The sequence below is a fragment of the Miniopterus schreibersii genome, assembly GCF_964146895.1.
Source record: "Miniopterus schreibersii genome assembly, chromosome: 2".
Classification (NCBI taxonomy): domain Eukaryota; kingdom Metazoa; phylum Chordata; class Mammalia; order Chiroptera; family Miniopteridae; genus Miniopterus; species Miniopterus schreibersii.
Window position 1 is genome coordinate 106,486,840 of NC_138102.1, and position 125,252 is coordinate 106,612,091.

The window sequence follows — 125,252 nt, forward strand, 5'->3', positions numbered from 1 at the left end:
GGGATAGAGAGATGGAAACATCAATGATAAGAGTCATTGATTGGCTGCCTCCTGCATGCTCCCTACTGGGGATCAGGCCACAACCTGGGCATGTGCCCTGACCAGGAATTGAACCCTGACCTTCTAGTTTATAGGTCGATGCTCAACCACTGAACCACCCAGCCAGGCAAGGTAGTTCTATTTTTAAATTTTGAGGACCCTCCATACTATTTTCCACAATGGCTGTACCAATTTACAATCCCACCAGTAATGCACCAGGGTTCCCTTTTGTCCACCTCCTTGCCAACACTTGTTTGTTGATTTAATGATGATAGCCATTCTCACAGGTGTGAAGTGATATCACATTGTGGTTTTAATTTGCTTTCCCTGATGATTCATGATGTTGAGCATCTTTTCCTATGTCTAATGGCCCTCTGTATGTCCTCTTTGGATAAATGTCTATTCAGGTCCTTTCCCCATTTTTTAATTGGATTGTTTGAGGGTTTTTTGGTGTTGATGCGTATGAGTTCTAAATTTTGGATGTTAACCCCTTATCATGTTTCATTGCTGAATATGTTCTCCCATTCAGTGGGCTGCCTTTTTGTTTTGTTGATTGTTTTCTTTGCTGTGCAAACCTTTTTCCTTTGATGTAGTCCCCCTTTTTTTTTCGTTTCCCTTGCTCGAGGATACATCCCCACGCCCCCAAATACCATTAAGAGCAATGTCCAAGTGTTTACTGCCTACATTTTCTTCTAGGAGGTTTATGGTTTCAGGTCTTTAATCCATTTTGAGTTTATTCTTGTATATGGGATAAGAAAGCAATCCAGTTTCATTCTTTTGCATGTATCTGTCCAGTTTTCTCAACATCATTTATTGAAGAAACTGTCTTTACCCCATTGTATATTCTTGACTCTATTGTCTTAGATTAATTGACCATAGAGGCATGGGTTATTTCTGGGCTCTCTGTTATGTTGCATTGATCTATGTGTCTGTTTTTATGCCATACCATGCTGTGTGGCGGTATCATGAATTTTTATTTAACTTTTTAAAAAATTTATCTTTATTGTTGAAATTATTACAGATGTCCCTCCCCCCCCCATTGATCCCCTCCACCATACTCCCTCTAAGCCTTCACTCCACTATTGTCTGTGTCCATGGGTTATGCATATGAGCATATATACATTCTTAGGTTAACCTCTCCCCACCTACCCCTGCCTTCCCTGAGATTCATCACTCTGTTCCATGCTTCTATGTCTCTGGACCTATTTTGTTCATCAGTTTATTTTGTTCATTAGATTCTATGCATGAGTAAGGTCACGGGATACTTGTCTTTCTCTGACTGGCTTGTTTCGCTTAGCATAATACTCTCCAGGTCCCAGTATGCTGTCTCATAGGGTAAAGGATCCTTTTTTTTTTTACAGCTGCATAGTATTCCATGGTGTAAATGTCTGAGAAGATGCTTGGTATGATTTCAATCTTCTTGAACTTGTAGAGACTTGTTTTGTGTCCTTAACATGTGGTCTGTCTTTGAGAATGTCAATGTCCCCTGTGCACTTGAGAAGAATGTGTATTCTGCAGCTTTGGGGTGAAATGTTCTGTAAATGTCAATTAAATCCATCTGATGAAGTATGACATTTAGAGTCACCATTCCTTGTTGATTTTTTGTCTGGAAGATCTATCCAGCAAAGTCATTGGGGTGTTAAAGTCCCCTACTATCACTGTATTGCTGTCAATATCTATTTTAAAGTCCTCCAGAAGTTTTTTGTTTTGTTTTGTTTTGTTTTGTTTTGTTTTGTTTTCAGCCTGTGTGAGTCTTTTGTTCTGAGGTGGGTCTCTTGTAGACAGCATATATTTGAGTCATGTTTACTTATCCATTCAGCTACTCTATGTCTTTTGATTAGGACATTTAATCTATTTACATTTAATGTTATTATTGATAGGTACTTATCTATTGCCATTTTATTTCTTTATGTTTCTCATTCTCTCTATTTCAACTTCTTATCACAGGAGTCCCTTTAACATTTCTTGCAATGCTGGTTTGGTGGTGATAAACTCCTTTAGCCTTTTTTTTTTTTTGTCTGAGAAGCTATTTCATCATCTGTTTTGAACGATAGCCTTGCTGGATAGAGTAGTCTTGGTTTCAGAGCCTTGCTTTTCCATAGCATGCTGTTTTGATTACTATAGACTTGTAGTAATTTGATATCAGGTAGCTTAATACCTCCAACTTTGTCTTTCAGGATTGCTTTGGCACTTCAGGGTCTTATTTGGTTCCATTTAAGTTTTAGGAGTATTTGTTCTAGTTCTGTAAAAAATGTCATTGGTATTTTGATAGGGATTGCATTGAATCTGTAGAGTGCTTTGGGTAGTATGGACATTTTAATGATGTTAATTCTTCCTGTTTGTGAGCATGCTATTTCCTTCCATTTATTTTTATCTTCTTCAGTGTATTTCTTTAATGTGTTACATAGTTTTCCGAGTACAGGTCTTTTACCTTTTTGATTAAATTTATTCTTAGGTATTTTTTTTATGCAATTGTAAATGAGATTTTTTAAAATTTCTCTTTCTAATAGTTTGTTATTGCTGTATAAAATGCAGCCAATTTCTGAATTTTTTTGTATCTTGCAACTTTATTTAATTCACTTATTAGTTCTAATAGGTTTTGTTTTTTTTTAAGATTCTTCAGAGTTCTCTCTATATAGTATTAAGTCATTTGCAAATAATGACAGCTTTACTTCTTCCTTTCTAATTTGAAAACCTTTTATTTCATTTTCTTGTATGATTGCTGTGGCTTGGATTGCACTTCCAAGACTATGTTGAATAAAACTGGTGAAAGTGGACATCCTCATCTTGTTCGTGATCTTAAATGCTTTTAGCTTTTCACCATTGAGTATGATGTTAGCTGTGGGTTTGGCATATATGGCCTTTATTATGTTGAGATATGTTCCATCTATCCCCATTTTGCTGAGTTTTTATCATGAGTGGATGTTGGATTTTGTCAAATGATTTTTTGCATTATTGATATGATCATGTGATTTTTATATTTTATTTTGTTTATGTGGTGCATCACATTAATTGATTTGCAGATATTGAAACAGCCTGAGATCCAGGACTAAATCCCACTTGATCATGTCGTATGATATTTTTAATGTATTGCTGAATTCGGTTTGCTAATATTTTGTTCAGAATTTTTGTATCTATGTTCATCAAGGATATTGGCCTATAATTTTCTTTCTTTGTAGTATCTTTGTCTGGTGCTGTATCAGGGTAATGCTGTCCTCAAAAAAATGAGTTTGGGAGCCTTCTCTGCTCTTCCAGTTTTCAAAATAGTTTGTGAAGGATAGGTATTAATTCATCTTTGAATGTTTGGCAAAGTTCACCTGTGAAGCCATCTGGTCCAGGGCTTTTGTTTGTTTGGAAGTTTTTTGTTTTGTGTGTGTGTGTGTGTGTGTTTTATCACTGATTTGATTTCATAGTTACCAGTCTGTTAAGATTTTGTTTCTTCCTGATTCAGCCTTGAAAGACTGTATGTGTCTAGGAATTTATCCATTTCTTCCAGATTGTCCAATTTGTTGACATATAATTGTTCATAGTATTTCCTTACAGTACTTTGTTTTTCTGTGGTGTTGGTTGTAACTTCTCCTTCATTTCTGATTTTATTTATTTGAGTTCTCTTTTTTTCCTTGATGAGCCTGGCTACAGGTTTATTAATTTTGTTTATCTTTACAAAGAACCAACTCTTTTTTTTTTTTTAATACTTTTTTTCTTTTAATATATCTTTATTTATTTCGGAGAGAGTAAAGGAGAGGGAGAGAGAGAGATAGAAACATCAATGATGAGAGAGTCATTGATCGGCTGCCTCCTGCACACCCCCAACTGAGGACAGAGCCCACAACCCAGGCATGTGCCCTGACTGGGAACTGAACCGCCATCTCCTGGATCCTACGTGGATGCTCAACCGCTAAGCCACTACTGTCCGGGCAAAGAACCAGCTCTTGGTTTTATTGATCTTTCCTACTTTTTTACACTTTATTTCACTCTGATCTTTATTATTACCTTTCTTCTACTCACTTTGGGCTTTGTTTGTTCTTGTTTTTCTAGTTCCATTAGGTATAATGTTCGATTGTGGGGGGTTTTGAGATTTTTCTTGCTTCTTGAGGTAGGCTTGTATTGGTGTAAATTTCCCTGTTAGAACTGCTTTAGCTGTGCCCCATAGATTTCTTTATTTCTTGTATATCTCTTGTCGATTTTTGGTTTGTGGTTATTATATGCTATACCAAGCTAAGTTTATAGCAGTCTATTTTTAAGTTGATGGTTACTTAAGTTTTAGCACATTCTAAAATTACTACAAATTTTACTCATCCCCTCTACATTTATGTTTTTGTAAAAAATTTTAGCTCTTTTGTGTGTGTATGTGTACCCCTTTATTGTTGTAATACACATGATCTTCCTATATTTGCCTTTTAACCTTTGTACTAGCTTTATAGTTAGTTGATTGATCCACTGCTGTCACTATTTGCCTTTGTCAGTGACAATCTTTTTTCTTTCCTATATTTTCTTTCTAAAAAACTTTATTTTATCCTTGCTTGAGGACATTTTTTTTGTTTTTGTTGTTTTGGATTTTATTTTAGAGGAGAAGAGACAGAGAGGGAGAGAGAGAAACATCAAGGTGTGAGAAAGGCATCTACCCATTGCCTCCCACACATGCTCCAAACAGGGCTGGGGATTGAACCTGAAACCTAGGTATGTCCCATGACTGAGAATCAAACCCATGACCTTTTGGTGTATAGGATGTCACTCCAACCGACTGAATCACACTGACCAAGGATTTCCTATATTTTCTTGTTCATATTATTTATCTCCTCCTTAAAGAAGTCCCGTATACATTTTTTGTAATACTGGTTTATAGCTGATGAACTCCTTGAGCTTTTTATTGTCTGAGAAACTCTCTCTCCTTTGATTCTAAATGATACCCTTGCTGGGTAGAGTAATCTTGGTTGTAGGTCTTCACTTTTCATCACTTTAAGTATTTTGACACTCCCTTTTGGCCTGCAAAGTTTCTGTTGAGAAATCAACTGATGGTCTTATGAGAGCTCCCTTCTGTATAACTAACTGCTTTTCTCTTGCTACTTTTAAGATTTTCTTTGTCTTTAACCTTTAGCATTTTAATTATCATATGTCTTGGTGTGGGCCTCTTTGAGTTCATCTTGTTTGGGACTCTATGCACTTCCTAGACTTGCATGTCTGTTTACTTTGCCAGGTTAAGGAAGTATTCCGTCATTATTTCTTCAAATAAGTTCTCAACCCCTTGCTCTATCTCTTCTCCTTCTGGTACCCCTATGATGTGAATGTTGGTATGCCTGGTGTTGTCCCAGAGGTCCCTTAAACTATCCTCATTTTAAAAATTTATTTATTTATTTTTGCTGTTCCAATTGGGTGTTTTCCATTTCCTTGTCTTCCAGATAGCTCATTTGACCCTATGCTTCATCTAATCTGATGTTGATTCCCTCTTATGTATTCTTTTTTTTTAAATCCTCACCCAATGATGTTTTACTGGTTTAGAGAGAGGGGAAATGGTAGAGAGAGAGAAACATTGATGTATGAGAGAAGCATCTACTAGCTGCCTCCTGTATGAGCCCCCACCAAGGACTGAACCCGCAACCTTGGTATGTATCCTGCCTGGGAACTGAACTGGCAACCATTTAGTGCAAGATATCCAGCAGGGGAACTTTGAAACCTATAGGGGGAAGGGTATAAAACCCCTTGAACACCCCCGCCCCCCGCAGGGCCCTCAGACTAGCTAGCTGAATTGCCTGCTTGTGCTTTACTCCAAGTGTATTTTTAATAAATTCCCTTGCTTTGCTTCAATGTTGCTTTCTGTCCCTGGTTCGAATTTCTTCTCGTGAAATTGACAAAATATAAGAGAAAATTTATTTAGAAAGTCACAGAGGTAGAAGGCGTGAGCAATAGAAGAAATGGGCTCAGGGTAAAATAGACCATAGACAGGCCCAATTAAGGTAAAGATTGACTTTTGTCAGAGAAGATTCTAGCCTAGGACCTGACTACCCACCATAAACTGCTTTTAGTTAGAGTTTTCATTTCAGACCATCCTATGTGGTTACTTTAGGTCTCTGAGTTTGTAATGCCTCGACACAGGCCTCCCCTGAGCTTGTCAGTTTTAGTATGTGACCCCTTTTTGTTGACATAATGTACAAATATGCTTTCTATAACTCGACAGTGAGCGCTCTTTAAACCCGTTATGTATTCCTCTTTGTCTTTTCTGCTAATAATCTCAAAGCTAAATGTTGTATGTTATGTTAGTACTTCATTGGCCAGCACTGTTTTGATACTTTTTTTCCTGTTCTCATCACTTATTGCTAATTTTAAGTACATGCCCTCATAAAATCAGACTGCCTGGATTCAGATCCCTATGCCACTATTAACTAGTTAGGTGGCCTTGGAAGGTTGTTTAAACCCTCTGAGACTCAGTTTTCTCAGTTATAAAATGAGGATAATAACAAGATCTTCCCTGGTGCTCTCCCTCCTCTTCTCCCTCTTCATCCCCCAACCCTCCCCCCGAGTTGTGTTTTCCTCGCCTCTCTTTCTCTTAAGCTCTATGGGTCCTTCTTTTGCCTCTGTAACTTGTTTCCTGAGCCCATTTCTTCTATTGTTCACTCCTTCTATCTCTGTAACTTTCTAAATAAATTTTCTCTTATAGTTTGAAAAAACAAAACAGGACCTATCCTATGGGATTTTTGTGAGATCAATGAGATCCTCTTGGTAACAAAAAGGGCTTAGCAGCTTGCATGCCACATTATAAAGGCCTTAAAAAAAGGTTAGCTGTTACTAATATTAATTGGGTTTAATTTTAGTTACTGGACAGAGACTGGGCCCAGAGCCATCTGCCTTGGGCCAGCCAGGAGAGTGTGGGTTCTTGACTTCCTGCAGGAAAGATTTCATAACACAAGTCTAGATGATTTTGAGAGTATGTTTATTAAAGCTGAGGACAGTGAAAAAGGAAGGGCTTAAGATAGAAGCAATAGGAGAGAGCCTAAGCAGGGCTGCTTTGATTCTCTAAAAATGTAATAAGAAAGAAATGAGCTGAGGCAGGGCTGCTTTGACTCACCAGAACGTCAGAGAAAAGGGGGCCTTGGAGATAGGTTCATGGCATTTGCCCGGGAGAAGCTGCCTCTGCCCATTGCTCCCCTGGTTGCATGTCTTGTGGGGTCCCTTATAGTTTAGGAGATGCACACCTGTGGGGAATGAAGAGGGGGAACGGGAAGGCACTGGCATGCTCCTGGGAGGGAGAGTACACACTGGATCCTTGTTTTGAGGGATTTAAAGGCTGGAAGTTTAGGGGAAGCTTTAGGGAAAGATCTCAATAGAATATTCATCAGCTTTTCCAGGTGTATCCTTTCAGGATCATGGTTTCCACTAATTGGTTAGTGCCAGAGCAGGGGGTCATTAGTTAGCTGGTCCTGGTCTGGTTTTGCTGCTTTTCTGGGCCTGGAACTAAAATAAAGCTGAGGCCTAGATGTTATCTCTAGGGAGCAAAGGTTAGGGTGTCTAAACCACATGACTAGCTATAGGGAAGGTCACTAACTGAGCATCAGTCCAAAAACTAAATTATCTTAGTAAACTCAGAAAGTGTCAAGCTCACAACAGATGCATAATCACTACATTTACATTTGCTAATGGATGTATATTGATAAAGGAGCCACTTCCAATGAGCATAAGCTCATTTCCTTTTCTAGTTGGGAAGTTGATGTGAATTGGAAGGTTGCTTGGTGAGCATTGACTCAAAACAAGGAAAACATACACATTTGAATGGGACACATTACCTAGGCACCTAGAGAGTCCCATGAAATGTGCCTGCCCTATAAGATGAAACACCTTTCTGGAGACCCGTTGCTCCCATCCCCCAAACCCCATGTGCCTCTCTCTCGAACGGTACGAGGTGTACTGTAATAATACTTGCTTCTCTGAACCTAGTTTCTTTGATAACTGTCCAGTGTACATCTAGTTATAGTACTTTTGCTCATCAAGCCACACTCTACTGGGCATGGGACATACTCTCTTTCCTCACACAATAGTCAACTTTCACTGACTCCACAAGGTATTCCCTGGTGTTGGAAAATGGGAGACTAGAGTTCGGAAAGAGGTAGGCTGGCTATGTGGATTTGGTCACCCCTAGGTAGAAGAACTAAACCTATGGTAAGTGGTAAAATTTATGAAGAAGCGAATAGTTAAAAATAAGAAAGAGAAGAAAAAGGAGGGTGACAGCCACATGCAAAAGAATGAAGATGGACCTTAGCTACACCATTTATACAACTTAACTAAAAATGGATTTAAACATATATAAACTATAAAACTATAAAAGTCTTAAAAGAAAACAGGGGGGAAACTTCATGACATTGGATTTGGCGATAATTTCTTGGACATAACAAACACAAAGTTCGAAAAAGTAAAAACAGATAAATTGGACTACAACAAAATTTGAAACTTCTGTGCATCAAAAGACATCATCAGCCCCGCCGGGCGTGGCTCAGCGATTGAGTGTCAACCTAGGATCCAGGCGATAAGGGTTCGATTCCCGGTCGGGGCATATGCCCGGGTTGTGGGCTCGATCAATGGATCTCTCATCATTGATGTTTCTATCTCTCTCTCTCTCTCCCTCTCCTTTCCTCTCTCTGAAATCAATAAAGATATATTTTTTAAAAAATAAAATAAAAATAAAAATAAATAAAATAAATTTAAAAAATAAAAACAAGCAAACAAAACAAAAAACAAAAGACATCATCAACAGAGTGAAAAGGCAACATATGGAATAGGAGAAATTATTTGCAAATCATTTATCTGATAAAAGGCTAATACCTAGAATATATAAAGAACTTTTACAACTCAACAACAAAAATCAGACAACCCAAATAAAAAATGGGCAAAGTTCTTGAGTAGATACTTCTCCAAAGAAGATATACAGATGGCCAACAAGCACAAAAAAAGGTGCTCAACATCACTAATCATTAGGGGAATGCAAATCACAGCCATAATGAGATACCACCTCATGCTCATTAAGATGGCTATTGCTTAAAAAAGAATGAAAAAGAAGAGATAGGAAGGCAGATAGAAAGGGGGAGAGAGGGAGGGAGGGAGGGAGGAAGGAAGGAAAGAAGGAAAGAAAAGTACCAAGGGTTAGTAAGGATGAAATTGGAACCCTTGTGTCTGCTGGTGGGAATATAAAATGGTGCAGTCACTATGGAAAATGGTATGGCAGTTCCCCCCAAAATTAATTGCTGGATCATTGCTACAGCAATTAAGTTGTATAAATGGTGTAGCAATGATCCAGCAATTCCAGCAATTCCATTTCTGGGTATATACTCAAAAGATGTGAAAGCAGGAACTTGAGCAGATATTTGTATACCCATGTTTTTAACCACATTATTCACAATAGCTGAAAGAGAGAAGCAACCCAACTATTCATCAATGGATGAATGAATAAACAAAATGTGGTATCTACAAAGAACCTTAAAACGGAAAGGAAATGCTGACATGCTACAACATGGATGAACCTTGAGGGTTCTCCAGAGAAGCAGAATCAACAGGATATATATCCTGAGATTTTTTTTTTTAATCCTCACCCGAGGGTATTTTTTCCATAGCTTTTCGGGGGGGAGGAGGGGGAATGTATGTGAGAGAGAGAGAGAGAGAGATGTAAAAGAGACACATCAATTGGTTGCCTCCCATGCACACCCCAACCAGACAGGGGATCGAGCCTGCAACTGAGGTACATGCCCTTGGCCCGAATTGAACCTGGGACCCTTCAGTCGTGGGCTGACATTCCAACCATTGAGCAAAACCAGCTAGGGACTGAGAGATTTATTTTAAGAAATGGGCTCATACAATTATGGAGGCTTGGTGAGTCCAAAATCTGATGGGGTAGACATGCTAGAAACTCAAAGAACGGTTGCAGTTTGAGTCCAAAGGCTCTCTGCTGGCAGAACCTCTCTTGCTCTGGGGGGATCAGTCTTTTTCTGTTAAGGCCTTCATCCGATTGGATGAGGTCCATGCAAATTATAGAGAATTATCTGCTCTACTGATAGTCCACTGATTTAAGTGTTAACCTGATTCAAAAACACCCTCACAAAAACATTTAGAATAATGTTTGACCAAATATCTGGGCATCACGGCCCAGCCAAGTTCACACATAAAATTAACCATCACCCCTGGGTAATAACTATAGCGATTTACTAAGCACTTAGGCATATCTAGTATATAGCACCATTTTGCTTAATTCTGCAAAGCCTATGAAGTAAGTTTAAATATTCTCATTTTTAAATATGAGGAAACCAAGTTTCAGAAAGATTTTATCTAGAAGTTCATAAAATTTAGAAGCAATCAAAATCATTCTGCTTACTGTTAACTTCAAAGTAGTAAAATTAGTCAATTTGACCAAACTGGGAACTAGTTCTCTGGTCCTTCCACCCCTTTCAAAGTTCTCAGAACCAAGCAAGTTCCAATAGTCTGTTTCATGACTTTGGAAAAAAATTATTGCCTTCTTTCTTCATGCCAGACAAACTGCTAAACTCTTTGTATTCATTATCTCCTTTAATCCTTTCAGCAATGTTGAAAGATTAAGTAAATCCATCAGGAATGGGTTTGGTGGTGACAGAAAACTCAACATTGGTTAAAACGGATACAATTTTATCTCTACCCCACACCCCAGATAAACAAAGTCTGCAGAGTAAGCTATCCAAACCCGTAAACAGCTCTATTCTCAAAACTGATCTGGGTTCTTTCTATTTTTGGCTCTGCTATCTTCAATATATTACTTCCTCCTGATGGTCCAAGGCAGATGCTTAGTTCCAACCATCATATCTACATTCTAGTCACCAGGAAGACAGGTGGGACAACAATGAATGTGGCCCTGCCCTTTAAGAATACTTCTTGGCCCAGCTGGGCGTGGCTCAGCGGTTGAGCACCAACCTAGGATCCAGATCACTCAATTCCATCAGGGCACATGCCGGGGTTGCGGGCTCGATCCCCAGTCAGGAGCGTGCAGGAGGCAGCCAATCAATGATGACTCTCTCATCATAGATGTTTCTATTTCTCTCTGTCTCCCTCTCCCTTCCTCTCTCTGAAATCAATAAAGATATATTAAAAAAAAAAAAGAATACTTCTTGGAAGTTGCTTTACCTTACACCCACTTGGTCAGAACTTAGTTATATGGCCACACCTAGCTGCCAGGGAGGACAGGAAACATATTCTATATTCTAGGCAAACAAGTGCACAGTTTAAAAATAAAGGAAGCCCAGCCAGGCGTGGCTCAGTGGCTGAGCGTCAACCTAGGATCCAGGCGATCAGGGTTTGATTCCTGGTCAGGGCACATGCCTAGGTTGCGGGCTCGATCCCCAGTCGGGGGCATGCAGGAGGCAGCTGCTCAATGACTTTCATCATTGATGTTTCTATCTCTCTCTCTCCCTCTCTTTTCCTCTCTCTGAAATCAATAAAGACATATTTAAAATAAATATAAATAAATAAATAAATAAATAAATAAATAAATAAATAAATAAATGTGAAGAAGGGAAGAGTGAATCCTGGGGGACAATACCACAGGGGGTATTTAGTAATAACTGGTATGCAGTAGAAGGAGCAAGAATTCAAATCCAAGTTTTAGAATAATTTTTAAAAATAAATTAGAATGGATTCAAAATTATCTCAACAATAATGTCCTTTCATGATAATCTGATGTGCTTTCTTGAGTGAGAGAGGGTTAGAGTTATCACTGTTCCACTGTATATAACCCAAAGCCCACCTGTTATGCTCTAACCTGAAATCTGAATACACCCGTGGAAATGTGTCAAGCATGTGAATTTCATGCAACCTATGGAGAGGTGGGGAAGAAAAGATAAAAAATGAGGTACCTTGTGATTCTACCATCCTACTCCTCCCTTTTGTCATTTGAAACTTTACCTGAAGGTTGAAGGAACTGCTTCCAGAGCTATTGCTATCACTCACGTTTATTCCCTAACCCCCAAAACTAGGAGGAAGCCATTTTGTTTTAGGATGAAAAAATAAGTTTTATTTACAAATATGTATATATCCTGATAATTAACAATACCCTAGGGGAGATAGAGGACAAGGAACATACTGTATCTTCTAAGATCAAAACTGTCTATTTGGGTTTAATCCAAAGTAGCCCATCCAGTTGGACAAAAGGTGGGAGAGACTGTGGTGGAGTCAAGCATTGACATCTGGATAAACAACTGGAAAGGCTTTGGCCCCCAGTTAAATGTTCACAGTGACTAGGGAACAACTTGTTTTAGGACTGATTTAGATTCTTCATGGGGACTTTCAGACTTTGGTGCTTATGACTGTGTTGACTTTTCTAAATTGTCTGTTATAAGGGGAGTATTTTTTACCGTTCTTTGAACCAGTTGTACAGTGAATTCAGAGGGCCTAGGAGCCGATTCCTTTTCTGATTGGTATCATTATCTCCTTCCCGTTTGACAGTCTTAAATAGTCGCTTTCTTTTTTTGACTTTTATGCTAGATAATCTGAAAAAGTGAGAACTCAGAGGGCTCATAATGGAAGTAGAGCTGGGCCCAAGATGAACATATTCTTCAATGCTTTTCAGAAGAGTGTTGACCAAAATCTGGTTAGATTCCACAGGATCATTCGTCATACATTCAAGAGCTGAAACCAGAAAGGAAGTCAACTCAGACTCTCAGTCTTCAAGAACTGTTTACCCAAATGCCACTATTTTCCGCCCCACATGTCAGATTATAATATAACTTAATTTAGAATACTTTTTGTCGCTGTAAAAGTAACATTGTATTAATGTAGAAAAATGTTTAAATACAAATTGTTTTTTTAAAAGGAAAGAAGAAAAAGCACTCACTCCCAGAAAAAAAACTATGTTAATATTTTCACACCTAGCCTTGCAGTATTTCTTAAATACTGTGTCTAACATATTTACAAAAATATTATTTATAAAAATAGGATTAACGTTTTTCTTCCCATAAAATATTCCTCCATATAACATAATATTCAATCACATGATTCTATCATAATTTCCTTGATGAACCCCTTATTAGTGAATATGAGGTTGTTTGCAATTTTTCACTGTTATGAACAAGAATCATTAATCCACTTAACTACTTACTGAGACTTACTGTCATCAAGCACTGTGCTATGTGCTGGGGACACAGTGGTGAATAAGAACAACCGAGTCCCCACAGTCAAGAACTTAACATTCTAGTGGAGGAAAGACTAAATAAACAAGTAGATGCAAATTAAGTACAAAGAAGGAAATTTAACAGAGAGAACAAATAGCTGAGAAGGACCCCTTTAGACAGGCCAGTCAGGGAATGCCTCTCTGAGAAGGTGGCATTTGAGCTAAGATCCAAAGAATGAGACCCAGCCTCCAAGGCAGCCCCCCCCCCCGGGGGGAGGCAGGGGTCTAGTCACAGTGCAGAAAGTAGCCTGTGTGGCTGTCCCTTCTAGTGAGGGAGAAATGATGTAGGCTAAGAGTGGAGAGAAGTCAGAAGCCAGATTTTTCAGGGCCTTGTGGCGCAGGGTAAAGGAGCAGACTTGGACCCAAAGAGCAGTGGAAGCTACTGAAGGGGTTTAAGCAACGGGGTGACTTGATCCAGTGTACACATTTCAAGGAGAACCTGGCTGCGGCATGGAAAGTAGTGTAGAGTGAGGAAGAGGGTGTTGCGGTTTGTCAAAGTAGTCCAGTTAGGGTTAGGGGTGCATAGCTTAGATTTGGGTGGGAACAGAGAGGGTGGAGACAGGAAATTGCTTAGTGCAAAGGATAAAAAGGACAGGAAGAGTGTTGGCTCAACAAAACTAGAAGAACCTCAAGCCCATCAAAGTCTACAGCTTCATGTTGATCTCATTTATATTTAGAACAGAAAAAAAGAGCTGGGCTTACATTGTGCAGAAAAACATACAATCCTTTAAAGAACTACTTTTTTTTTTTTTCAAGTATGTCTTTATTGATTTCAGAGAGAGGAAAGGAGAGGGAGAGAGAGAGATAGAAATGTCAATGCTGAGAGAGTCATTGATCGAGCCCGCAACCCAGGCATGTGCCCTGACTGGGAATCGAACCCCGATCGCCTGGATCCTAGGTCAACGCTCAACCGCTGAGCCACGCCCGGCCAGGCTTTTTTTTTTTTTTTTTTTTTTTTAAGAACTACTTCTTCACCACGAGGTTTATCAGGCACTAGATATGGGTGGAAGTGTAATTAGAATTACTTTCCTTGGGAAAACTTTCTTCCTATCTAGGCATTTAGGCAGTCTTTCTTGGAGGCTGGGTGGAAAGAGAAAGGCAAGGTGAATTCTCTGATAGACTGAGGAGTCTAGGATTTCCTTTCTGGATATACTTTGCCTGAAATTGCCCTATGGTGGCTGGAATGGGTGTCTACTACACAGTTAGAGACCTCAACTATAAAATCTAAGAGAAGGCATCAGACATACAGAATGTCAGAGTTAGAACTGAAGCCAGGGTTCAGGCCCTCAAGGGGCACACGCTGCTACTACCTCATCGTTAATGTGCTAGAAGTAGCATGGCTATTCTCTGGGAGGCAACAAATAAGCTGATTTTTCTCCTGACCACAGCTCTAAGTATAGTCCCTCCCTGCTCTCCAAGCACCATCCCCTGCCCTGGCCCAGAAGCCTGAGTCAATTCAGCACAAATGTTTTGTGGGACATCTATGAGCCCAGCAAAGTGCAGTGCTTCCCATGCTTTGTGTTCAATCCTTAAAACAATGTTTAAAATCAGCACTATTATCCTCATGATGCAGATGAAGAAACTGAGGCACAGAGGCAAAGTCACTGGCCCAAGTTCACATGGCTCATTACCAAGAGATCTAGTATTTGAAACTGGTCTGGCTAATGCTGGAGCTCATGTTTTCCACTGCACCATTGACTGTGATGAAGAAAGGATCCTTAAAAGTCATTTACCATTTTACTCTTTAGATAAAAAGTTGTGAATGAACTGTAAAGGAAACAAGGACTCGTCCATCTCCAGTTGTCTGCTAGGCATTTCCTCTGGTATAGGATTCCACCATTACCTCAAAAACAGCATCCCCAAAATATTACCTCAAAGCGGGCACCAGGAAACTCTAACTGGGCTCAAACCAGAAGCGCCCCCCCCCCCCCCAGTACAGGCATCTACAACGTAGAACAGCAAACCTGTGGCATTCGTGTCAGGACTTTCAGATATACATATAACACTCTTAAATACAAAAGGGTTGAGGCAAAGGAACAGGAGCTATAAAAGCAAACATTCTCTTCTGTCTCTACATCAAAGGAAGGGAACTGCGGTATGGAAAATAGTGAAGATTAAATAATTCGAAAATCATTTCCATCTGGTACTGGAATGAATTGCACCATCCAGCACTGATCACAAGCACTCTAAATCTTTCCCAGCCCCCATTAGCAGAATTAAGAACTGTTTAATGGTGCCCGTCTACACTCAAGACCCTAAATCTTTACCCTAGCTAAAGCCCGGCATGAATCTGGCCCCACTGCTGTTGGCTGATCTCATCGCCTCCGGCCCTTCCTTTTGCTCAATCCATGCCAGTCCCATGGACTTTGTTCTTCCTTTAACATGCCAAGTGCTTCTCCCTCAGATAAGCATATGGTTCACTCCCTCATTTCCTTAAACTCCCCACATGGAGGGGCACCCGGCCCCCTCTGGTCCTTCTTACCCCCTTGCCTTATGGAGGCATTGCTCTTCACAGTGCTTATCTAATGTCTATGGACTTGTGGAGGAATTATTCCTCCCTCCCCACCACGAGAATGTAAGCTGCATGAGGGTAAGATGATCGGTTTTGTTCACTGCAGTATCCCAGTGCTTGGAAGAGTACATAGTATACAGTGCATTTCAATAATTAACAAACTCATTTAATTAGTAGAGAGCAATGGCAGGGAGTCAGCAGGAGTACATCCGATGTAATACACAAGTGTGGCTCTTCAGGGATTGAAGGAAACTAAGGGTTTTGAAAGGTGAGGTAAAATTTCTCTTCTAATAGACATTGGGAATTCTTCACACTCTCAGCTCCCATTCCCTACCTCTTTTTTAAGGCTTTGGTAAGACTAAAGAGTAATGGAGCACTGGCCAGTGTGGCTCAGTAGGCTTAGCATCTTTCCATGCACCAAAAGTTTGCCAGTTTGATTCCTGGTCAGGGCACATGTGTGGGTTGTGGGCTTGGTCCCCAGCAGGGAGCATGCAGGAGGCAGCCGATCGATGTGTCACTCTCACATGGATGTATCTCTCTCCCTCCCCCTTCCTCTTTCTGTAAAAAAATTAATTTAAAAATCTGGTGGGGGTAGGTGGGGAGAGATTAACCAAAGAATTTATATGCATATATGCATAACCCATGGACACAGACAATAGACTTGTGAAGGCCTGGGGTGGGAGTGGGTGCGGGGTAGAAGGGGTTAATGGGGGAAAAGGGGGACATCTGTAATACTTTCAACAATAAAGGTAAATTTTTAAAAAAATCTTTAAGAAAAAGAATAATGGAGCATGGGTTAGTAGAAAGATCCCTGAATTGGAAATTCTACTTCTGGTCCTTCCAGTAATTCTCTTCTGTGACCGTGAACAAAGGATTTGGCCTCTGAAATTAGGACTGTATGTTAGGTCACGCGAACACGTATCTGAAGTGCCTTAACTTCAGAGGCAGAAAAGAATACATTGATGGCCTCAGCGTCTGGGAGAGTTATGTCAGGTCCTATATGTTCTACAAATTCTTGGAACCTCTTTTATCTTAAAAACTCATGCATCATTTGCATTCTACTGGATAACGTGCTCATTATAATTTCTTAAATGTTTTACTTTTAAAAAGAGTATCATTTAGAAATATGTACTAAAATATTTATAGAAATCATGCGAAGACCAGAAATTTCTAGCAGGTAAATAGAAAAAGCAAGGTGCCGTGGGTTGCTACTTGTTGAAATTGGGGTGTGGGTCCCTGGGGGTTTATTACACTATTCTCTATACTTTTAAAGAACACTAAAAATAAAAATCTTGTGACAGACAGAGGAAAAGGGCAGATTACCTACAAAGGAAGAAAAACTAGAACAGCAGGCTTCTAATGAGCAACAAAGAAAGCAGGAAAATAATAGTATGATTTCTTCAAAGTGCTGAGAGAAAATAATTGTTGGTCTAGAATTATGTCACTAGTAAAGCTATCTTGCAAGAATGAGGGTAAGAAGAAATTCTTACAAACAAAACAAAAACCTAGAGGGAATATTACTAAGATACCAGCACTAGCCCTGGCCGGGTGGCTGGGCTGGTTGGAGCGTGGTCCCTACACTGAGGCTGCTGCAGTTTCCCTCCCTTGTTGGGGCATGTACAGTAGGCAACAGGTCAATATTTCTCTTTCACACCAGTGTCTCTCTCAAATCAATAAACATATTCTCGGGTGAGAATTAAAAAAAGATATCAGCACTAAAGAAACTTCTAACAGGTGTACTTCTAAAAGGATAGAGAAGAATGACCTCTGAGGGATGGTCAGACATACAAAAAGGAATGATGGGCATGTAACACTCTGTAAATTTAACAGTTTGTATAAAATAACAATAAGAATCATAGCATCTAAGTTATGGGTTAAAAAAAGGAACTAAAATATTGGCTAACAAAAGCCTTTAAATTGGGAGCGGTGGTGATGATTGAAAGTTATGTCAACATACGAGGAAAGGTTAAAATGTTGTACTTTAACCTCTGTTCAACGTGCATGATAAAAGTCTACTTTTTGGTGTCTGGTCTGGAGTAACACACCTGTATATAGGAGCCATATATAAGAATGTTCATGGTAGCGCTGTTTGAATAGCAAAAAATTGGAAACAACTTAAATATTAATCTACCGAGTGGTATAGGAATGCAGATCTGTATGTACCAACATACTGTGTGTGGGGGAAGCAAGTTGCAGAAACAGTTTATATGTGTAATACATATATAATAGCTTATATATCACACATATTATATATAACATATCACATCTAAAATATATCTATTCTATGTGTACACAAAAGAATACAGACTATATAGCAACAGGCAGAGGGAGAGGGGGAAAGAGCAAGACTTGGGTGTTAATAGAGCTTTCTACCTTTATCAATAATGTTTCTTTTTTTTTTCAAAGAGACTATATTCATGTATTTGTTCTGTAAATATAAATTAATTTTAAAATATTTTAAGGCAGTAAAAGTGACCACAAAACTGCAAGTTCTTTGACACACCACTGCAGTGTCAGCCCAGGGCACAGGACAAAGGCGCAGCGACTGGAAGGTTTTGTTAGTAGTGCTTTTATCTAACTGGTATGATGATAAATAATGTTGCATTCCTCTTACTTCTCTTCACTGAAACTTTTATATATAACATTTATATTGGTAAGGATAAACTTTATTTAAAATAATGTGACATGTTGTTAAGGAATTTCCCCTTCCTCCTGTCTATCCTGCCCCACCCCGTGTCACCCGGAACCCAGGGATGAGGCCCCGACTCACCATTCTGCAACAGCTGCACGTCATCCTGGTGTATGTAATGCAGGTTTATCTTCTCCGCTATTAATCCTAAAGACAGGACAGACGTAAAGTTCCCAGAATCCCTGGACCTTTTAGCAAGGAATATATGTAAGATGCCTTGCTGCCTACATGTCAGTGTCCTAGTGAGAACAACCCTCAGAGCAGCTGTGACCCAGGAAAATATTGCCAGCAGGTGACAAGTGGAGCATGAGCCAAGGATGTTAAAATTCATGGGGTCCCTACACCAATAGAAAGATGGACAGAGGACAAAAGGCAATTAATTTGTGAAAATAAAATACACATTACCAATAAACATAGGATAAAATATTTAAACTCACTGCAGACAAAAAAAAAAAAATTAACCAAAACAACAAGCTTCTCTTTTTCACCTATCAAATTGGTAATGATTTTAAAAACATATTACCCAGGTTGACAAATGTCTGGAGAAATGAATACTCACTTACATACTGGTGACAAAAGAAAATGATTCTAACTTTTTATTGGCAATGAGCACCAAAATCTTTAAAATTTTGCATACCCCTTGGGTCCAGCAATTCTACTTTTAAGAAATTATCTTAACAAAATAATCATGATAACATGAAGAAGTTTAACCACTATGTCCCTGCCTATAAAAACAAAAGATGACACAGTCTCAATATTCAAAAATAAGGACTGGTGTCTTAAATCCATCTATACAACAGAATTAATATTACGTACTCATTAAAAGTAATGTTGATGAGTATGTAATGCATGTATTTGTGATACAGCTGTGTACCAAAGTTTATTTTTTAAAAGTGTTATAGCCTGGCTGGAGTGGCTCAGTTGGTTGAGCATTGTCCCATGCACCAAAAGGTCCCAGGTCGATTCCCAGTCAGGGCACATGCCCGGGTTGCAGGCTTGACCCCCAGTAAGGGGCAGGAGGCAGCCGATCAATGAGACCCTCTCTCATCGATGTTTCTATCTCTCTCTCTCCCTCTCCCTTCCTCTCTCTGAAATCAATAAAGACATTTTTTAAAAAGTGTTATATATGTGTGCATGTGTGCGCACGTGTGTGCGTATAGCATATTTAAAAAAAAATTCTAGTATGTTAGTAGGATTCCTGTTAAATTCAAATGATGGAAGTTCTGGCATTAATTATTGTATTCTTTCAGCCAATCTGAATATTTTATTCTTTCTAATATTAACACATACTGTTATCGCCATTTAAAACAAAAATATTTTGGAAAATCCATGGGGTTTCAGTTGAAGCAATATTTTTCTCCCTTCCAAATGCATACAGTTCTCTTCCTCACAAAGCAGCATGCAGATAATGTGGGTAGATACGCACAGAGCCAGGACAAAGGCTCCTCTTCCCCAGGCCTTTCTAACACAAAATTTGAGGTCTGGTCACAGGACAATGTCTCTAATCAAGTCAGATCTAGGAAAGGATATGACCAGCATCATCATACCATGGTTCTGGTTTAGCCCATTAGCAAAAAGTCAAGGAAGGCTTTCCTGCTAGAGTGCAGGGAGGAATTGACAGGAGGGAAGGCATCACCTTACCTATGAAATGGACTGCAGCTGTCCGTAGGAAGGACTGACTGCTCTTCAGGAAGCCAAAGCTCTGGAACAGTAACTCCCCCACTACGTGTCTTTTGCATGTGCTCACCTGTGAAGTCAAAGAGGAATGGATCTGACTAGGAGAGGGGGACTGTTGGGAACTCTACTATAAAGACCTTTTTTCAGTCATGGCCCTCTTACCCTGACCACAAGCAACATCATTTTTGGTCTACAGTCAGCTTAAACTATTTGAACTTGTACACTCAGACACCCCCACCCCCAGCAAAAGTGCATTATCAGTAGGAAGTTCATAAAGAGAATTTTGTACCTTGGTACCAACATGGTAAGGGAGAAAACAACTGATGTGGAGCCAGGAGACCAGGTTTGAATACTGGCCCTGACACTGGCCTCAGTTTTTTCATCTGTAGTGTTGAAATAAAACCTGCCCAGCCTACCTTAATAACTATGGAATAACGGATGTAAAAGTGTAATCTGTAAAATGCCCCATCTATGTAAGGCGTTCAAATTCAAAACATTAGAATTACTCATGTTAGTTCCTAACCTACTTGTGTAGCCCTTAAATGTTTACTTTTCTACAAGAATTGCTGCTCTCTGGCCTTTTCTTGACTTCACAAGAAGCCACAGACCCTTAACACCATGACTGTTGATCTAAAGCCCCGAGGACTCCTTCCTGTATCTCTTCTTACCACCTTTAGCCAGAAGGCCTCTATCCCATTGCCATCTATTACCATGTGGGTTCTCAGAGTTTGCTGATAAGAATGAGAATCAGGAAAGTGAAGAATGCATCTTCTGCTAGCCCGCTCCTCTTTACCCACCTAGCTTGCCATCAAGTCCCTAGCATGAATATTGCGACCTGTCTTCCTCAGAGACTCTCACTCACCAGGTACTTGCATGTTTCTTCCAACACCTGGATGTGATCACTGAGGGTAGTATGCCGAAACGTCTGTGTGAATGATGACCAGCCAATCACATTAGTCCACTCAGTCAGGGCCCCTCCACAGGCCTATGGGATGGAGACAAGGAAATTCTCAAAACCTTGCTCCTATAACTCTGCAGAGCCAGGCCAGAGGCCAAGTGGAAGACCATGAAGCTAGCTCCCAAGGGGTTTGATAGGGGGTTAGTAGCTGGGTTCAGGTGAAACATGAGGCCTTGTTCATGTCAAAGGACATAAATAACTTCAGGGAGCAGAACTGTATCTGGGTAAGGCTGATGGCACCCAAGAAAAGTAAAAGTGCTCAGATCCAGCCCAGAGGATGATACCAAAGAGGTGTATAGTGAATGCAGACCCAAGATTGGGCTCATGAAAGAGAACTAAAGGGAAGGGCTATGCTCTAGCAGAAAGGGGCTGAATCAGGCTGAGACGGGCAGGACAGAGGTCACCAGTACCTTGACCACCTCGGTGTTATTGTCCTGAAAGCTAAGCAGCAGAGGGACTAAAAAAGTGTAGATCTCTTTTCGGAGGGTGGATCCAGGCTTGAATTTGTTGACTCGATATAGCATGTGGCCCAGGGAAGAGGTGGCTGAGATCCTCACCTGGACCCTTTCCTGCCGTGAAGAGCAAAATGGAGATGAGAAAGCTATGGTTTCCCTCTGGCCCTGCCTGGCCTGGCTTCCATACTCCCACATTTCATTTTTCATGTCCAAAGGACACTGAGAGCATTGTGATTACCTACTGTAAAGGAAACATGATTTGTGTAGCTGAGTAATTCTCTTTAGCCCCCTTGAGCTAATAAGTCAGTTTGTATGGAACAGTGCTAGGGAAACCAAGATTATAAAATAATTCTGTCATGGACCATATCTACAACCTTTAAGTTCATTCTCTTCTGAGGATTTAGCTCAAGAATGCCAAATTAAAAACAAACAAACATGTAGTTATCTTAGTTATGCTGTAAATAAAATTGTTTAAATCTATATTAGTTTGTGTTACCAATGATCACAAATAGCAGAATTTTGTACACTTTCAAGAGTATATTATATATTAATTGTACAAATATTTATTGAGCACCTATCATGAGCTAGGCACAGTACTAAATAGCAGACATGATGGGACAAGACATCCCTGAATCTGTATGATGTGAAAAACAGATATTTTAACAAGTTGAATATACACATTATTTTTTGCACAAAGCACATACTGGCTAAACAGAGAGATGATTCAATGTTAGTATTTTAATTTTAAAAAACAAGATCTACTACAGTGATGGAGTAGGTGGAAGTTATACTCATCTCCTCCTAAGGCCAACCCAGAATTACAACTAAACTATAGGACAATCAACCTGAATAACCAACTGAAGACCAGCTGAACAGAAGTCTTATAACTAAGGATTTACAGAAGAAGCCACATCGAGACTGGTAGGAAGGGCTGACACACAAAAAGGACTGGTTCTACACCCACGTGTGGCAGTTGAGAATCTGGAGAGATATTTCACCTGCAAAGGTCCACTCTTAGGAGTGAGGGGTCTCAACCCCACACGGGCTACCCAACCTGGAGCACCAGAGCCAGGAAGAGAAACCCACCTACCATCTGGCTGTGAAAATCAGCAGAGATTCCATCTACCAGGGAAAGAAGGGAGTCTGCCAGAAACCCAGGAGTCCTCTTAAAAAGTCAGTGCACAAAATCTCATTTGCATCCACTCACCCTGGGCTCCCCTGGAGGAAAGGTGGCTCAGAGCAGCCTGGAGTCATACAGGGAGAGACTGAGCTGTATGGCTTCAGGGAAAGAGCTAAAGGGACAGCCACCAAGGTCCTCATGCTGAGTACCTCTCCCACCACTTCCCCAGATGCCATATTTCCTGGGTTGAGCATTCCCCTCTACAGGGCATCAGCCTGAGAGAATGCACTAGTCCTACCTTCCCAAATACCTGTATCCCTGCTCTGCCAAGCTAGCACCCTGAAAAAGAGTCTGCTGCTTGCAGCCAGCCTGGGTTGGCAGTGTAGATTTTTTGGAGGGATCTTTAAAAGGTATAGACAGACTCAGGAGGTGTCAGAGACTGAGTTCTATGGCTCTGGGGTGAGGGCCTTTTCCCCCCTCACATGCGTGACTGGTGCCACCATTCCTGCACAAAGCTCTCCCTCCATATGGCCAAATCTTGGTCTATTTTAGCCCAATAAACTTTGCTGGCCTCACCGTGATAACTCCCTCACACCCCACCCCACCACAAAGGTCTGCAGGCCCCAAGCAGGTGGCAGCTGACCTTGGTGTGCCATGAAACATTTGCCGAGTAGCATCAGACCCAGCACTGGCTCCAAGCCTGAATATGTATCAACCTGGTGAATACCACATGCCCCTACCTGGTGACTCACTGAGAACCTACCTCATGCAACTTTCATACCACCAGAGACTGTTTTAGTGATTGGGCTTAACAGGTAGCCAGTAGGCAAAGGCAGATCTTGGGATGACTTGGGACTTCTGCTGACCTGCCCATGGGCTTGGTATTGGTAGACACTGGCCTTGGTATATACCTTGGCTCCTCCCACATGTACCCATGTCCAGCAGAGGCAGCCACAAAATGTGGATTGCTTGTAGCTCGTAACAGGTAGTCCAGGGCCAGTCACAGGCAGCATCTTATATTCACCTGCACCAGAGTCTCTCCCAAGAGGCCCCAGAAGCAATAAAACTAGTGGCAGCCTTTAGACCACAACAGAGCACAACCTAATTAGTTCCACAAGTGGCACATCCAAAGGGAGATCTTGGCAGACACCAGACCCTGCTGCAGCTAATTCCACTTCATGGGGTTAGCCCCTGCCCAGCAGCTCATACACTGAGGTCAGAGTCAATTGTTACAGTCAGCCAGCCTGAGGGTTGATCCCATCCATGGATGGGCCAACAGCAATCAAGGCTCAACTACAGCACTGGCTGGTATGGCTCAGTTGGTTGGGCATCATCCCATGCACTGAAAGGTTGTCAGTTCAATTCCTAGTCAGGGCACATGCCTAGATTGGGGGCTTAATCTCCCGTAGGGGAGCATGAAGGAGGCAGCTGATCATTGCTCTCACATTAATGTTTCTCCCTCTCCTCTCCCTTCCTCTCTCTCTAAAAATCAATAAAAATTCTTTTAAAAAGAGATTCAACTACAATAGGAGGGCTCTCTTAACACACACAAAGGACATTCCTGGAACACCCTGCTTGAGTGATCAGGGAGACTGCGCTGAGCCCCACAGAATACCTACTAAATGAAGCCACTATACCAAAATTTGGAGACACAGGAGATCTATCTAATACACAGAAACAAGTACAGAGAAGTAGCCAAAATTAGAAGGCAAAGAAACATGCCCCAAAGAAAATAACAGGAGAAGTTCCCAGAAAAATAACTAAATTAAATGGAGGCAAGCAATCTATAAGACACAGAGTTCAAAACAATGGTTATAAGGATGCTCAATAAACTTAGGTGAAGAATGGAGGAACTCAGTGAAACCTTAAATAGATAGTAAGCATAAAATAGGACACAGAAACTGTAAAAAAGAACCAGTCAAAAATGAAGAATACACCAGAACGAACCAACACCAGACTAAATGAAGCAAAGGACTGAATTAGCAATTTGGAAGATAAGGTAGCACAAAACACCCAATCAGAGCAGCCAAAAGAAAAGAGAATTTTTTAAAAATGAAAATAATAGGGTCTCTGGGACATCAAGGATATTAATATCTGCATTATAGGGGGTACCAGAAGGAGAAGAGAAAGAGCAAGGAATTGAGAACCTATTTAAAGAAATAATGACAGAAAACTTTCCTAACCTTGTGAAGGAAAAAGACACACATGTCCAAGTAGTGCAAAGAGTCCCATACAAGATGAACCCAGAGGTCCATGCCAAGACACATCAGAATTAAAATGCCAAATGTTAAAGATAAAGAGAGAATCTTAAAAGCAACAACAGAAAACATTAGTTACAAGGGAGCTCCCATAAGACTGTCAGATGATTTCTCAACAGAAATATTTCAGGACAGAAGGGCTTCGCCTGAAACATTCCAAGTGATGAAAATCAAGGACCTACAACTAAAACTACTTTACACAGGACCTGAATTGACTCTTCTCCAAAGAGGACATATAGATGACCAGGAGACATGAAAAATGTTCAAAGTCACTAATCATCAGAGAGATAAAAATTAAAACCACAATGAGGTATCACTTCACACCTGTCAGAATGGCTACTATCAATAAGTCAACAAATGACAAGTGCTGGTGAGGATGTGGAGAAAGGGGAACCCTGGTACACTGCTGTGAGAATGCAGACTTGTGCAACCACTATGGAAAACATTACGGAGGTACCTCAAAAAATTAAAAATGGAACTGCAATTTGATCCAGTGATCCCATTTCTAGGAACATAACCTAAGAATCCCAAAACACCAATCAGAAAAAATGTATGTGCCCCTATGTTCATAACAGCACTATTTACAACAGCTAAGATCTGGAAACAGCCCAAGTGCCCATCAGTAAATGAGTGGATAAAAAAGGCTGTGGGATATTTACACCATGGAATACTATGCAGCTGTAAAAAAGAATGATCTCTTATCCTTTGGGACAGCATGGATGGACCTAGAGAGTGTTATGCTAAGTGAAATAAGCCAGTCAGAGAAAGACAAGTACCACATGATCTCACTCATATATGAAATCTAAGGAACAGAATAGACTGATGAACAAGATAGGACCACACATGGAAGCATGGAACAGACCTACAGATCTCAGAGGGAAGGTGAGAAGGAGGGCTGGAGAGATTAACCAAAGAACTTATAAGCATATATGAACAGCCCATGGACACAGACAATGGACAGGTGGGGGCCTGGGGTTAGGTGGGAGATGAGTGGAGAGGGGTAAGGGGGAGGAAATGGGGGAACATCTGTAATACTCTCAACAATAAAAAAAGACTACTTTACCCAGCAAGGATGTAATTTAAAATTGAAGGAAAAATAAAGAGCTTCCTACACAAGAAAGAGCTAAAGGAGTTCATTACCACCAAACCATTATTATAAGAAATGTTAAAGGGACTTTTTTAAGAAGAAAAAAGAAAGACAAGAGGAGCAGGGTTGTAAAGAATAAAAAGGCAATAAATACATACCTATCAATAATCACTTTAAGTGTAAATGGATTAAATGTTCCAATCAAAAGACACGGTAGCTGAATGGATAAGAAAAGAAGACTAATAAATATGCTATCTACAAGAGACCCACCTCAGAAGAAAAGACACACAGGCTGAAAGTAAAGGAATAGAAAAGATATTTCATGCAAGTGGAAAAAAAAAAAAAGCTGGGGTAGCAATACTTATACCAGACAAAATAGACTTTAAAACAAAGGCTATAATAAGAGACAAAGAAGGACATTACATAACAATAAAGGGGCCAATTCAACAAGAGGATATAACTCTTGTAAACATTTATGCACCCAACATAGAAGCACCTAAATATATAAAGCAAATCTTGATGGACATAAGAGAGAGATTGACAGCAACACTGTCATAGTATAAAATTTTAACACCCCATTGACATTAATGGATAGATCTTCCAGACAGAAAATCAGCAAGGAAACAGCGGCTTTAAGTGACACTAAACCAGATGGATTTAATTGACATTTTCAGAGCATTTTACCCCAAAGCAGCAGAATATACATTCTTTTCAAGTGCACATGAAACATTTCCCAGGATAGACCACATGTTAGGACACAAATTAAGTCTTAATAAACTTAAGAAGATTGAAATTACATCAAGCACCTGCTCCAACCACAATGGTATGAAACTAGAAATCAATTACAAGAAAAAAACCTGAAAAACACACAGAGGCTAAATAACATGTTACTAAACAATGAATGGGTTAACAGTGAGATCAAGGAACAAATCAAAAGAGACCTTGAGACAAATGAAAATGAAAACATAACAACCCAAAATCTATGTGACATAGCGAAAGCTCCTAAGAGGGAAATTCATAGTATTACATGTTTACCTCAAGAAACAAGAAAAATCTCAAATAAACAATCTAACCTTACACCTAAAGGAACTAGGAAAAAACCAACAAACAAAGTCCAAAGTGAGTAGAAAGAAGGAAATAATAAAGATTAGAGCAGATATAAACAAAATTTTAAAAAATACAAAAGATCAATGCAACAAAGAGCAGATTCTTTGAAAGGATAAACAAGATTGATAATCGTTTAACCAGACTCATAAAAAAAGGGAGGACCCAAATAAATAAAATAATAAATGAAAGAGGAAAAGTTATAACAGACACCACAAAAATACAAAGGATTATAAGAAAGAATTATGAATAACTATATGCCAACAAATTGGACAATCTGGAAGAAATGGATAAATTCCTAGACACAGAAAATCTTGCAAAACTAAACCAAGAAGAAACATAAAATCTGAACAAACCAGTTACAAACAATAAAAGCAAAGCAGTAATCAAAAAACTCCCAATAAGTAAATGTACTGGACTGGATGGCTTCACAGGTAAATTTTACCAAATATTCAAAGAACTAACACCTATCCTTCTCAAACTATTTCAAAAAACTGAAGAGGAGGGAAGACTCCAAAGCTTATTTTATGAGGCCAGCAATATCCTGAATCCAAAACCAGATAAAGACACTATAAAGAGGGGAAATTATATAGACCAATACCTTGTTGAACATCAATGCTAAAATCCTCAACAAAATATTAGCAAACTGGTTCCAGAAATACATTAAAAAGATCATAGACCATGATCAAGTGGGATTTATTCCTGGGATTCAAGGTTGGTACAATATCCACAAATTGATTAATGTGATACACCACATACACAAAATGAAGCATAAAAGTCATGATCATATCAATAGCTGCAAAAAAAAGCATTTGATAGAACCCAGTAACCATTTATGATTATTTTTAAAAACTCTCAGTGAAGTGGAAATAGAGGGAACATACTTCAACATAATAAAGGCCATATATGACAAACATGCAGCTAACATCAAACTCAACAGGGAAAAACTAAAAGATCAGGAACAAGACAGAGATGTCCACTTCCACCACTGTTAGGCAACAAAGTACTGGAAGTTCTAGCCACAGCAATTAGATAAAAAGAAGAAATAAAAGGCATCCAAATGGGAAAGGAAGAAATAAAACTGTCATTATTTGTAGATGACATGATACTCTATATTGAGAACTCTAGATTCCACCAAAAAAATTACTAAAATTGATAAGTGAATTCAGTAAAGTATAAGGATACAAAATAAATATTCTGAAATCGGCTGCATTTTTTTTCTTTTTTCTTTTCAGTTGCATTTTTATACACCAATAACAAACTATCAGAAAAGGACCCTAAGAGAACCATCCCATTTACAATTGCATCAAAAAAATAAAATGAAATACCTAGGAATAAATTTAACCAAGCAGGTAAGAGACCCGTACTCAGAAAACTATGCAAGACATTAAAGAAATACATGGAAGAATATTCAAATAAATGGAAGCATGTACTGTGCTCATGGATAGGAAAAATTAACATAGTTAAAATGTACATACTACCCAAAGCAATCTATAGGTTTAATACAATTCTTATCAAAATACCAATGGCATATTTCACAGAACTAGAACAAAGAACCCCAAAACTTATATGGAACCACAAAAGACCCCAAATAGCCATAGCAATCTTGAGAAAGAACAACAAAGTTGGAGGTATCATGCTATCTGATATCAAACTGTACTACAAGGCCATAGTAATCAAAACAGCATGGTGCCAGCATTTTTAAAAGGCATACAAATCAATGGAACAGAATGGAGAGCCCAGAAATAAATCCTTACCTATATGGTCAAAGGGGGCAAGAACATAGAATGGGGTAAAGATAGTCTAGTCAATAAATGGTGTTGGGAAAATTGGACAGACACATGCAAAAAAGTGAAACTAACCCACTATCTTACAAAATACACAAGAATAAACTGAAAGTAGATTAAAGACTCATGTAAGACTTGAAACCATAAAACTTCTAGAAGAAAACATAGTAAAATCTCTGACACTTCTCTTAGCAATATTTTTTTTTCTGATATATCTCCTTGGGCAAGGGAAACAAGAAAAAATAAACAAATGGGACTACATCAAACTAAAAAGGTTTTGCACAGCAAAGGACACCATCAACAAAGTAGAAAGACAACCTACTAAATAGGAGAACATATTCGTCAGTGGTACATCTGATAAGGGGTTAATATACAAAATTTATAAAGAACTTATACAACTCAACACAAGGGGAAAAAAACACACACACAATTTGATTTAAACACTTCTCCAAAGAAGACATACAGATGGCCAATAGACATATGAAAACATCACTAATCATCAGGGAAATGCAAATTAAAACCACAATGAAATATCACATCACACTGTCAGAATGACTATCATCAATAAATGATGATGATGAAACAAACAAGTATTGGGGAGGATGTGGAAAAAAGGGAACTCTCATGCACTGTTGGTAGGAGTGTAGATTGGTGTAGCCAGTATAGAAAACGGCATAGAGGGTCCTTAAAAAATGAAAAATGGAGCTGTCTTATGACCCAGCAATTCTACTTCTGGGTATTTATCCAAAGAAACTCAAAACACTAATTTGAAAGAATATATGCACCCTTATGTTCATTGCAGCATTATTGACAATAGCTAAGATATGGTAGCAATCTAACTGCCCATCAATAGACAAGTGGATAAAAAGGCTGTGGTACATATATACAATAGAATATTACTTGACCATAAAAAAGAATAAAATCTTACTATTTGCAACTATTATGGATAGACCTAGAGAGTATTATGCAAGTGAAATAAGTCCGAGAAAAACAGAAATCATATGGTTTTACTTTTATGTAGAATCTAAAAAAATAAACAAAGAAAATTGAAACAGACTCATTGACACAGAGAACAGACTGACGGTTGTCAGATGGAAGGGGTTGGGGACTGGGTAAAAAACAGGGAGTGATTAAAAAGTACAAACTGGCAGTTACAAAATAGTTATAGGGATGTAAAGTACAGCATAGAAAATAGTCAATAATTTTGTAATAACTATGGAAACTAATACAAAGTAAAATTAAATGTAAACTGTAACTAAAAAAATGTAGCTTTTAAAAAGTCAAAATTGTTCTCTGTATCTATGAGTTTGTTTCTGTTTTATTTTGTTTTTTAGATTCCACATGTAGGTGAAATTATATGGTATTTGTTTTTCTTTGCCTGACTTGTTTCACTATGCACAGTGCTCTGTAAGTCTATCATTGATGTTGAAAATGGTAAGATTTTTTTTACAGTTTAGTCATATTTCATTGTATATGCACACCACTTCATTATCCATTCATCTATTAATGGACACACTAGGGTTGCTTCCATATCTTGGCTATTGGTAATGCTGCGATTAACATATGAATGTATATGTCTTTTTGATTTAGTATTTTGAGGTTTTTCAGATAAATAGCCAGAAGTAGAATTGCTGGGTACTTCTGTGTCTCTTGTGATAGGCTTTGTTTTAAATCTATTTTGTCTGGTATAAGTATTGCTACTCCAGCTTTTTGTTTCCATTTTCACAAAATATCTTTTTCCATCCCTTAACTTTCAGTCTGTGTGTGTCTTTTGATCTAAAGTGAGTCTCTTGTAGACAGCATATGTAAGCATCTTGTTTTCTTATCCATTCAACCACCCTATGTCTTTTGATTGCAGCATTTAATTCATTTGCATTTAAAGTAATTGTTAATAGGTATGTAGTTATTGCCATTTTATTATTCATATTTTTTATCTTTTCTTCTTCTTAAAGAAGACCCTTAAACACTTATTGTAATACTGGCTTGGTGGTGATGAACTCCTTTAGCTTTTTCTTGTCTGGGCAGCTCTTTATCTGTCCTTCAATTTTAAATAATAGCTTTGCTGGGTGGAGTAATCTTGCCTGTAGGTCTTCACTTCCCATCACTTTGAATATTTCAGGCCAATCCCTTCTGGCCTGAAAATTTTCTGTTGAGAAATCAGCTGACAGTCTTATAGGAGCTTCTTTGTAGGTAACTATTTTTGTCTTGCTGCTTTTAAGATTCCCTTTTTGGCCCTGGCTGGGTAGCTCAGTTGGTTAGAGTATTGTTCTGTTATACCAAGGTTTTGAGTTTGATCTCTGGTCAGGGCACATAGAAGAATCAACCAATAAATGCATAAATAAGTGGAACAACAAATCAGTGCTTCTCTCTCTTTCTCTCTCCCTTCCCTCTAAAATCAATAAATTTTTTAAAAAGATTATCTTTAACCTTTTGCATTTTAATTATGATGGGTCTTGGTGTGCACCTCTTTGGGTTCATTTTATTTGGGGCTCTCTGCATTTTCTGGACTTGTATGTCTGTTTTTTTCCTGACTTATAGACCTTTTCTATTATTTATTTTAATAGGTTTTCAGTTACTTGCTCTCTTTCTTCTGGTACCCCAATAATACAAATGTTGGTATACTTGATGTTATCACAGAGGCCTCTTAAACAATCCTCGAAATTTTTTGATTCTTTTTTCTTTCTTTTTAAAAATTTTTTAAAAATTTATCTTTGTTGTTGAAAGTATTACAAATGTTCCCTTTTCCCCCCATTGAACCCCTCCCCCTCCCCCCTCCACCTCTCCCTGCAGGCCTTCACCCCACTATTATCTCTATCCATGGGCTATGCATATAAGTTCTTAGGTTAATCTCTCCCCACTTACCCCTCGCCTTCCCTCTGAGATTCATCAGTCTGTTCCATGCTTCTATGTCTCTGGACCTATTTTGTTCATCAGTATATTTTGTTCATTAAATTGTGTATATGAGTAAGATCATGTGACTCTTGTCTTTCTCTGACTGGCTTATTTCACTTAGCATAATACTCTCCAGGTCCCACCATCCTGTCTCATAGGGTAGAGGATGCTTCTTTTTTACAGCTGCATAGTATTCCACGGTGTAAATGTCCGAGATGATATGAATTCAATTTTCTTGAACTTGTAAAGACAATGTTTTATGTCCTAACATGTGGTCTATCTTTGAGAATGTCCCATGTGCACTTGAGGAGAATGAATATTCTGAAGCTTTGGAGTGGAATGTTCTGTAAATGTCAAATCCATCTGATCTAGTGTGTCATTTAGAGTCATTGTTTCCTTGTTGATTTTTTGTCTGAAAAATCTATCAAGTAAAGTCAGTGGGGTATTAAAGTCCCCTGCTATGACTGTATTACTGTCAATGTCTCCTTTAAAGGCCTCCAGAAGTTTTGTGTGTTTTTTCCAGCCTGTGTGAGTCTTTTGTTCTGAGGTGGGTTTCTTGTAGACAGTATCTATTTGGATCTTGTTTTCTTATCCATTCAGATACCCTATGTCCTTTGGAGTGTTTAATCCATTTATATTTAGAGATATTCAGGGAACTTATCTTTTGTCTTTTTTTTTGTCTTTTTTTAAAAAATATATCTTTATTGATTACAGAGAGAGGAAGGAAGAGGAAGAGAGACAGACAAAAACGTCAATGATGAGAGAGTCATCACTGATTGACTGGCTCCTGCATGTCCCCGACTGGGGACTGAGCCCACAACCCAGACCTGTGCCCTGACCAGGAACTGAACAGCGATCTCCTGGATCCTAGGTTGATGCTCAACCACTGAGCCACGCCCAGCCAGGCACCATTTTATTTCTTTATGCCCATGTTTCTTATTCTATTTCAACTTCTTAGTGTAGCAGTCCCTTTAACATTTCTGCAATACTAGTTTGGTGGTGATAAACGCCTTTAGCTTTTTTTGTCGTCTGGGAAGCTCTTTATTTCACCATCTATTTTGAATGATAGCCTTGCTGAATAGAGTATCCTTGGTTTCAGATCCTTGTTTTGCATTACCTTGAATACTTCATGCAATTTTCTGGCCTGTAGAGTTTCTGGTGAGACAGCCGATGGCTTTATTGGAGCTCCTTTGTAGGTAACAGATTGCTTTTCTCTTGCTGTCTTTAAGATTCTCTTTTTGTCTTGAATTTTTGGCACTTTAATTATGTGTCTGGGAGTGGGCCTCTTTGGGTTCTTCTTGCTTGGGACTCTCTGTGCTTCCTGCAACTTTTTCCTTGACCATGTTAGGGAAGTTTTCTGCCATTATTTCTTCAAACAGGTTCTCCAACCCTTGCTTACTTTCTAGATCTTCTGGCACTCCTATGATATGAATATTGTTACATTTCATTTTGTCCCACAGCTCCCTTAAACTCTCCTCCTGTTTTTTTGTTTTTTTCTTTTTGGTTCTCTGATTGAGTTATTTTCTTTCTACCCTGTCTTATAATCCACTGATCTGATCCTCACCTTCCCCTAATCTGCTGTTCAATCCTTTCAATGTTGTTTTTTCCTACTATGTCATTCTTTATAGTTTCCATTTCTTTTCTCATGCTGTTGAGCATCCATATGATCAGTATTCTGAACTCTATATCTGAAAGATTGCTTATTTCCAATTCATTGAGCTCTTCTGGAGAATTCTTTTGTTCTTTCATTTGGGACTTGTTTTTTTGTCTCCTCATTTGGCTGCCTGTTTGGATTTGTTTCTATTTATTAGACAGATATGCTAGGATTCCCAGTCTTTTGGGTGGTCTCTGGTTCAGGCCAATGTCTGTCACTGTTTGTGACTGGCCTTGAGTATCCTGTTTGAAGTTTTCCACACCCCACAGCTTATGGTTCCTTCTGCTGGGGCTGGGTGTGTTTGGACAGGACCAAGATGAGCATCAAGGTCTGCTTTTCCAGGCCCTGGGTCCAGAAGCAAATCCGGTGAAGACTCAAAGCACCCAGGGCCTGTTATTCAGTCTCTTAATGAGCCTCAGGCTGTAGAAACTCCACAGGGTGGGATGGCTGATTGTTATCAACCTCTTAAGGAGCCCTAGGCTGTAGAAACTCCACAGGGTTGGGGGAAAGGTTTTCCAGCAAGGCGGGGTAATTGCTTCCCACCCCCCCTCCTCCCGCCCCAGGCAGAAGCTGCTAGGAAGGTAAATGGCTGCTTGAGAAAGATATCCTCCGTAGTAAAGTGGAATGACTTAGCACCGGGGTCCAGATGGCTGCCCTCTGAGCTCTTTTTCCCCTGCCAGCACCCCCTGGATTCTCCTCACACAGCTCTAGTCCACTCTGCCCTCCCTCCACTGGAGCCCAAGTTGAGTGGCTGCACACAAAACTTTGTGTGTTGCCCTTTTAAGAGGGTGCCTGCCTTTCCAGCTGTCTCTCCCTGGCAGACAGAAACCCTGCTGCTTTTCACAGCCAGATATTATGTGGGAACCTTTCTCAGTTCTGGTGCTCTGGGCTGGGAAACTCAGCTTAGACTTTAGACCACAGAATTCTCAGTGGGAACCCCCCACAGCTGAGATATCCCTCCAGACCTTAAGCTGCTGCTTATGGGAGCTTGGCCAGCCCTCTCACGCCTCCACACTTCTTACCAGTCTCTATGTAGTCTCCACTTTAGGTCCTTGGTTATGAGGGTGCTCTCCAGCTAGTCTTCAGTTGCAGTTAATTATTCAGGGTGGTTTTTCTATAATTTAGTTGTAATTCCAGTTTGGTCCTGGGAGAGTGTCAGTTGGCTTCCACTCAAACCACCACCGTCTTGGAACCCAAAATGCTGGTTTCTTTTTTTCTTTTTGCTGTGTTGATTGGGTGTGATCTGATCCCTTATCTTCCAAATCACTGATTTGATCCTCTGCTTCATTTAATCTACTATTGATTACTAATATATTTCTTCATTTTTCAAAGATTTTTAAATAGATTTTTAGAGAGAGGGGAAGGGAGAGGGAAAGAGAGAGAAACATCCATGTGAGAATGAGAAATTGATTGGCTGTCTCCTGCATGCCCTCTACTGGGGATTGAGCCTGTAACCCGGGCATGTGCCCTGACCAGGAATTGAAACAGCAACCTTACAGTGCATGGGACACCGCCCAACCAACTGAGCCACACCAGCCAGGGGTATTCCTTCATTTGTTATTGTATGCTCATTTCCAACTGGTTCTTTTTTATATTTTCTTCCTTCATTTTTATGTTTCCTCTTCATTGAAGTTCTCACTGAGATCATTGAGTATCCTTACAACTAGTGTTTTGAACTCTGCATCTGGTAGATTGTCTCCATTTTGCTTAGTAGTTTTTCTGGAATTTTGTTCTGTTCTTTCACTGGGACATGATTCATTGTCTCGTTATCTTGGCTCCTTCCATGTGTTTGTTTCTATGTATTATGGAGAGCTGCTACATCCCTCACTCTTGGTAGAGTAGCCTTATGTAGTAGGTGTCCAATGGGGACCAGTGACACAGTCTCCCAATTCACCTGAGCTGCGTGCTCCGTGTGTGTCCCTTGTGTGCGTTTGTGTGCCTTTCTGTTGTAGTTAAGCTTTGATTGCTGTTGGCACATCAATGGGAGGGATTGACTCTCAGGCTGATTGGTCTTAAGGACTGGTCATGACTAGATTGGAGGAGCTATTGTGCAAGGGTAAACCTACAGATCAGAATTTTCTTTAGAAGGGCTCTGGTGCCTGCTGAGTCTCCTCTTTGAGTATATCATTTGTAGATGTGGTTGGGTGCTGCTCTGGTATAGTCTGAAGCTGAACACTGGGTGTGTTGGTTCTGGGGCTTATTAAGAAGTACAGGTCAAGGTTATTTATTCCATTGCCTGTACCCTGCCTGGGCCACCTGGTATTAGCTACAAAGTGATATGTAGATGTTTGCCACTTGTGTTGGGCTTGGAGGTGCCTGGGAAAGGTTAAGATGCAAACCGATGCTGGATGCTCCTAGTGGCAGGTATAGAGCTGCTTAGTAAGTGGGACAGGGCATGCCAGGGCCAGATGCTGCTTGTTTGGGGTTTCTGATCCTTTGAGATATTTTTAGGAATGTCCACAGCATATGCCAAGATAGGCTGTTTGTATGGAATAGTGTTAACGAGGTTGATGGTGACTCAGATATGGTGCTTGCCTGCACATGCAGTGGGAGGGCTTAACAAAGGAACAGCAGCTTGTGCCAGTACTTCCTCTGGGAGACAGCTGCCCTTTCAGCCTTTCCCTGAAGCCATATAATTCACTTCTGTCTCTGGCACCTTTTGAGATGCTGCCCCAGTGCTGGAGCACAGAGCAAGTGAGTCCATCAGTGAGTAATTCCATGCAAAGGCCCTTTAAGAGGAATGCCTGGCACTCCAGCAGTCCCCCATCTCTCTGAGCCACCATATCCACTGGTTTTCATAGTCAGAAGTTATGGGGACTTCTCTTGCCAGCACTGGAACTCTGGGCTGGAGATCCTGGTGCAAGGCTGGAACTCTTCACTCCTTGGGGGGGGGGGGAGGGAGCTCACAGCTGAGATATCTCTCCCAATCTTTAACAGCTGCATGTGGGTGTGGGACCAGCCCATTCCATGTCTCTACCCCTCCTACTAGCCTCAGTGTGGCTTCTTCTGTATATCCTTAGCTATAGGACTTTTGTTCAGCTAGAGTTCAGGCAGGTGTCAATGATGGTTGCTCTGTAGTTTAGTTGTAATTTTGATGTGGTTGTGGGAGGACGGGAGCCAAAACTACAGAGCTTTAACTAAGTAAATTAATATGACTAGGTGAGTGGTAAAGCAGCACCTAGAACCCAGATCTTACAGCCCTTGTCTGGGTCAGTGTTCTTTTCACTTGCTAGGTTGCCATTGTGTATATAAAGACCACCTACTATTTCTCAATTAGACCATAAATCTCAACTTCTCATTCCAGAAATATGGAAGATAACCTGATAACCTTCAGATTACAGACATCTTAAAATGCTAAATAAAATATACAAAAAGTATTTTTAAATGCATAGCTAAACTTTCAAGAAAGAGAAATTCCCAGGGGCCAAAGATAAAGAGGTTACTGACACTCCAGCTCCCGTGGGGTAGGGGGATATCACTGGTCTTGATAACCTAGGGCATGGCTTTACATATCTACTGGTCTCCCCAACCTGCTCAGAAGGCAGCCAGAAACTGGAAAGCAAGCACCATAGGCAGACAGAGAACTCCAAGAGAAGCCCTCTAGTTAACCTCAAAGAGCCAGAAAGGGAACTCACACTGCTCAAAGAGAGTGGGGAAATCCCTCAGTTCTTTTCCTTTCTGTTTTCTCTCATGCCACAGCCCCCACACAAGCCCCAATGGGAATCTACAGGAGCCAGAATTCTGAGGTAAGGAAAACTTACTCTTCGTTTGAAGGAGCCCCCAAGAAGATGGACAAACCCCCATTGCTTTATTTCCTCTCTCTGCCCTCATGCCACTTTGCCCAAATTTTGGCACAGTCACAAAAGTGGCTGGTATTGTAGGGTAGCTAGAGCCCCAGCTTTCTGGCCAAACAACTGGATAAAGGGAGCCCCAGGGAGCTAAAACCAGGCAAGTCACAAAGAGGGAGGAGCTTGGGAAAGCAAAAACTCAAATGAGCAACAGCTCTGAATTCAGAACTGACATTGAAATCACAGCGTACGCACAGAAGGCTGGTCAGAGCCTGCAGCCTGAAGTTAAACAGGTCAGTTGCCTTCTAAAGCAAAACTGTCAACATTCTCCATAAGCATTTAAATGAGACCCCGAGTCACATAATATTTATAAAGATACAATAAAAAATCACTCTGGCCCTGGCTGGTTTTGCTTAGTGGTTAGAGCGTCAGACCCTGGACCCAAGGGTTGGGGATTTGATTCCCAGTCAAGGGCATGCACCTTTGTTTCAAGTTTGATCCCTAGCCCCAGTTGGGGCAAGAGCAGGAGGCAACCAATCAATGTGTCTCTACCACATTGATCTCTCTCTTTCTCTTCCTCTTCCCTCCCTTCCACTCTCTCTAAAAAAATTAATGGAAAAAATATCCTCAGGTGAGGATTAAAAAAAAAAAAATCACTCTGTATGTGAAGAGTCAGGAAAATCTTGACTCACATGGGAAAAGACAATTGATATGTCAGTTAAGAGGAAACAGATGTTGGAATTATCTGATATAAACCTTAAAGCAGTTATAATACAAAATACTCCAAAAAGCAACAGTGAATACCTTTGTAATAAATACAGAAATAAAAAGTCTCAGCAAAGAGAAGATATAAAGAAAAACAATGGGAAAATTTTAAACAGAAATACAAATTTCGTAGACTAAGTAGCAAAACAGCGATGCCAGAGGAAAAACTCAGTGAAATTGAAGACAGATCAATAAGAATGATCCAACCTGAACAATAAAGGAAAAAAGACTGAAAATGAACTGAATCTTGGGACCCATGGGACAAGAGCAAAAGGTTGAACATTTCTGTCATCACATTCCTAAAAGGAGAGGGAGAATGTGCTGAAAAGTTTTTGAAGAAATAATGGCTAGCCCGGCCGGGCATGGCTCAGCGGTTGAGCATCGACCTAGGATCCAGGCGATTGGGGTTCGATTCCCAGTCAGGGCACATGCCCGGGTTGCGGGCTGCAGCTGATCAATGACTCTCTCATCGTTGATGTTTCTAGCTCTCTCTCTCCCTCTCCTTTCCTCTCTCTGAAATCAATAAAGATATATTTTTTTAAAAAAAAGAAAGAACAGCTAAAAACTTTCAAAGTATGGTAAAAGACATAAATATAGAGATTTCAAGAAACTCAGTGAACCCCAAACAAACCAAACCTAAAGAAATTCATGCCAACACATCCTAAACAGCTGAAAACTAAAGATAAACGTGAGACAAAATAAAACATTTTCAGCAGAGACTGAAAACATTTGGCATTAACAGACCCTCACTGAAGAAGCCACAAAGAAAGAAAGAAAAAAATTTAATCTAGAAGGAAGGCGAGAGCTATGAGAAGGAAAGGTAAACAAAGAAATTTATAAACAACATATGGGTAAACCTAAATAAGTACTGACTGTATAAAATAACAGCAATGGTGATAATGATGTTAAAGACCATATTGAGGGATTTTAAAAGAATGTGAAACTAAAATACTAGACAATATTAATATATAAAATAGGAGGGTGTAATCAGGTTAAAGCATCCTAAGGTTCTTATATTATTTGAACGAAAGGTAAAGATTATCTTTAGGCTTTGTTAAGTCAAATATACTTGTTAGATTTTAAAAGTCACTGAAAAATATATGAATCAAATATTGACGCTGCCATCATGGAGTGAGTGTCCAGGCTCATAGCGATGATGAGACTGATACAAAAACAATTCAAATCCAAGGTTCAAAAACTAAAAAGTTATAGATGCCAGAACAGGAGTACTGCAAGCATGGATCTCTGATGTCAAGTCCCTTCAGCTCAAAAATTCTATGATCTGTAAGGAGGATGAGGCATAGAGTGGGTTGGGATTGGCCTGGGAAGTTCAGATTTCTGAGTTTTTCAGTTCTTGTGACAAGGCTCCTAGCATTCTAGGGCCCTGTGTTGTTTGGACAGAGAGTAGAAGTCATGAGTTCTCTCCCCACTCTTCAAGTCTACAGAAGATCCTTGGAGTGAAAACCAATTTCACATCAGTATGTCACTTTTTTTTCCTTCAGTGGCTTCTTCAGGGAATTTGCGGTAAGAGAGCAAGCGGATGAGTGTGTGCTACATCTGTATGTAATAGTGAATGAATTTTGGACCTGATCTAATGCACTGCTTCAAGTAGTCAAGTCTCCTTTTCTCTGCCCCTCAGTGATTTCAGCCTTCCACCACAGTCCCATATCCCTGGCTCCAGTACCCTTAACTCAGCTTCCAGGGTTCATATTCAGCCCCAGCCCATACTGTTCCCAACTGATCCTAGGGACTGAGGCCCATACATCATTGATGAGTGGACGCAGTTGCCTGGAGATGCTGCAGAAGACCACCTTGATGTCCTCTCCCTGACCATGGTAGATGATGTTCCGTAGAGCCTTCACTGCCTGAACTGTCACTCGCACCTCACTCTTCAGGAAGTCTCGCAAGAGTGGGACCAGGCTCTTCAGAGACTCTGACTATTTGGAAGAAGGCAGAGATCACTTACCACCTGGGGATCAATCAACATTTTAGGGACAGGGTTTTGAGAAAACAGATGGTACCTAAAAGAAACAGCCATAGGGAATCTAGGGGCTGGATGTGCCAAGGAAGTAGAAGACTGGTGCTCAGGGTGTTTAGGAAGCCAGACAGCCAGGCTATGTAAGTCTACAAACTGGATGTTGTACTGCCCTAGGATGAGGAGTTGGGGAGTATACTAAGCCCCAGGTAATTAAGAGGCCCAAGGGAGGTCAATTAAGTGGTTCGGAGACTAATACTTGATTCCATTGGCTCCCTACCCTTACTTGTCTTGGGTGTAGTGCCAGGTTACTGACTCCACGGAGCCCAACTTCCTTCATGATGAGGTTGGGCTCCTTGATCCACTTGATTAGATTGCCCAAAAAGTCTTGCCCCAGAGTCTCAGCTATTGATCGGTGCCAGAGGAGCTGTGGGTGCAAGGAGACTACAGCTATGGATGGAGAAAAAGTCATGGGTACCCCATTCCCCCCTCAGCCCTCTCTCAGGCCCCATACTCAGGTAAGGACTCTGACCAGTTGAGAGTAGTGGTAGATCTGTACACATGGGGTAGAAACTAAGGCAATGGAGGACAATGCTGGTAAAGTTTGCATTTGGGGCCAGATTCTGGGATCCAAAAATCATTCTGGGAGGACTAGAGCTGCTGATACCCTCCCCAGGGTTTCCCAGGCTCATGGCATGACAGGGAAGCAAACTCCCCTTTAGATGGCACAATTCTATTCTTTCCACTTTCTGGGGCAAGTTTTTTAACACTTCTGTTAAATGTTCCTCAGCTACAGGAAACGAATGGCTAGGGCTATGGTCCTCTCCCAGGCTTTCACCTGTGCATAGAAAGTCCTGGCCAGGATCTTCTGATGGTTATCTAAGCTGTTGAGAAGGTTCTTGGCAAGGTTCAGAATTCGGTGCAGCATGGCTGGTTCACAGTTCTTCACAATGCCGCTGGAGTGGGGCAGAGGAAGCCAAGAGTTGCTGGGTCAAGGGGTGGGCAGTGTGGTGGGGGAGGTGGCAAGGGAACAGAGTGCACAGAACAGGGAAAACACGAAGACTGAGGTCTGGGAAATGAGGAAGGGAGGAAGGTTAAAGGCTGCTGTATTTGAGTGCTGGGCCATAGAAAATAGGGATTAGGGGTTAGAGTGGTATTGGGCATGCTGGGGAAATGGTCCCACCTTGTCAGTTCTATGATCCCTATGTAGTAAACTTTGGGGCAGGACAGAAGATTCCAGCACTTATGCTGATCTGCATAGACCACCACACCATCATATGCAGCTGCCAACAACACCAGCTTCACCACCTCCAGGGCACAACTGAAGGCCAGTCGTCACAGGGTTTGTGAAAAGAAGGGGACAGAAGGTGGACAAGGTGTTATGCCCTAGTTTGCATCTTTATTTCAGCAAGCCAGGAGACAGCTCCCTAATCTGGTCGCTAGCTGGGTTCTGCTTTCCAGCTGATGCAAACCCGTGGCTCTATAAAACCCATATCCTTTGCTTGTCTGCTCACCCCTTCGACCTTGGTGCTCATCCAACCACAGTCTTATAAAAGAGATACAGAGATATTCTAGTGCCATTGTTTTTAAATTTTGCTCTCCAGAGTGTAGAAGGGCTAGGATATCTCTTCACCTCCATACCCACCTAATCAGAATGTCTCTGGTTACTGGTTTTATTTATTTTTTTAATGGAAGATTTCACTTGAACACCCTGAGGTTTTTAAGAGAAGGTATGACAGCCACTTATTTAGGAGTTGAATCCCCATTTTACTGCAGAAAACTGCAGTAGTGACTTGCAGGTGATGGCACAGCTAATAACAAGGCTAAGCCAGAGGTTACCCGGATTCGATGGCCACAGCTACGTGAAGAGAATGACACAGGTGTAGCCCTGCCCTGTCATTTACCATCTAATTGAATCTTTTCATGTGCAGAGTCATGAACAGAGACGTGAACCGCTGAGTGAATCAGAAGAGTGCATGCAAGAAAAAGAGTAACGAGAAACTTGAACATATGTGAGAACCTTCCAGCACGTGGTGCTGCAGCACCCACACTGATATTCTAGCTCTACTCTGCTGCTGTTCTCTTCCTCAGCATCCCTAAGGGTTCGGCATCTAGTTGTCCAGGACCCTCTGGAATTGAATAGTCTCATTCCTCCATCACACTGGGGTTAGGCTTACCTAGTAGGGTCAAAGGTCTTGCTCTTGCCGCCTGGACCCCCATCCTTCCTGTAGACCACCATCTTCTGGGGAGCATTTTGCTCAATCACCCAGTAGAGATGACACAGCACAGCCAGCAACACCCGGGGGTAGAGTTCCTGGATGGCGACCCGGCACTGGGACCCAGAGAGCATCTCACACAAGGCACACACTGCCTGGGGAGGACACATGGAAAGGAGGAAGCAGAATTGACTAGACCTGGTAAAGGCATAAAATGGTCCCACAATCCCACACACTGAGTCCAGCCCTGCCCCTCTCTGTCACTGCCCAAAGGGCAGAGTTCACTCTGGCTCAGGTTTCTAAGAAGCACCCAAAGACTGAAAGTCCACAGCTCATCTCTGGGGGAATGAGGGGCCATACACATGCAATCCGCTCTCCCTATATCCTCCAACATTAAAAACAAAACGGGAGCCAAATCTAAAGTTTCAGCAGAAAATAATGTGGGGCATACTTTGTCCACCCCAATTTCAGGCAACCAAACTTCATCCTTGGCGTCCCCCAACCCCATGCCACTCGCCAGGCCTCAGAAAAATGAGAACCAACCCCCAAACCAGGAGACAGAAAAAGCTGATTAACTCTGAACATCAGTTTTCTTGTCCATGAAATGGGATTGATCCCTGTCCTTTCTACATCATGCAGTTCTTGGATGTACAAGGTTAAAGTGCTAAGTGTATGTGCAGTAATAGTGAGTCCAGTGTTGACCCTCTCCTCTTTGCTGCTCCCTAACACCTGCTCCCACCCTACAGGTGCCCTTTAATCTTCAGCTCAGCGCCCAAGTCCCAGACAGTGAGCGAGTCCTTGGCCCCGCCCCTTTCTCTTGCTGACCGCCACAGGTGGCAGGGCCATCTCTGTCGTTCCCTCTGTGGAGGGGTTTTCCAGGATGCCTATGAGCAGCTGTAGGACGTTGATTGTGGTCTCTCGCCGGATGCCAAACGCCTTCCACAGGGCCAGAATGGTTCTGCAGGACCCAAGGACAGCTATGTCATGGGCTCTGGTGACCATGTTCCTAGGACCAGTCTGGTCTTGAGCCTATGAAGGGAGAGTTCTCGGGTTCTAGTGGGAGTCAGGCCCAAGAGGACTTGGCCAGAGAACATGGAATTTGATTGGCATCAAGGAGAAAGCATCCTTGTGCAGTGATTTTTATCATTGGCTTGGGTTGGAGCAGAGGAAGGTTTACTTGGATGGAGAGTGTACTCCTGGGCCTTGGGAGAAGTACCTATCCCAAGGGAGGGACTTGTTGAGCAGCAGGTGCACAACACTGTGGGTGTTGTTGCCTGCCAGCAAGCACATGGCCCAGAGGGTCTCCTCCTTTGTGTTGGGCTCCAGCTGCAGTTTGAGCCTTTCCATGGTGCCCTCCACAATTTCCTCAACCTGCAAGGCAGAGCAGGAAGAAACTCAGTTATCCTTTCTTTACTTCCTTTCTTCCTCCTCCCTCTCTACTAAGTCCTCAAACTCAAGGGGCCTAGTTGCAATCCTGTTAGTGACTCTCTTCTCAAGACAGAGTTCTGGGTGCCAGAGGCCAGACCAGCAGGACCCACAAAAGGAATTCCAGAAGCTCGTGCCAAAGTCCACAATAGCAAATGCCTGCCCATAGCTCCAAAATCCAGAAAGGTCTGAGGTTGCTCAGGAGACACAATACCCTCCAGAAGGAAGGCAGATACCCCGGAGGCACTGCAGGGCTTTTCCTCCCAGCTAAGATCAACTTCCCCCCATGAAACTGCAGGGACAGTGGCACTGGATGTGGAAGGACCATAGGGCTCTCATCTGGTCCTTAGATCTCTGATCTATGGACCTCTGGGAAGCCCATTTCATTGTCATACCTCAAGGACACTCTCTTGGTATCCTTCCATTTCTGGTACCTAGGCCAGGCCAGTCACATAAATGAGTGGCGACAACTGGGGATTCAGAGGTAGGAGATTGTGGAGAGCCCATGCCACATATAAAGGGGATGGTGGCCACTCAGAGAGTTGCCCTATGTGACCTCACTTTAAAGATTTTTTTCAGTGAAGTGGGAAAAAGATTTTAAAATGCTAGACCTTCCCATTTTTACATGTTTGCCTAAAAGGAAGTTTATGCAAAAGTCAGAGTCATTCTGTGAGTTTCCTTATTTGCAATCCCCAGCCTTACCCCTTCACAGAGGTCTGAGCCCCTGACACTCCAGGGAATCACGGTGAATCCCCCAACAATACCTACATTCCTGCACATGGCTGTCATTAACTGAGGAATTGGCCGCCCAGATAGGAGGCACTGAAGTTACAAGTTCAGGATTGCAAATGTCAGAGCTAAGTGGGACCACAGGGGAAATCTAGTGCAAGCCTACATTTTAGAAGTGAATGAATTAAAGCCAGTTGAGGAGAGGGACTTGGCCAAGGGCCTTCAGCTGGTTAGTAACAGCCAGGAGAAGAGCCAGGGCTCCTGAGATTCAGGGCAGAGCTCCCATCACAGCACCACACTACCTTTATCATGTCTGTGCCCCGCTTTTTCATGACAGCACTCATCAACTGGGCTGCAGCCAGAGACACTTTGGCCCTGCTGCCAGTGAGTTCCTCCATGGCCGTCAGCACCAGGCTGGTGAGCTGGGACTTAGTGAAGTACTCTGCGAAGGCCTGCAACAGGGTGAGGTCAGACTGGTGGCATCAGGCTAGAGGCAGGGGACCCACCCCTGGCTGAGACAGCCAGTGCCATTCCTCCTGGTTAGCGGGGGGCTTCTCTTGGAAGCATTATGTGCTTTTGTCCCAGGCTTGTGCTGTCTGCCTACCTCCTAGAAGATTCTTTCACTGGGGACAGAGTCCTTGGGGATGGAAGGGAGAAAACACTGACTTCAGGTGCGATGTGGGGCTCAGTGAGTGCAAAGGCAGAGCGCCGGGAGAGGAGGGCTGGGGCTAAGGTCCTCAGTGACATCTCTTTGAGGCAGGGGTTGAGTCTACACATTGCTTACAAAGCATCATTAGCATAAGTAAATGCTTCTGGGGGGACGGGAAAAAAGAAGGATTAGGACCTATGATACTAAAGAGGGAACAAATGGTAGCATGTGGTAGGAAAATTTCCCCCAAAGGAAAAGGCCACATCTAGTAATGGAATGGAAAGGGAGATGGGATAAGAGTTCCACTCATGAGTCTATAATATCATGTAAATGAGAGGCCCAGGCTTTCCCCACTTTGTCTCTGGTCCTGCCCCCTCACCTCAGCAATCTCGAAGGTGTTGTTGTAGAACAAGTTGGCACTATAAACTTCATTCTTGCCCTCTTCTTCCCACAAGCCCTCTATTTTCCTCTTCATCTCTGAAAAAAAGGCACCACCCCTCAGACACTCAGATGACATCTTAGACATACCCCTTTCCCACCTTCTAGATCAAAACTCCTACTGAGCTAAGTCAGCTTAGGGCTACATATAGCCTGTGGGGCTGGAAGTAGAGGGGTGGGCATTAAGATAAGGAATGGTGGGAGCTGAGGAACCCCAATCTTGCCTGCCTCAGAGCAGAGATAGAACTGGGTAAAAGCATGGTGCTCAGCCAGAGGAAGAGAAACTAATTCAAAAGAACTATTTCCTGTGTAAGTATTTTGTCCCAAGAGATTATCTGTAGATGTTGGGGGCAGGCTCCTCAATGGAAATGAGGTACTAAGTAACTTCTTGGCTGTCACTTCTTGGCTGGGACAGAGTGTGTGAGGATGGCCAGGCCTGAGCGGGAGGTTGGAGGGGGAATGGTAAGAGAAGGTTCCCCATACTCTTTTTCTGCAAGAGGATACAGTAGAGGTTGTAGACAGCCTGGGAAGACAGGAAGCAGATGTTGTCCACTGGGTCCTGGCAGCGCATGGCCAGCAGCTTTACCAAGCGCCCCAGCCGGGTGAACTCAATTTCCATCTGGGGAAGAAAGCTGAAAGTCACAACTTATCCCAGCCATTCCCTTAGGCTCAGTTACCACAGAAAAAGAACTCAGAGGAGGGAATGCATATCCCAGAAACCCGAAAGGTGAGAGTAGGTGTGGTTAATGGGAATGGACTAGGTAGGCGAATTGTGGCCCTAAGGGCATAAGGGATCATAGTTTTGGAATGACCTTGCTTTATCCCTATTCTTTGCCTCTTGACCCCTCTCATCTGTCAGGCCAGTTCAAATGCTTCCCTCTCTATGAAGCCTTCCCTGCCCCTCACTTGTAATTGTTTGTTTTGATCTTTCATTCCCACTACATTTGGCTCATTCATTATCCCCGTCTATTTAAGTTTGTTCCATGGATGCCTCCCTCCCCAGGGCACTGTAAGATTCATGAAGGCAGGAAACTGCCCTGGTCATCTGCGTATTCGCTATAGCACTTAGCGCAGCGCCTGGCACAAGATGAGCACTTAGTAACTGCTTGTTCAGACACATAGCATCAAACTAAACCGAGTGGAATGAAATACAGTTGGTGGGTGGAGAAAAAGACTGACAGAAGACGTGAGAAGGGAGAAAGGAGAGGACGCGACGAGATGCACAAGAGGAAACAGGATGGGCCCCGGAGAAGGAGGCCGAGGATGGTGACTTAGGCTAGGAAATGTATGTGATGAAGGTTGGGATAAGGGCAACCAGATGGGGTATGAGGACTCAGATCCCAGGGCAGGCTTCCACTCACTTTGAAGTCGTCCAATTTTGCAGTAAAGCCAAGAATACGGGCAGCACACCACATGGCCCGCTCCCGCTCACTGTCCTTCTGCGAATTGAGCCACGTGTCCATAAGCTGGAGGGAGGAAAGAAAAAAAAAAGAGGTCCATTCAGCTGCACCCCAGAAGACAGAACGGTATTCCTGAACCTGGCCTCTGCAAAGTGTCATGGCAAGACTTCTGACAGCAGAACCTCTTTTGCCAGGAGGCAAGTTATATGTGGGTCTGGCACCAGAGGCCTTCATTCCTCTAGCTCCAAATTTCCCCCTCATCTAAGTGCTAGAAAGCTCCTCAATTCCTACCTCCTTCTTTCAGGTTAAATCAGCGGCTCTCAAAATATATTGACTCTGATTCACTTCAGTGGGTCACTCCAGTGTTCCCCCATCCACCTCTTCCCATTCTTCGGTAGAAAGGGAACTTGGTGATAACAGAGAAGAATCACTGTATTCACAGATTCCGGGGTAAAGTGTGTGTAAATATGCTTGAGAAGTATAATTATGAATGATTTCACTTGAAACACAATGCATAAGTGTCTCACCTTTGGTAAATTATGGGCCCAAAATACCACTGATCCAGAGATGCACTACTACTTGTCAACCTATAGCCATCAGTCTAATGATGATGCAACTACACAATCAGAAATTTATAATTGAAAAAGAAGAGCAGCAAGTGAAAAATCCACAACCAACTCAAGAGAACACTGATGCTGCACTGATCAGAAAAAAAGACTTCCTGAAGATATGAGGAATTTTAGTGGGAGTTTTAGCTGGACTATGATGAAATACCCCAGTGCCAAGACTATGGTCTCTAAATATCATTTTTCACTACAAGGAATCAGAGCTCCTTGGAGGCACAGTGATACCAAGACTGAGACAGGAAGTAGACAAGATATCACACTGGAGAGCAAGGAAGTTATTGAAGACTATTGGAGTGATGTTAGAAGGATTCAGGAGTCAACTTGAAGAATCTGCCATTGATCAAAGATCGGATAACTTAGGCATCAATAAGAATAATGATTGAAATTAATTAAAACACATGAAACATTTAAAATTTCATTTTAAATTCAAATGATACTAGAAAAAGAACTGTCACTTTTGATTTTGGAGAATACTGGGAAATAATTCCTTACTTTGAACACTGATAAAGGGAAAGGATCCAGCATTTACCTTGTGTTTTCTATATGAGCTATACCTCAAAGGTAACCAAATAGTCTATAAAGGTAACTTCTCTTTATAGAAGAATTCCAGCTAAAAATGAATGATAGAATTACAATGTCATATTTTTGCAAAAAGAAATAGAGGTATATTCACTCAATGGACTACTATATAGCAATAAAAAAGAATGATCCAGTGCTACATGTAACAACACAGATGAAGCTCAAAGATATAATGTTGAAGTGAAGTAATACAGACACAAAAAAGTACATTCTATACAATTCCATTTATGTGATGTTTAAGAACAAGCCAAACTAATCTAAGGTGAAAGAATTCAGGACAGCAGTTATTGGCAAGGGTTATTCACTGGGAGAGGGCACATAGGGAACCTTTTGGGATATTGGAAATGTTCAATATCCTGACCTGACTGGTATTTACAGAGACATAGACATATACATATGTAAAAATGTATCTAAATACACTTAAGATTTATACACTTTATTGTAGCTAGTCATAGTTCAATAACAACGTTTTGAATGAATTTTCAACCACTAATGAATTAATGAATCTAAGTAATGATCGTCAAAAGCTGTGAACACCACAAATAGACAACCAGAAATCATGTACCTCTGGTGGAAGAAGACAAGACTACTTGTGAAGTAATCTTGTCAAAAATTGATCAGATCCTGCCCTGTCTAGGTGGCTCAGTCAGTTGGAGCATCATCCTGTGCACCAAAAGGTGGTGGGTTCGATTCCCGCCCCAAAAGAGCACATACCTAGTTTGCAGGGACATACCCAGTCAGGGAACATACAGGAGGCAAATGATCAATGTTTGTCTCTTGCATCAATGTTTCTCTCTCTCTCCCTTCCTCTGTCTCTAAAATCAATTTAAAAAAAACACATATCCTCAGGTGAGGATTGAAAAAACTTGATCAGGTTCATGATCAAGCACCTAGATCTAACAATTAATTTATAAGAAAGATTTGGACAGAGGAACTTGTTAAGTGACCCCAAAAGGTGATAATTAGCACAACCTAGAATATGGAAATTTTACAACACAAATGATATGGTTTCTTCAACAAATAAATTCCAAGGAAAAAAATGATAGAAGGGAAATCTAAAGATTAAGAGAGTTAAGAGACAAACCAACCAATTGGAATGTCTGAATATTTAATGCTATTAAGAAATAAAACTAATGATAAGTGTTAAAGGTAATAAGATTATACAGTTTTTAAAAAAGAATCCTTATCTTTTTTTTTTTAAATATATCTTTATTGATTTCAGAGAGAGGAAAGAAGAGGGAGAGAGATAGAAACATCAATGATGAGAGAGTCACTGATCGAGCCCACAACCTGGGCATGTGCCCTGACCAGGAATCAAACCCTGATCGCCTGGATCCTAGGTCGATGCTCAACCGCTGAGCCACGCCTGGCCGGGCAAGAATCCTTATCTTTTAAAGAAATATACTAAAATATTTACAGATAAAATGGTATGAAATTTGTTTCAAAATAATCTAGAGGTGAGGAGGTATAGATAAAATAAGATTAGTTATGTTTTGGGGGGTTGTTAATCCTCACCCGAGGATTTTATTTTTAATATTTTTTTTTATTGATTTCAGAGAAAGGAAGGGGGAGAAAGAGAGACAGAAACATCAATGATGAGAGAGAATCATTGATCAGCTGCCTCCTGCACACCCCCTACCAGGGATCAAGCCCAAAACCTGGGCATGAGCCCCCACCAGGAATCAAACCATGATCTCCTGGATCATAGATCAATGCTCAACCACCAAGCCACGCCAGCCGGGCCCAGGGATATTTTTTCCAATGATTTTTTAGAGAAAGTGGAAGGGGGTGGGGGGGAGAGACAGAGAGAGAAACATCGATTGGTTGCCTCCCACTTGTGCCCCAACTGCGGTTGGGGATCGAGCCTACAACCCAGGTATGTGCCCTTGACTGAAATCGAACCTGTGGCCTTTCAGTTTGTGGGCTGATGCTCTAACCACTGACCCAAACCAGCCAGAGCAGACTGGTTATGTTTGGTCATTGAAGCTGGGTAACGGTACAAGGGGGCTCATTATACTATTCTCTCTACTTTTGAAGATGCTTGAGATTTTCTATAAAAAATTAAAAAGAAAAGAATGGAAAGAATAAAAGTAAGGGTTCTGGTTCTGGGTAAGAAGAAATAAGCACCCTCCATCATACCTCTCCCAATTAATGCAGCTATAAAATCTGAACAGCCTGGCCAGACATAGCTCAGCAGTTGAGCATCAACCTAAGAACCAGGAGATCGTGGTTCGATTCCCAGTCAGGGCACATGACCGGGTTGCGGGCTCGATCCCCATTTGGGGGTGTGGAAGAGGCAGCCGATCAATGACGACTCTCTCGTCACTGATGTTTCTATCTTTCTCTCTCCCTCTCCCTTCCTCTCTCTGAAATCAATAAAGATATATATATTTTTAAAAATCTGAACAGAATGCATGGAGCAGCTATTTGAGGACTCAAAAATGTAATAGTAGCAGGTGGATTAGGGGAGAAGATCAGCATGCAAAGTAACACTGAATCAGTGGTGAGTTTACCATTGTTTTCCTCGGGCATCTTTTGGCTTGAACTCAATACAGTCTAAAACCTGGTGCAAACAGAGAAAGCTCCAGGAAAAGTGCTCTAATTATAGCTCAAGGAGTGGGAAAGGGAACTGCTAACGCTCAGAGAGAGCGGGGGAATGCCTCCCATACGTGCCCTGACCAGGGCTGGGGATTGAACCTGCAACTGAGGTACATGCCCTTGGCCTGGAATCAAACCCTCAGCCCTTTGGTCCATGGTTGACGCTCTAACCACTAAGCCAATCCAGCCAAGGTGACTTAGCTTTTTTTTTAAGATTTTTTTTTTTTTTAGAGAGAGAGGAAGAAAGAGAGAGAAACATTTACGAGAGAAAGAGAATGAAACATCGATCAGCTGCCTCCTGCACAGCTCCTACTGGGGATCAAGCCAGCATCCAGGGCATATGCCCTGACCAGGAATTGAACGGGCAATCTTACGGTGCATGGGACAATGCCCAACCAACTGAGCCACACTGGCCAGGGCACAATAGACTTTAAAATAAAGGCTATACCAAGAAACAAAGAAAACCCCAGCAATTTCACTTCCAGGTATTTACCCAAAGAAACCCAAAACACTAAATGGAAAAGATATATGCATCCATATGTTCAGTGTAGCATATTTACAATAGCCAAGATATAGAAGCAACCTAAATGTCCATCAATACATGAATGGATAAAGCAGAAGTGGTACATATATACAACAGAATATGACTCAGCCATAAAAAAATGAAATCTTGTCATCTGCAACAACATGGATAGACCTAAAGGGTATTGTGCTGAGTGAAATAAGTCAGTCAGAAAAAGACAAATGCCATCTGATTTCACTTGTATGTGGAATCTAAAAAAATAAACAAACAGCCTGGTTGGGCATGGCTCAGCGGTTGAGCATCAACCTAGGATCCAGGTGATTGGGGTTTGATTCCCGGTCAGGGCACATGCCTGGATTATGGGCTCAATCCCCAGTCAGGGGCGTGCAGGAGACAGCTGATCAATGACTCTCTCATCATTGATGTTTCCGTCTCTTTCTCCCTCTCCTTTCCTCTCTCTGAAATCAATAAAGATATATTTAAAAAATAATAATAAAAAAATAAAAGATAAATAAAATAAACAAACAAGCAGAACAGAAACAGATTCATAAATACAGAGAACATTTTGACAGTTGCCAGATGGGAGGGGTGTGGGAATATGGGTGGAAAAGGTGAAGAAATTAAGCAGTACAAATTGGTAGTTACAGAATAATCATTGAGATGTAAAGTACAGCATAGGGAATATAGTCAATAATATTATAATAACTATGTATGATGTCAGATGAGTACTAGGTTTATTGGGGTGATCACTTCATAAGATGTCTAGTCACTGCGTTGTACACTTGAAATGAATATAATATTGTATGTCAACTGTAATTGAAAAATAAATAAATAAAAATTTTAAAAGAAGGCTAATTGGGCATTGTGGCCTGAATGGAATTAGGTCAGTTCTGAACTGAATTAGGTCAATTGCCTGCTAAAATGAACATATCAACATAATCTGTAGTATTTCAATAAAACCAAGAAAGTCATAATATATTATTCATAATGTCCAGATGTAATACAAAATTACTCCACATGTGAAGAACAGGAAAATCTCAAATCATATGGGAAAACACAATCAACAGGTTCTAATACTGAGATGACACAGATGTTAGAATTATCTGATACAGATTGTAAGGCAGCTATTATACAAAGCCCCCTCCCCCCTACCAAAAAGTATTCATGAACACACTTGAAATCAATGCAAAAAAAAAAAAAAAAATCCAGAAAGTCTCTGCAAAGTAATAGAAGATATAAAGAAAAAATAAATGCAAATTATGGAATTGAAAAATACAATAACTGAAATTAAAAATTCATTGGGTAAGCTCAGTAGAAAAAATGTCAGAAGAAAGAGTCAGTGAACTTGAAGAGAGACCAATAAAATTTATCCAATCTGAATAACAGAAAATAAAAAAAATTGAGAACAAACAGAACCTCAAGGACCTGTGGGACAATACTAAAATGTTCAATATTCACATCATTGGCATCCCACAAGGAAATCAGAAAGTGAAATACTAAAAAAATTTTGAATAGGTGCTAGTTAAAATTTCCCCAATTTGCTAAAAGACATAACTTTGAGATTCAAGAAACTTAGTGAATTCCAAACAGATAAATGCTAAGAAATCCACACGCAGACACATCATACTGAAAATTCTGTAAACTAAAAACAGAGGACAAAAATCTTGAAAGAAACCAGAGAAAAGGAAGTATTACCTATAAGAAAACAATGATTTGGATATCTGTGTATTTCTCATCAGAAAGAAATAAGTGGAATAATATTTTAAATGGGCTGAAATTAAAATATAACCCAGAATTTGTGTCCAGTGGAGGGGAGGATGATCTTCAGGAATAAAGGTGAAATAAAGGTACTATTAGGTGAAGGAAAACTAAGAGAATTCATTGCCAGCAGACCTGTTATACAAAAACTGTTACAGGAAGAGAAAGTATAACAAAAGGAAACTTGGAACATAAGAATCGAACAGAAATGGTAAATATCTCAGTAAATATAACAGACTTTTCTTTTATTGAGATCTGGAAAATATGTTGGATGGCTTAAAGCAAATATAGAATTGTCTAATGCGGTTTTTAATACATGTAAATATAATATGTAAGACAACTATGTCATAAAGAAGATAGAGAATAAAAGGTCTATATGATGACAATGTTTCTAAATTCTACTTGGAGTGGTAAAATATTGATTCTAAGTACGCTGTGAAGAGTATGTATGTCGTAATCCCTAGAACTACTGCTATAAAAACTATACAAAGACATATTTTCAAAAACACAATAGATAAAATAAAACATAAAGTTAAAATAAGCCAAAGGAGGTAAGAAAAGGAAACTGAGAAACAAAAATGAGAAAAAACAAACAGAACACAAGGAATAAAGTGGTAAACCTAAACTGTATCAATAATTTCATTAAATGTAAATGGTGTGAACATACCAATTAAAAGATAAATTGTCAGAAAGTATTTTTTAAAATAAGCCTACTAGCCCTGGCCAGTGTGGCTCAGTTGGTTGGGCTTCATCCCATGCATCAGGAGGTTGCTGGTTTGATTCCCAGTCAAGGGCACATGCCCAGGTTGCAGGCTTGATCCCCTGTAGGTGACATGCAGGAGGGAGCTGATCGATGTAGGGCTCTCACACTGACATTTCTCTCTCTCTCCCTCTCCCTTCCTCTCTCTCTAAAAATCAATTAACTATTAAAAAAATAAGCCTACTAAATGGATTTTTTAAATGACTAACTATGCTATCTACAAGAAACTTACTTCAAATATAACAATATTGGTATGTTAAAAGTAAAAGGATGGATAAAGATATATCATGCAAACTTTAATAATAAAATTTTTAAAAGCTAAGGTGGTGCCCGGCCAGCTGTGGCTCAGTGGTTGAGCATTGACCTATGATCGGGGAGATCCTGGTTCGATTCCTGGTCAGGGCACATGCCTGGGTTTCGGGCTCATCCTCAGCAGGGGGCGTGTGGGAGGCAGGGGATTGATGACTCTGTCATCATTGATGTTTCTCTCTCTCTTTTTCTTTCTCTCTCTCTCTCCCTTTCTCTGAAATCAATAAAGACATATTTAAAAATAAAAAAGCTAGGGTGGCTATATTAATAACAGAGAAAGAAGACTTTAGAGCAAAGAAAATTACCAGAGCCTGGCCGGGCATGGCTCAGCATTTGAGCGTCGACCTAGGATCCAGGCGATGGGGGTTCAATTCCCAGTCAGGGCACATGCTGGGGCTGCGGGTTCAATCCCCAGTGGGGGGCGTGCAGAAGGCAGCCGATCAATGACTCTCTCATCATTGATGTTTCTGTCTCTCTCTCCACCTCTCCTTTCCTCTCTCTGAAATCAATAAAGATATATTTTAAAAAAAAAGAAAAAAAGAAAAAGAAAATTACCAGAGATAAAGAGAACATTTCATAATGATAAAAAGAACATTTTACCAAGAAAATATAAAAATCCTAATGTGTATGCACTTAAAAAAATGCTTCAAAATATATGAAGCAAAAGTTGACAGAGCTAAAAAAAAAAAAAAAAAAAAAAAAGTAAATCCTCAATATAGTTGGAGATTTCAACATTCCTCTCTCAGTGATCAATATAATTAGTAAATGGAAAGTCAGCAAAGATACAGCAGAATTGAACATCATCATCAATTGGCATTTTAGCACAGTCCATCCAACAAAGGCAAATAGGCCAGCCCTAGCCAGTTTTGTTCAGTGGTTAGAGCATTGGCCTGCGAACTGAAGGGTCCCGGGTTTGATTCCAACCAAGCGCATGTATTTTGGTTGCAGGCTTGATTCCCAGCCCTGGTTGGGGCGCATGAGGGGGCAACCAATCAATGTGTCTCTCTCACATCAATGTCTCTCTCTTTCTCTCTCTCACATTGATGTTTCTCTCTCTCTCTCTCTCTCCCCCATTTCCACTCTCTCTGAAAAGCAATGAAAAAAAATCCTCAGATGCGGATTTAAAAAAAAAAGCAAATAGGCCATATCTTGCCTCATAAAAATAAAACCTTAACAAATTTTGAAAATTGAAATCATAAAAAGTATGTTCTCTGACCATGATAGAATTATACTAGAAACCAATAACTGAAAGAAAATTCTTTAAACATCTGGAATTTAAAAAACACTCTTCTAAATAATTCGTTGGACAAAGAGGAAATTCAAGAGAAAATACAATATATTTTGAACTGAATAATGAAAATACAACATATCAATATGTATGGGATGCAGGTAAAGTAGTGTGTAATGGGAAATTTGTAGCACTAAATATTTACATTAGAAAGGGAGAAAGGTGTCAAGTTAATAATCTAAGTTTCCATTTAAAAAAAAACTACAAAAAAACCTAGAAAAAGTAAAATAAATCCAAAGCAAGCAGAAAGAAAATACTACAGATAATAGCAAAAATCAATAAAATTGAAAATAAAAACATAAGCGAAAACTATGAAGAGAAGGAATAGAGAAAACAAACAAAAAAGTTGGTTTATTTATTTATTTATTTATTTATTTATTTATTTATTTAAAATATATCTTTATTGATTTCAGAGAGAGGAAAGGAGAGGGAGAGACAGAGATAAAAACATCAATGATGAGAGAGTCATTGATCGAGCCCGAAACCCAGGCATGTGCCCTGACCGGGAATCGAACCCCGATTGCCTGGATCCTAGGTTAACACTCAACCGCTGAGCCACACCTGGCTGGGAGGTTCTTTTAAAAGATCAGTAACATTAATAAACTTCTAGCAAGACTGATAAAGAAAAAAAGAAGACACAAGTCTGAAAAAATTTATGCAGACATTAAAAGCATAATAAAGGAATACTACGCATGACTCCAACTCACATAAATTCAACAATTTAGATAAAATGGAAATGGATCCATTTTTCAAAAACTAAAACTCACCTAGGATAAAAAAAAAAAAAGCCTGAATAGTCCTATAACTATTTTTAGATTGAACATGTAGATGAAAAAAAACCTTCCTAAAAAACAAATCTCCAGATCAAGATGGTATTAATGGTGAATTCTACCAAACACTTTAAGAAAAAATAACAATTTTACTCAGTCACTTCTATGAGATAGAAGAGGGAACATTTCTTAACTCATTTTATGAGGCCACTATTAACCTGATATCCAAATCAGACAAAGACAACAGAAAACTATAGGTCAATATTAGCAGATTAAATCCAGCAATATATAAAAAGAATAATTCACACAACCAAGTGGAGTTTATCCTAGGAATGCAAGGCTGCTTCAATACTTGAGAATCGATGTAATATGCCATATTAATAGTCTAAAGAAGAAAATCAACATGGCTGTATCAGTTGATGCAGAAAGCATTTTACAGAATTCAACATCTTTCATATTCAAAATCCTCAGCAAACTAGGAATAGAAGCAAACTTCCTAACCTGATAATGGCGCCTACAAAAAGTCTATAGCAAACATCATACTTAGTGGTGTAAGACTGAATGAGATCCCCCTGGGATTGGGAACAAGGCAAAGATATCTACTTTGACCACTCCTATTTAACATCATACTGGAAGCCTAGCCAGTACAATAAGGCATGAAAATAAAATAAAAGGTGTAAGATTAGAAAGGAAGAAATAAAATGGTCCCTATTTGCAATCAAGGTAATTTCTACATAGAAAAGGAATCCACCCCCCCCCCCCAAAGTCCTAGATGTAATACAAGAGCAACACAAAAACTCAACTGAATTTCTGTATATGCTAGCAACAAATAATCGGAAACCAAAAACTTCTAAATAATTGCATTTACAATTTCCCCCAAAAATGAAATAGTTAGATATATACAGTAACTGAATGTTGTAAACTACAAAATACTGATGAACAAAATAAATAAAAGATGTAATCAATAAAGAGACATAACATGATCATGGATTAGAAGACTCAACATAATAAAGATTTCAATTCTTCCAAAATGAACCTATAGATTTAATGCAACTCCATGAAAGTCCCAGTAGGATGATTTATAGATCTAGACAAGTTTATTCTAAACGTATATGCTCAGTAAAGAGGAGAAAGAGGAATTATACTACACAACTTTAAGACTGAAGCTAAAATAATCTAGATAGTGTGGTACTGATGAAAAGACACAGAGACCAGTGGAATGGAATAGAGTCCAGAAATTATCTACACAAATACAGCCAATTGATTCTGGCAAATGTATAAAGGCAATTTAATAGATAAAGGATTGTATTGTAACAACTGAATTTTCATGTGCAAAAAATTGAACTTCAATCTAAAGCTCATACCTTATATAAAAATTAATTCAAAATGGATCACAGGTTTAAATGTGAAATGTAAAACTAAATACCTTTCAGAGGAAAACAGAAGAAATATTCAGGACCGAGTTTTTAGACATGACACCAAAATGACAATTCAAAAAAATTTTATAAAATGGACTTCATCAAAATTTAGAACTTTTGCTCTTTAAGGGACCCTGTCAAGAGAATGAAAAGGCAAACTACAGGCGGCTCTCTCTTTGGGGCACCTTGAGCCTTTCCCCATCCCTTTTCCCCGGGTGCATTTTCCTTAAACTCTATCTCCTAAGCTCCCAGGGCCCTTCTTTGGCATTGTAACTTGCTTCCTGAGCACGTTTCTTCTATGGCTCACTTCTATTCTGTGACTTTTTAAATAAACTTTCTCTTATAGTTTGGGGGGGGGAAAAAAGACAAATTACAAATTGGATGAAAACATTTGTAATTTATAGATCTGACAAGGGACTTGTGACCATTACGCTTAGTAAAAGAAACTGATCTCATAAAAGGTTACATAGTAAATGATTCCATATATATAACATCCTCAAAATGACAAAACTATAGAGACAGAGAATAGATTGATGGTTGCCAGGGAATAGAGACAAGGGGGTGTAGGGGAAGGATGTGACTATATAAAGGGGTAGTACAAGATAATTTCTCTTGGTGAGGGAATATCCTATATCACGGTGGTGGTGGTTACACAATTCTATAAAAAAAGATCAAATTGCATAGGACACACAAATGAGTACATGTAAAAATTGTGAAAACTGAATAAAGTCTAGTCTCACAATAGATTAGTGTGTCAATGTCATTTCCCTGGTTTTGATAGTGTTCCATTTAAGGGGTTCTATGTACTATTTTTGCAGCTCCCTGTGAATCTACAATCCTTTCGAATGTAAAAGTTAAGAAGAAAACTGGCAGCAAAATTATTGGAAACAGTCCATCCATAGAGGACTGATTGAATAAACTATAATGCAGGCACACAATGTATGAAACCATAAAAAAAATAAGAATTATATCTGTGAACTGATGTGGATAAATGAAAAAAGCAAGGCCCAGAGCACTGGATAGAATGTGTTAACTACTGTATAAAACAGAAAGGGAAATAAGGATATACCATAAACAGAGATTTGCTTATTTTCACAGTAAGAAAAACAGGAAGGACAAACCAGAAGTTAATGAAAAAGGTTTTCTATAGAGGGTGAGTGGGAATGAGGTTAAAAGGATCAGGATGGGAGCAAGAATTCTCTGAGTAAAACTTTACATGGTTTTAAGTTTTTAATTATGTAAATCTTTACATAATCAAGCTCTTCAATAAAATGAAAGAAAACCCTAAAATTGAACACAATTATATCAATTTGATAATATAATCATACAGAAAAAATTATTTCAAGTAACTTTTGTGGGTTTGTGGGTTTTTGTTGTTGTTAATCCTCACCTGAGGATATGTTTTTCCATTGATTTTTTAGAGAGAGTGGAAGGGAGGGAGGGAGGTATGGGGGGAGAGAGAGAGAGAGAGAAACTTTTGTGGGGGGAGTCCAATTTATTTTTTATTTTATTTTTTCCATCACCATTTATCCCCTCTATGCCCTTTTTCACCTTCATCCCCACCACCCTCCACCCCCCCAAGCCCACAATCACCACACTGTTGTCCATAATCATGAGTTTTCTTTTTTTTTTTTTTTTGCCAATCCCTCTGACTATAGTCCTCAGTGCTCTATATCCTAATAATAACAGTACTGTAACTGTAAAGAAATCTTAAACTTCCTGTGGCAATCAGGGAATAGAATTTTCAGGAGAAAGCCAAAGTATCACAATGACATTAGCATAGAGTAAATCAAGTCAATAAAAAGACAAACAATTTAAAAATGGGCAAATCATTTGAACCTGCGCCTCACTTCTTTGAGCGAAGTATTTTGTAAACATCTCATTCAACTACCAAATGACTATATTAACTAGGTACTATGTCATTCCATTTCCAGGAGAAAACTGAAGCAAACAGAAGTTAAATAACTTCCCAAGACCACACAGCAAACAGCAGAGCCAGAATCTGGAACTGCAGTGTGTGGAAGTCCAGAGCCCATGCTTTTAGCTTTTAACTGCTCTGAGGGAGCAGTGGGGAGCTGAGTGAGCAGCTGGCCACAGCGATGGCTGAAGCGGAAGAAGAAAGGAGGACCTTTTCTCCTCCAAAGGCAAGACCAACATTCTTTGGAACCTAGCCCTTATTACCCTTTTTCTAAAAGCTCTACACCCAATCTCCATCAGCAGGTCTACCTTTTAGTTTGTCCTTAGACTGTTCTCCTGGTCTGTTCCCAACTGTACTGGGTTGACACTGTCCCCCCAAAGTTCATGTCCACCCAGAACCTCAGAATGTGACCTTGTTTGGAAATAGGGTCCTTGCAGATTATTCAAATGAAGGCAAGTTCATACTGGATTTGGGTGGATCCTAACCCAATGACTGCTGTTTTTATTAACAAGAGAAAAAATATGCACCCACACATGAAAATAAATAGAGGTAGAGATTGGAATGATATATGTTTACAGGCCAAGAGATCCCACGGGTTGCTAGGAATCACCAGAAGCTAGGAGAGATGCATGGAACAGATTCTGCTTCAGAGCCTCCGGTAGGAACCAACCCTGCCAATACCTTGATTGTGGACTTCTGTCCTTTACAACTGTGAGAGAGTGTATTTCTGTTGTTTGAAGCCACTCAGTTGTGGTACATCTTTATGGCAGTGCTAGGAAACACACATGCCAGTTTTCAGGGGCTTCTTGCCACTGACCTCCAAGCAGTTCTGGATCCTGGTGGGCATCTCAACAATAAGTGCCTCCATGAGCCTTCGGAGGGATTGCATGGTCTCCTTAAACAGGTCCTGAGGGGGAAAGGAGACTCAAGCAGTTGCCAAGTGATCAGCCCCAACCCTCCTTCTAAACTCTGCTCAGCATCTGGCTCTCCCACAAAGCCTTACTTAAGAAAGCCTGCTCCAAAACCTACATTTCAATACTTGCCTGCCATTCACTTGAACAAATTCCTCTGAGAGAGAGAAAGAGAGAAACATCAATGTGAGAGAGAAACATCAATGGGCTGCTTCCTGTATGTGCCCCAACCAGGGATCGAACCTGCAACCCCAGCATGTGTCCTGACCAGGAATTGAACCCACCACCTTTTGGTGTATGAGATGAAGCTCCAACCAACTGATCCACACCAGGGCAGTTCCTCTGCTGTTTGCACCAGAGCACAAATGTCTGCCTGGCGTGCAGTTTGTCCTGGTGGACTGGGAGTTCCCTGGCAACATAGCTACCCTGCCCACTCCCTAACTTGAGCTCATCTTGGACTCTGGTCCCAGTGGATGCAGCTTCAGTAAGCAGCCAAGACTGACAGGTTGGCTGGCTCCAGGGTTGGAAGAGGACTGGTCTGGCAGTCTGCAGGGTAACAGATTCACAAAAGCTAGGACAGTGGGTTTCTCCCTCTCCCCCTTTAGTGAACCAAGTGGCCTTGCCCAAAATCTTATAAAGAAAGTAGGTGATGTGCCAAGGAGGGCTTCTAAATGTAGGGGCCTGCTGGGAGAACCAAAGCAACATTTGTGATGGACCTGGACCACTAAAACTGAAAAGCAGGAGGAAAGAGAAAGAAAGGCAGATCTCCTTGGAATAAAGTACTTGAGAGAAATCTACCTCAGCATCAAGCTATTCTTACTGGGCAGTTGGAACTCCCAACCTGCCCCAAACACAGGGAAATCCTGTCAGAATACCCTCCTCACCCTAACTATGTTTATACTGAGGAAGGTCTCATGAGGATACAACCAGAGAAAACCCACTTCGGCCTTTTCTATATGTGCCAGTCTTTCTTTCATAAGTAAGCATGAACTAAAAAATAAGGGTCACCAGCATCTGATGAAAAGAAGGCCCAAAATGAACAAACCATAAAGAAAATCAAGCTAATTCAGTAAATAGTAGAAACTTGTATTTTTAAAATTCCTATTAGTATCCTCAAAAGAATTCAAGAGACTATGGCATCAGTAAAACAAGACCAACCAGTCAAGATAAAAGAGGAATCAGAGAACATGAAAGAATTCCCAGGAATCGCCCGGCCGAGCGTGGCTCAGTGGTTGAGCGTCGACCTGGGATCCAGGCGATCGGGATTTGATTCCCGGTCAGGGCTTGATCAATGACTCTCTCATCATTGATGTTTCTATCTCTCTCTCTCTCTCTCCTTTCTTCTCTCTGAAATCAATAAAGATATATTTAAAAAATAAAAATAAAAATAAAACAAGAATTCCCAGGAATTAAAAATACAAATATAAATTAAAAACTGAATCCCTCTTTCCTTCCTCAAGGAAACACTGTCTGCCCTATAAGAAATAGACTCAGATCTCTTGATCCTGGGACTCCCTGAACTTATTTACCTATGAACATTCAGTAAAATCATATTTGAGTCTTCTAGTTTGGCTTGACTCTTACAACAGTTACAAAGGGAAGGGATGAGCGTCTACCTTTGGGCCAGACTATTAAAGTGGCGGCGGTGCTGAGTAGAAGGGAGTAGATCCCGGTAGAGCTCAGACCCCGCAAAAGCCCTTCTTATAGGAGGACTTCCTTCCAATGATTTTGTCTTTAAAACTGCCAGGCCTATACTTCTCAGCCTCTTAAAAAATAAAATAATAAAACCAAAGAGAGAAACATTAAAGAGTCTCGTACCACATTGGCCTGGGCCTCCCTGGGACTGGGTGCCTCCTTTTGCATAGTTTCCATGGATGGCAGGCAGAGCACACACTTGAAGCAGGTTCGGAGTAGCTCTACCCTTTCTTCTATCTCTAAGAGGGGCCTGAGCATCCTAAGATCCAGGGAGGAGAAAAAGTGTAACCAGTGTTGCCAGGAATACAGCTGAGAAAGGTACAGAAAGAGAAGGTGGAGACAGAGGGGTAAGCAGGAGCAAGAAAGAGGAAGCTATCAGAAGAAAGGGTGATAAAAGAAGCAAGGGAAGAAACAGGAAGAAAGGGTGGAAAGAGCCAGGAAGATGGAAAAAAAGGAGCTAAGGGAAAGAGAAGAGGCATGACTATTGCGGGAAAGGGTACTGCTAATTTGAGATGATATGTTACTTTTTGGTTCCCCAGAGGTTTTTGAGGGAGTGGGGCATCAGTGGTGGAAAGGGAGGTGCCTAGTCAAGGACAGCCCTGAAAGCAAAAGGAAGCCTGGGGCAGAAGTGACAGCAAGTGTCTGTGCAGATAGGAGAGGTGGTCTCTGCCAGGTGCTTTGAAAAATCCCATCCAAAAAATCTCGGCAAAATGAAGTGGAAGATATTGTCCAGTAAATTTCTACTACTCCTCCTATGCTAGAAGCAGAAGCAGAAAATAAGAGGAGAGGATCGACTAAGGAACAAAGAGCTGAAATAGAACCAGGGCAAGAAAGACAGAGTGGATGGCATGTTACCTGAAGTTAGTGATGATGTCCATTGCCTTCTGTCTAATGGGGCTGGAGATGGAGTTCAATGGCTCCTCCTTGATTAGCTCCTAACACACACACACACACACACACACACACACGAGGATGGTGAACATATTTTTCTTGTCTGTCCCTGCCTCTTCCTACCCTAGGCTATGTTCATAAGAAGGTGGAATCTAGAATTTTTAGGGACTTCCAGACTCTGAGGACAGCACCTCTGTCCTATTCCCAACCACACCTTCCCCACAGCACTCACCCCTGCCTGGAGGATGAGAAAGGCAACACTAAGACAGGAAAAGGACACTGGAAAATCTGGGCTTCTACCTTCAGGCCTAGCCTAGGAGTGTTACCAACGGTTTCCACAGGGACCCATCCTCCCTCGTCTCTGCATCCCCACCTCCACCCTCCTGCAAGGCACTTACCAGCATGTAGGTCACAATTGCTAGCTTGTGGGGGAACTTGAATTGGAAGGCCATGTGCTGCTGGCTGCTCAGGATATTTGTCAGTACGGTTAGGGCATTCAGGTAACTCAGCTTCAGGTCCTTATCCTGAGTGAACCAGCATGCTCAGAGACCTCCAAGGCGGGAATGGTCCCAGGCCAGGGCACACTACTCACATGAAGCCTGGGGGATGAGGCGCTAAGCCTCCTGTAGCCTTCCTTAGACTGATGCTCTGCATCTTCCCTCTGAGGGCAGCCCAGGGCCACCCTTCTCACCAACCCCCTTCCGGAGTCCCCTCTATATAACTCTTAAATTCAGATAGATAGAGCTTCCTTGCTTCTCAAGGTATTGTCTTTCCCTTGAATAAGTTCTACCAAAGGATGTCTAGTTGGGAATGGAAAGGGCTTCTTCTCCAACCCTGGAGAATTTGCCCGTGCTTTGGACAAATAGCAAAGGCAGGAAAACAGTATGGGACTCCTTCCACTTCCCCTGAATGCTTCTTCCTATGAACACTAGGGAATTTAGGTTTTTCTCATCCCTTCATCGGAGAGGGTAGTGAAGAGCCCAAAGGCACGTCACATAGTAGCATGCCAGCAGGGAAGGGGACACTTTTCAACAGACCTAAAATTACTGTGGTCTCCTCCTTGGGCCAGTTAGAGTCTCATAGTAGCAAGATTAAGTGAAAGGATTGAAATGTGGGAGAAGTCACTGTACTAGCCCCACCCCCTGACTCCCATTCAAGGCCAGGCATCTTTTTCTTGGAGGGGAAGAGAAGAGATGGCAGAGATGGGATGTTGGAGAAGTAGAGTAAGCAGGGAGTACCTTTTCCAAAATGCAGTTGTGGTAGTGTTGCAGGACCAAGGCCAAGATGGCATCCAAATGCATGAATATGGCTCCCTTGCTCTCTAAAATAATCTTACTATAGCTTAAGTAGATGGTGTTACAGACCAGCATCCATTCCCTTTGTTGGTGTTCCTGTAGGGGGAAGGGGGAAACTTGCCTTCTCCTCACCTTATCCTCCTTGCCTGATGGGGAAACGGAGGTTGAGAGAGGAGAAGGTTGCCCAGAGGATGTGGGAGAGAAGATGGGATTGTGGAATGGTGAGCAGCTTGGCGGGGGTGGGGGGTGCAGCTGGTGATACCAGGGCCTGAAGTGTGGACATGAGGGAGCAAGAGAAAGGGAGGGGAGGGTGAAACTTTCCCACAGTTGGTTAGAGGGGAAAAGCAGCATTTATAGGTGAGTGATAAGGCCTCAGAGAAATGGGAGCTGGAGTGATAGGGATGCCTTGGAAGGCTTTGTGGGGGGCTGGTAGAGCCCTCTGGGAATGACATCACCTTTGCAAGTTTGAGGATGAATGATGAGTCCTTGTCAGTGAGTGTAGCACTATACACTTGCAGTTGTTCCAGGACTATCTTCAGATGTTTCATGGACACGATACTGAGTGCCACAGCAATGCCCTGTAACAAAGATAAGCTCAACCCCATGCCACAGCTAAGGGTGAGCCAAGCACCTGCTATGTTCCCCAAAAAACTGGATTTAGAGACAGGAAGGGAGAGGAAAAGGAGAGGAAAGAAATGGAAGGGAAATTTGGTTCCCTAGCCTTGAACTGTTTAAAGTCCAGATGGAGAACCAAATATCTTTGCAAGAAATAATTCAAGAAGCAAATTATTAAGAAAAATTAGAGTTGCATATTTGCAAAATTTTGGTATTATCAAATCCAACATTGCACAATAGAGAATACTTTTATATGCACTACAAATTCAGAGAATGGTCATTCTGAGGAGGGAACAGAGGGGAAGAACAAGACCCAGGCACCTTATTTACAGCATTGGATAGCCAGTCAGAGAGGAGATGGAAGGCAGGGAAGACTTACAGACAATGCCAGTCTTTCTAGTTTAGGAGAACAGGAAACAGCAGTAACTCTGACCAAAATAGGCAGGTGAAAAAGAGGCCTGTCTAGGTTGGAAAGAGAGAAAGGAGCAAGTTCCTGGATGTGGTGTATGGGAGGTAGTGGCAGAACAACTATGGAACTGTTTTCAGTGTCAGGGGGCCTGAAAGTTGGAGCTGGAAGTGTGGATCTGGGAATCAACAACCCAGAGAGAGCCAAAAGCGCAAAGGCTTGAGGATTCTGTGGTTCCTGCCATGAACAGTCTTTAACATAAATCCCCCCGCCTCATAGCAGGGCTTTTTGACTTCAGCCAAGCCTCGTCCTAGAGCTTACTCAACAAGAATGCCTGGGCAAGGAGCTAAGGAACTGCTCAACACAGACATTCAGGTGCAGGCCGTTTGCCAATTGGCTCATTTGTGCTGGAAGGGCCACCATTAAGACTTTGCAACAAGAGAAGGCAGAGTGGAAGGTACCTCGGGACGGTGACAGGCTCTAAAACACAGATTCTTGACAGGGGTGAAATTTTAGTGGGACTTGTAGACTTTTGGACTCCAAGTAGATGAAGGGAAATTTTTACCTCGTTAGAAAAGAGTGACTAGTATCAGAAGGGGGTTCTATTCTGTCCCTCTTCTTAAGTCCTCCGTTAGCCATGGCTGTCACTTATCCTGGTCATCATCATTATCATTATCATCATCGTAACTGACATCATCAGAATATTAGTGCTTAGCCCTGGCCGGTGTTGTTCAGTGGTTAGAGAGTTGGCCAGGGCACGGAAAGGTTTCAGGTTCTCCACATACCTGGGTTATGGGTTCACTCCCTGCCCCTTGTCAGAGTGAGTGCAGGAGGCAACCAGTCGATGTGTCTCTCTCACATTGATGTCTCTCTCTCTCTCCCTCTCCCTCTCCTCCACTCTATCTAAAAATTAATGGAAAAATATCCTCAGGTGAGGATTAACCAAAAAAAAAAAAAAAAGAATATTAGTTTTTAGTTTGCCTTATACATGTTATTTCATTGATCCTCACACTAATGCTTTGAAGTAATTATTATCATCCCCATTTTACAGATGGGAAAAATACGTTTCCCAAATCTAGACATCCAGCCTAGATCTGTGTTCCAGGTCTACATGGTTACTGGACATCTCCACCCGGCATTCAAATCCCCCACCCCCAATCAAAAACTAAGTGCATCCACTTCCTCCCCCTCTTGTCCCACAGTCCTGGTTTTAGGGAAGGATAACATTCTCCTCCCACCAAGAGACCAGGAACCCAAGAACCATCCCAGATGTCCTCTCCCTTATTATATTTATCTTCTATATCCAATCTGTCCCCAAGTGCTAACAGAGAGGTCACTTTTAATTCCTTGTCAAAGAACTCCACACTCCAGTCCCACTAGACCACTGACTGTTCTCTAGATGTGCTCCCCAAGCTCCTGAATTTTGACTCAAAATATTATGTCAAGTGAGAATATCTGCCTCCTTCCTCCTAAACTCGCCCCAACCAACCCAAGTCCCAGCAAGTCCGGGCACTATGCCTCAGTGACTGCTCACATAGCCTTTAGTAAGGCTGTTGTGTATAGTTGGCTGTTTCCTTCCTGTACATGTCTTTCTCATTGATACTGTTTGCGCCTTGGGCTTGGTAAATACCTGCTGCTGACCATGGTGCTGATGGATGCTCTGAGAACCTGGCCAGAGAAGGGCCTTGGAGAGGGAAGGCCTGACAGCCTGGACACCAGCACTACCAGTAATCAACACGTAAGAGAGTGCTTATGTGCCAGGTATTGCTTGGCACATAAGTGTTTCTACATTTTAATCCTTAAAACTATCCTACAACACACATAACTTCTGTGGTATCCACCAACAGTTCCCACTCTGAATCTAATCATGAGGAAGTATGAGACAAACCAACACCAAAGGACATTCTACAAAATGAGTGGGCTGTACATTTTTAAAATGTCGAGGTCATGAAAGATAAAGAGGAGGAACTTGTTCCAGATTGAAGAAGAATAAAGGGAGATGACAACTGAATGCACGGTTTGATTCTGAATTAGACCCCAGACTAGAAAAAAGAATGCTTCTCTCTTGCTCTAAAACACACTGTTGGCACAATTGGTGATTTTCAAACTGGGCCTATAAATTAGATAACAGTGGTGTAGAGGTGTTAATTTCCTCATTTTCATCACTGTACTGTGCTTATGTAGGAGAATATATTTTTAGATAACCTACACTGAAGTATTTAGAGGTAAATGAGCATCATGACTTCAGCTTCCACTTCAGATTCAGAAAATACAATAATTGTGTTAGTAAATAAATAAATTAAATAATTTATGTGTGTGAGAGAATGATAAAGCAAACATGAAAAAACGTTAATATTTTGGGAATCTGGGCAAACAATAAACAGAAATTCTTTGGGATTTTTTCTTTTTTGCGACTTTTCTTTAAGTACAAAATTATTTCAAAATTTTAAAAAAAACAAAACTTTTTAGGAAATATCCTATGAGAAAGGTACCTCTTACAGAGGCAGAAACTGAGGCACACAGAGGTTTATTAACTTGCTCAAGGACACATAGCTAGTAGGTAGCAGAGCTGGGGTTCCAACTCAGGTGGTCTGTTTGCCAGGCCAGAGCTTTTAGCCACCTTGCTATCCTGACTCTTAAACTGAAAATGCTTAGCCAGTGCCCTCTGTCTCACCTCCCTCTCCTGCAGGTTCTCATGGGAAGATTGGAGGATGGAGGAGAGCATCATCTTCACCAGTTTCTCATTCCTTGAGGTCCGCAGGGAGAAACCAAAGAATTTATATAGAAAAACCTAGGAGAGGTAGGAGGGCAGGGTCATGCATAGCTTGGAATAGGTTAGGGCAGGCATTTGCAAGCCTAGCCACCACCTTCACCCACAGTTCCATCCTTGGCCCCAGCCCTTGCTCTCTGGGGCGTCTGGGTAAGGCAGCAATCCTGCGGAGCAAGGGCTCAAGTTAGAAGAGAAAGCTTCATTTCTAATGTCTCAACCTCTTAGGGATCATCCTTTGGAACTTTCCCTGATCCACATACTTCTCCCTTTGAGTTAGGAAATAAACAGAGTTCCTTAAATTGGCATAATTTTAATATCAAAATTGCATAATTGAAAAAATACTTTTATGTAATCCTCTCTCTCCCTCCTCTGAATCTCAGTGGCCTTTGTCCTTGCTTACTGCACACTGCCCTGTCTACCTTGTAATGCAACCTGCGTGGACTCGCCCACTGCCTACCTCAGGGTCTCTGCATTTCCTACGTTCCCTGTCTAGAACCCTCTTCCCTGGGCTCTTCAAAATGTCTCATTCTCAGCTTTCAGATCTCGCCTCAGTGAGCCTTCCTTGACTTCCTAAGTTCCTCTCCAACTCACCACCCTGTTCCCTTCCTTCAGAGCTTCATCACAACCACTCATTATCTTGTTTATGGATTTGTTCAGTTAGTTTCTCACTTGCCCCAACCCCACATCTTGGGTGAGAATCAAGCTCAGGAGCAGTGTCTATCTGGTTCAGTGCTCTGCCCCCATGCTAACAGTGCCTGATGCAGTAGGCACACAGGACATACAGCTGTTCAATGAATGTCTTAACTCCCCCTCTCTGTGAGTATCTTTTCCCCTCTAGCAAACACTTATGGTTCCTTGTGCAGACCTTTGGGTTCCTTCCCTTCAATGGAACCCAAACTTTTTTTTCAACTTTTGTGAGTAGTTACCCCTGTAGCCTTCTGGGGAAGAACTGCCCGGTGGGACCAGGGCCTCTGCCCCAGGTGCCTGCGAGCCACATTGTCCCCTCTCCCCTTCCTGCACTGGAACAACCTTGGAAACCTTGAGTCAACGACAGACAAGCTGGGGAGCAGGGGGTACAAAACCCCCCTCACTTGTCTCCAGGAAGGATAGACTCTGCCGTGCAGTTTCCCTCCAGGGCTCCCATGGGATCAGGCCACATCCTTGCTTAGCCTCTCCTCTCCCCTATCCTGCGTCCTTCATTCTATCACAGCTTCTCCCAAGAGCATTTCCTTTCTAAGTCACTTGACAAGAATCCTCACCTTAGGCTCTGCATCAATTAAACCTGACCTAAGGCACCTACTTTTCTGCTTAGCTGGCAGATGACTACTCATCTTCCCAGTTTGCCCAGGACTGAGGCAGTTCCCTGGACACAGAACTTTCAGCACTAAAATCAGAACAGTCTTAAGCAAACCTAAACAGGGGATTGCCTCTGAGAAAACTTCTCTGCCAAGGCCCCACAGGCCTCCTCTGTGCTCCCAAGCACACAGTGCATATTTCCACCCTGACACTTAAAACACTTAGAACAATTGCCCATTTTCTTGTCTATTCACTCAAACAGACGATGGTTTCCTGAAGGCAGTCTGTGTCTTTTACAGGAATACCCTGTGCCCAGTCCAGTGTCTGTTCTGCTCTAGGCACTTAGTACACATTTTTAATAACTGACTTAATAAGATCAGAATTCCAGCTCACTTCATTTTGTATTCCTAGTCTACCATCCACAAAGATGTGTGTACAGTAGGTGCTTCATAAATATTTGTTAATAATTAGAGAGCAAACATCCTTGGAAATAAGACCTCTTTTTTGGAAACCCCCCAGAGCCCAAATAAAGTGTTGCTTGGTGACAGGAAAACAATATTCAAAATCAAGAAACCTGGATTCAGGTGCCAGTTTTACCAATAATTTGCTTAAGACTCTAAATCCTTCTAGATTGTGTTTCCTGATCTGCAATGTAGGGATGACGACAGCTATCAAGCTATTTAGCCTTTTGAGTTAATAAAGCACCTTCACAGGCATCCTTGTTCAGTTCTCATTCTCTGTCCTGTGATGCAGAAGTTACTTTTGCTGCTTCCCAAGTGAGGCCACTGAAATCTTGAGGACGCTAAGATGCTTGATCCAGACTAAACTGGGAGCCCGTGGAAAAGCGAAGGCGAGACCCCAGGCTGTCGCCAGCACAGACCTTGCTCTCTGTGAGGGAAGGGGCCCATATTTCTTCCTCAGCTCTGTATCTCCAACACCAAGCACAGCCCCTAATCTATGGGATGCCCTCAAATATTCCTTGAATTAACTTGCTTAAATCTGACTCTAAAATCAATAATCTTCCCACTGCACCCAAGCACCACCCTCCACCCCAATCTCCCCCCTTGCAACTGCCACACACCCATACACACCTTCTCAAAGTTGTCATCATTGAAGTAGCTTATCCTCTCCAAGATGACCCTGGTGAGCTGCTCCTGCCAGCTGTCATCATCAATGGCCACTAATGACTGACTTAAAAACTGTGGAAGAAGGGAGAAGAGAACCACAAAGGACAGTGGCAGGGCTTTCCTGCCCCACAGAAGAAGGGTCAAGAAGCAGCAAAATACAAGGGTCATGGTCTGTAAACATGGAAAAAGATGTGAAATACATGGTGGGAGTTAGTCAGGACTGGAGAATCATAATGCCGTGACAGTGATGGTAATGCCAGTTACAGGTGGGAAGCCCTTCCCAATTTACAAGGACGTCTCCCATATCATCCTATTTAATTCTGGAAGACAGGAGTTACTTCCATTTCACAGACACAGACAAAGAACCTGAGACATGCAAAGGCTAAATAACTTGCCCAAGGACACACAGCTAGGGCTCTTTCCCTTACTCCCCCTTGATACGGGGCCTTGAGGGTGTGGAAGGTGAGTCAAAGTTTAGGATATACTCAGATACTCTGATGCAGAGGCCAGGAGGCAAGGGGACCACAGAAAGAGGTTCGCTTGAGCAGGGAGTCTCTGGGGGGTTTCTGGGGCTACCTTCCCTCAGGATCCTAAAGAGGGGAAAGAAGGCAAGTGAGGAAGGGAGATAGCTCTTGGTGAGTGCTTACCTGGAGCAGCCTGTCCTCCCACTCCTCCTGATTCAGGTTCTTCTCAGTGTGATCTAGGAAAGGAGAGACCACGGGGACCCACCAAACCAGAAGGCCACAGCCGGGGAGAAAAAAATCATTTAAAATCTATGTGGCACTGAGCCTACAAGATAACTGCTCTCCCACTTTACAGAGGCTCCAGAAGATGAATGATTTTCCAAAGGTGAAACATACACAGCTGGCCAGTGTCAAGAGCAAGGATACAAAACTGGTTTGTCTGTTTCCAAAGCCCACACTCTTCCCTGATCCTCTGCCCGTAAGAAGCAGCAGGAATCATTCTGGATATCTGGAACCACAGAACCTGGGACTGTGTATCTGCTCAGTGCTGAACATTGCCCAAGTAAGCAGACCCATCCAACAGCATCTCAGAGGGACAGAGAGCTTGATCTCAGTTCTCCTCACCCCAAGGAAGGTCCATCCTGCACCTCGAGACTCCATCTCTTCTGGAGTCTGCCCACTGTCCCAGCTCCATCCTTCCCCACTCCTAACCAACCCCTTACCATCCAGTATCTTCAACATCTGTGGGATTGCCTTTGTCCACAGCTGGCCCACATTGGAGTGGATAACGGGGTGCAGAGAAGTGATAGGATGCAGGGCATGTAGAAGCTTTAGAGAGCTTGCACCAAACTTGTTTTCTCTATAAGGCTTTTGGGAAAACACCTGAGAAGCAAGTGGAAGGCAAAGAAAAGATTTAAAGGAAGAGAAGAAAAAAAATTAAAACAAACCCATAGAATGGTAGAGCTGGAGCTTAACCCTCCCCTTTCTTTTCCACCTGTTGAACTCCTACATACTCTAAGATGCTCTCAAAACATCACCTCTTCTGTGATGCTTTCCTGACTCCTGAAGACTGTGTCAGCTCATTGCTCTTCTAAGATCCCATTGCACCCTGTGTATTCGTCTATTAGTACACTTGTCACACTGGAGTATAGATGGTTGTTCCCAGGCCTGTCTCCCCCACTAAAACTGTGAATACCTCAAGGGCAGGTCTACCTTTGTCACTCCAAAGGTTCATAATGTCTAGCTCATAGTGTCTGAGCAAATAGAGAAACTCAGAACAGTCATCCAGAAAGGCATGCAGACTTGCCCAAGGTCAACAGAGAGCAGCTTAGGATAAGGTCACATAGGAGACAGGCTAGGCCTTTCTCATCCCAAACCCCTTTCCCATCTTCAGACCCCACCACTATGCTCCCAGTTCCCTCCTCCAAGCTCTTTGGTCCCCCTGATACTAGGCCCTAGCTCTTCATTCTACATCCAGCATAATGCCTGAAATAGAGTACACTCAACTATTTGTGAAATGATTGGAAGGATGGATGGATGGATGGATGGACGGACTGATGGGTGGATGGAAGAATGGTTGGACGTACACTCATCCCAGCTTCACTTACCACAAGATGGGTCAGGAGTCTCTGAGGTGAGATGAACTGGGTGGCTAAGTTAAGGAGGGGATAAAAGGAGAGGACAGAGTCAGTGCACACTCTAGGATGCTCACCCTCCAGCCTCCACTGGCGGCTCCCCATCAGTACTTCAGAGGAGGAGAAAGAGCAAAGTGGAGAGGGAACATCAGTGCCAATACCATGGGGCCCTGTGACATTTTGACTCAAACAAATCATTACATTTTCAGCCTATAAAAAAATATACACACACCAAGTAATATGCTGAACAGACATCTCAACTCTAACCCTGACTCCCACTGGGGTTAGAGGTCAGGGATGGGGTGAGTACAGAGTGAGGTTCAGAGTTGGGGCAAAGGAAGAACTAAGGGTCAGAAATGTTTGTGTATTCATTACTTTATAATTAACAGTGTTCATACATCTCAACTCCAGTGTTTTAAAATGAGGAATAAAGGCAAGAAAGAACTGGGTCTTCCAGAGGCATCCCCTTTTCATCCATGGGGTTAAATGGCCTTAAGCCACTGCCTTACTCTTCCCATCATGGCCCAGGTTTGGGACCTACAGCCTCCCCCTCAGATCTGCACCCTCTCCCCCATACCCAACAGTCCTGCAGTGTCTCAGCCAGCCCTGACAGCCCCCAAGCCCAACACTCCATGCCCACAACAGCCTGAGCTTTCACAGTGAGCACTTTTCCACAGGCAGCCCTACCCTTGTACTTACGGCTTAAGTGAAAGCTGCTGAGGTAGGGAAACTTGCCCAGGGAGTGGGCCTTCAGAGCCATTTCTGTGGCTGCCTTACACAGAGGAACAAAGGCCATGGTGTTGTTGGGATCACACACCAAAGTGATCAGTTTGGGCAAAGATACCTGGCAGAAGATGTGGCAAGAGCTTCAATGCCAAGACCCAAATCAACCCCAGTCCTAAGTTCTCCAACCCCATGACTTTGTTCTTACCTGGAGGGAGTGACATTTGAAGTTTGTATACACAGCCCCCCCCAACCCATTCATATTCATTCTCTCTCTCCCCTCCCTCCCATATTGATAAAATATAACCAAGGCCCTGATTAAAATTACAGCAGGAAGAACTTGATTCAATAAATGAGGGCTTCTTGCAATTTGGAATGTGTGGCTTGTAACCACATTCATTTAGGAACCTTGCAGAGACAGAGACATGCTGAAGGTTAGGAGGCAGAGTTTACTGGAAGGGAGAGTAAATCTCAAGTCCTTTTCTTCCCACAGCCCTTTCCTCAGCTCTGACACAAATCAGCTTGTATGAGCCTCCAAGAATTCCTAGAGGTTGCTAAGAACAAACAGGCAGTAGAATCACCCCCTTTTTTATGAAAGAAGAAACTACACCTGGGAAAACAAATTACTCAGTACTTTACAGCTAGAAGTTGGCTGAGCAGGACTCAAACTCAAGCCTCCCAATCCACCACCCAGTGACCCTCTTTTGCTGCATTGAGCACTTCTCAGAGAAGCCCCAGGTGCTTGAGTGAAAAAGAATGGAGGTGGGGAGAGGGGTGAGACACCACAAGGGATTACAAGGGAGGGCATAGAATGTAGTCCGGGGGTCAGGGTAGTGATGTAGGGAGCCAGGGGAGGAGGAAATGGAGAGGCCTGCTTGACCCTAGCTGTTTGTACCATCTGTAGAATTTTGGAACACATTATTTGGGTGTCCTCCTCTTCATTCTGGAATAAGAAAAGGAAAGATTTAAATCTGAAATAAATGCTAGCTAAGTATCTGGGTTCAAGGCCTCCCCTGGATCACTGCTCAGGGTTTTAGAGGCCAAAGGCTCTTCCCATGTGCCAGGTGTACCCTCTTCTTTCCCTCCTGCTCCCAACTCTGCCTTTCTCTTGTTCCCTCCCTGGAGGACTGCTCCCACCCTCAGTCCCCTCCTTGCCCCAGCCCCTGCTCACTGATGGGTCACACACGCTGAGCTTGATGATATAGTTGATGATGGTGTTCCCCTGGGGCAGGGCCAAGTAGTTATGCTGGCCTAGCATCTCAATGAAGTGCAAGAGGACCTTCGGCACCTGTGGGGTCACAGACCATTATATGACAAGACAGGTAGGAATGTCAGGGACTGCCAGTAGGACCCCTCATGCTCCAGATGAGAACACACAGGACCAAAGCAGGTGAGGGGCTCAGATCTCCTGACTCCAAGCCCAGTGTGACTCTTCAGTGGGCTCCAGGTGATGACAGACCACCAGCCACTGAACCTGACCACTTCTGTACTTCTCCTTAAAGTTCTAAACCACTTCAGCTCCCACCACCTTCCTGGAGAACTCTAAGCTCTTAGCTTGCCCGCACCTTATTTCCCCAGATATATGAAAATTAGCAGGAGTGTTGGGTAGGGGGGAGAATCTGAGTCCAGGGAAGGTCCCATGTTCTAGCCTTCCTAGGGAAAGCCAGGAACAAATCCCACAAGTCCTGAGAGCCCAGTCCTCAAGATTCCAGGCTTTCCATTAACCTTCTGAGGATTTAGGACTTTGTTTTTAGGTATGATGCCATTGTTTCCACTTGATACCCCAAACCACTACTCCCCTGCCCCCCAACCCCCGTTCCCCTATCCTGTGTGATCCAGAGCTGGAAGCAGTCTCTGCTGTCTCCAACCTTGGCTGAAGAGCTTATTAAAAATATGGTTTCTCACAAAAGATTGAATCAACAATTTGGAAGATAAGGTAACAGAAAACACCCAATCAGAACAGCAAAAAAAAACACAGAATCTAAAAAAATGAGGATAGTTTAAGGAGCATCTGATACAACATCAAGCATACAAATATTTGCATCATGGTGGTGCCAGAAGGAAAAGAGAAGTAGCAAGGAATTGAAAATCTATTTGAAAAAATGACAGCCTGGTCAGTGTGGCTCAGCAGTTGAGCATAGACTTATGATCCAGGAGATCGAGGCTCGATTCCCAGTCAGGGAACATGCCCCAGTTGCGGGCTCGATCCCCAGCAGGGGGCGTGTAGGAGGCAGTCGATCAATGACTCTCTCTCATCATTGATGTTTCTATCTCTCTCCCTCTCCATTCTTCTCTCTGAAATCAATAAAAAAAAATATTTAAAAAATGATAATGACAGCCCTGGATGGTTTGGCTTGGTGGATAGAGCATCGGCCTGTGGACTGAAGGGTCCCAGGTTCAATTCTGGCCAAGGGCACATACCTTGGTTGCAGGCTCAATCCCTGGCCCTGGTTGGGGCTCTTGCAGGAAGCAACCAATCAATGTGTCTCTCTCACAATGATGTTTCTCTCACTCTCCCCCTTCCATTCTCTCTGAAAAGCAATGGAAAAAATATCCTCAGGTGAGGATTAAAAAAACCAAAAAAGTAAATACCTTCTCAATAAATATAAATCTCCACATGTATTTAAAATAATAATAATAATAATAATGACAGAAAACTTCTCTAATGTGGTGGAGAAAATAGACATACAAGTCCAGGAAGTGCAGAGAGTCCCAAACAAGATGAACCCTAAGAGGCCCACACCTAGACACATCATAATTAAAACGCAAAAGATTAAAGACAAAGAGAGAATCTTAAAAGCAGCAAGAGAAAAGCAGTTAGTTATCTATAAGGGAGTTCCCATAAGACTGTCAGCTGATTTCTCAACAGAAAATTTGCAGGCCAGGAGGGATTGGCAAGAAATATTCAAAGTGATGAAAAGCGGGGACCTACAACCAAAATAACTCTACCCAGCAAGGCTATCATTTAGAATCAAAGGACAGATAAATGACCTTCCCAGAAAATAAAAACCTAAAGGAGTTCATCACCACCAAACCAGTATTACAAGAAATGTTAGGGGAGAAGAAAGAAGAAGAAGGAGGAGGAGGAGGAGGAGGAGGAGGAGGAGGAGGAGGAGGAGGAAGGGGGAAGGAGGAAGGAGGAAGGAGGAAGGAAGAAGGAAGAAGGAAGAAGGAAGAAGGAAGAAGAAGAAGAAACTATAAAAAAGATAAAAAATAAAATGGCAATAAATACGTATCTATCAACAATTACTATAAGTGAAAATGGATTAAATCGTCCAATCAAAAGACATAGGATGGTTGAATGGATAAGAAAGCAAGATTCTTACATATGCTGTCTGCAAGAGAATTACTTCAGATTGAAAGACACACACAGACTGAAAGTAAAGGGATGGAAAAAGATATTTCATGAAAATGGAAACAAGCCAAAAATCTGGAGTAGCAATACTTATACCAAACAAAATAGACTTTAAAACTATAAGGTAACTTTAAAGGCTATAAGGAGAGACCACTCCTTCCACTTCTGGGTATTTATCTGAAGAAACCCAAAACACTAAATTGAAAAGACATATACATTCATATGTTTATCGCAGCATTATTTACAATAGCAAAGATATGGAAGCAACCTAAGTGCCCATCAATAGATGAATGGATAAAGAAGAAGTGATGCCTGGTTAGTGTGGCCCAGCAGTTGAGTGTAAACCCATGAACCAATAGGTCGCTGGTTCGTTTCCCTATCAGGATACATACTTGGGTTTTGGACTTGATCCCCAGTAGGGGGTATGCAGGAGGCAGCCGATCAATGACACTCTCTAGTCATTGATGTTTCTATCTCTCTATCTCTCTCCCTTCCTCTCTCTCTAAAATCAATAAAAACATATTTTTAAAAAATTTTTTGTAATGTCTTTATTGATTTCAGAGAGAGGTAGGGAGAGGGAGAGAGAGAGAAACATCAATGATGAAAGAGTCATGATTGGCTGCCTCCTGCACACCCCCTACTGGGGATTGAGCCTGCAACCCGGGCATGTGCCCTGACCGGGAATCAAACCTGGATCTCCTGGATCATAGGTTGATGCTCACCACTGAGCCACTCCGGCCAGGCAATAAAAACATATTTTTTAAAAAAGAAGTGGTACACATATACAATGGAATATGACTCAGCCATAAAAAAGAATGAAATCTTGCCATCTGCAACAACATGGGTAGACCTAGAGGCCATTGTGCTCAATGAAATAAGTCAGACAGAGAGACAAATGCCATATGATTTCACTTATTTGTGGAATCTAAAAAACAAAATAAGTGAACAAGCAGAACTAAGACAGACTCATAGATACAGAGAACATTTCGACAGTTGCCAGATGGGATGGGAGTGGGGGAACAGGTGAAAAAGGTGAAGGGGTTAAGAAGTACAAATAGGCAGTTACAGAATAGCCATGGGATGTAAAGTACAGCGTAGGGAATATAGCCAATAATATTGTAACAATTATGTATGGTGCCAGGTGGGTACTAGATTTATTGGGGTGATCACAAGTTATATAAATAAATGTCTAATCACTGGGTTGTACACCTGAAACTAATATAATATTGTATATCAAGTGTAATTGAAAAAGAAAAAAAATTGAAAGGAAAAAATATATATATGGCTTCTCAGACCCCACGCCAGATGCAATGTTTGAGGACTTCTCTCCCCAAGCAAACTATGATTTCTCAGGGGGCAGAAATAGTACATTTCAGAGCTCTATGTCCCCACTGGGTTCACCACAGTGCTGCCCACAGAAAAGTTCTCAGAAAATATGAAGGAACCACCTATTCACTTCTCAAACCTTTCTCAGGTTTTGAAGAACCTAAATGTAACTAACCCATGGGCAGGAGTTTGAGGCCAGAACTAGTTTGGCAAGAGTGCCTTACCTCTCTCCTTATCTCGCCCCCCCAAACCTTCCCCTCTCCATTTTACCAGACCTCAAGGTCTCAAAACAGCAATTGCCCTCCCAGCCCAAACATTCTGCTTTTCTGCTTACAGGTTTGAGGTCCTCCTGAATCACCATAATGGCTGAATGCATCACCTCGCGCTGCAGTTTCTCTGTCTGAGGCACTAGAGAAAAGACAGACATGCAGGGGAGTCAGTTTCCTCCCTCCTTTGTTGGTTCGGGAGGCATAAGACAGACAGGTAGGAGAAATTTTAGGCACAGTCCTGCTCTTCAAAGGCCAGGGCAAACCCCAGAGATTCTGTCTCCCATCCCTCTGCTTTAAAGCAGACTAAAGAGTGACCTAAAACAATATTTTCATCAAGATGGCACTTGCATCTCAGCCCTTCCCAGTCTCCCACAACTGCCCACACAAGTCCACCTCACCGGCTGAGCTGTCCTGCTCACCCTCTGCATCTCTCAAGCTTTAGAGCTGCCAGCACTGCTCTTTTTCTGTGTGAATCCCCTCTGCTGACTCAGTCTCCTTCCTGCTCTCAGCACAGCTCCTACACAGAGTCTGTTCCATCTCCCAGCTGACGCCTTCTCTGCATTCCTGTTGTCCATTGCCATGCTCACATTTAAGTAACTTATCACATATTATCTTGCATCATTTTGCTGTGTGAACAGGCTCATCTTCCCTACTTGACAGTGAGCTCCTTGAGAGCAGGGACCATGTCTTATTTATGTGTGTATTTTCTGTGCCTTGCACTGTGCTAGGCACACAGTGAAGGTCTGATGAACACTTGATTGGAGCTGAAGCCTACACTCCAAGATATGTTTTCTCTTTTAATTCTCACTAAGAATGCCTGTAGTAAGTATTAATGTTACCTCCCCTTTTCTTTTTTTCATAATCCGCATCCCAGGGTATGTTTTTATTAATTTTAGAGAGAAAGGAAGGGAGAGAGAGAGAGAAACATCGATATGAGAGAGAAGCATTAATTGGTCACCTCACATATGAACCCCCACCGGGGATTGAACCCACAACCTGGGTATGTGCCCTAACCGGGAATCAAGCCTGCAACCTTGTGGTGTACAGGATGAGCCACCCACTTTTCAAATGAAGAAATACAGGTATAGACTAAAAGTAATCTTCCCCTGCCCAGCCGGTTTGCTCAGTGGTTAGAGCGTCAGCTCACTGACTGAAGGATCCCAGGTTCGATTCCAGCCAAGGGCACATACCTTGGTTGCAGCCTCCAATCCGGTAGGTGCAGCTAATAAGAATCAAAGCCAGGATTTGAACCCACTGACTTTATATTGAGTTTAAAACTGTGTTTTTAACTACTATATGGAACTGTCTCCCAGAGAAGGAGATCCCTGGGACCAGGCTCAATTCCTACTCACATTCCTGGAACACATCTATGAATGCCTGAAGGCCTGATGTTATCTTGGATGGATCATTGGACTCCAAGGTCTTTCGTATTAAGTATACCAGCTGATCCTTGTATAACTTGGCTATCACAGGGCATGAATACAAGGGAATAAAGGGTATGTTTAAGTGGGAGGTGATAAGTAGGAGTAAATCATGCTCACAGCAAAACACTGATACCATGGGCTGGACAAATTAGGGTCTATGAGGTTGGAAAAAAGGAGGAAGAAAGAAAGCCAATGTTTGTCCAGCATTTACCATGTGCCAAGCATGGGGGCAGATGCTTTTCCTGAGCTAGGCCTGTCCCTCCCCTGCCCCACCGTGTGCCCTCCCATTAGGCCAGAACCTCTTTCATGATCATCAGTGCTGTAATCACATTATCACTTTCTGTGCTTCAGTTCACCAAAGGAGAAAGGGAAGCCAACCTCAGGTGAAGGGGGTGGGAACAAAAGGGGTAGGGGTGGGAGAATGTCTATGCCATTTGAGATTCGTTGAATTTCAGGCAAACTTTACATGAATTACTTTGCATCTTGTCTGAGGATGGAAGCCCCTCTTGGGAACCTATGCACCCATTTCAGTCCTGGGACACACATACCTGGGGCTAGGAAAATGTGTTAACTTACCCAGGATGAAGATAGCCTTCAGGGCAAGGCTGCTGTTCTCTACAGAGTGAGGATCTGATTGGTTGACTTTTTTACTCAGCTGTGGGAAGACCAAGGCCATCAGACCTGGGAGCACTGAAAAACCAGGGGCCCTGGGCATGGATGGAGAAACTGAGGTATACAGCCATGAAAAGTGTGGCACTTGCCCATAAGGAAAATGTGAAAATAGAACTCAGGAATTCACATACACAGCCCAAAAGGAAAGAAGACAGTGACCAACAAATTAAATATACAAAGGTTAAAACCTTTTTTTGCAAAGTGTTCTCAATTGTGCTCTTCCTATGCTAGGCTGCAACACAAAAGGCCTGCCATTTCCCACAGGCATAATGGAGTAGTTTGGACTTTCCGCCCTTAACCAGTTGAGGGGAAGCAACAATGGCCTTCACCCCAGGAAACATACAAAATGTATCCAATTTACCTCCCGGAGACTATCCACTCTGTGACCAATATCCAGGCATTTACCTGTTCCAGGGAAACCTGAGGTGTGTGCAGTTAAGGTCACCATGAGAAAAACTCCTGGGCTGTGTGCAGGTCACGACTTGGGCTGGGGTAACCATTACCTCCAAAGAAGAGGGGAAGACCAAACCCAGGATATTTCCAGCCCCCCAGCACTCACCTGCTCAAACAGCATGCCTGTAATGTTTTCCAGCTGGGATTCCAAGTTTAAACCTCCGCAGTCGCTGAGAGCCAGAGCATTCACAAGTTGGCAGATACACTGTGTGTGTAAGGACAAAGTCAGCCAGTCAGCCAGCCCTTGCCACAGCCTCATGGAAAAGCCTCTGTCCTCACATCTTCTCTTAGAGGTGGCCCAAGCATCACAGTTTCACACTGCCCTCTTGTACCTTTTCAAGAAAGGCCCAGGGGCTAGTTTTTCCATAGCCAAATACAGCCATTACCTGCTTTCCACCTCACCCAGAAAGCTACACTTACTTCCAAATAACCTCATTCTTCCACAGAAAGTTTTAGGGCAACTCAACATTGCAGGTGTTGGCTGACTTCAAAGAGGTAGGATAAAGAAATCATGGCCAAAGCAAGAACTTGTTCCGCGGTTCTGACTTTTAAAATTCGGAAAACCAAGTTTAAAAGCCTAAATATCTACCCTTTACCTAGTGGATTGTATTGTTTCATGGGTTGTTCTTATCACTTGTATGAGAGTGCTACAAATAGCCTTAGTTTTCACATTTGTAAATATTCCATTTGATTTTTTTAAAAAACAGCTTTATTGATGTCTAACTGATACATAATAAACTTCACATTTTTAAAGTATACAGTTTAATAAACATAAACACACTTGAAACTATCCCCACAATTAAGATAATAAATATATCCATCACCCCCAAAAGTTTCCTCTTGTCTCTTTGTAACCCCTCCTTCCCTTACCTCCCAACACCTTTCCTTTCCCCAGGCAACCACTAATCTGCTTTCTGTCACTATAGATCTGTCACTTACTTTTTAAGAAACTGCCAAACTGTTTTCCAAAATGATTGTGCCAATTTACATTCTAATGGGTGTGTAGTGGCATCTCACTGAAATTTTAAATTCCCTAATGTCTAAATGATGTTTAGCAACTTCTCCTATGCTAACTTGCCATCCCCATATCTATTCAAATTTTTTGCCAGTTAAAAAAAATTTTTTAATTGATTTTAGAGAGGAAAGGGGAGAGAGAGAGAGAGAGATAGAGAGAGGGGGGGGGGAGAGAGGAACATCGGTGAGAGAGAAACACGGATCGGTTGCCTCCCAGACATGCCCCCCCCGACAGGACCAGGATCAAACTGCAACCTGGGTATGTGCCCTGACTGGGAATCAAACCCACCACCTTTGGTTGTACCAGACGATGATCCAGCCAACTGAGCCACACTGGCCAGGGTTGTTTTTAAAAATTTTAATTGAGTTTTGAGAGTTCTTTATATATTCTGGACACATATATATGATTTGCAAATATTTTCTTCCAGTCTAAGACTTGTCTTTTCATTGTCTTAACAGTTCTCAAAGAACAGAAATTATTCATTTTCAGGGGTGGTGGTGGTGGTAAAGGGGTGGAGCGATTGAGAAAAAAAGAGCCCTAGACTATTTGCTCAGTGATTAGAGCGTCGGCCTGCAGACTGAAGGGCCCCGGGTTGATTTCAGGCCAAGGGCACCGTACCTCGGTTGCAGGCTGGATTCCCACCCCTATCGGGTCATGTGCGGGAAGCAGCCAATTGATGTCTCTCTCACATCAAACTTTCTCTCTTTCTCTCCCTTCCATTCTCTCTGAAAAGCAATAGAAAACATATCCTTGGTTGAGGATTAAAAGAAAAGAAAAAGAAAAAAAAAAAAAAGAAAAAACTCATGGACACAGATAACCTGGTGGTGATTGCTGGGGGGTTGGGAGTGAGGGGGGTGGAAGGGGGTAGAAGGGGGATAGATGATGGTGGATGGAGACTTAACTTGGGATGGTGAACACAAAATACAGTGTACAGATGGATGTGTTATAGAATTGTGCACCTGCAGCCCTTATAATTTTGTTGACCAGTGTCACCCAATAAATAGGAAAAAGAAAATATTAAATTTAAATTAAAAAGTAAAAAAAGAAATTATTCATTTGATAAAGTCCAATTTATTTATCCATTTTTTTTAAATCATGTTTTATTTTTCGCCCTGGCTGTGTGGCTCAGTTGGTTGGAGCATTGCCCTGGGCACTGAAATGTTGTGGGTTTGATTCCTGGTCAGGGCACATACCCCTGGTAGGGGACTTGCAGGAGGCCACCAATCGAAGGATCGATGTTTCACTCAATCGATGCTTCTCTCTCTCTCCCCTCTCCCTTCCTCTATTTGAATATTTTAAAAATAAATCAATAAATGAAATCATGTTTTATTTTTCAATTGTAGTTCACACACAATATTATATTAGTTTCAGGTATACAACCCAGTGATTAGACACTAAGTAACTTACAAAGTGGATAAATCTAGTGGCTATCTGATACCATATATAGTTATTACAGTATTACTGACTATATTCCCTATGCTGCACTTTACATCCCATGACTATTTTGTAACTGCCAATTTGTACTTCTTAATGCCTTCACCTTTTTCACCCACCCACCATGCCCTCCCATCCATCAACCACCAAAATGTTCTCTGTATCTATGAGTCTGTTTCAGTTCCACTTGTTTGTTCATTTTGTTTTTTAGATTCCACAAATAAGTGAAATCATATAGCATTTGTCTTTCTCTGACTGACTTATTTCACTCGGCACAATACCCTCTGGTCAATCCATGTTGTTGCAGAGGGCAAGATTTCATTCTTTTTATGGCTGATAGTGTTTTTGTTTCAGTACTTCAAAGGTGTTATTCGACTATGTATCTTCTCAGTTGTGTTGTTTCCATTCAGAAATCTGTTATTGTTTTTATTCCTCCATATGAAACATGCTTTTGTGCACTTAAGATTTTCTCTTTTTCACTGGTTTTGAGAAATTTGATTATGATGTGACTTGCTGTAGCTTTTTATGCATATATGCATATAAGTTTTTATGTTAATCTCTTCCCATCCACCCCCAACCCCTACCTTCCCTCTGAGATTCGTCAGTCTGTTCCATGCTTCTATGTCTCTGGATCTATTTTGTTCAGTATATTTTGTTCATTAGATTCCACATATGAGTAAGATCACGTGACACTTGTCTTTCTCTGACTGGCTTATTTCTCTTAGCATAATATTCTCCAGGTCCCACCATCCTGTCTCAAAGGGTAGGGGATGCTTCTTTTTTTACAGCTGCATAGTATTCCATGGTGTAAATGTCTGAGAAGATGCTTCGTATGAATTCAATCTTCTTGAACTTGTAGAGACTTGTTTTGTGTCCTAACATGTGGTCTATCTTTGAGAATGTCCCATGTGCACCTGAGCAGAATGTTCTGCTAAATTACATTTATAGAAATGTTCTGTAAATGTCAATTAAATCCATCTGATCTAGTATGTCATTTATTTTTTTAAATTTATCTTTATTGTTGAAAGCATTACAGGAGTCCCATTTTTCCCCCCAATTGACTACCTCCACCTCGCTCCCACCCCCTCCCCAGACCTTCACCCCGTCATTGTCTGTGTCCATGGGTTATGCACATATGCATATAACTTCTTTGGTTAACCTCTTCCCACCCTCCACCACCCCCTTCCCTCTTCCCTCTGAAATATGATCATCTGTTACATGCGTCCATGTCTCTGGATCTATTTAGTTCATCAGATTCTTTTGTTCATTAGCTTCTTCTTAAAGAAGACCCTTCAACTTTTCCTGTAGTGATGGTTTGGTGGTGATGAACTCCTTTAGCTTTTCCTTGTCTGAGAAGCTCTTCATCTGACTTTCAATTCTAAATGCTAGCTTTGCTGGGTAGAGTAATTTTGGTTGTAGTTCCATGTTTTTCATCACTTTGAATATTTCTTGCCACTCCCTTCTGGCCTGTAAAGTTTCTGTTGAGAAATCAGCTGACAGTTGTATGGGTGCTCCCTTGTATATAATTAACTGCTTTTCTCTTGCTGCTTTTAATATTCTCTCTTTGTCTTTAACCTCTGGCATTTTAATTATGATGTGTCTTGCTGTGAGCCTCTTTGGGTTCCTCTTGTTTGGGACCCTCTGTGCTTCCTGGACTGGTAAGTCTGTTTCTTTCCCCAGGTACGGGAAGTTTTCTGCCATTATTTTTTTAAATAGGTTTTCAATTTCTTGCTCTCTTTCCTCTCCTTCAGGTTCCCCAATAATACGAATGTTGGGCCTCTTGAAGTTGTCCCAGAGGCTCCTTATGCTATCTTCATATTTCTGGATTCTTTTTTCTTCTTGCTCTTCTGGTTGGGTGTTTTTTGTTTCTTCATGTTCCAAATTGCTGATTTGATTCTCAGCGTCATCTGCTCTACTGTTGATTATTCTTCCTTTTAGTTCGTGTAGCCTTCATTTCAGATTGGTCCTTTATTATGTCATCGATTTTCTCAATTATTTTCTTCATACTCTTACTAATATCCTTGAGCATCCTTATAACCATTATTCTGAACTCTGTATCTGTTAGCTTGCTTGGATCTATTTCATTTAGTTCCTTTTCTAGAGATTTCTTCTGTTCTTTCCTTTGTGACATGTTTTTTTGCCTCCGCACTTTGGCTGTTTCCTGTTGTTTGTTTCTATGTATTAGGTAGAGCTGCTATGTCTCTTGGAATTTGTAGAGTGGCTTTGTGTAGTGGGTGTCCTGTAGTGTTCAGTGGCTCAGCCTCCCCAGTCACCTGAGCTGGGCCTTCTAGGTGCTCCCCTGTGTGGGTTGTGTGTACTGTCCTGTTGTAGTTGACCCTTGGTTGCTGTTGGCATCCCTGGGAGGAATTGACCCCCAGGCCAATCAGCTTTGAGGACCAGCTGCAACTACAGCCAATGAGCTGCTGTGCTGGAGACACTTCAGTGGGGCTTTGGTGTTCACCAAGTGCGCCCCTTGAGTGTGTCACTTGTGGATGTGGTAGGGTTGTAATCCAGTGTGGTCGAGTCTGACCACCAGGAGCACTGTCTCTGGGGCCTCCGGGGAGATGCAAAGTCAGCCTCTGCCAGTGCCTTGCCCAGGGCCACCCAGCATGAGCTACATAGTAAATCGTAGTTGGCTGCTACTTGTGCTGGGCTTGGAGGTGTCCAAGAGAGGTCAAGCTATGAGCCAATGCAGGCTGCCATTAGTGCCATGCCTGGGGCCACTTATCAAGCCATATGGGGCATGCTCCTGCTTGTTTGAGAGATTTTAGGAAAGTCCTAAGCATGAGGCTTGAGAGGCCACTTGCATAGAAAAGCCACTGGAAATGGCCTGGATGAACCTGCAGGTAGGGAGGGGCGGGGTCTCTGGGAATCACTGGGGCAGGGCAAAGGTGTGAGTCAGGTGCTGGAGATTTAAATATGGCACCTGCCTGCCAGCTGTGTTGGGGGAGTGCTCGCCAAAGGAGCAATGGCCTCTTCCAGCTCTTCTGCCTGGAGAAAGCTGCCCCTTCACCTCTCCCCCGGATTTCAGGCAGGTTAGCTCTTCCCCAAGTGTCCCAGGTTCCTTTCAAGCTGCTGCCCAGTGCTGGGGCTCAGAGGGAGCGCGTCTGAGTAAGTCCATGCGTGGGCCCTTTAAGAGGAGCTGCCTGGGACTCCTGCAGCCTCCGCATGCCTCAGCGACAGTCCCTGCTGGTTTTCACAGCCCAAAGTTGTGGGGACTTCTCTTCCCGGCCCTGGATCCCTGGGCTGGGGGCCTGATGTGGGGCTGGGACCCCTCACTCCTCCAGGAAACCTCTACGGCCGAGATGCCCCTCCCGGGTTTGAACCGAAGCACCAGGTGTGGGCCTGCGGCCACATCTCCACGTTCCAGCCCCGTTCTGCCCATGTCTCCAACCCTCCTACAGGTCTCGGTGCTTCTTCAGTTCCCTGGTTGTAGGGCTTCTGTTCAGCTAGATTTCAGGAGGTTCTGAGTGATGGTTGTTCTGTATTTTAGTTGTAATTTGATGTGGTTGTGCGAGGCGGCAGGTACAGCTGTTACCTACACCGCCATCTTGATATGTCTCTCTAATATGTCATTTAGAGTCATTGTTTCCTTGTTGAATTTTTGTCTGGACAATCTATCCAGTAAGGTGTTAAAGTCCCCTACTATCACTGTATTGCTGTCAATCTCTCCTTTAAAGTCCTCCAGGAGTGTGTTTTTTTTCCAGCCTGTGTGAGTCTTTTGTTCTGAGGTGGTTCTCTTGTAGACAGCATATATTTGGGTCATGTTTACTTATCCATTCAGCTACCCTACATCTTTTGATTGGGACATTTAATCCACTTATGTTTAAGACTATTGATAGGTACTTATCTATTGCCATTTTATTTCTTTATGCCTATGTTTTTCTCTATATATTTTTCTACTTCTTATTACAGCAGTCCCTTTAACATTTCTTGCAGTGCTGGTTAGGTGATTATAAACTCCTTTTGCTTTTATTTCATCACTGTATTTTGAATGATAGCCTTGCTGGATAAAGTACCCTTCGTTTCAGATCCTGGTTTTGCATTACTTTGAATATTCCATGCCATTCCCTTCTGGCCTGTAGGGTTTCTGAAAAGAAATCAGCCAATGGCCTTATGGGAGCTTTTTTGTAGGTAACAGATTCCTTTTCTTGTGCTACTTTTAAGATTCTCTCTTTGTCTTGAATTTTTGGCATTTTAATTATGATGTGTCTAGGAGTGGTCCTCTTTGGGTTCTTCTTGCTTGGGACTCTCTGTGCTTCCTGAATTTGTGTGGCTTTTTCCTTAACCAGGTTAGGGAAATTTTCTGCCATTATTTCTTCAAATAAATTCTCTATCCCTTGCTCATTCTCTTCCCCTTCTGACACTCCTATGATGGGAATATTGTTATGTTTCATGTCCCACAGCTCCCTTAGACTGTCCTGTTTTTTAATTGATTTTTCTTTTTGGTTCTCTGATTGAGTCATTTCTTTTCTACCCTGTCTTCTAATTTGCTGATCTGATCCTCACCTTCCCCTAATCTGCTATTCATTCCTTCCAATGTTGTTGTTTTTTTTCCCTCCTATGTCATTCTTAATTTCCTTCATAGTTTTTATATATTTTTTCATGCTATTGAGCATCCTTATGATCAGTACTCTGAACTCTATATCTGATAGATTACTAATCTCCATTTCATTTAGCTCTTCTTCTGGAGAATTATTTTGTTCTTTCATTTTGGGGCTTTTTTTTTTTTTTTCCTCATCATTTTGGCTGCCTGTTTGGATTTGTTTCTATGTATTAGGTAGATCTGCTAGGATTACCAGTCTTTTGGATTGGTGCAGGCCAATGTCAGACATTGTTTGTGACTGGCCTTGAGTACCCTGTTTGAAGATTTCCACACCCCACAGCTTGTGGTGTCTTCTGCTGGGGCTGGATGTGTTTGGACAGAACCAAGAGGTGCACCACTGTCTGTCTGCTTTTCCAAGCCCTGGGTCCAGAAGTAAATCAATCAAAGATTCAAAGCACCCAGAGGCTTTATTCAGTCTTTTAATGAGCCTCAGGCTATAGAAACCACATAGTGGGGCCAGAGGTTTTCCAGTAGGGTGGGGCAATTGCTTCCCCCCTCAGGCAAAAGCTGCTTGGAAGATAAATGTCTGCCTGAGAAATATGTCCTCTGTAGTAATGGGGAATGACTTAGCACCAGGTTCCAAAGGGGTGCTTCTGAGATCTATTCCCCCAACCAACCCCCGTGGATTCTCCTCACACCGCTCTAGTCCACTCTGCCTCTGCCGAAGCCCAAGTTGAGTGGCTGCACACAAAGCTTTGTGTGTTGGCCCTTTAAGAGGGTGCCTGCCTTTCCAACTCTCTCTCCCTGGCAGACAGAAACCCTGCTGCTGTTCACAGCCAGGTATTATGTGGGCACCTTTCTCAGTTTTGGTGCTCTGGGCTGGGAAGCCCAGCTTGGGGTTTAGGCCCCAGAGTTCTCAGTGGGAACCATCTGCAGCTGAGATATCCCTCCAGACCTTCAGATGCTGCCTATGGGAACCTGGCCAGCCCTCATGGGCCTCCTCACTTCTTACCAGTCTTTATGCCGTCTCCACTTTTCAACCTTGGTTATAAGGGTGCTCCCCAGATAGTCTTTGGTTGCAGTTGATTATTCAGGGTGGCTTTTCTATATTTTAGGTGTAATTTCAGTTTGGTCCTGGGAGAGTGTCGGTGTAGTTTCCACTCAATCCACCACCATCTTGGATCCTCAACCACTATTTCTTTAAGTACATTTTCTGTCTCTCTCCTTTATGAGAGGACTCAAACTGCACATAAATTAGGCTGCTTGAAGTTGTCCCGTGCCTCGCTGATGTTTTCTTCTTTATTTATTTTTCATTATTTTCTGTTTCATTTTGTGTAATTTCTATTGCTATGTCTTTAATTAACCTTTTTTTTTTTTCTTTTGCAAGGTCTAATCTATCATTAACTGCATCCATTGTTTTTTCATCATAGATATTCTAGTTCTTAGCTCTAGAAGTTCAATTTGGGTCTGTTTTAAAAATATTTTTCTTGATTCCTACTTATTTACTTAATCTTTCCACTAGTTTTTAAACCAATAGGATCAGTTATAATATCTGTTTTAATGTCCTTGTCTGCTTCTTCTAACATCTGTGAGTTCTGGGTCAGCTTTGATTGATTTGATTTTTCTCCTTATTATAGGCCATATTTTTCTGCTTCTTTGCATGCCTGGTGATTTTTTTTTTTAATTTAATGCCACTCATTGTAAACTTACCATGTTGGGTGCTGAATATTTATTATTATTATTATTATTATTATGTTTTATTTGATTTTTTTGTATAAAACATTACAGATGTCCCTTTTTCTCCCCAGTGACCCATTCCACCCTGTCCCATCCCCCTCCCAAGTCCCTCTCCTCACCATTGTCTGTATGCTTGGGTTGTGCATATATGCATATAAATTCTTTGGTTAATCTCTCCCCCTCCACCCACCCGGGTGCTAGATATTTTTATATTCCTATAAATATTCAGTTTTTCCTGGGACACAGTTAAAGTTTCTTGAAAATAATTTCATCTTTTTGGGTCTTGCTTTTAATATTTTGTTAGACAGGACCAGAAGAGCATTCAGCCTACTATTAATTTTGCCCCCAACCCACCCAGTACTCTACCTAATGCCCTGTGAATTATGAGGTTTTAAGGCTAGCTTGTGGGAACAGGTATTATTCTTGGCCCTGTGTGAGTTCTGGCTACCGTTCTTTCAAGTCTTGGTTCTTTTCCTCACCTGGGACCATTTCCTCACACACATGGATTGTTTAATATTCCACCCTGTAAATTCTAGCTTCATTGGTCTCCCTGGGCTCTCATTGCTATTTTCGCAACTCAGAAGTCCATCAGACTCTTCCTGGGTTTTGTTTCCCTCTGCCACTGCCTGGAAACTCTCTTAAGGAAGTAAGCTGGGGCAAGTATAGAGCTTACATCATGTCTCTCAGGGGCACTGTTCTTTGTTGCCTGATGTTCAATGTTTTGAGACTCATTATTTCATATATTTTGCCTGGTGTTTTAGTTGTTTCAGAGAAGAAAGTAACTCTGGCCTCAGTTACTCTATCTTTTCCAGAGAAGAAATCTCTTTGCTGGATTTTGCATATTTAACATTTCTTTCCCTTTGGTTTGACTCATGGACCCCCAAATTGGGCCAGCCTCCCTAAGTAGAGCTGATTAGTGCTAGTTGATGTCCAAATAAATTATACTACAGACTGGCAAATATCTCAATTCTTAATCATTCTCCCCTGAAGTGATAGAGAAGGAGGAGAGAGAAGGGGGAAGCAGCCAAAACATTTCCACTGTCCACTAAAATGTTGGATAGAATCTCTACCCAACCAATCTGCAGACTAGCAGTTAGGTTACAAATTTTATCCTCCAACTGGCTAATTGACTACACAGAGCAAACCTCTGCTCCAATGCACAGACCTTACCCTTAGGCAACATGCAGACTTGTGCCAGGAGGGTAAGTAAATAGGAAACTGGCTGGTCCACTAAAGGAGAAAACTCAGAGTACATACATGAGAAAAGTCAAGTCTTCATATACTAAGGAAAGTGCACTTGAGGTGGTGGTGCAATGGTAGACCACAAACTGTGATCCCTGGAAACTTGATGCTAATGGGTGTTGCACTAAAAAAAATAAAAAAATAAAAATTCTCTTCTTGTAAATTTACAAATGCATAATAACATGTTGAGCAACCATGAAAAATGTACCTCTCAGATGCCTACTCTGGAGGGCATAATTGACCAACACCTCCAATTTCTGCACTCTAAAATCCATCACTGTTAAAACGGAGGCTAGATTCCCACAGGTTTCTCCCAGCCAATGTCTGAGTATGGAAGGTCCACTAAAGGAGGCCTATGTATGCAAGATGTAGGACTTTTTTGATGGGTGATGTTGGGTAAATGACTCCCTGTTGGCATTGCTGAAACTTTCTTAGAAATACACTATAATTTAAGACTTTCCTCTCTTCCTCCCTTCTCCCTTCCTTCCTTTGTTCCCCCTCTCCTTATCAAGGGTCAGGCCTGCTACTCAGTCTCATGGCTCTCCCAGCCTCCTCAGGCTCCTTCCCTGTTTTTTCCTCACAGGTGTTCCTCCAATAAATCTCTTGCACCTCAATTCCATGTTGGTATCTGTTTCTTGGAGGAACAGACTAACCCACATATTGAAGGCTCTGAGGAGTCCTACAGTTAAGAAATTTGTTTAATTTTAAACTCAGCATTTTCCACCCATTTTACTAAATAACACACCTTCTTTTTGTGGAACACCTACTAGAAGTTGGGGGAACTCAGTTTGAGAAATGCCATTGAGTTGGAAAGAGGACTGAAACAGCAATCAGAAAATTTGGGTTCTGATTTTTGGTCCTCTGCTCATAAAAATATCTAATACTTGTATAACATTTCTGTCACAGGCAGAATTCTGATATGGCCCTTGAAATCCCAGGCCCTTGGTATTGCATACGTTCAATCAAGCACTAATCTTGGTGTTGATGTGAAGGGATTTTGCAGATGTAATTAAGGTCCCATACCAGTTGACTTTAAAATAGGAAGATTATCCAGGTAGGTTTGATCTAATCTCATGAGCCCTTTAAATCTGGGTCTAGAGGTCAGAGACAGGGAAGTCAGAGAGTTTCAAAGCATGAGGTGAATTCAACAGGTGGGCATGGCTGAGTTCCAGTAAAACATTAGTTACAAATACAAGCTTCGGAATGGATTTGGCCTGTAGGCCATGTATTGCCAACTCCAGCATTAACTACTCAATAAATATGAAATACATGAACTAGTAAAATTTCCTTTCACCCCAACCCAATCACCTGGGTAATGTAGAAAGGTGTCACTATTGTAGACATCAACGTCATTAACCATCGGGTTAACTGGTTCACTTGGTTCTTGAGTTTGAATTGTGGCATAAGGAAGAAGAGATGGCCAAATATCACCAGTACCTGCTCTGTCACCTGTGCCCAAAGAGACACACAAACTTGCATCAGCAAAGGGATGAAGGCAGGACAGGTCCTCAGGGGTATTGCCTTATTCATCTTTGTATGACCAGAGCCTAGTACAGTGCCTGGCAAACGAGAATAATCAGTAAATGTAAATTGCATACTTAACAAATAAGTGAATAGACAGTGGAGTGCTTTTTGACTATACCCTTTTCTGGAGAATGGTAAGAGGCACCTGAGGAGAATCACCCTGCTCTCCTGGAAAAGCCTGGTGAGTCAGCCTCCACCAGCAAGTGAACAAACACTGCCCTGCCCCACCTTTGGCTCAAGTCTTACTCCTTCAGCCCATCCACCCAACCCCTGTATTTCCCACTCCCACCTTGTGCTTGTCCTTCAAAGACCAACGGTTGAAGAGGATGCGGAAGGTGTGGTAGGCCTTGATGGACACTTCCTTTTGAGTGATGACCATCACTTTATCATCCCAAGCGCCCAGATGCTTTTGGGCACTGATGACCAATCCATAGAGCACTGCAAGGAGAGAAGGGAGTTAGAGCTGCCCATCACCTTTCCCTTCCCACAAAGGGAAGTATACAGACCTGTAAGTACAGTCCTCTCCTCCCCAACCCAAAAAGGGCTTTTGGGGTCCTGTGCTGAGAAAGACCAACCCATCCACCACCTCCCCAACTATCTTTCCTTTCTGACCATACTTAGTCCACCCAGTATGGGCAGAGAAAGTGAAAGAAAAAGGCTGTCAACACCTACAGCATCCCTATCAAATTTGCTCTTTGCCCCAAACCAGACCAAGAAAGGTCAGATGGAGAAGAGCATCTACTCACACCTGGCCTGCTCTCAGCCATCATCTGCCCCTTCCATAGACTTATGCAATCCAAATTCAGAGGGACCTAGTCTCTTCATGGCCTTCTTTCCTCCCTCCCTGATTCCAACTAAGCCTTCCCCAGACCCTCCTGACTCTCACCATGACAAATCGCCAACATGTCATCTTCCTCTTGAGCCATCCTCAGAAGGCGCAGGATATATTTCCATAAGGAACCAATGTAGGAAACTGAACCTACAGCTGGGAGGGAGAGCACAAGAAAAACATCCCTAACCCAGAGAGAGGAGCCTCCCAGCCTAGCTGTAGAAAACCTTATGATTAGGGACCAGGAGGCTTGGGTTCTGATCCTGGCTCTGCCTCCAAAGAGTCTGGACAATGAAGAGCAAGTTAATTTATCCTAGTTTCTGCTTCCTCAGCTGTTAAATAGGACTACAGTTCCTAATGTGACCACCTCACAGGATTGCTGAGAAAATTAAGCTCAATAATGTATGTTTGCATAGCATACAGATGCAAGGTATTGCCAGACTCTATACATACACACTCCCTTCCAAGGACCCTTAAGGAAACAGAGTTGTGCTGCCTGAGGCTCTTCTCACTGTTCTGAAGTTGCCCAGATTAGATCCAGAGACACATTTCCAGTTTCTGTCGCTGTGTCCTCTGAGTTTACTGTGCAGCCCCACCCATAAGCCTTGTCATTTTGAACCTAATGCCCAGAAGGCCAGCTGACTTCCCCCAACCTCTCCTTGGCCCCAACTCCAAGTGGTAAAGAAAGGGCGGGTACTGTCATTTGCCCGGTGACTTGATTTTTTTTTTCATACTTCGTGATTCATGGAGGGGAGTGAAATGGGTAAGAGAGATAATGCTGTCACCAACAGCCACCAACATGGAGATTGTATGGTGATTCTCTGCCTCATCCTACTACACTATTACCTTCCAAATCTCTAATCAAATTAAAAGCTTCAGGTTCTCCTAAGCAAAGCACTCTTTACTTCTCTTTTGATCCTCCCACCTCTGTTGAACGGGGGCTTTTTAATTCAGCCTTCTCTCTCCATCTTTGTTCCCAAGTCTTACCTCCAGCCCCACAGTCTCCCATACCCTAATATGCCCTCCTGTGCCATTTCTAGCCTCAAGGAACTCCCTTCTGAGTTTCCGTAAGTCCCAAAAGGATCCTAGTTTGTCTCCCTCCCCTCTACACACACATCCATGACTAGACTAAGTGGAGATGCCCAGTGAAAGGAGTGAGGATGATAAAGCTATACTCTAAATTCCATACAGCACCCCCACCGCCTGCTGTCCCTGTTCTCTTCTCAAACTAACCCTTCCACCACAGAGAGCAATACCTTGGGAAAGACTGAGCTTCCCCACTGCAACCAGGAGGCTCCTTGGGGGCAGATTATACCCACGCAGTCTGTCCCATATCTTGACAATGATCATTCCTGGAGACTGGGACCCCAGAGCCAGTAGTACTGCAGTGCACATCTTCTCCACTTCTCCTGTTGGCTTCTGGAAAGAGAACGACTAACTGTTCCAAGGCTAATCTCCCAGATGAGTCCCTCAGCCTCTGATAATTGGTTTTGGTCAATAAGTGATTCTCCTCTATCTAGAGGGCAGTAATTAACCTATCTCATCCTACAACCCCATTCAATATACACCTTCCCAGTGATGGAAGGCAAGAGCTTCCTAGAGTGTGCAAGAGGACAGGAAATCAAAAAGCCTGCAAAGTCTCTGGGCTTATGTGTTGGGGTGGGAATGGGGATTGGCATTTCCAGAGCACAGAGTTTTCCCTGCAGCAGCAAGTGAACCATCAGAGAGGTGGGTTGATTGTGGAGGCAACTTTGAAAAGTCCCTGATAGGTCAAGGGTCTTGATCAGAAAACAGATGTGCCAAGGAAGGCAGGTAAACTGGAAGACACCTTGTATGTAGACAGTTAAGCAAGAAAATAAGAAACCAGATTTACCTAATGTCAGGAAAATTAAATACAAAAGTATGTGGATAGATGAAGAGGTAGAGATCATGAATATTCAATCCAAAGTTGGGCTAGCAGACAAGTGGGTGGATTTAAATAGGTTAGTAAGTAGATTGAGATGATTAGTTGAGTTGCAATAACAAAGGTAACTACCTAAGATATCGCAGGAGGAGGTTTAGGACACAATGTGAGGACCAGGTCAGGTTTCAAGACCAAAAGCTTAAATCCTTCCCCCATTTCCATCTCACTTCTCCCACCTTACCCCTTTACTTCATTATTTTACCTTCTAGGTCACAGTTCTTGAGACATGTTCAGGGTATAAGATATAGGCTCTAGTAAATTGTTTAGAAACTTTAGGTACTCATATCCCAGATACCAATTAGTTTCCAAATGTCATCATCCACCAGAGAGGAACTCCTGGGTTTAGACCTGGGATCCTTTCTTCCCCCACAACCCCCAACTCAGAGACATGGGCTCCTCACCATTGTCCTCAGGTAGCTGACAATGACATCTGTCATTTGCTGGCACAGTGGAGTTTCCATCTTATTATTTAGTATTTTGACTTCCAATAATTTGAGGGTTTTTACGATATCATCTTCTGACAACTATAGGAGAGAGGGAACTCAAGAAGAAGGGAAAGTTGAAGGATGGAGAGAGAGAGAAAGAGAGAGAAAGAGAGGGAGAATAATGATCTAATGATCTCTGGTAGAGAAAGAAAGAGAAAGAGTGAATCTAGAGGGAGGATTAAAGCTGGATCCAGGGTTGGGGGGAAGGGGTGGAGAAGGCATGGGTTAAAGTAGGGACATGGGAACCAGATCTGGAGCTATGAATGGACTGAGCCAAGTAGTGCTCTGCTGACTGGAAATTCTTCCCATTTTCCTGACACAATGGGTGTGCACCCAACCAGCTACCTTTATGGAGGTGGTTCTACCCTGGCTGGAGCCAGGAAAATCTCTAAGATGTCCTCACCTGACCAGCAACTAGGAGTGCCTTCATAAATTTCTTGATGGTTTTTCTTGAGATATGCTTTTTCAAGTCCCCTTCATTGGTCTCTGAGGAAACTACCATAACTCTAAACATCTCTGTAAGGAACAAATAAGGTGAGTAGAGAGAAGCTGTTTCTCTCTTGCTGGAGGTGGATATGTATTTCTTCAAAAGTGGATAACATGGTATGATGAAAACATGCAAAAAACAATGAAAAATTAGAAGTTTGGCTCCTGACTATGACTTTGCCCCTTACTAGCAATATATCCTTTGGCAATTTACTTAACTCCTGGAGACATTATTTCTTCATATGCAAAGTTAGTATAATAAAAATTAATATGAGAATCCTAAGAAATGAGATATATGTTATTAGGCTTCAACTTTAAGGATCTCAGCCTGCCCTTTGGATCACATCTTTTCTGTTGAGATAATTAAGTTCCTTCTATGGGTGAGAGTTGGATGGAAAGTTGGAGAAGGGGGAGGATTGTCCACAGGACTATAAAAATTGATTACTATAAACTAAAAACAAACAGAATGAAACAAGATTTATAGATTGATATGAAGAACCAATTAGAAAACTTGGAAATTAAAAATATAGGCATTAAAAATTTAAATCTCAACAAATAGGATATAATCAAGACTGAACATAGTTAAAGAGAGAATTAATAAATTGGAAAATAGTTCTGAGGAATTCACCTAGTGGGCAATGAGAAAAATAAAATAATTTTTAATAAAAGAACAATTAAAAGACATGTAAGATAGACTGAGAAAAGTTATAGAATAATGGAGGAAGGTAAAAAAGATAATTGAGAATTTCCAGAATTGAAAAAAAGACAAAAATTCTCATATGGAAAGTACACCCTAAGTTCTCACCAGGATAAAGATGAAATGATGCTTCAGTGAAACTGCAGAATATTAAAGATAAAAATAAAACCTTTGAGCCACTAGAATAAAATATGAATTACCTACCAAGGAATAACACACTGACAAATAATTTCTCAGCAGCAACAAGAGATGCCAGATGATAATAAAGAAATAGCATGATGTATATTGTACTTTCTGTAGAGTCTAAAGTAACCCCTACAGGAAGTATAAAAGAATGTATAACTATCAAGGTTGTAGAAAGTTGTTAGTCACTTAGTAGCTGTTTAGGGTATCAGATCAACTGTCATGGTATCATAGTACTTGTGTACAAGTAACCCTTAATAATGGTCCCAAAGTGCACGAGTAATGATGCTGGCAATTCAGCTATTACAAATCAAAGCCTTAAAGTGCTTCCTTTAAGTGAAAAGGTGAATATAGTACAATAAGATATTTTGAGAGACTTTTATAACTTTTATTACAGTACATTGTTATAATTGTTCTACTTTATTATTAGTTATTGTTTTTAATCTCTTACTGTGCCTAACATAAACTAAACTTTATCATAGACATATATGTATAAAAAAATATAGTATATATAAGATTTCATACTATTCACAGTTTCAGGCTTCCACTGTGGGTCTTGAAATATATTCCTCGTGGATAAGGAAGGACTACTGTATACCCATACCATGGAATACTACTCAGCAATGAAAAAGAAGCAAACTATTGATACATGCCACAACCTGGATGGATCTCAAGGGCATTATGCTGAGTGAAAAAGTCATTCTTGCCCTGGCTGGTGTGGCTCAGTTGGTTGGAGCACCGTCCCTTACACCAAAAGGTGGTGGGTTCAATTCCTGGTCAGGGCACATACCTAGGTTGCAAGTACAGTCCCTGGTTGGGGAACATGTGGGAAGTGGCCGACCGATGTTCTTCTCTCACATCGATGTTTCTCTCTCTGTCTTCCTATCTCTCTCTCTTCCTCTCTTTAAAATCAATTTTAAAACCATCATTCTTAAAAGGTTACAGCTTTATGACAATACATTTGAAGACTTCAGATAAATTGGACAAATTCCTAGAAAAAAAGATGATCTATTAAAATTGACATAAATGGAAAAATATGAGTAGTCCTAAAACTACAAAAGATACTCATTGAATTCATAATTAATACTCTTCTTACAAAGAAGCTCCAGGCCTGAACAGCTTCATCAATAAATTCTACTACACATTTAAAGAAAAAAAAATAATGCCAATTATACACAAACTCTTCTAGAAAATAGAAAAAGAGGGAAGGGTACATTCCTCAACCCATTTTATGAGATTAGCAAAGTCTTTATACTAAAACTTTAAAAAGATAGTTCAAGAAAGGAAAGTTAAGCCTGGCCAGTGTGGCTTAGTGGTTGAGCATCGACCTATGAACCAGGTCATGGTTCAGTTCTCGGTGAGAGCACATGCCCAGGTTGCAGGCTTGATCCCCAGTAGGGAGCGTGCAGGAGGCAACCAATCAATGACTCTCTCATCATTGATGTTTCTATCTCTCTCTCCCTCTCCCTCCCTCTCTCTGAAATCAATAAAAATGTTAAAAAAAAAAAAAAAGAAGGAAAGTTAAAGCCAATCTTTCTCATAGCTATAGACGTAAAAATCTTTTTTAAAAACAGAAAACTAAATCCAGCAACAATATATAAAAAATGATAATTCATTACAAGTTTTATAAAAAAGAAACAATTTAAACCACACCAAGATTCCATTTCTCCTCATATTAGATTCATAAAATTTAAGAAGTGTACAAGGCTGGGGAAACGAGCTCTGACACACAGGACTGGTGAGAGTGCAAACAGGCACGACCCCCTGGAGGGAAGTATCCTAGCATCTAACAACATCATATTCCATTCACTCTTTCCTCAGCAAACTTCCACTTCTAGAATTTATCCTGAAAATTCTCCTCATAAATATGAAACAATATCTGGACAAAGTTACCCGTTATAGTATTATTTCTAACAGCAAAAATATTGGAAACAACCTAAATGTCTATGAATTAGAGGCTGGATGAATAAACTATGGCACATTCCCCAGTGGGGTATTACACAGCTAAAGTCTAAGTAAGATCTCTATGAAATGATGTGGAATTATGCTACCTTTTGAATAATAAATAAGGACAAGTGTACATTTATGTGTACATATGTATTCCTATAAATGTGTATAGCTTTGTTTAATTTTGGGGGGAAGGGAAACATAGAGAAAGAATAACCAAGAAACTAATGAAAATGGTTACTATTGAGGTGTGTGGGAAGAGAAAGGAAGAGATAAGGATGGGATTAAAACACCTCTGGCTTTACCTCTTCACAAAGTTTTGACTTTTCAACCATGTAAATGCTGTACATATTCCAAAATAAACTAAATCCAATTGGATCAAAAGAAGCAAACCCCCAAAATGAATGCAACAGAAATAAATGAACCTAACTGCATACAAAACTGATTATATAGCTATGCAGAAAAAAATAATTCAAGTACCTTTAGACACAAACTCTCTAACTGTATATCCTTAGTGTGATATATTCTAAGGATAAAAATACTGTACCTGCAAAGAAGCCCTGAACTTTACTTAATGAGTTTGTTATTGGTAGTGTCGTTAGAGTAGGAATTCTGCAACTATTGTGTATACTGTACTAGAGTGATGCTTTTCAGGAAACAGGGTTCTTACCATGGAAGATGGGAGATGCAAATACGTAATGGGAGCCCTATGATGTTCCACTTCTAATTGGAAGTATGAATAAGAATTAATCATTTAAAGTATCTCTGTTCACTGAAAAGGCCTAAAAACAATGACACTCCAGTATCAAAGAGCTCACCTACTACCAAATCCTACTTTCTACATACTATTCATATACCACACTCTTTAAAAAGAAAGGACACTCTGGAGAAATAGCTGGCTACTGGCTGGGAGTAGGAAAAGTACAACATGAGTAACTTTTTTATGCCAGAACCAAGGAAGTACTCAAAAATGAATGGGTATACGTTAGAAGAACAGAAGATCCAGCTTAAAGAGTTCTCCCACTGGCCAAATGAGGAACAATTTGAACATAAAAAAGAATAATGATGGTAATAGATTAAAGCCCATTGAATAAAATATCAACCCATGAGTCCAAATCGGAACCAAAACATGCATGATGGTTGGGAGGGGCAGATTCCACTTCCAAAAATGCCAGCTAATAAATATAGGAGAACTGACAGAATTACAACTGCAGATGAAATAATTGATGCAGGCAAGGAGCATCAATGAAACAAGAGATTCACATGGCCTCAAAGTGTCACCATACATATTACTTATTAACTGCAAAAGGAAAAAAGGTACTTTTACAATGGAAAGAGCTGATGGACCCCACCTTCACAAGTGATCAAACTAGGCGTCACCAATAATGGAACTAACTGATATCAGGTGCCTCCTGAAGACAGAAAGGAAAATATACATCACCCATGTAGTATTTTTTCCCAATATGTTTAACCTGAATTTATAATGAGGAAACAATCAGTCAGATCCAGATTGTGGGACAGTCTATAAGACAACTAAAGATAAAAACGATTGGTAGACTGTTTTAGATAAAAAGAAAATTTTGAGGAGGGAAATTTGACCATAGGCTATATTATGATGTTATTATATCAGTAAGTGCCTGGAGTATAATAATGTTATTAGAATTTACTTTTTTCAAAGGGGATACATGCCAGAATATTTATATAGAACCATAATATAAACCTGAACTTACTCTGAAATGATTCAGATCTGTGTGTGTGTGTGTGTGTGTGTGTGTGTGTGTGTGTGTGTGTGTGTGTACAGAGAAAGAGATTGAAAGATAGAGACAGACAGGTTGAAAAAGAAACAGAGAAAGAGAGCACAAATATGGGAAAATACTTTAGCAAATTGGTGAACGTAAGTTGAAGAATAAATAGGTGCTCATTGTACTTTTCTTTCAACTTTTCTATAGATTTGGTATTTTTTCAAATAAAAAGTTGGGAGAGAAATTAAAATCCACCACTCATCAAAAGACACCAGTAGGTGAATAAAAATGGCAAGCTACAGTGTGAAAAAAGATAAATGTCACCTATAAAATCAACAAAAGGTTCATATCCAAAATATATAACACTTTCCTGTATATCAAAGAAAAACACAAATAGAAAAATGGATAAGAGACTTGTGAGGAATTCATAAAAGAAGATATCCAAATGGTGCATAAACACATTAAAAAGTTTGGCGCCCGGCCGGGCGTGGCTCAGCAGTCGAGCATCGACCTAGGACCCAGGTGATCGGGGTTCGATTCCCAGTCAGGGCACATGCCCGGGTTGCGGGCTCAATCCCCAGTCAGGGGCGTGCAGGAGGCAGCCGATCAATGACTCTGTCATCATTGATGTTTCCATCTCTCTCTCTCCCTCTCCTTTCCTCTCTCTGAAATCAATAAACATGTATTAAAAAAAAAAAAAAAGTTTGGCTCATCCTAGCCAGTTTTGGTTCAGCCCCGGGACTGAAGGGTCCCTGGTTCGATTCCAGCCAAGGACACATACTTTGGTTGCAGGCTTGATCCCCAACCCTGGTTGGGGCACGTGCAAGAGGCAACCAATCGATGTGTCTGTCCCTCTCACATGGATGTTCATGAATGTTTCTCTCTCTCCCTTTCACTCTCTCTGAAAAGCAATGGAAAAAATATCTTTGGATAGGGATTAAAAAAAAAAAAGTTTGGCCCAACCTCACTAGGAATTAGGGAAGTGGAAATTAAAACCACAAAAATATATCACTACACACCCACCAGAATGGCTTAAATTTAAAAGGCTTACAAAGACAAGTGTGACAAGGATGTGGAATAATGGAAATTTTCTTACACTGCTAGTGGGAGTGTAAAACAGTACAGCCACTTTGGAAAACATGTTGGTATTATCTACTTTATGATCCTTTCCTCAATAAAACCTAGCAAAAATGCATGTTTACTTATAGCAACAGACACACAAGACTGTTCATAGTGCTATTATTAATAACAGCCCCAAGCTGCAACTCAGATTTCCAATATCATCATAATAGATAAATAAATTGTGATATATTTATATATTATTCATCTGATGGAATACTATATGGCAGTGAAAATGAACAAACAACAATCTTATGCAACAATATGTATAAATCTAACAAATGTAAAATGAGTGAAAGAAGCCAGACACAGAATAATACATACTTCATTACTGCATCTATAATAAGCTCAAAAACAGGCATATATAAACTACTGTGTGTTTAGGGATGCAAACTTAGGTAGTAAAACTTTAAAGAAAAGCAAGAGAGTGATTTTTATAAAGCTTTCACTGGTTATGCTGGAAGGGAATAGTGACCAGAAAGGATCACAATAGGGAGTTCTAGGGTGCTGGTGATGTCATTTTTTTACCTGGATGGTAGTGAAATAGATATTTGCTTTGTGATAAATCATTGTGCATACTTGGCTCATGCACATTTCTCTCTGTTTATTTAACAACAAAAATATTTTAAATTTTTTTTTATCTTCACCTGAGGATATGTTTATTGATTTTAGAGTGAGAAGAAGGGAGAGAGAGGGAGAGATACACTGATGTGAATGAGAAACATTGATCAGTTGCTTTCTGTGCGCACCCCAACCAGGGATTGAACCCATAACCTAGCCATGTGCCCCGACCAGGAATCAAACGCACAACCTTTTGGTGTACAGGACAATGTTCCAACCTACTTAGCTACCAAGCCAGGGCACAACAAATATTTTTTAAGGAAGGATAAGTCAAATATAGGATTTTTACATAAAATAAGCAAGTAGCTATATTTTTATTTTTTAATGTTTTATTCCTCACCTGATGGTATGTTTATTGATTTTAGAGAAAGGAAGGGAGAGAGAGAGAAAAAAATGTTTAATATGAGAGAGAAACATTGATCAGTTGCCTCCTGTACATGCCCCAACTGGGGATCAAACCTGCAACCTAGGTATGTGCCCTAACCGGGAATCAAACCCACACCTTTTGGTGTACAGGATGATGCTCCAACCAACTGAGCCACCCAGCCAGGACAGTAGCTATATTTTTATAAAATAGATACAGAAAAGGAAAACATAGAGATTAATAAACAACTCAGTAGAAATATTTCATAGTAGACTAGACATAGCTGAAGACTGAATTAGTGAATTGGAAGACTTTAGTCTTAAAGTTACTCAGAATATAGCACACAGATAGAGAAAGATAAAGAAAATAAATGCTTAGAGAGATGGAGGATAGCACAAAAAACTCCAATAGATGCTTAGTACCAAAAAAATAGAGTGAATAGGCAGGAGGTAAAAGTGATAATGGCTGAGAATCTTTCAGAATTAAAGATATGAATCCTCAGATTGAAAAAGCACACCAAGTCTTTCACAGGATAAAAATAAATTCATATCTAGATACACTGGAATAAAATAAAAGATCAAGGAGAGTAAGAGAGTCATAAAAAAATCAGAGAAAAAAGATGAACTAATAAAGGAGACTACCAGACCAACAGCAGACTTCTCAGCAGCAACAGTAAATGAGACAATGGAATAACAGCTTCCATGTTTTGAAGGAAAATATCTATCAATCTAAAAATTTATATTCAGCTATATCAAGAGTGGGGGTAAAATGAAGACATTTTCAGATATACTAAGAAATGTATTATTCATAAGCCCTCACTGAAAGGAATACTAATATATTTCCTTCAACAAGGAATAAAATAAACCTGGAAAAGAGTAGTAGGATGCAAGAAATTATGTACTAAGAATTAGTAAAACACTTGTTATCATGAATATCTTCTGTTGGCTCTCCAGATATTCCCTACACCCTGCTCCACTCTGCTAAGTGTCCTGGAGGCTGGCCAGTATGGACTACATCAAATAAGCTCCCTTGTTCTCTGGCTTGCAATTGGCTTTTGCCAATGGAGAGCCCTAGTAGGACAGTGTAGAAAGGGAGGTTGTCAGGTCAGAGTATGTTGTCTCCTGGTTCCTCCTGGCATGATGATCCTTGGCTTGACTGTAAACCTCTGAGGACACTGTTTCTCTCAGACAACTCCATAGACGCATCTCTTCTTTCAGGTTTCCATGCCTGCTCCCTTCCCAAGTCCCTTCAGGCCTAGGAGTGCTAAAACTCTGGTTGTTACTAGCTCTGGCACGTTACATTTCCTCTTTTGGGTTTCTTTCTTTTTAATTTACCTTTATTGTTGAAAGTATTACAAATATCACCCTTTCCCCCCCTCCAGCCTGCACCCCTCCTCCCAGGCTTACACCACACTATTGTCTGTGTCCATGAGTTATGCATATATGCATATAAGTCCTTTGGTTAATCTCTTCCCACCCCCCACCCACCCACCTCTGACTTCCCTCTGAGATTCATCAGTCAGTTCCATGCTTCTGTTTCTCTGGATCTATTTTGTTCATCAGTTATTTTGTTCATTAGGTTCTACATATAAGATCATGTGACACTTATCTTTCTCTGACTGGCTTATTTTGCTTAGCATAATACTCTCCAGGTTCCACCATCCTGTCTCATACAGTAGGGGATGCTTCTTTTTTACAGTTGCATAGTATTCCATGGTGTAAATGTCCAAAAAGATGCTTGATATGAATTCTTGAACTTGTAGAGACTTGTTTTGTGTCCTAACATGTGGTCTATGTTTGAGAATGTCCCATGTGCACTTGAGGAGAATGCATATTCTGCAGCTTTGGGGTGAAATGTTCTATAAATGTCAATTAAATCCATCTGATCTAGTGTGTCATTTAGAATCACTGTTTCCTTGTTGAATTTTTGACTGGAAGATCTATCCAGTAAAGTCAGTGGGGTGTTAAAATCCCCTACTGTGACTGTATTGCTGTGGATCTCCCCTTTAAAGTCCTCCAGAAGATTTTTTCACCCTGTGTGACTCATTTGTTCTGAGGTGAGTCTCTTGTAGACAGCATATATTTGGGACATGTTTACTTATCCATTCAGCTACCCTATGGCCTTTGATTGGAGCATTTAATCCATTTATACTTAAGGTTATTATTGATAGGTACTTATCTATTGCCATTTTATTTCTCTATTCCTATCTTTCTCTCTATATATATTTCTACTTCTTATTATAGCAGTCCCTTTAATATTTCTTGCAATGCTGGTTAGGTGGTTATAATCTCATTTAGCCTTCCTTTGTCTGGAAAGCTCTTTATTTCACCATCTATTTTGAATGATAGCCTTGCTGGATAGATTATTCTTGGTTTCAGATCCTGTTTTGCATTACCTTGAATACTTCATGCCATTCCCTTCTGGCCTGTACAGTTTCTGATGAGAAGTCAGCTGACAGCCTTATGGAAGCTCCTTTGTAGGTAACTTTGCTTTTCCTGTACTATCTTTAAGATTCTCTCTTTGTCTTAAATTTTTGGTATTTTAATTATGATGTGTCTAGGAGTGGGCCTCCTTGGGTTCTTCTTGCTTGGGACTCTCTGTGCTTCCTGAACTTGTGTGGCTTTTTCCTTGACCAGGTTCGGGAAATTTTCTGCCATTATTTCTTCAAATAAATTCTCTATCCCTTGCTCATTCTCTTTCCCTTCTGACACTCCTATGATGGGAATATTGTTATGTTTCATGTCCCACAGCTACCTTAGACTGTCCTGTTTTTTAATTCGTTTTTCTTTTTGGTTCTCTGACTGAGCCATTTTTTTTCTACCCTGTCTTCTAACTTGCTGATCTGATCCTCAGCTTCCACTAATCTGTTTATTCCATTCAATGTATTGTATTTTTTATTTCTACTATATCATTCTTAACTCCCTTTATAGCTTCCATTTATTTTCTCATGCTGTTGAACATTCTTATGATTAATATTCTGAACTCTATATCTGATAGATTACTAATCTCCATTTCATTTAGCTCTTCTTCTGGAGGATTCTTTTGTTCTTTCATTTTGGGGCTTGTTGTGGTTTTTTTTTGTCTCCCCATTTTGGCTGCCTGTTTGGGTTTGTTTGTATTAGGTAGATCTGCTAGGACTCCCAGTCTTTTGGATGGTCTCTTGTGTAGGTCAATATCAGACACTGTTTATGACTGGCCTCGAGTACCCTGTTTGAAGTTTTCCACACCCCACAGCTTGTGGTGTCCTCTGCTGGGGTTGGGTGTGTTTGGACAGGACCAAGAGGTGCACCACTGTCTGCTTTTCCAAGCCCTGGGTCCAGAAGCAAATCAGGCCTCTCATGGGTTTCTTAATCTCTACCCATACATACCCATTGGGAAGAGTTGCTTTAATTATTTATTAAACTCTCCTGGATTATTCTAATTTGAGTGTACTTTCTTTTCTGTTAGGATGCTGACTAAGAAGTTGGAAAATCTAAATAAGTATTAACTATTAAAATATAGCAATAATCACTACTAATTTGAGCAAGTTAAAATCATGATGGAATTAAAACATTAGCCAACACAACAGAAAAGATGAGAAGGGTGAGGTTACAGGGCAGTTAAGGGGTTGGAGACTCTTAGCTTTTTCAGAATGGATTTAGAGAATTGGTGAAATTTAAACTTTACTAGAAAAATATAGAATCAGAATAAATGTTTAAAATTTTTTAGAGTAACAAAATCTATATTTCCAGTCTTCTTTGAGTTGCAAACCCTTCTCTCTATATTTTAGACTTCTTCATTTCTTACAGCACTTCAAACTCAATACATCCCACATTGAACTTATTATCTGCTGTCCATCCAAACTTAATTTCTGTGTCTAGGCAGTGCTTGAGTTTTAGTGATCTTTAACTCCTTCTCTCTTGAACCACCCAAAGCCCTCCCAGAACAGAGAATTCTACTTATGAAACACCCCTTGAATCCATCCCTTTCCTATCCTTACACAGCCACTGGCTAAGTTTATTTCTCATGTTTGCACTCACCTCCACTCTAGGCCTGACCCTATTTCTATTCTTCTCACCAACACCAAATAGGCAAATAGCACTATGAGGAAGAAGTCAGACGACACAGAAATGTCTCCTGAGAATACTGTTCAATTGTTGAGAAATATTTACACCTTAGCAACCAAGCGTAGAATGCTCTACCTGTAACTAACCTACCAGCTCATATTCTAAAGAACCTAAGGTGGAATAGAGAGCCCCTCCCCCCAAATATGACTCCTGGAGAGAAATGGTTTTATTGTAACTTCTTTAAAATACCTGCCACAGCCCTAACTTGTTTGGCTCAGTGGTTAGAGCACTGGCCCTCAGACTGAAGGGTCCCAGGTATAATTCTGGTCAAGGGCACTCACCTCAGTTGCAGGCTTGATCCCTGGCCCTGGCTGTGGAGTGTGCAGGAGGCAACCAATCAATGTGTCTCTCTCACATTGATGTTTCTCTCTCCTCTCCCTTCCACTCTCTCTGAAAAGCAATGGGAAAAATATACTCAGGTGAGCATTAAAAAAAAAGAAAAAAAGAAAATAACCTGCCACAAAGCAGCTACTCAATAAATATCTGTTGAGAGGAAAATATGAGTAAATGAACAATTTTTTATCTTTTTATGTTAAATCAAAGGTATGCACAGGGATTTATATACAAATATATGTTCACCATGGCATTATTTATCTATAAGTAAAAATTCAAAATACTCTCAACATTTCATAGTATATAGATGCACTCATCAAAATAATTTTTAAATATTATTTAATGACATAAGGAAATGTTCACACTACATTAAATTTTTTAAAAAAGAGGTTACAGTCCGGCGGGGCGGGGCTCAGCAGTTGAGTGTTGGCCTAGAATCCAGGAGATCGTGATTCAATTCCCGGTCAGGGCACATGCCTGGGTTGCAGGCTCGAGCCCCAGTCAGGGGCGTGCAGGAGGCAGCCAATCAATGATTCTCTCATCATTGATGTTTCCATCTCTCTCTCCCTCTTCCTTCCTCTCTCTGAAATCAATAAAGATATATTTAAAAAAGAAAAAGAGGTTACATGCCCTAACCAGTGTGGCTCAGTTGGTTGAGTGTCATCCCATGCACCGCAAGGACATTCATTCAATTCCCAGTTAGGGTATATGCCCAGGTTTCAGGCTCAATCTACAGTCAGGGTGCATGTGCAGGAGGTGGCCAATCGATGTTTCTCTCTCACATCCATGTTTCTCTCTCTCTCTCTCTCCCTCCCTCCCTTCTTCCCTTCTTCTCTCTTTAAAATCAATTTTTAAAAAATTTTTAAAAAACAAGTTACATTTTAAACCTATACATTATTAACCAATGTCACCATAATAAATTCAAAAACAATTTTTTTAAATAAAAAAGAGAGGTTACAGGGGCTTCTGGTCAAGATGGCAACATAGGTAAACATGGTACTAGCATCCTCCCACAATGACATCAAAATTACAACTAAACTACAAGACAACCATCATTCAGAGAAGCATGAAATCTAGCTGAACAGAAGTCCTAATACCAAGGATATAAAGAAGGAGACACATAAAGTCTGGTAGGAGGGGCAGAGATGCAGAACATGTTTGTCCTACAACAACGTGTGGTGGATAAAAATCAGGAGGGACGCCTCAGCTTTGAGGTTCCCCCTGAGGGGTGAGAGGTCCCAGCCCCACACAAAGCCCCCCAGCCCAGGGTTCCAATGCCAGAAAGAGAAGTTGCCTTAACTTCTGGCAGAGATTGTGGCTGAGTGAGACCAAGGGCTGCTGAAGTCCCAGGCATTCCTCTTAAACGACCATACATGGACTTAATCAGATTCACTCACATAGGGAAAGCAACCGATTGATGTTTCTATCTCACACAGATGTTTCTCTCTCCCCCTCCCTGTCTCTCTCTCTCTCTCCCTCCCTCCTCCCTCTCTCCCTCCCTTCCTCACTCTCTAAAGATCAATTTTAAAAAAAGATCTTGGTCTTTGGAGTCAAATCATCCGTGACTAGAATGCTAGTTTCCTTATCTGTAAAATAGGAATAAAGATAACATCTACCCACTCACGAGACAAAATCCTCAGCAAACTAAAAACACAATGTTACTTCCTTGATATGAAAAGAGCATCTGTGAAAATCCTACAACTAACAAAATATTTAATGGTGAAAGACCAAATTCTTCCCCCCTAAGATTGGGAACAAGAGAAGGATGTACATGCTCACTACTTCTATTCAATGTTGTACTGGAGGTTCTAGCCAGGGTAATCAGGCAACAAACATACAAAAGGCATCAGACTGGAAAGGAAGAAGTAAAACTGTCTTATTCACAAATGACATAATCTTGTATACAGAAAATCCTAAGAAATCCACTTTTAAAAAAACTGGAATAAATGAGTTCAGCAAGTTCACAAAATCAACATACACAAATCAATTGAACTTCTATACACTAGCAATGAACAGTCTGAAAATGAAATTAAGAAAATGATTGCATTCACAATAGCATCAACAAGAATAAAATACTTAGGAATAAATTTAACAAAAGAAGTGCACAACTTGTACACTGAAAACTATAAAACATTGCTGAAAGAAATTAAAGAAGACCTAAACAAAGGGCAAGACATCACATGTTCATGGATCAGAAAACTAAATATTATTAAGATGGCAATACTCCCCAAATTGGTCTATAGTTTCAACACAATCCCTGTCAAAATCCCTGCTGTTTGGTTTGTTTGTGTGTGGGAGTTTTGGCTCTTTTTGCAAAAATTGGTAAGCTGTTCCTAAAATTCATATGGAAATGCAAAGGACCCAGAATAGCCAAAACAGTCTTGTAAAGGAATAAGGTTGGAGGACTTAACACTTTCTGATTTCAAAATTTACTACAAAGATGATAAATACAGTGTAGTACTGGCATAAAGATAGGCTTAGAGGTCAATGGAATAAAATTGAAAGTCCAGAAATAAGCCCTTATATTTAGAGCTCTGGCCAGGTAGCTCAGTTTGTTAGAGCATTATCTCAATATTCCAAGGTTGCGGGTTTGATCCCTGGTCAGGGCACATACAAGAATCAATCAATGGCCCAGCCGGGCGTGGCTTAGCGGCTGAGCATCAACTTATGATCCAGGAGGTCATGGTTCGATTCCCAGTCAGGGCACATGCCCGGGTTGCGGGCTCAATCCCCAGTGGGGGGCATGCAGGAGGCAGACGATCAATGATGCTCTCATTATTGATGTTTCTATCTCTCTCTCTACCTCTCCCTTCCTCTCTCTGAAATCAATAAAGACAAATTAAAATAATAATAATATGATTTTTTTAAATCAATCAATCAATGCATAAAGAAGTGCAATGTCAAATCAATGTTTCTCTCTCTCTTTTGCTAAAATCAACAAATTTTAAAAATTTAAACTTTATATTTATAGTCAATTTATTTTTTACAAAGGTGCCAAGAAAATTCAATGGGAAAGGAATAATCTTTTCAGCAAATCATGCTGGGGCAATTGGATATCCACATGCAAGAAAAATTTTAATTTGGGCCTCTAACTCACCCCATACACAAAAATTATTTTGAAATGTATCACCAACCTAAATGTTAGGACATAACTTTGAAGAAAACATAGGAGCAAATCTTTGTGATGTTGTGTTAGGCAATGATTTCTTAGATACAACACCAAAAGCACATGAAAACAGGAAAAAAATGTTATGACCCAAATTAAGAACTTTTGCACTTCAAAGAACACAATCAAGAAAATGAAAAGGCAGCCCACAGAATGAGAGAAGAGATTTACAAATCATATACCTGATAATCAACTTATATTCAGTAGAACTCTCACAACTGAATAATAAAGACAATCCAATTAAAAAATGGGCAAAGGATCTGAATAAACATTTCTCCAAAGACCTATTAAGGGCCACTAAGCATATGAAAAAGCACTGAACACTGTTAGCCACTAGGAAGAAGTAAATCATAACCACAATGAAAGATCACTTCACACTCACTCGAATGACTATAATCAAAAAGACAGTAAGAGTTGGCATGGATGTGAAGAATTAGAAGTCCTCACACATTGCTGATGGAAGTGTAAAATGGTGCAGCCACTTTTTTTGAAAATAGTATGGCAATTTAGAATCTCAGGCCCAGCCGGGTGTGGCTCAGCAGTTGAGCATCAACCTAAGATCCAGGAGATTGGGGTTCGATTCCCGATCAGGGCGGGCTGCAGCCGATCAATGACTCTCCCATCATTGATGTTTCCATCTCTCTCTCCCTCTCCCTTTCTCTCTCTGAAATCAATAAAGATATATTTTAAAAAATAAAATAAAATAAAAATAGTATGGCAGTTTCTCAAAATGTTAAATATAGAATTACTGTAAACCCAGCAATTTCACTTCAAGGTATCTTCCCAGGAGAAGTAAAAACATATGTCCGCACAAAGACTTGTATGTAATATTCATAGAAGCACTAACCACAAGAGCCAAAAGGTGGAAACAATCAAACACCCATCAACTGATGAAAGTATAACTTAAGTGTAGTATGTCTATATAATGGAATACTATTCAACTGTAAAAAGGAAGGAAGGACTATTACATGCTACCACAATGATGGACCTTGAAAACCTTATGTTCCAGGAAAGAAGCCAGACACAAAAGAACACATATTGCAAAATTTCATTTATATGAAATGTCCAGAATAGGCAAATCCATAGAGACAGAAAGCAGCTTAGTGGTTACCTAGGGCTAGGGGTGAGAATGATGAATGATTCTAGTGAGCATGAGGCTATTTTTAGGGTCATAGAAATGTTCTTAAATCAGATTTTGGTGCTGGCTGCACTACTCTTTAACTATACTAAAAATCATTGATTGTACACTTAAAATGGATGACTTTTATGATATGTAAATTATACTTCAATAAAGCTGTTAATTTTTTTAAATGTTTTTAAACAATATCTACCCCTAGCACCAAGACTGTGGTCTCCAAATCCCATTTCCCGCCAAAAAACACACCGCAGGACTTCTTGGAGAAATTGTTGATTCCAGGTCTGGAGCCAAAAATATATATGATGAGCCTGGAACATATTGCCATTCTAGAGAGCAAGGGATCTCACAAAAATTATTAGGATGGTGTCAACAAGCCTTAGGAGCCAATCTGAAGGGACTCCTGGCCAAAAATGAGACAATTTGCACATTAATAAGGATAGTAATTGAAATAGAATGAAATACATCAAATATGTTTAAATCTCTAAGTTCATTATGATTCTTAAGAAAAAATAAAATTGGTTGCAATTGAAAGGTATGAAACAACCAATTATTTTGAAAACTGGTAAATAAAAGGAATAAACCAAGCAATATCCAGGCTTTTCTATATAAATTGGACCACTGGATAACAAAACAGTTTATAAGGGACAGTATCTCTTTATAGAAGTATGTCAGTTAATAAATGAAGACAGAATAACATAATAATACCACCATTTTTCAATCTTTAATTGATCAACAGCTAACATCACACAAAAAAGAAAGAAAGAAAGAAAGAAAGAAAGAAAGAAAGAAAGAAAGAAAGAAAGAAAGAAAGAAAGAAAGAAAGAAAGAAAGAGAAAAAATAGACAACCAGACATTGTTTACCTCCTGATGGAAGAACCTAGCAAAGTATTTGTTGCCCCTCCATTTCTAACCCAAATCTGATCAAGCCTTTAGTTAGTTAGTTAGTCCTCGCCTGAGGATATTTTCTCCATTGCTCCTCAGAGAGAGTGGGAGGGAGGGAAGAGGAAGGAGAGAGACATGGATGTGAGACACATCAACTGGCTGCCTACTGGTTCCCTCCCGCACGTCACCCGACTGGGGGCAGGGAGCGAACCTACAACCCAGGTGCATGCCCTTGGCCACGAATTGAACCCACAACCCTTCAGTGCGAGGGCCAGTGCTCTAACCACTGACCCACACTGGCCAGAGCTGATCAAGCTTTTAGATCAAACTACTAATTTACAGTAAATACAGAGAACAGAGGAACATGTTAGACAACTTCATAGAAGCAAAATCCAAAATATGGGAAAACGACCTTGTTTCTTCAATAACTAAACTGCAAGGGAGGAAAAAAAGAGATAAAAGGGGAAACCAAAGTTCAAAGAAAGCCAGGAAACAAATTTAAAAATCATAAAGTAGGACTTTATTTGGATCCTGGTTCAAACAAACACACTGTAAAAAAAAATACATGAGATAATTGGAATTTTGGAATACTAGAGTATTTGATAATATTAAAGAACAATTGTGTGAAGTGGTTGGTGTGATCATGGTATTATGTTATGCATGTGTGTTTTTAAGAGACCTTATCTTTTTTTTTTTAAATATATCTTTATGGATTTCAGAGAGAGGAAGGGAGAGGCAGAATTGAAACATCAATGATAAGAGAGTCATCATTGATCAGCTGCCTCCTGCATGTCCCCGCCTGGGGATCGAGCCCACAACCGGGGCATGTGCCCTGACCGGGAATCAAACCTCGATCTCCTGGATCCTAGGTCGATGCTCAACCGCTGAGCCACGCCTGGCCAGGCAAGAGACCTTATCTTTTACAGATATATACTGAAGTGTTCAGGGATGAAATTATATGATGTGTAGGATTTGCTTCAAAATAGTAAGGAAGGGGGAAAAGCAGGTGGAATATATGTGACACAAGGTTGGTCATGAGTTACTAAACAGTGAATTTGGTGATGGGTACAAGAAGGCTCACTACACTATTCTCTTGACTTCTGCATATGTTTACAAGTTTCCATAATAGAAAATTTTCCTAAAATCTACTTCATGGGTTTGTAATAAGTACTATATAAGAAAATGTATAAAGAGTGTTTATCACCATGGCTGAGTCCCCAAACATTGTTTTTTATTTTTATATTCCCTTTCAATTAACCACACCTAAAAGAAGTACATTATTTAGATCAATATCCATGGCTCACATGACTTTGTCCACATAGTAGAAATTTATTGAAACTTCAAGTTTATAGGAAATGCCAACTTATCATGTAGCAGGAGAGTCAACAATCCCAAATGCCTCCCTACCACTTCTAGTAAATATGATCGTCTTTTTCTCACCTTATAGAAATACTTGAGATCATTTATTCATTATTTTTCATTCATTTATCATGTGTCAGATAGTAGGTTCTGGGGATGCAAATATTAACACAGTGGACCTTGACTGATTGAATGCATCACTAGATGAATATTTTTTAGCGCCAAATGAATTCAAGAAGAAGTGCTAAGCATATGTTACTGATACTAACTCAGTAATCATTAACTCCCCTCCTAAAAGCTAACTCTGCTGGGCGTATGAAATTGAGTAGCACTATGGTACTTACCCTTACATTTATTAAAAAACTGATAGAGCACAAAAACCCAAATAACCAAGAACTGGAAGCTGAATGTCCTAAGAAATCCCAAATGATTCAGTCACCAAGGTGGAGAAAGTATGTCTAGGGTATGGTGAGTAGTCAGTTTGACTGAAGATTTAAGTAGCTGGGCAGGGCTGGAAACTAAGGCTGGAATGGCACACTAAATCAATATGTGAAGAACTCGAGGTTAGGTTAAGGCATCTGAATTCTATTAGGCAGCAACAGAGAGTCATGTTACTGAGCAGGAAATGACATGATTAGGGCTGTCATTTTGAAAGATTCCATTTGCAGCAAGTGGCAGAGTCAATGGATACTCACAGAAGATCGATTCAAGCCTAAACTTTATCTCCCATCTCAAAGCACACTAGTACATACATGTGAACAAGCTTAATGGCTAACAGGTTTACAACACCTGAGATGGACTTTAACTTTTGGAGATCTAGCTGCAGAGTAAAACTTTACCTTCTCAGCACCTCCAGACCAGGCCTGAACCACCTCTGAGAAAACCGCCTGCCACGGCCAAGAGCAAGGCTTAGAAAACTTTTTCCATAGAGTCAGATAGTAACTGTTTCAGGCTGTGCAGGCCATATGGTCTCTGTTGCAACTATTCAACTCACTAAAGCAACCATCGACAATACATAAATGAAGGAGCTCGGCTGTGTTCTAATAATATTTGGACCTGGGCTATAATTTAGTACTTCTGAGTTTGGAGCCTCTTCCCAGAGCCCAAGTGATCAATGCAGACTCAGACCAGCTCCAACACCTTCCAGAAATCCAAAGATAGCAAAGACTAAGAAGGCTTCTTCAAAAGTATAATCCCGCCTGGTAGATGTGGCTCAGTGGTTGAGCACTGACCCATGCACCAAGTGGTCGCCTTTTCCATTTCCAGTCAGGGCACATGTCTGGGTTTCAGGCTCAATCCCCAGTGGGGGGCGCGCAGGAGGCAGCCAGTCGATGCTTCTTTCTCATCGATGTTTCTGTCTCTCTGTCTCTTCTCCCTTCCTCTCTCTCTAAAATCAATAAAAGCATATTTGGGGGGAAAAAGTATAATCCCCCCAGACCTGAAGTCCATCCGCCTACTGGAACTAATGAGATTGTCTGCCTGATCCTGTAAAAGCTAAACCCATACTGCTATTATCCTTGCTTACCACTCAAGATATAGCATATCCCTCTAGGCATCTACTCTTGCCCACACCCTGCACCTTTGATCCTTCTACCTTATCTGCCTAGAAGGGATGCTCACCTCTTAGCTCACATCAACACCACCTCCTCAGAGAGGTTTTTCCTGGCCCTCCAACCTGTAGAAGCTCCTCACTAGACATTCACTATTACTTTCCCCTACTTTCCATTCTTCCAGCACTTACCGACTATCTGAAATTAGCTTATCTGTTTATTCTATGTCTCCCCCCACTAAAATGTAAGTTCCATGAGACTGGAAAACTTGTCCACCTCATTCACTACTGCAGTTCTGGACTAGAGCAGGTATTCAGTACATACGCATTCAAAGAATGAATAAATGAGTCACCATAGTTGCTCTGTTTCCTCCTACCCCAGATCTACCCCTCTGCCTCCACCCCTCTCAAACCTCTCCAAGAGGCCCTTTGAAAAGTCTCCCCATGACGCAAATTTCCCTCTGTCCTCTGAATGTCCTTTTCACCTCCTTTCCTTGATGGAAACCTAAGGCCTTGGTTTCTCCTGTGTGCACTCAAGTGGAGGCTGCTGGTTTTCTTCTGTCCTGCACACCTCAGGGTCAGGCACAGCACCCCCATCACTTCCAGTCTTGTTGACACACTTTCTCCCCAGTCCCACTGCCACCCACTCCCTCACTGGGCAAGCCTCTGCTCATCCAGGTGAGCCTAGATACCATTACTCTAAGTCCAGATGACGTACCCCCCCCCCGCCGGAGGGCTCTCACGGTTTCCTGTTCTTCACTTATGAGAGCATTTTCCACACTGTATTGCAACTGTTAACTTAATTATCTGAGTTTTCCTTCATCCCCCTCTGTGGGGGAAGGAACTTGTCACAGTGTCTGCACATAATAGGATTTCAACAAATATGTATTAAATTAAAACATTCAGAAGCTACTCCAACAGGAAGAGAGACTAAACACTGTGAGACCCAACAGGAAGCCGCTGTCAGGGAACCAGTGAGAAGTAGGAAGGCTCTAGACTGGGGGTATGGTGGGAATGAAACGGAGCACGGGACATGATGCCCCATATTTGTCAATGACTCATAATCTTCCTCCCAAGAATTCTCCTCCTCCCCTCTGTTCTCCATCTCATCAGCTGCCACCAGCACCCATCCCAGCTACTGAAGCCAGAAACCTAGGGAACCTCTACACTCACTCCACTCCATCTAATCAGAGACCAAAACCTCATGTCCAGCCCCTCCTCTCTGTCCCCCTGCTACCATCTTAGTTCAGACCACCATCATCTCTCATTCTACCTGCTTCAAGCAACTCTTAACTGGCCATCAGCCTTCAGGTTGGCCCTTCCTACATCCCTACTCTATCCATCCTGTCCATAGCTAGAAGAGCAAATTTCTTAAGAGTGCAAACCCGATTGTGTTATTCTTATGGTTAAACCCTTATGATGGTCCCTCATTTGCTTCATGGTTCTAGTCCAGGCTCCTCAGCATGGCAGCCAAGGACAGCCCCCCATGATCCACTAACTCCCCATGTCTTTTCTCCTGCTCCCTCCCTAGCACCGTGTGTCATGCTCACCCTGGTTACCCAGCCTGGCAATGTACACTGAAAAAACACACACAAAGAAACTATCATTTTTCAAGACCCGGTTTAAGTATCTCCTCCTATAAGGCTTTTTGGATGTCCCTCTTCCCACCACTCCTCGCAGTCCCCTGAAGAGCCTACTATTTGGCTCTTTGTGTGTCCATGGCTATCGCACTCTTATACACCATGGGAAGACTCATATCTCAGTCAGCATTGCATTCCCCAGTGCCCAATACAAAGCCTGACACATAGTGGGCCCTCAGTGGGCCCAATGAAAAAACCTACAGGAATTCTAGAAGCACTGAGGTTACCCTTGTGTGGCAGAGGAAATTATATGCTGCTCTCTTCTGGCAACATGAGGCATTGTCCTAACCACAGACACCTCTCTTCCTTGCCCTTTGCCCCACCAAAAAAAGTGGTGGAAGGGAAAGCAGTAAAAGGGGTTGATGGAGAATAAGGGAACTGATGAGCTGTCTAGAGACAAATTGGATCAAGGTGATGGTGGGACACCTTTGTCAGCTCCCATATGTGTCCATGCAAAGTAGGGTGCACAAGCCAGGCAGTGCTTCAAAAGGAGGGGCACATCCTTAGAGTGAGTCTGTTCTCCGCCACTGAACTGTAAACTCTTTGGATTATATCTTAATTGTTTCTCATTCTATGCTGTTGTAATTGCCTTGTTACTATTACTGATGCTTTCATTTATTTTAGTAGGTGATTGCTAATTTTTTCCTTCATTGTTGTAAAACATTTGTGTTCTTGTACAGGGCAAGGCAAAAAAGTAGGTTTACAGTTATTCATATGGAAAATAATACAGTAATTAATAATAATACAAGAATAAACTCTGTTTTGCATATTCACAACTATAAACCTACTTTTGCCCCACACTGTATATTAAGACTCTGAATTGAGCACTAACTTGTGATTTTAATTCAACTTTGTACTGGTAGGAGGTTGTCTCTGATGTTCAGTGTTCTTAACTTTCTGCCAAAGTCCAAATACCAATTAAGATTCCCCTATTCCCACTCCTTCCCCTCGCTTCAGCAAATCATGTGACATAATGCGCCACCTCCTGGTGAAGAGAAGCATTATCTCAGCTCCCACGGGGGGCTGCAGGTCTAATTGTATTTTGACATGTGGAAAATTGTCTAATTCCTAACATGGGAAATGGATTTAGGGAAGAAGTTTGAGAGTGGAGACAGAGGTTTATGAGTGACGTGGTGAGTTAAAAACTCAGAGCAGCTAAGAGAGCCATTTGCAAAGATCACCTATTATTCATCTTTGAGTCCTTAGTGTTTACCACACATGGTACTCGATAAACATCTGATGTCTTCAAAAACAGAGGGGAGCACATGAAAAAAGCAAAAGGGACTAGGGTCCAGAGGCTCATCTTTTTATAGTGTAGAAAATTAGAGCTGTCTGATAACATCTGCCCTAAATTTAAGAATCCATCCCACCAGGAAGGAAATGCCTTTTTCAATTAACAAATCATCTTTCCTGGGCTCCAAAGAAGTCCTCCTTTTTTTCATATTTAGTTCCTGTCCACTTAGCCTTTCCCTGAAGGGTTAACTGAACACTATTGGAAGGGCACCATAAACATTGTCTTCATGTAAAACAGGGGTGGGGGACCTTTTTTCTGCCATACAAACTTAAAAATTAGCTATGAAAAACACTCCTAGATTTATTGAATTTCTAATCCCACCTGCAGTTGCCCTGGCAGGGCCAGACCAGATGATTTCTTGGGCCAGACATTCCCCATCCAATTGTGAAACAATACCAGCCCTCCAGTGGTTGACAATGTTTGGTGAGACATGGTACAGATGAAGAAAGATTGCTCCCATCCTTGAGCAGTTTGTAATCTCATTCGAGACAAAGTATCCATATGCACTGGCTTCTCCAGAATAATTAGAGGACCATGTAATGTATAATAAAATAATCGCTGGGCACTGAAAATGTGTGGCATAGAAAAGAAGTGTTTTCATTTAGGTGGAACTGTCAGGGAGGAGGCTGGGTCTGAACTGTCCTAAGCTAAGTAGAAGTAGGAGAGAGGATGGAAAATTCATTGTATGAAGGTCTGGTGGCATCCTGAGTCTCAGGGACAGGGTTGTCATCAGAGCTCCAGAGGTGGGGAGACACAGTGTGAAGCAGGTAGTCTGCCAGCCTGCCCACATTCTCCCTGTTGAGACCTGTGCCACCAGGGCAGGGACAGGAAAGCAGACAACAGCTCCCAGCTCACAGTATACTTTGGCCTCCTGTGCAAGAGTCTCCCCCTCCCTCTGGCAACAAACCCCATGCCCATGCAGAGTGAGAGAGTGAAAGGGTGGTAGGCTAAAGTGCTGACCAGGCCGACAGTGCCATCTCAATACCATTAGTGAGACCAGTTCCAGTTTGGAGGTGAGGAGTGGGGCATGTTGGGCAGTCCAGTGAACCAGAAGGTCCCAAAGGAATGAGGTGGCCTTGACCTCCCAGACTCCCCACCCCTCATTAACAGAATCAGCTCAGTCTGAACTGCAACACTGTTCTAAAATAATAACAGACGGCATGCCAGGTTTGCCTTCCTGTCAGAACTGAGTGAAAGGGGCTGGAGAGTCTCTTTCCCCAATGCTTGTTTCATCCCAGTCCGGCCACCCCCACCCCCACCCCCACCCCCATACTTCTGATGAACAGCCCAAACACGCCATCATCTAAGTGGTTTCTTACCAGCTCAAGCCCAAATTTCTCTGCTTCCAAAATCTAGTACTCTCCACCTGATAATCTCTGTCCCACCCCTCCAACAAACTCTACGCCATCTAAGACTCCTCTGCTTTCTGTGCCATGGATGCTCATGTCCACCTTGGGGTGGCTTTCTTGTACTGTTGCCACCATCTGAAAGACCCTGCTCCCTCCACTCAGAACAAGAGGGTAGAAACAAAACAACACAGGACTCAGGAGCAAAGGAGCTAGCTTCATATCATTCCATAAACATGAGTGTCCGTACACTGCTAACACATTACTACGAACTTGGCTTAAATAAAATTAGTTTATTATTTTACAGTAACTGAGGTTGGAAGTCCAAAATCAATCTTACTGGGGTAAAATCAAGCTGTCAGCTGAGCTGTGTTCCTTCCGGAGGCTCCAAGAAAAATTTGTTTCCTTACCTTTTCCAGATTCTAGAGACTGCTTGTATTCTGTGGCGTATGGCCCCACAGCACACTGACTTCTGCTGCCGTTGTCACATCTCCATCTCCGATGTTGACCCTTCTACTTCCCTCTTACAAAGATCCTTGTGATTAAATTGGACCCACTAGGATAATCTCCCTATTTCGAGATCCAAGGTCACATTTCATATTCTCAGGATTGGGACATGGACATCTCTAGAGGGCCTCTATTCAACTTACCTCCATGCCACACACACGCACGTGCACGTGCAGACACACACATGCATACATATACCTCTCACAAGTCAATAGCAAAGCAATCTGACTTTCTTAATAGGTGAAAGATATGAAGAGACTCTTCACCAAAGAAGATATACAAAATGGCAAGTAAGTACACAAAAAGATGCTCAACATCATCATTCATTAGGGAAATAAGAATTAAAACCACAATATTTCACTGCATACCCACTAGAATGGTTAAAAGACTATTCCATATTGGCAAGGATGCAGAGCAAATATAACTCTCGCGTACTGCTGGTGGAAATACGAAGTGGTATAGCCAATTTAGAAAACAATTTAGCAGTTCTTTATAAAGTGAAACATATACTTACCACATGACCTAGCAATCCTGCTCCTAATGAGAACACGAAGAGAAAGAAAAACATGTTTCCAAAGATTTGTACAAGAATGTTCCAGCAGCCTCATTCCTAGTAGCCGCAGGTTGGCAACAACCCAAATGTCCTTCAGCTGGTAAACAGATAAACAAACTGTGGCATATCCATACAATGGAATACTATTCAGCAATAAGAAAAAGAACAATCCCTGGCCAGTATGGCTCAGTTGGTTGAGCGTCATCACCTGGTCATCATTCGGTCCAGTGCAGGAGGTAACTGATCAATGTTTCGCTTTCACGTCGATGTTTCTCTGTCTCTCGCCCTCTCCGTTCCTCTCTCTGAAATCAATTTTTAAAAAATTCTTTTCTAAAAGAAAAGAAAAAAAGTACAAATTACTGATACACACAACAAAGATAAATCTTAAAAGCTTATGTTAAATGAAAGAAGCCAGACACAAAAGATATACTATATAATTCTCTTACATGAAATTCTAGAAAAGGGCAAACTATAAGTCAGAGAAAGATTAGTGGCTGCCAGGAGCCAGGGAGGGGTCTGATGGGACTGAAAAGTGAACTCTTAGGGACAATGCAAAGGTGCTGTAGAGCGGTGGTTGTGGCGGCTGCACAGCTGCGCACATTTATCAAAACTCATTGAACTACACACTTAACATTGGTGAATTTAGCACACGTAAATTATATCTCAATAAAACTGGTTTTAAAACTCAATTGCATGAGAGAGAGAAAACTTGGAGAATAAAAATGGAGAAAGACAAATGTTTTCAAGCAGCGGCGGAAACAGGGAGAGGCATGCCGTGGGAAGGATACGGTGATTCGGGGTTGGGAGAACCCACCAGGAAGAGTGGGCTTGTTTGCCTCAATGTTCAGAGAAAGAGCAGGGGACAAATGTCAGAAATACACTTCTTTCGTTAAAAGAAACAGAAAAGGAGAAAAAAAGAAAAAGAAAGCTAAGAACCAGGCAGATAAACAAACAAAAGAATGCAAGTATCTAAAAGACTGACGGAAATCCAGGAGCAGATAAGGTGTCCACAGGAATTCTTCAAGCATTACACATGCATAAAAATGAAATGCCACCCATTCTTTCAGACATTTCAAATACTTGTGAACTAAGAAGGGAAGAGACAGACAAAAAGTAGACTAGTGACTGTCAGGGGCTGGAAGCCTGGGAAGGTTAAGAAATTATATCTAAACGGTACAGGGTTTCAACAGCCCAAGCACCCATCAGTAGATGAGTGGATAAAAAAGCTGTGGCACATTTACACCATGGAATACTACGCAGCTGTAAAACAGAAGGAAATCTTACCCTTTGGGACAGCATGGATGGAACTGGAGAGTATTGTGCTAAGTGAAATAAGCCAGTCAGAGAAAGACAAATACCACATGATCTCAGTCATATGTGGAATATAATGAACAAAATGAACTGATGAACAAAATAGATCCAGAGACATAGAAGCATGGAACAGACTGAGGGATCTCAGAGGAAGGTGGGGGGTAGGGGAGTTGGGTGAGGAGAGATTAATCAAAGAACTTATATGCTTATATACATAAGCTATGGACACAGACATTGGTATGGGGAAGGCCTGGGGGTGGGGTAGATGCGGGGTGGAGGGGATCAATGGGGGAAAAAGGGGGACATCCATAATGCTTTCAACAATAAAGATAAATAAATAAATGGTCTAGGTTTCTTTATGCGGTGATGAAAATATTCTAAATTTGATTGTGGTGATGGTTGCACAACTCTGCGGATATACTAAAAGCCATTGAATTGTACACTTTATTATTTATTTATTTTAAATATATTTTTATTGATTTCAGAGAGAGGAAGGGAGAGGGAGAGAGAGATAGAAATATCAATGATGAAAGAGAGTTACTGATCCATTGCTTCCTGCATGCCCCCTGCTGAGGATCAAGCCCAAAACCCGGGCATGTGCCCCGACCGGGAATCGAACCTCAATCTCCTGGATCAAAGGTTGATGCTCAACCCCTGAGCTATGCAGGCCGGGCTGAATTGTACACTTTAAATGGGTAAATTAGCCCAGCCGGGCGTGGCTCAGTGGTTGAGCATCGACCTAGGATCCAGGCAATCAGGGTTCGATTCCTGGTCGGGGCACATGCCCGGGTTGCGGGCTGGATCCCCAGTAGGGGACGTGCAGGAGGCAGCTGATCAATGACTCTCTCATCATTGACGTTTCTCTCTCTCTCCCTCTCTCTTCCTCTCTCTGAAATCAATAAAGATATATTTTTAAAAAGAAAAAAAAAAGAAAATTAACTTTTGAAAATAGCAAAACCAGAAATACCTAAGAATAAACCAAATAAAAGATGTGCAAAACCTCTATGCTGAAAAATATAAAACATAAAGCATTGCTGAGAAAAAATAAAGAATATCTAAGTAAGTGGAGGCATATATCATATTCTTGGATTAGAAGACTGTGTTTAAGATGTCAAATCTCCCTAATTTGATGTATAAGTTCAATGGAATCCCAATCAAAATACCAGCATTTTTTAAGACATTGACAAAGTGATTCTAAAATGTGTACAAAAAAATTTTTTAAAAGCTAGAAAACCCAAGGCAATCTTTTTTTTTTTTTAATCGTCACCCAAGGATATTTTTTCCATTGCTTTTCAGAGTGGAAGGGAGAGAGAAAGAGAGATATCAATGTGAGAGAGACACATCAATTGGTTGCCTCCCCCACACTCCCTGGCCTGGGCTGGGGCTGGAGCCTGCAACCGAAGTATGTGCCCTTGGCCGGAACCACACCCGAGAGCCCTCAGTCCGTGGGCCGACGCTCTCACCACAGAGCCAAACCTGCTAGGGCATGCCAAGGCAATCGTAAAACAGAAGAGCAAAGCTGGAGGACTCACACTACCAGATATCAAAACTTATTTTAAAGCTACAGCAACTAAGATACTATTAGCACAGGAACAGATTACAGACCACTGGAACAAAAGAGAGTCCACAAATAAGACATTAAATACATAGTCACACCTGACAGATGACAAAGGAGCCATCACAGTTCAGTGAGGGAAGGTGGTCTTTCAGTAAATGGTGTTGGGTCAATTGTACATCCATCCATGAAAAAGTAAACCTTGCCCTGGCTGGGTGGCTCAGTTGGTTGGAGGATAATCTCATACACCAAAGAGTTGCGGGTTCAATTCCCTGTCAGGACACATACCTAGGTTTTGAGTTCAATCCCAGGTCGGGGTTCCTATGGAAGGAAACTGACCAATGTTTCTGTCACATATTGATGTTTCTCTCTCTCCCCCTTCCTCCCTCCCTTCCACTCTCTAAACACTCAACGGAAAAAATATCCTCGGATGAGGATTAACAAAAAAATTAATTAATTAACTTGAGATGGATCACAAATCTAAATGTGAAAGATACAACAAAAAAGTTTCTAGAGTTTAAAAAACAAAAAGGAAACTATCTTTACGACCATAGGATAGGCAAAAATGTTTTAAACAAGACACACACAAAATCACTACTTTTCATCTCAGATGACATGATCATCCATGTAGAAAATCCAAAATAATCAACAAAAAAACCCCTAATGGAATGGATAAGGAATCATAGCAAGGTTGCAGGATATAGGTTTATATGCAAAAGTCCATTGCTTTCCCATATACCAGCAATGAACGTGAAATTTCAAATTAAAAACAATATACCACCCTAGCCAGTTTTGCTCAGTGGTTAGAGCCTCGGCCTGTGGACTGAAAGCTTCGAGGCTCAATTCCAACCAAGGGCAAGTACCCCGGTTGCAGGCTTGCCCCCACTGGGGTGCAGAAGGCAACTAATTGATGTGTCTCTCTCACATCAATGTTTCTTTCTCTTTCTTTCTCCTCCCCCCCCCCACTCTCTCTGAAAAGCAGTGGAAAAAATATCCTCAGGTGAGGATTAATAACACACAGAAGAAAAACAGACCATTTACATTAGCAACCCTCCCCTCAGTAAATGAAATACTTAAGTATAAATCTAACAAAATATGTACAAGATCTATATGAGGAAAACTACAAAACTCTGATGAAGGAAATCAAAGAATTAAATAAACCGGACAGTCCACATTCAATGGGTAGGAAGATTCAATGTTGTCAAGATGTCAGTTCTTCCAAACTTGATTTATAGGTTCAATGCAATCCAAATCAAAATCCCAGCAAGTTATTTTGTGGTTATCAACAAACTTCTAAAGTTTACATGCAGAGGCAAAAGACCCAGAATGGCCAATACAGTATTGATGGAGAAAAACAAAAGTCGGAGCATTAATATTACCTGACTTCAAGACTTACCATAAAGTGACAGTAATTAAGAGGTGTGGAATTGGTGAAAGAATAAATAAATCAATGTAACAGAAAAGACAGGCTAGAAACAGTCACCTAAATATAGTCAACTGATCTTTGACAAAGGAACAAAGGGAGTACAATGGAGCAAAGATAGTCTTATGAATAAATGGTGCTGGAACAACTGGACATCCACAAACAAAAAATATGAATCTAGATAAAGACCTTACTACCTTGCCCAAGGACCCATGAAGGGTTCAATGCTGAAGTTGAGATTTGAACCCAGGTAAACCCAATCCAGTGCCCATGAGCTTAACCTTTATACTATGTAGATCTCCACTACGTAAATCTCTATGTAGACCTCACATAGAGGTTTACTATTTTTCAAATGTATGAAAATGGAGCTGTCATCACTAAAATACATAAATAAATAAATGTTTTATGAAATGTGAAGTAGCTGTTTTGGTCAGTGGTATAGTTTGTGTTTTCTCAGTCAATAGACACCAAACATAGCAAGAAATTACATGAGGA

General features: G+C 41.3%; 1 protein-coding gene across 1 annotated transcript; it reads right to left on the reverse strand.

The window, feature by feature from the left end:
• Nucleotides 1-12,036: 12,036 nt before the first annotated feature.
• LOC308552499 (maestro heat-like repeat-containing protein family member 1) lies at nucleotides 12,037-93,997 on the reverse strand (the record flags this gene model as incomplete). Its single annotated transcript, XM_081127756.1, has 36 exons — nucleotides 12,037-12,669; nucleotides 18,493-18,558; nucleotides 20,053-20,158; nucleotides 20,951-21,073; nucleotides 21,457-21,615; nucleotides 39,720-39,893; nucleotides 40,218-40,358; nucleotides 40,770-40,887; nucleotides 41,115-41,252; nucleotides 42,109-42,302; nucleotides 42,973-43,105; nucleotides 43,364-43,518; nucleotides 44,604-44,753; nucleotides 45,330-45,427; nucleotides 45,872-46,007; nucleotides 46,750-46,854; nucleotides 60,153-60,242; nucleotides 62,065-62,200; nucleotides 62,797-62,876; nucleotides 63,231-63,356; nucleotides 64,071-64,223; nucleotides 64,583-64,705; nucleotides 67,823-67,939; nucleotides 70,306-70,413; nucleotides 70,989-71,041; nucleotides 71,528-71,687; nucleotides 72,413-72,456; nucleotides 73,139-73,283; nucleotides 74,058-74,105; nucleotides 74,334-74,450; nucleotides 78,178-78,243; nucleotides 80,768-80,866; nucleotides 91,944-92,084; nucleotides 92,449-92,597; nucleotides 93,046-93,144; nucleotides 93,976-93,997. 36 exons carry the CDS (start codon nucleotides 93,995-93,997, stop codon nucleotides 12,392-12,394), a joined length of 4,350 nt encoding a protein of 1,449 aa, XP_080983882.1. The 3' UTR covers nucleotides 12,037-12,391.
• Nucleotides 93,998-125,252: the final 31,255 nt, after the last annotated feature.